At 57.1% G+C, this 130,142-nt stretch overlaps 15 protein-coding genes across 15 annotated transcripts in view; 8 read left to right on the top strand and 7 right to left on the bottom strand.

The window, feature by feature from the left end:
* NCLIV_025350 (hypothetical protein) overlaps positions 1-1,048 on the top strand; it is a gene marked incomplete at both ends in the record, with an annotated part of 1,154 nt that extends 106 nt beyond the window's left edge. Inside the window, 2 exons of the mRNA XM_003882730.1 lie at positions 613-798; positions 926-1,048. Coding sequence (XP_003882779.1) covers positions 613-798; positions 926-1,048 — 309 coding nt within the window. The remainder of the gene's footprint in view (positions 1-612; positions 799-925) is intronic.
* A 1,384-nt stretch (positions 1,049-2,432) lies between these two features.
* NCLIV_025360 (hypothetical protein) lies at positions 2,433-3,278 on the top strand (the record flags this gene model as incomplete). Its single annotated transcript, XM_003882731.1, has 2 exons — positions 2,433-2,499; positions 2,680-3,278. 2 exons carry the CDS (start codon positions 2,433-2,435, stop codon positions 3,276-3,278), a joined length of 666 nt encoding a protein of 221 aa, XP_003882780.1.
* Positions 3,279-4,914: 1,636 nt separating this feature from the next.
* Positions 4,915-14,821, top strand: NCLIV_025370 (putative PX domain-containing protein; the record flags this gene model as incomplete). The annotated part of the gene is made up of 7 exons (XM_003882732.1): positions 4,915-8,385; positions 8,684-9,106; positions 9,529-11,781; positions 12,087-12,356; positions 12,695-12,892; positions 13,089-13,627; positions 14,398-14,821. 7 exons carry the CDS (start codon positions 4,915-4,917, stop codon positions 14,819-14,821), a joined length of 7,578 nt encoding a protein of 2,525 aa, XP_003882781.1.
* A 1,536-nt stretch (positions 14,822-16,357) lies between these two features.
* On the bottom strand, positions 16,358-23,090 carry NCLIV_025380 (conserved hypothetical protein; the record flags this gene model as incomplete). Its single annotated transcript, XM_003882733.1, has 6 exons — positions 16,358-16,513; positions 16,663-16,833; positions 17,203-17,968; positions 18,363-18,764; positions 19,108-19,774; positions 20,414-23,090. The coding sequence occupies 6 exons, from the start codon at positions 23,088-23,090 to the stop codon at positions 16,358-16,360; spliced, it is 4,839 nt and encodes a 1,612-aa protein (XP_003882782.1).
* A 2,770-nt stretch (positions 23,091-25,860) lies between these two features.
* NCLIV_025390 (conserved hypothetical protein) lies at positions 25,861-27,462 on the bottom strand (the record flags this gene model as incomplete). The annotated part of the gene is made up of 1 exon (XM_003882734.1): positions 25,861-27,462. One exon carries the CDS (start codon positions 27,460-27,462, stop codon positions 25,861-25,863), a length of 1,602 nt encoding a protein of 533 aa, XP_003882783.1.
* An 8,171-nt stretch (positions 27,463-35,633) lies between these two features.
* Positions 35,634-44,159, top strand: NCLIV_025400 (4-hydroxy-3-methylbut-2-en-1-yl diphosphate synthase, related; the record flags this gene model as incomplete). Its single annotated transcript, XM_003882735.1, has 11 exons — positions 35,634-36,974; positions 37,486-37,557; positions 38,024-38,322; positions 38,575-38,807; positions 39,150-39,775; positions 40,142-40,684; positions 41,147-41,416; positions 41,980-42,132; positions 42,642-42,716; positions 43,231-43,365; positions 44,022-44,159. The coding sequence occupies 11 exons, from the start codon at positions 35,634-35,636 to the stop codon at positions 44,157-44,159; spliced, it is 3,885 nt and encodes a 1,294-aa protein (XP_003882784.1).
* Positions 44,160-46,815: 2,656 nt separating this feature from the next.
* Positions 46,816-57,694, bottom strand: NCLIV_0254 (myb-like DNA-binding domain-containing protein / Zinc finger, ZZ type domain-containing protein; the record flags this gene model as incomplete). The annotated part of the gene is made up of 6 exons (XM_003882736.1): positions 46,816-51,419; positions 51,909-52,596; positions 53,381-53,563; positions 53,835-54,051; positions 54,553-55,479; positions 55,881-57,694. 6 exons carry the CDS (start codon positions 57,692-57,694, stop codon positions 46,816-46,818), a joined length of 8,433 nt encoding a protein of 2,810 aa, XP_003882785.1.
* Positions 57,695-61,720: 4,026 nt separating this feature from the next.
* NCLIV_025420 (Os06g0724500 protein, related) lies at positions 61,721-75,121 on the top strand (the record flags this gene model as incomplete). Its single annotated transcript, XM_003882737.1, has 17 exons — positions 61,721-61,844; positions 62,255-62,389; positions 62,958-63,066; positions 63,403-63,494; positions 64,021-64,088; positions 64,297-64,815; positions 65,417-65,709; positions 66,426-66,549; positions 66,832-67,225; positions 67,531-67,735; positions 68,161-68,289; positions 69,017-71,495; positions 71,752-71,858; positions 72,242-72,357; positions 73,212-73,354; positions 74,258-74,358; positions 75,055-75,121. 17 exons carry the CDS (start codon positions 61,721-61,723, stop codon positions 75,119-75,121), a joined length of 5,205 nt encoding a protein of 1,734 aa, XP_003882786.1.
* Positions 75,122-76,913: 1,792 nt separating this feature from the next.
* Positions 76,914-84,896, bottom strand: NCLIV_025430 (putative lipase domain-containing protein; the record flags this gene model as incomplete). The annotated part of the gene is made up of 9 exons (XM_003882738.1): positions 76,914-77,193; positions 77,586-77,809; positions 78,438-78,569; positions 78,958-79,338; positions 79,673-79,987; positions 80,633-80,886; positions 81,167-81,374; positions 81,962-82,131; positions 82,661-84,896. 9 exons carry the CDS (start codon positions 84,894-84,896, stop codon positions 76,914-76,916), a joined length of 4,200 nt encoding a protein of 1,399 aa, XP_003882787.1.
* A 6,222-nt stretch (positions 84,897-91,118) lies between these two features.
* NCLIV_025440 (hypothetical protein) lies at positions 91,119-99,513 on the top strand (the record flags this gene model as incomplete). The annotated part of the gene is made up of 12 exons (XM_003882739.1): positions 91,119-91,423; positions 91,877-93,168; positions 93,606-95,055; positions 95,418-95,517; positions 95,728-95,932; positions 96,362-96,443; positions 96,648-97,173; positions 97,590-97,675; positions 98,064-98,182; positions 98,443-98,501; positions 98,900-99,097; positions 99,490-99,513. The coding sequence occupies 12 exons, from the start codon at positions 91,119-91,121 to the stop codon at positions 99,511-99,513; spliced, it is 4,446 nt and encodes a 1,481-aa protein (XP_003882788.1).
* Positions 99,514-101,152: 1,639 nt separating this feature from the next.
* NCLIV_025450 (putative elongation factor Tu) lies at positions 101,153-105,549 on the bottom strand (the record flags this gene model as incomplete). The annotated part of the gene is made up of 7 exons (XM_003882740.1): positions 101,153-101,293; positions 101,597-101,824; positions 102,167-102,324; positions 102,425-102,509; positions 102,839-103,051; positions 103,700-104,188; positions 105,397-105,549. The coding sequence occupies 7 exons, from the start codon at positions 105,547-105,549 to the stop codon at positions 101,153-101,155; spliced, it is 1,467 nt and encodes a 488-aa protein (XP_003882789.1).
* Positions 105,550-107,804: 2,255 nt separating this feature from the next.
* On the bottom strand, positions 107,805-109,541 carry NCLIV_025460 (conserved hypothetical protein; the record flags this gene model as incomplete). Its single annotated transcript, XM_003882741.1, has 3 exons — positions 107,805-108,530; positions 108,930-109,059; positions 109,351-109,541. The coding sequence occupies 3 exons, from the start codon at positions 109,539-109,541 to the stop codon at positions 107,805-107,807; spliced, it is 1,047 nt and encodes a 348-aa protein (XP_003882790.1).
* Positions 109,542-111,901: 2,360 nt separating this feature from the next.
* On the top strand, positions 111,902-112,883 carry NCLIV_025470 (conserved hypothetical protein; the record flags this gene model as incomplete). Its single annotated transcript, XM_003882742.1, has 2 exons — positions 111,902-112,246; positions 112,560-112,883. The coding sequence occupies 2 exons, from the start codon at positions 111,902-111,904 to the stop codon at positions 112,881-112,883; spliced, it is 669 nt and encodes a 222-aa protein (XP_003882791.1).
* Positions 112,884-113,846: 963 nt separating this feature from the next.
* NCLIV_025480 (putative kelch motif domain-containing protein) lies at positions 113,847-120,302 on the bottom strand (the record flags this gene model as incomplete). The annotated part of the gene is made up of 9 exons (XM_003882743.1): positions 113,847-113,978; positions 114,453-114,641; positions 115,203-115,312; positions 115,746-115,986; positions 116,664-116,913; positions 117,253-117,545; positions 117,973-118,116; positions 118,626-119,251; positions 119,873-120,302. 9 exons carry the CDS (start codon positions 120,300-120,302, stop codon positions 113,847-113,849), a joined length of 2,415 nt encoding a protein of 804 aa, XP_003882792.1.
* Positions 120,303-125,254: 4,952 nt separating this feature from the next.
* Positions 125,255-129,799, top strand: NCLIV_025490 (hypothetical protein; the record flags this gene model as incomplete). Its single annotated transcript, XM_003882744.1, has 9 exons — positions 125,255-125,538; positions 125,909-125,987; positions 126,637-126,729; positions 126,995-127,284; positions 127,726-127,811; positions 128,181-128,409; positions 128,533-128,576; positions 129,509-129,710; positions 129,763-129,799. 9 exons carry the CDS (start codon positions 125,255-125,257, stop codon positions 129,797-129,799), a joined length of 1,344 nt encoding a protein of 447 aa, XP_003882793.1.
* Positions 129,800-130,142: the final 343 nt, after the last annotated feature.

The following is a 130,142-nucleotide window of genomic DNA, read 5'->3' on the forward strand; positions in this document are numbered from 1 at the left end:
GAGGAAGGACGACATAGATCTGCCCACCTCTGACTTTCCTCTCTGTCTTCACGTGGTAGATGGCATCCGACACCAGGATTCCCACGAACTCGCCGGCCTTCCTCAACCCTCACTGACATCGAACCCTACCCTTCAATTCGTAGTGCAAGATTGGCCGAGTGTTTGGGCGGTTGGCGCATAGTTGGCCCATGGAGATTCTGTCTGTGCAACACCACAGCTTGTGCCCCAACGGTACTGGGCCGGACGCACTAGGAGGAGGAGGAGGGGATAAGGCAGGAACCGACATTCCATTTTTCTTCCCTCATGTTTACATGATTCAAAAGACGCGTCAGAACTATTCTCAGGGTGATTTCAGGAGGGTCGTAGCCGTCTGTGGAGAGGGTTAACACGGGTTTACGGCCATATGAAGTTATTGTGTAGCTGTAGGCGATATTGGTTTCTCGTGATGAGTGTCGTCTCACGCGGCAAAACGCAAACCGACCCTTGTATAGCTACGTGAAAAGCTTTTCAACTGTCTCGCGGTAACCTTTAATATCGTTCTCAATGGGTTGACCCGCCGGTAAATGGATATGCGGTCTGGCACAGATTTGAAACGGTGTGATGTGCGTACAGTCAGAAGTAGAAGAGACTCTGAATCGTATCAAGACGCACAAGGGCGTCTGTGGCATTGTCATCGTCAACAGCGATGGCGTACCAATCAGGTCAACTCTGGATAGCCAGACTACTGCCCAATACTCGGCACTGATTTCCCAGTTGGCTGCTAAGGCCAGATCTGTTGTCAGAGATCTTGACCCACAGGTGAGCCATAAGTGACGCTTCTTCAGTTCTGAACTACCATAAGCAACGCAACGCTACAGAATCTTTTGCGATCTTCTCTGGTGCTCTTATTCTACCGTACCTTGTGTGTGGTTTTGGAATGCTGCAGAATGATCTGACGTTTTTGCGGGTGAGATCTAAAAAGCATGAGATTCTGGTTGCACCAGACAAAGATTACGTGCTTATTGTTATACAAGACCCAAACTCAGAACAGGGAGCTTCGGCAAATTGAATTCCTATGGGGGTCGGGCCATCGGCGGACCGATCCACTATTGAAGCTTTTTCCCCGTCTGCTTCCGTACGTAACGCATCTACGCATTGTCACCGAACCCTCTTGTTAATTTTTTTCTCCGGAAACAACGATGGTTACTACCTCACATTAGATCTGGCCGTCAACTGGTCCCTGAAGAACTTGACGCCGACCTTCGATACTCTAAAGTACAGGAACTGATTGAGGCGCATGTAAAATTCTGGCTTAGCTTTAACTCAGTTTTGCGATGACCTGTCAGTTATTGAGATGTGGTCAATAGGCCACTCTTCAGTGAATATGAATCATAAAGAGTAGGATTCCTTCTTCCCACTCCCCGTCACCCTCTTTCCTGCACGGCAAGCTGGATCAGTCCACGGAATACACTTCGGCGGACAACTCCACGGGGCTAATGACGCAGAGCACTTTCACGATCTGCACGAGATTTGCGGCCCAAGATGCGGGCTGGGAATGCGTAAGGACGTACACTAGATGAGTGCGCCTGCGTTGACGTCCTAGCATGTGACGCCGCAGAGAAATTACGAGGAAAATGCGAGGGTGTTTGCAGCCGCCATGTTGCGCGTTCAACTCATGTGTACACTGCTGTTTACATGCCAGAATAGGACAGTTCTGCCCTATCGAACACTGTGGCAGTCCCTTGCTTGCAGGTCACCTGCTGTTGCCTTTCTAACCTAAGTATACGTCACTGGCAACAAAAGTCTTCAAGTGGCTCGTTCTATGTGTATCAAGTAGTAGGCAAACACAAAATAGGAAAAGAACAAGTCCTGCAGCATTTAGCAGGGGAAGTGTCTATTGAGGCGGTCAACCGCACGGCCTTTGAGTCGTTGTTTCTGTGTCTGACCTGGAAATTCTGGAGGCATCGTCAGGGCAATGCCTACGGTAACACCGTCATACGTCGGCGGCCACCGTGGCGCCGTCTGCTCTGGCTCGGTTTAAAATGCGGCAGTGTATGCTGTTCCTGAATGACATATTTCTGTGCACACACACAAATTCCAGACACCGTTAATCCTCTACGCAGTGAGTCCCAATGCAGTAGCAGGAATGCATAAGCCTCTTACACTCGATTATCGAACGTGGTGTCTACCCTCGCAAAAGAGGTTACTTCATTTCTGTGACGCTCTAGTGTACAGACACAACGACTCCGCCACGCAAACCTGGGGAAGTCTCGTTCCACCACAGCTTGTCGTTCAGTGTCCAAAAAGTCTGTTTTGTATCAGTAGGCAAACCATCTGCTGTCGCTGTTCTGTTCTGGTGCAACGTTTGGTAAAACTCTTGTTGACTGATCGGATACTCGTAACGACGCAGTCCCTTTCGTTCACCTGGATTGATTTGTGGTTGATAGTCAAAAATGGGTCGCCCGATGAATTGCATCGTTGTTGCCGTAGCCTTCGTGGCAGCAACCGCGGGAGTCAGAGGTAAGGAGCTTTAGGGTGTGTTCAACAAAACCTCAGACAGTTCCGTTTTGAACGTCACAGGAGCCGAAGTGTTTTCAGAAGCAATGGATAAGCCAACAGAATTTGAGAAAAGTGCCCCAGAAAGGCAAACGGGGAAGCTCGCAGACTTATCGCAATTTTCTGACCTTCCAACTCTGGCAGATATGCCGAAGCTATCCGAACTACCAAAACTTGCGGACATGCCAAAAATAGCGGACATGCCAAAGTTGTCAGACATGCCCAGGATGGTTGACATGCCTCAGTTTCCAGAAATGCCCAGGATGGTTGACATGCCTCAGTTCCAAGAAATTCCCAGGATGGTTGACATGCCTCAGTTCCCAGAAATGCCCAGGATGGTTGACATGCCCAAGTTGTCAGACATGCCAAACATGACTGACATGCCAAAGCTTGCAGACTTGCCCACAATTGGCGACATGCCCAGGCTGGCAGACTTGCCAAGGCTTGCGGACATGCCCAGTATTGCCGACATCCCAAAGTTTTCAAGTAACGACTTCATGGCAAAGCTCCCACATTCTGGCGAGATGGACACTGTCCTTTCCGGACTTAAGGATTTAATCCCGGACATGGACTCGTTTAGTTTTGAAAATTTGCCCAAGGCCGGGCCGACGTTCCAGGGGCTCCCCATGAGGATACCGACCTCCACAGCGCAGACAGGCGAATTTTTTACTCCACTTGCTGACCTAATCAAACCAGAAGCTGCTTCCCTAACAAGCTTGATCAAACCATCCGGAGCTTTCTGAGATATCTTTTGTGGTGATTACCCCGTGCATGTTGCGGAATGTTCACCGCTATCCATAGTTACAATGATGTATCATCCTATTGCGGGCTGCCTGTATATTGAACCACACAGACAGTGAAAGTTAACGCTGGCCCTGCTAATGCTTCCTTATTTCCCTGGAGTGCATGAAAACGCCTCCCGTTCCTGCGATACAGACGTAGCGGACTGTTCACGGTGCGGTGGACCGCTACCGCCAGCCGAAGGTTGCTGCGTACACCTAGTAGTTCGTTCGTTCGTTTGATTTCTGACTACACGGTATTATTATTTCCTTCGACGACCGGCTGCATTCAAACGGCCGTGCAAAAATATTTGCAAGTGAGTTCTTGGAAATGTCTGTCCCGATGGCCACGTGCGGAGTTCCGCTACGATACCTTGGGCGTGACCCCCGCGACCGAGACACTCGCATGCCGAGCCAGTGGATCCCGACCACGCAACCGAACAGGAAGCACAAACACTAGCAGTTATGCTTCTGCCCATTTACAATCAACAGCTGTGCACGTGGTGATATTCCCGTCATCGCTGTGGAAAGATGCGTAATGCTGCGCCACACGAAAGGAGATAAGAATGGAGCAAGCCGGGGCCAGGTGGGCGCATGGAGACATGAGGAACGCGCTTTCCAGTTGTTGCCGTGTGCGCGTACGTTAGAGAAGCTGTGCACCTGTTGGGGAACTGAGTTAATCCCCTGTAGAAGATGATTGAAGGTGCACAGTGGCAGAAGAACGTGTTTACTGACGCTTTCTGCCACAACAAGCATCTGTCGGGGGATCTCGGAGGCCGACCGCTCGAAAAGCTGCTGGTCAAAAAAAGGTCGCATGCGGAAATAAACCCTTGCAAGCCTTTTTCGCGCAAGCTCAAGTTGTATTTCGGTTTTCTATGCGAGTTTTGGTACTTGGCAGAAGCTAGCCCTACACGTGTGTCCATGGGTATTGTTTTGTGTTCAACAACTGCTGTCTTTCGACGCAGCGTGAATATTGGTTTTTGTGTCTTCCGCGTCGTGAACGATTGGGAGACTTCCTGGCTGACGATATTTTGATGCTGTTTTAACTGTTCTCTTAAATCTCGGGCCAGAACAAGCATACCTACTTCTGTCCAGGTGTTTGCTCCGTCAGTCCCAGGCATTATGAATAACTGTGGCCCGCCGGTCGTGTGTCTTCCTCTACGCTGAAGCCAAAGATACGTGATCTGAACGTTCAGCCTTCAAACTACTTTTTCGCTCCCGTCTCCTCGTTGCTGCGGTGATTTTACGCTAAGAGCCATGTCGCCTAGGCCAACCGCGCCGTCCTGCCCCGCAACGGGCTCAGGTTGTTCAAGGAGCAACGTTCCGGCGACCCTTCATCGGAAACCTGGATCATGATCCTTCCAGAACTTCATTGTCCCGCCTTTCACTAGGTATTTCGAGCGCAAGGAAGTGCGCTTCTAGACCACGTTTTCCGCCGATCGTTCGGTTGGCGCTCCCTGTCGCCTGACGTATTGTGACACTTCTCTCGTTTCTACGGATCCTTGGACGGCACGAGTGTTCCATTTCACACGACTGGATCGAGCGTTGTCGCTCTCGCTTTTCTTCTTGCGACGCGAGCACTCCAGAACCTGCCGGCACAATGGCAGCATTCTACGATGCTGGCCGCCACGAAGAGGGCATCGATAGCGGAGGCCGGCATATGCTGAAGATCTACGAAGGCGTCTCGACAGAGTCTACGCTTGAGGAAGGCGACATGTCTCGTGCAACCCAACAGTTCCACGATGAAGCGCCAATTCCATTCTCTGTGACGATTCCGCGAGCGGAGGTGGTGAACTCTGGGGCGTGGCTCACCCATATGAGTTACTTGGTGCAGTTTTCTGACATGGGGTTGGTCCGTACCGTTCGCCGACGCTTCAGTGACTTCCAGCGCTTAGCTCAGGACCTCGATCATCTTCTTTCTCATCCTTGCGCTCACGTTCTCTGTGCGACTTCCCCTCGCCCTCCGGCTGGCCCTCGAAGGACACAAAAGAGCAATCAGACGCCGGGACTGGCTCTCTTGAGACCCGCTGGCGGAGACAGTCCAGCGCCTTCGGGCCCGTGGGGGTATCTTGGTGCTAAGACTCCGGCGGTTTCTCCACCCTCGCAGTCTGAGACTCACGAATGCCAAGGCACGGGGGAGAGTTGCGGAGCAAATGCGTCTTTCTGTGAAAGGGACTCGGAAGACGAGGCGTGCGACACACACCGCTCTCCATCCTTTCCTTTCCTCGTCTCAGCTGGCGAGCAGCCTGTTCGTTTTCTCTCTGTTGAGCAAGGAGACGGGGTCGGGCCTCTCACTTCGGACGGCTCTCTAAATCCTTTTCTGGCTTCGCAGTTCCCGAGCCACCCCGGTCTGGGTAATGGCTACAGTGGATCCTGCGCCTCCCCGTGCCGGGGCGAATGCGCCGCCAAGGGGTCCATCGTGTCTGTGCTGCCTCCCAAGCGTTTGTTTGGAAACATGGATCCTGCATTTGTGGAAGAGAGACGAAGGGAACTGGAGCGTTTTCTTCATCTGCTTCTTCTCCGCGAAGAGGTCTTTCTCCTGTCCCCGTTCTGGAACTTCTTTGAGGCGGACCACGCCTCTGCTCTACTCGCGAGCTTCTTCATCCTCACAGCCCCGGCCCGAAGGCGCAGTGGGAGACACGACTCCACGGCTCTGGGCGTTTTGCAGGAGACGCTGTGGAGGCTCCGCGAGCTCGTCTGCGGCGCTCTGCGGGACGAGGCGGAGCGCTTGTCGCGCCTCAGGGACATCAGGGAAGGCGACGGGGGCGCAGCCGTCGAAAACGCTTCCACACGAACGCAGTCCGAGTGGCTTTATCCAGACCCCGGAGACCGAGGCTGGCCAGTTTCCGCCCTCGACTCGTCTTCGATCCGGCCTTGCCCCAACACGCACGGTGGGGTTCCCCTTTCGTCATGGCGAGAAGGCAAGGGGATGCGTTGTCATCTTGGAGAGAATGCTTCGCTCTCTGAGCCTCCGCCGACATCCTGTCAAGACTTTTCAGATTCGAGTGCGGCGAGGACGCCGAATACTTCTGAGCACCTCCAGGCGGACGCACGTGGAAATCGAGACACTCCAGGAGGGGCGCGAGGGCGCGTGATTCTCCCGGTAGGGCGAGGCGAGGCGGAACTCTGGCGTTTGTGTCACCCTCAGTTCGTCCTTCGGCTCCTCTGCATGATTGCAGATGGACCTTATCTCCCCGCCTACGTTCAGCTGCAGGTTGTCGATCTGCTGTGTCTCCTTCTCTCTTTGTCTCCGCCCTGTCTCCTTCCCCTCCTCGTTCAAGCGCATGCGTTCGAGCTGGTGTTTCGCCTTCTGGAATACACTGCGGCGTCGGTCAACGCCGAGATCTCTCGAGACCTTTCGAGGTCGCAGAGTTTCCGCAAACAGAGTTCTCGGGCCTCGACGTCTTCTCTCGGCACACAGCGCCCTTGTGCGCAGGAGGAAAGAGGCCTTACGTCATGCTCGTTTCGCCAGCGCAGAGAAGCCTCCGCTTCTGGAGCGTCTTCCTCGTCGGAGAGAGAAAGTGACAACATGCACAGGCGGCGAGAAACAGACCGCGAGTCAAGTGAAGAGCCGGCGGAGGAAGTCGCCTTCCGTCCGGCAGCAAGAAAGCCCAGATACGTGGAGAGACTCGGCAGAAGGCTTCGAAGGAGAGCCCACCGACATGCAACGCCGTCTGCTCCCTTCGTATGCGCGCGAGAAGAGGGAAATGGGCAAGGAGACGGCCAGACTGTCGACTGCGACGAGCATCTGCGGGTGCGCATCGAAGTGGCCGATGCATGCATGCGCCTCGGCGCCCGGTTGGTCGAGTTGTGTCCAGACGAGTTCTTTTTTTTTTTGAAGTCGAAAGAAGGCCTGTTGCGCCTGCGCGATCTTCTCCGGCAGAAAATGCAAAAGCGTCCGGCGCGCAACCGTTCCCACTACAGAGAAACGTCCAGAGACAGCAGAAGGGGACACAGTGAAGAACGACGGAGACATCGAGCCTCGTCGCTTTCCAGTGGGCGCCGACAGCCTTCCCAGAGCTACTCGCGGGAACTGAGTGAGGCGGACGACCCGGGGCGAGTCGGCGCAGAGGGGGAAGTCGTGGAAGGCGAAAGGGCTGGCAGAAGCCGAGGAAGCGCCGAGCGGAGAGGCCGACGGGAGAGACAGGGAGACGCAGCCTTTCACGGGATGGACGGAAGCCAGGTGCACAGGCAAACAGCGTTGCCAGAGAACGACGGCACCGATGAAGCCGACACAGATGCCACAGGAGACGAGGCTGCGAACGACTCCGAGTCGAGCTCGAACGCGAGTCTCGAGAGCTATCTCTCGGAAGAACAAGAAGACCTTTCATCAGCTTCGCCTCTTCTGTCTGCGTTGCGTCGTCGTGCGGCTCGCCGCATGCTCCTCTGCATGTTGCCTGTGTCAGCGGTGCCTGGAGACAGGACGCTCCGGGTCGCTGCGGCGGGGCAGAGCGCGCGGCAGGAAGCGCGGAGACGCCGAGGCCAGCGACGCAGCTGTCGGGCGGCCTCGCCCTCTTCGGTCTCTTCTTGCTCGAGGGACTGGGACGGCCGGTCTGACGCGGAGCGCACGGCTGCGAGTGCGCGCCTGCGAGGCGAGGAAGCCATCTGCCAAGACGGCGACACGGTGCCCCGCCGAAGTTCAAAAGAGCACGCGTCGCGTTTCGAGAGAAGACCCGTTTTTCACGGCTCGAGGCCTGCGTCTCCTCACTGGAACGTCCACGCGCATGCAGCCGCCAGCTGCGGTGTCTGGGACCCTTCGGGTTCAGCGTCGTCCCGCTGCTCCGCCTTTTCTTGCTCGCGCTCTGTCTCCTCGTCGAGCCGGGTTGCGCGGGAAGGCCTTCGCCTCTCCGGCGCCATGTGCCCCGCGGGCGCCGGCGGGCGGGCCAGAAGCAGAGGCAGCGAAAACCGAGTCGAGGGCTGCACTCCAGAGGACGACAGCCTTTCTCCGATGCGACAGCGCGGTGCACTGAGACTCCCCAAGGAGGCTCTGCGCAGAGCGTTCAAGGGTCGCCTCCACTGCTTTGTGGCGTTTCTTCTCTGGATCTCTCTCCCGCTCGTAGGAGTCGGACGCGTAAGTGTGGGGTATGGCGCTCGGTGGATGCGCCCCTCGTTGTGTCGCATCCGTCGTTTCTGCTTTGTGCCCGGGCGGTCCTCTCTCGCGCGTCTTCCTCTCGCTCGATCATGCTTCCGGCTTCTCCGCGTGTCCCCTCGATTCCTCCCCTCTGCGTTCAAAGGTGTCCCGGTCCTGCTGTCGCGTGACCCCGCAGAATCTCCCTCGTTTCGATGTCTCGCCATGCCTCTCCATTTCCGCGCTCAGCTTCTCGCTCTACCCGCGTCTCCGTGAACGTTCTCTTTCTTTTCCGCTTCAGGCGCTGACGAGTCCCCAGTCGCTCGGCCTTGAGATTCTGTCTTTGCTCTACAAGTCGCGGCACGACACTTCGTCTCGGATCCTCTGTGCGCTGCTTCTGGCCTCACTTCTGCGTTCCTGCGACTCCTCGTTCTTCGCGGAAGACGGCGGGCGACGCGCTCGCCTTCAGCAGCTTCTCTCCCACAGCTTGCCGCGGAAACCCACGTTTCTCTCGTTCGCTCCGCTAGGCCTCGCCGAGTCGCCGCAAGTCGCGTCGCCTGCGGCGTCTCCGTCTCGCCCACGAGCGAGTCGCGGAGACACCCTAGACGCTGGACACGGAACGAAAAAAGATGTGCATGCGCGGGCGCAACAAGCTGCCGAGGCGATCGGCACACTGCCGCTCCTCCTGGTCACGCGAGCTCTCAGGCAACCCGCTGAGGCCGAGGTGAGAAGACTGAGAACGGGAAAAAGAGAGACCGCGAGGGAAGAGCGGCGGAAGACGTCAAGCGACGAGGGAGACAAGTGGGAGACGGAAAGTCAAATGGCCGGATTCAAAGAAAACAACATGCGAGAGGGAGCTACAAGCGCGATACAAGGACACTAGCTCTGGGCTCCGCGTCGCGGCGTGCTTCGAGCCAACATACATACAGACATACAGACATACATACAGACATGCAGATAAACATGCAGACATACAGACATATATCCATACATGGATGTAGGTGTAAATAGGGGCCGCCGTCCAGTGCCATTTCCCTTTACCTTCTCTAATTGGTGTGTTGCTTCCAAGCTGTCGAGAGATTTGAAGCACCCGTCCTGGAAAACTTCGCGTTTCCTGGCGTTTCGCGTTCTGTCGTTTTGCCTCAGCTTCCGAGCCGTGGCGTGAGTTCCGGCCTGTTGTTCTACATCCTCAGTCGCCCCATGGCGCCTCGCCTGCTTCCTCTCCTGTCTCTCTCTTCTTCGTCGTCTCGCCCGGGGTCGTCGCCGCTTCTTTCGCCTTCTGAAAAGGCAGGAAGTTGCTCGTCGCCGGCGTCTGCGGTGTCTCCAAGCGGGGTTCAGCAGGAAGAGACCCGCGAAATTCGGGCTGCATGCGAGATGGAAATTTGCCTCTTTGTGTGCTGGCTCCTCGGGATCCTCGTCAGCCAAGGCAATCCCGTGTATGCGTGTCTGAAACGCGAAGCAGAGAGGGAAGACGGAGAGAAGCGGGTTCTGGGCGACACCGGCGCATGCAGACAACCGGACCGACCCTCGCTCGTTATTTGTCGAAAACCTCGTTCCTTGTCTTCGTTTGCTTCTGCCTTCACGCCAGCGAGTTCTTCCCACATTCCCGCCTCTCAGTCTTCGACGGAAGTCGCTTACGTGCCGGGCGCGTCGCCTTCGCGTCCACGAGGGCGAGACGCAGCTGTCTTGGCAAGCGCGCTGTCTCCGGGAGACAGGCGCGCTGTTCCGTCTCCCTCGCGGCGCTCGCCGGGCGATTTCCCAGAGCCGCTCCACAGGAACCCGCTCCTGCCTGAAACTCAGCCGCAGCCGCGTGTGGAGAGCGCCGAAAGCGCGGCGAGACTTGCTGGAGCTGACCGGGAGTCTCAGAAGTCTACTTCGTCTCGCGCCCCTGGAGACTCGCGCCGTCTTCGGCCCTCCTCGCAGACCTTGCCGGGACGGGGAGGCCTTCCGTTTCTTTCTTCTCTCTTGCCTGCGTTCTTCGCGCCTGTCGCCCCGCCGGCCTCGGCGTGTTCTGGAAACCTTCCCGCGGAACTTCCTGTCTCTTCCTCGTGCGCCCTCGACAGCCTCCCGCACCGCAGCTACTTCTCGCTCTTGCTCTCGTGCAGGCGCTTCATCCCGCTTCTCTTCCGCCTCCTTCAACGGAGTCCGAGCCTCACGCTGCAGCGCCTCGTCGCCTTCGTGCTCCTCTGGCTGCCCGAATGGCACGCCCACGCTTTCGACGGCGAGTCGGCGGAGACAGGCGAAGGCCGGCTGGTGCCGGGGGCTTCGGGGGGAGGCAGGGACGCGCGTGCAGCGAGCGGAGACGGCGGGAGACAGTTCCCAGAGAACGCCTCAGGCGGAACGAGGGAGGGAGGGGAAATCCGGAAACGCAGAGCGGCAGACGAGGGAGAAGGAGAGCGCTGGGGCCGAAAGAGAGAGAACGGAGAAGGCCAGGAAGCGGAGGAACGGTTCGAACAGCGTCACCACACGGTGGACCAACCAGACGCAGTCCTCGGAGAGGACGCGAGTGCACCGCGCGAGTGGGAAGGCGACGACGAGAGGAAGGCGAGGCTCCACGGTCGCCGCACGCGGTCTTCTTCGCCAGCAGAGAGAATCGAGGAGCCGCGAGAAACATCGCAGACACTCAACGGTTCGTCGGCGTCCTTTTCGTTCCCTGTCTCCGTTTCTTCGTCTTCTCAGCGTGAGGCGCGCGTCGACGGGCGTCAAGAGGACAAGGCGAGGCACGCAGAGGAGAACGCAGCGAGGCGCACTTCGCCATCTGCGTTTTCGTGTCCGGACATCTCTCTGCTGCGCGGCCGGGTGACGGCGTGTCTCCTGCTGATGCAGCAAGTGCAGGAGGAAGGCGACGCGCAGACGCGCCGCCTCGAACGGGAGAAAAAGGCTCTTCAGTCTCTCGAGGAGCTCGTGTCTGGGCGGAGAAGTCCGCTGCGCCGGTGGGGGCCCGCGTGTGAGGGCCGCGGCGCGGCGATTCAGAGACACTTGCGAGGCCGCGGCAAGACAGAGGGCCCTAGAAGCGAAGCGCAGACCAGAGACCGAAGCGAAGACGGACGAGAAGAAGCGTCTGTGCATGCGCAAAGCTGCGAGAGGAGTCCGAACCTCCACATTTCTGCCGCGCCTCTCGACCCGAGCTCTTCGGGAGTCTCCTTCTCTCGCCTGCCCGATGCCTCGTCGCCGCAGGCGAGAGACGCGCCAGGCGCAGAAAACGAGGAAGGACTCAGCGAAGAAAAGCGAGGCAGGCGAGAGGGCCGAGGCAAGCGATTTGAGCGGAACGGCGAAGAGGAGGTCTGGGCGCTCTTCCAGAAACTTGGGGCACTACGGAGAACTAGAACGGAGATGAAGAGGCAGACGAGGCACGCGGTGGACTTCCTCACAACGACTCGCGGCAAACTCGAGAGCTTGGTAAGGCATGTGCGTAGAAAGGCGGGAGACGCGATGCCGGTGTCGATCTCGCCTTTCCCTGCTTTTGGGTGCGGCCATCATCCACGCTGCCTTCTCTCCCGTGAAGTGTAGCGGCGGTCTCAGGTGTACAGCGCCTCTCGACGTTTTGGGTCGTACTGTAGCGTCTCCCTGTTTGTGTCTTTCTCTTCTTGTCCGCTCTCGTTCTCTCTTTTTCTCTCTGTCTTCCTCTCCCTCTCTTTGCGCGCTTAATGCGCTTTTTCACGTTTTCGTCTCTGTTTTTTGTCCCTTCTCGCGGCCGACAACAGCACCTGTACGCGAGCTCTGTGGAGCATCTCTGCACGTCGAAGATTCTTCCGCTGTCTGGTGCGCTAGCGGCCATGGATGAAGGCCATTGCCGCCTCTCTCTCTCGCTTGCGGAGAAGGCGCGAAAGGAGGAAGAGACGAAACGCGCCGTGCAGAGACAGGGCGAGCAAGAGCTCGTAGCCCTCAAACTCCTGCAGGCATGCACGGAAAGAACGACTGCTGCCAAGAGAGAGGCCATGCGAACGCGAAACGAATGGATGGAAGTCGAACAGGTACGTGTGCTGCCGTATTCACCCAACGAAAACAAGTTACGCGCCTCATACACATTCGTACACTTCGATTCAGCTTGCCGTATCTATATCTATATCTGTATCTGTATCTCTCTGTCTAGATGCTGGCGTTTGGTGGTCCCGATGGACAGAACGCGTATCTGGATGGATGGGTATAAAGGTGGGAAAGAGCGAGGAGGCCCGAGACAAGGAGACACAGAGGGGCTCTGTGAGTTCTTGAACTTCCACGAACCCCATCTGGTCGTGACGCTCTCTCTTTTCGTCTCTCTGCTTCGTCGCTCGGTGCCTTAAAAGAAAGCGTTTTCCTTTGGTTCCCACAGCTCATTGCGGCGGCGCCGCAGCGGCGCCAGCAACTGGAGGAGCAAGTCGACTACCGCATGCAGATTTTGAATCGTCTTCGGGAGAAACATGCTGAGGAGAAACTTCGGCTTCAGCAGCTGCGTCTCGAAAATCAACGCCTAACTCAACAGAGGACGCAGGACGAGGCCGAGGTTCGACAGATCGCTGCGGCTCTCGAGGTCAGAGTCTGTTTCTGCAGTCAAAAGAACGATATGTATATCTATATCTATATATCTATATATATATATATATCTGTCGCTTTCTCTCTGCTCTTTCGTTTTGTCGCGTTGTCGTCCGACTCACTTTCGTGCGTCGATGGGCAAAACGCTTTTCACGTGTGCGCGTTTCCGCCCTTGGTCCCTCGTCCCTTTTTAGGCCTACACGGATGCACTGAATCGCCGCCAGGAGTCTCGGGCGGCGGAGGCGCCTTCTGCGCCGGGTCCAGCTCTGTCGTCTCACCCTCCAGCCGCTGTCTGTGGCAACGCGCAAAGCGAAGAAGACAGCAGGTGGCCGCCTCTCACTCCCTTTGTCCGTCTTCTTCCGCCTCGCTTGCAAACGCTTCCAGATCTCCTTCATCTTGTCTCCGTCTCTGAAGGCCATCAAGGCCGTACCCCTCCTTCTCCGAACGCCAGTTCGTCGGGGTGGTCGCCCTCACGCGGGGAATCGTGTCTCCGTTTTCTTCGCCTTCTGGAGCATCTTTTAGCGACCCGACGAGACAAGCTGGGAGAGGGAGAGGAGGGGGAAGAGGCGCGGTACCACGAGGCGCTGAGTTTGGAAGAGCACGTGGAGAGTGCGGCACGCGAAATCGAATCTCATGAAAGGCAACTCGACCGGCTGAGAGCGTCGATTTCCGAACAGACGAATCACACAAGCCTCCTCAAGAAGGCCGAGACGCGGCAGGCAGACGTTCGCAGGTACGTGGAAAAAGATATCGGAGGGACACTTTCGGCGCCTCAGGGAGAAGAAAAGCGGCCTTTATGGAACAGCCACTCCACTGCGTATGCGCCGGGTGTACGAACAGACAAGGCCCGTTTTGTGAAGAGAACCTGCAGGAGCGGTCGCCTTCATGTTCAGACAAGCAGAATATAACTGCCGCTGCTATATATACATATATATGTGTATACTTATGGCGTTCTATACATACATGTGTAGGTGTATTTGTGTATATCTGAAAATCTCTGTTTATCCATCTTTCTGCTGAATATGGAGATAGGTCGAGATGTGCGCAGCTCGTTTGTGTGTAGGAAGATCGCTCGAGAAGCTGCTTTTCTAGGCGCTATCTTCAGGTGGTCTTTGCGTCTCCTGTTTTCCTCTTTGTTTCTCCGTTGTGCTTGGCAACGTGTCAAGAAAAATTCTCGTTCCCGCGTCCTTTGTTTGTTGCTTGATTTTTCGCGTTTTCTCTGTTTTCTGGGGACCGTCGGCGCGTTTGGTCTGAAGGCGTAGACTCAGGCCGGGTGGGGACCTCCTGTCTTTTCTATTTTTTCTCTCGACTCAAGGGAGGCGCGTTTGTCTATTCTTGGACAAGTTGTCGACTGCTCTTCATCTGTTCGTTGTCTGTGTTTTGCTGCCCGCGTTTTGGTTTCTTCGTCTTGTTTTGCTCGGCGCCTTGTCGATGCCTCGTTCTGTTTCTGCTCGCCTCTCGCCCCATCTTTGTTTTTCGTCCGTTTTTTCGTCCTTTTGCCAGGTGTGACGCGGAAGTTTCGCGCTTGGTGGAGGAGGAGCAAGCTGCGCGTCGACGACATGTGAAGGAGAAGGAGGCGCATGCAAAGGCTCGCGCTGCCCTACTCGTGGAGGCGGACGCGCGGCGAGGCGCGGCGGCCTCTCTGGAGGACCACGAGCGGCAGAGCGCGGCGCAGAAAGAGCAAATGAATCTGTTTCTCTGTCGCGGAGAGCATGAGTTGCGGCTGCTGTTTATCCTTTTGCAGCGAATCGAAGAAAACCTCGGTCTCATGAAGAAAGAAAGAAGACGAATTGAGGCTGCTCTCAAGGAAGAACGAAGAAGCAGAGGCAGCCTCGTCGCCCAAATCCACCGAACGACATCCCAACTCAGCGGCCTCTGCGCCCACCTGGAGCGAATTGACGGAGACGAGTACGTGGCTGCCATCTAGACCCGGGGGGCAAACGAGAAAGAGAACAAGAGAGAGACCAAAAAAGGAGAACAAGAGAGAAAACGGAAGGAGAAACAGAGAGAGGGGGGGAAACCGCGACAAGGCAAGGCAGGAGGCGGGACAGAGGTGGAGAGAGGGCCCACAGAGGTGAGGATTCGTGGAGAAAGAGAGAGTCAAAGGGAGATGAAGACGAAGGGGTAGTTAAACGTCACAATTTGGATTTCCGTGTTTCCTTCCGTTCTTCGTGAAGACTCAACGTGTAAACCTCGGTTTCTGTAAAGAAAGCAGTCCTTTCTCTGCGAGAAGCGTGCACAGCTGTTCAGCTTCACTGCAGCTGGAGACAAAACGGAGAATGCATGTGCCCACCGCGCAGTCAGACTCTGCTTTCTTATATCCTTCCAAAGGATGCATGGATACACATACGTAGATACGTGTATGCATTCACATTCATTTTACCGCTCGAGAGCGGCCTATCGACGCCGTCTCAGCCAATCTGGTGCTGGAGCAACGCAGACGTCCGTTCGAGGTGTACCGATCAGCACTTGGTGCTCGACAAAGAGATGCATGCGCAGTCTGTCGGATTCTGCCCCACCTCTCGCCACTTTGCACTTTCGACTCAAAAGGTCTAAAGCAAAGCTGCATGCCTTTAGGGCCAAGGCGGGAACAGGAAGTTCGCGGCTTCGTGAATCCTGTCAGGGAATCTTAAATCCAGGACATGAAACACCGGGGAGCGGAATCAGAGAACTGCCCTCGCCGAATTCAGAAGGACTGCATGCACTGCAAAAGAGTCTTTCCTCATTCTACGACACTACGCGTATATATTTGATGAATGCATAGACATACTTGTACAAATATATATATATATATATATATATAGATAGATAGATAGATAGATATAGATATGGCGGTTGCTTCCACCTGCGAAGATGTTGGATAGGATAAGTGTGTGTCTGGCGTGGCCAAGCTGTTGAGTAGGGTCAGTGGAGAGGAGAGGAAGACTGCAGCTTCTGTAGAATTGGACATTTTTTGTCGACAGAATCGTCGACAACGTGCGTTCGTCTCGCGAGCAAGGCGACTTCGCCACTTGCTCGGAAAGGGGCGAGTCTTTTTCGGACCGCACCCAACACTCGAGATCACCGTGGCACAACCCACAGGAGGCGATGCCCAGCCCGCCCTGTACTGTAACCACATACACATATACTATATATGTATGTGACAAACGCACCAACTGTATACACACATATCATATATATTCACATCCATGTGTACATATATATCTCCATATCGATATATATATATATATATATATATATGAATCTCCTGTGTGTGCACTTGAAACGTGCATGGTCTGCGACAGAAAAACCTCAGAGGAATCTGAAGACTCCGAGAGCAATGCAGCCTTTCTCCCGAAGTCTGTTCCACCGCGTTCGCTCTTCCTGCTGGTTCTTGTCTTTCGCGTTCTTCCTCTCTTCGACGCTTCTTCGGCTAGTCTCCTTTCGGCCTCGCCCCTTTTCGCCGCCTTCGCCGCCGTTCGCTTCACTCCCGTGGCGCCGCGTAGACGGACCGGTCCCAGCAGACTGCGTCGGGCGTGAGGGCGTCGATGGATTGCCAAATAAGCGGCAAAAAGAAGCACGAGGATCCCCAACTTTCCACGAAGTCCGGTCGGCCAGGAGTTGCGCATGCGAGGAAACTCTGAACAATAACAGCACAGGCGCACGCGAGAGTGCGAGTTTCCGCTTCAACTCGCGTTGCGAGAACCAGAAAGTCATCGGGGCAGGAAGCATGACAATTTTGCCTCTTTTCTCCTGCAGGGGAAGCGGGGGGGGGGGCGAAACGCCTACCTCTTTCAACCTGTCCATTCGCCGCTTTCGCCCCTCTTCGCCATGCATACACTCTTCTCCGCCGTTCGCACAGAGGAAGCGCGGGTGCGTGCTCGGGAAACGCGCGAAGTCGTGGCCTGGGGGCGGAATCTTGGCTACCAGCTGCTCGACGACGCGGCGGCTCGTTTCCCCCTGCGGAAAACCAACGGGAAGAGACATGAAACGTGTCCAAAACGCCGTCCCAACCCGACACACGCTTTTCATACAAACGTGTGGACAGATACATCGATACACATACAGATAGACTGCACCCACGGACGTGTTAAGTTCCCCGCTCATATTTATGCATGCATGCAAAACTGCAAGGGATCTAGGTATCCAACATGCAGCTTTTTAGTTCCAGTACGCGAGCTCCGTAAATAACGCACATGTCTGTTTTCGTAGGCTTCTCCCCCTTGGTCTTTTTCTTCCTCTGAATTATCTTCCTCGCTTCGGCTCGTCATCTTCTCATGCTTGTGTCGAGGCTGCGTCACTGTCTGAAGCGTTTTCCTCCTGACTCACATCTTCCTCGACGGCAGAGCCTTCGCGGATGGCATCGTCGATTGAAGACGAGAAGACGTCGACAAGATCGAGAAGGAGACGGACTTCGGGCCCAATGAGCAGCGCGATCCGCGCGACGACGGCTGCCGCCTCAAAGGAAACGCGAGAAGAGAGAGGGGTCGCCTGCTCCTCTCGTTCTTCGCTCTGGCCTCGCCCCCCTCTCTCTCGGTCCTCATCGGGCCTTTTCCCGCAGTCTGGTGCGTCTCCATCGCCAGCGACACGCGCCGACTGTGGCAGAGAAGAAAGGAGCGAGTCACGGGAAGAGACGGGAGACGCCAGAGAGCATTGGCGCTCTTCTACGGCCACGTTTCCTCGCTCTGCAGCTGCCCATGAGACAGCAAAGTGCCCGAGGAGCGCCTTCGCTGTGGAAACGGGGAAGAGCCGCAACAGCGCGAAAAGCAACGACAGATTGCGAGAGAGGAGCGGCGGGCGCAGAGCAACCGAGAGAAACTGAAGAACGGACCGGCACGCGAGGGTGATGAATTCAATGTCCTCGGCATCCCGTCGTCTCTTTCTGTCTCCGTTGTCTCTCCTCGGACCAGCCGCAGGATTCCTGCCATCCGCGCTCAGATCGGCCTCTCGCCCTTCTGCATCTTCTCCCAGCGTTTGGTGCGGATCTCCCGCGTCTGAAAGTGTCTCCGCGTGGCGAGAAGAAAGCGTAGCGAGACGGCGCGCAAGGAGTCGCAGCAAAGCCGCGGCGTAGTCCACGAGGCGGTCAGCCACGTACCTGGCGAGAAGGGAATGAGACCACCCAGAGAGAATTGCGTGAGGGAAAACGAGGACTAACGCGGGGAAAACTCGCCAGCTTGCCCTAGCACCCCGGTTATAGATCCGCGTGCTGCAAGAACCATCTGCGAGGATGCCGGCAGCCACCGTTGTACGCAAACGGGAAGGAAAGCCGCGGAACTTGGCCTCCTCCGCACTTTGAACGCGAGAGAAAAGAAGAGGCACCACAGAGAGAACACGACGAGGACCGAGTGCGGACTCAGACCAGAAGACGAAACAAAGTGAGCGAGAAGCCGGAGCAGGGGGAGGCGAAGGGGATCAAAGAAGCGGAGTTTCTGAAAAGTTTGCCGGTGATATCTCGATTTTGTCGCGCACATTTCCCCAAAGGCACTCACCAGTGCAGGTGCTCGACAGAAGCTGCGATGTTGATGAGCGAGGAAGAGCAGAGAAGAAGGAAAAACCCATCTCCACACCGACGGATGTTCCACGAGAGAAGCCGGAGGAGGACAAGGACTACCAGGCTCCCGAGCGAAGCGTCGGCAATCTTCTTCTTCTCGTCCCACGGGATGTCCTTGACGACGGTTTTTTGCAACTCCAAACAGAACGACTTGTCTTTGCTGAGGGTCATGAGCGAAATCGCACAAATGACCGCAATCGGCGGAGCAGCCAGTCGCGGGCCCCGCTTCGCTTCGGTCTCGGCGCCCGGAGGAAACGGCGAGAGACGCGGAAGGGCGTTCAGCATTTGAAGGAGGGGGATGACGAGGCGTTCACTATCGCTCCGTGAGAGACAAAACAGCCTGCAAAAGAAAAGTGAAATCCAACGCATCGAGGCAGGACACGGAAGGAGCAGAAAAAAAGGGATGAATGCCAGTCGGAAAGTGCAACACCGAGACACTGGAGCCTTGGGAAGAAACGGCAAAGACAGGGACAGAGCAGCACGAAGGGAAGAACGCACGTCACCTCAAAAAAGGGAGATAGAGAGCTTCGAAAGAGACGGCGGCGGAGGCGATCAACAGAACCGACGCAACGTAAACTTCGTCGCTTTGCATCTCTCTTGCGTTTTCTACAAAAATTAGCACGTATTTTCGAGCAACAGTTCACGCAGAGGGGTGACCGGCGTTGCCCCTTTGAAAGTCTCACCGGAAGCATCTGTTGCGGCAGAGGAGGAGGTAGAGGAGCAGAGATTTGAGAGGATGACTGAGAGACGAAGGCGAACACAGCTGGAGAAGCAGTCCCTCGAAGTTGACGGACGACGAGGGCGGAAGAGACGGGAAAGCCCCCGCTCGGCTCCCAGGCAGAACCGGCTCGCCTTGTCGCGGCGAGCTGCCAGTCTGCATGCGCTCGTCGCCTGGCCGAGAAGCCTTTTTTTCCATTGAAAAGTGAGACGCGTCAAAGAGACACGAGAAGGCGAGCGCAAACACGTTCGACTCTGCCGCAGGCACGCGACGCGTCAGACTCACGTCGTCGAAAACAGAGCCAGAGAACGCGCTCGGCGAGAAGCTTCTCAAGGGCACTGCGGGCCTCGGGTTTCCCAGGTTTCCCCCGCAGACCGCAGAGGCCGCGCAGAGTGTCGAGGAGCCGGAAGGCGAAAAGGCGGCTTCCCGCGGAGACGCATGAACGCCTCGCGGCTGCGGCGCACGCGCGAGCAGGGAAACGCGCGTCGCCGGGTGCGGGTAGAAGGCCAGGAGGAGCACGAGAGAAAGTGAGCAGTGCGCGAGACTCGGCGGGATGGAGACGAACGCGGGCGACGCTGACAGCAGGAGCGCCGACGAAGGCCAGACCATACTCAGCAAGTACGCCGCAAACTCTGCGCAGCGCGTGGAAAAGGAAGCCGGTACACACACGCACACCCACGCCTCCAGAATCGCCTCCAGTTCTGAAGGGAGGTTCGAGAAGACACCGGCGGCGTCGGTGCCGTCCTTTTGTCGCCGAAACAGACAGGAGCGGAACAACGTCCGAGTTTTACTCGACGCGAAAGAGTGGCTGATTTACGTGGTACGTGCGAGCGAATAGGGAGAAGCATCCTTCGCGGCATCTGCGGAAGTTCGCGCCTCGCCCGCGAGGAAAACCGGTGGGAAGGCAGAGAAACGAAGACTACGGAGAGAGAAAATCAAAACGAGAAGACATACACAGGACCGGAACGGGGGAACACCACGGGGAAAGACGCACGCCCGTGCTCCGTTTTGGCCGTACGAGCAGAATGCAGGTTTGCGTTGTGCTAGGCAGAGCCGGAAAAGGAGACAGAGGGTCACCTGAGACGGGTTGGAAACGCGAGAAGTGTCGGCAGAGGCAGGGAGCACCCTCGAGAGAGACCAGCGATGTGCGAGGAAAGAGAAGACGCAGCAGGAAACGCTGACAGTGAGAAGGGCGGGCCGCAAGAGAGCAGACCCAAAGAAGAGAAGCCGAGAAGAAAAAGTTGTTGCATTCTAGACCTCTCTAGACCTACCTTTCGCGCGGTTTTCTCCGTGTTGTTTGTCGAGGTCCCACCGACTCAGCAAGACCTCGATGAAGCACAAATCAGGGAGAAGCGCTGCGGCGGCGACGGGCGGGAAGTGGTTTCGTCTACTCACTGCTTCCTCTTCTTCATCCTCGCTACCTTCCAGCACATCTCTCGACTTGGCAAATCTCTCTCGCTGCGCCTCCTGCTGCCACGCGTAGAGAGCCGGAGCGAGCTTTGCGCAGGGCGAGGAAAGCGGAGGAATCAGGAGACGCTCGAACTGTCGCTGTCTCGTGTTTCGAGCCCCACTCGACCCGTTCTTCCTCTCTTCGAGTGCCTGCCTTGCGCGCATCGCCCGGGTGTCTCCGGTGACTGCGTTCGCCCCCATAGAGCCGTGGCTGTCCCCGCCACCGTCTCCCTGCTCATCTCCCCAGCCCGCCGCTTCGGGGCCCACTGCGTTCGGAGGGTGTGGAGTCTGCTGCAACGGCCTCTTTCGCCGCGAAGGGAGAGGGGCGAGGGCAGTGCGCGGGAGACACGAAGCTGTGAGTTGTAGGGGACAGACAACGGCGAAGAGACACAACAGGAGCTCTTGCATGTGTTGGTGCGCTCGGAGGAGATTCGGCGAGCAACACGGGGACGGCGGCTGGACGACTGTGAGAAACTTCACAATGCCGTCTAGCACTGCCCCGACTGTCGAGACGGGAGAACTGGCCGAAGCTGATGAAGTGGACGGCGAGAGAGGGATCCATAGAGGAACGACTGTGAGGCAAGCAACGAGGACAGTCGTCGGCGCGTAGTGCGTGCCTCCCTCCGCGTGGGAGGCTGAGGAACAGCTACACATCGAAGCAAGTTTACGGCCCGGATGTGTCTCTTGCATTTCTCCGTTTCCCTTTTCTTCCTCTGAACGCGTCTCTTTTTCGCCCTTCTCGTCTCTCGTTCCTCCAGTTCTGCCTCCGGCGTCCGCGGGGCCTTCGGGTGCCGCGCCATCTCTGCTCGTCTCCAACCCCACAGCCCTGGAGCCGCCGCAGCGTCCACAGGTTCTTTTTCCGTCTACTTCTTTGCGCCCGCCTGGCTCTCTCAGCCTCACGGGAGTCAACACAGAACTCAGCGTGCGCACACAAGCCAGATCATTCACGGACAGGAAGACTTCGCGCGTCTGGTCGGCGCCGGCGTTTCTCTCTTCAGAGGCTGACACAGATCCTGGAGACGAAGGCGCTCGCAGAGTCGCGCGAAACAAGAAGCCTCTGCCTCGGGCAGCAACGGCATCCTCCGGGAACGAGGTCGAGAGCCAGGTGAGGATTTCGAGTTGCAGCTGCTCCGGCGACCTGAGGGGCGAGGCGGCAAAGACCTTCTGCTCGCCTCGGTAGCTCAGAAGAAACGCACAAAAGGCTGGAGAAGACAGAGACGACGACGGCGACTTGGCGCTTCTCTCCACAAAGGGGCCGTCGGGTGCGCAACTCGCGCACTTGCTTGGCTCGGAGATTCCAGAGCGGCTTTCGACCGTCGCTGTCGTCGTCGGCGTGGTGGCTGGATCCGCCACGCCCACCACGGGAGAAGACGAAGGAAAAGAAGGAAACGAAGATAAGGCAGACTGGCTGTCCCCGGACGATTTACGTTCCTCGCTAGGCGACAGGACGTTCTCGCCTGACTGCTTCGACTCCAGTGAGGCCACGCGTTGAACGGCCTCGGGCACTGTCCCTCCATTTCGTTCTTCCTCCTTGCCTTCTTCGCTCCCTTCAGGGCGGCTTTTGGACTGCGAAGAATTAGGAGGCGCGGTTTGAACTGCGTCGCTGCTGTGTGTGGGCTGAAGAGAAGTCAGTGAAGACCGCTGCCTCTTGGATCCCAAAGAGGCAAAGAACGTCTGCGAGAGAGCAAGCAGTTCGTCTCTCAAGTCGGGAGACAGCGGCGAGACGCCCGGAGACGACGGGACGTACTCGAGGTGATACAGAAGCTGCGGGAGCGACAGTCTGGTGCACAACGCCTTGGTGAGGATCCGCAGAAAAAGAGCGAGCTCGGCGATGGATAAGTCGGTGCACGGGAAAAGAACGACACGGGGAGGAAGCGCAGTTTCACCCGAGGTCGGGTCTTCGCATGCCGCCACTGCATTCAGGCTCTCGCTCCTCGGAACCTTGGCAGAGGCAGCTTCAGGGAAAGGGCCCTCCCGCGCTGTTTCTTGTGCGCGAAGAGGCGCCGACGCAGGCGAGGAGCTGCTTCTCCTGTGCACGCATTCAACGGCCTCGGCATAACGAAGGAGAGTGCGCGCGAAGAAGCGGTACAGCGCCTTCAGCTGCCCGTTCCTGGGGTTGCCTAACAGAAGAGGGCGGAGCAACTCGTTCCACAGAAACGGAGTTGACAGGGAGAACGGCCGAACCCCGCACTCCCCTAGAGAGAGGAGAAGGTTATCCCACTGTAACATGTCCTCTTTACACGGAAGCAGCTCGGCGGAAGCAGAGGGACACGGACACGTTTTGGGATTGGCCGTTGCAGGGTCGCCTGCATCCGAGCACGCCAAGTCATTCACACCTTCACCTTCAGAATTAACCGTTTCCATTTCCCCTGATGAATGGGAAGAGGCGAGCCGCTGAACCGCAAACAGAAAGGCCTCCACTTGTTCCGTTGCGTCTCGAGGACCGTACAGCCCGTTCCCTCCTTCGGCCTCACCAGGCCGAGACGACCCGGACCCCATTGCACCGAAAAGAAGAGCGAAAAACAGAAATCAAGTGATACAGAAGGGAACCTGGAGAAGACTAAAGAGGAATCCGCTGCCCGTTTGCCAGACACAGAAGATGCTGCGCATGCGTCAACATCAGCCGGCTACAGTCACCGCACTGGCCGTGGGCAGGGAGTGAGACCGGGACACGTTGGAGCTCCACGCAACGCAAGAAGGCAGGAAGAAAGAAACAGAGGGTGGGTGAGGGGGAAAATGAGCGACAACAACACACACATGCTTGCACGGACGACTCGTCTTGCTCAACGCAGGTGCCGCCAAGATGTGCACAGTTCTTTCAACAGAGGCAGGTCTATGTATGCACGACAGAGAAGGCAACGCAACGAGAATAAGGTCCAAACTAGGAATGTGCTTGGGGTCGACAGAAGCACAGACTATTCATAGCAAATAACATGACGACAGCTTGCTCATTCCTGATAACATTTCCGGGGGCGGCAAAGGGGGGCGGTTGATTCTCAACTTTGTGAGGTGCCGCCCAGCAAAAAATGGCAAAAACGTGTACTAGAACGCAATAAAACACCAACGATTTCGATGGAAACTTGAGAAAAAGCATGGACATGTCCTCTCGCGCGCGTGGTAACGTCACCAGCACCTTTTCGTCACCCTAAAATGTGCGGCACGCGCGGCAGTTTCCTCGTCCAGGCGTTTGATGTGCGTGACAACCGCGTAGGGCTGACGCGGTAAGGGAAGGATTAAGAAAATATCGTCTTCCCCCGCCTTGTTTCCGTCTTACTGGGTTCCCTCAATGTCAAGACGCTGAAAAAAAACACGAGACATATAAATTTGGCAAGAAATGGTAGTGAGGGGGCGGACTCTTCACGGATTCCTGTCACTACCAGGAGGGCAGGGGCCGAGTGTTGTGTACAGACACTCAAAGCAGCAGTGTACGGGAACAAAAGGGGAAAGGACAGTCTATGCTTCGACTCTCCGTCTTAACAAGGTAAACGAAAAGTTTAGCGTGGGCCTGAAACAAAGAGGTTGTCTCCGCGGGGGAAGCATGGCCGTTCGTATGTATCATTGGGTTGAGAAATGAGGAGGCGGTCTCATGCTGGGTTGAGAAATGAGGAGGCGGTCTCATGCTGGGTTGAATGAGGAGGCAGTCTCATGTTGGGGCGCCCGGAAGCGATGGGGTCTCATGCTATCAAGAGAATCCGAACTACGAGGGCGCTGCTTAGATTTCGTGAAGAAAACGAATAAAAGCAAGTTTCCTCCGAGGAAACTGTGGTAGACACACACGAGAAAGTAAACAAGAACCCCGTAGTGGCTTATTACGGTGACTTGACAGGGTCTTGTGTCAAGGCGGGCGAGTGGCAGCGCGCGCCACACAAGAGAGGAAGAAGAGGGGCAGTCGCGTGTCTGCGCGCGTTGCCGCTCATGTGACTGGAGACACAAACAGTGTTGACTTTCGCGTGTCTTGTGTCTTGCTCCATTTCGCGTTAACCGCGCGCACCCTTGAAATTTCGACGACTTCTTCGAGAAATTTGGGCAACGAAGAACGCCGGTCGAGTTCCTGCTTCACAATCGACACTCGCGCCCGCAACTGGTTACCTCTCGAGCGTGTCTTTTTTCTTGTCTACCCTGTTCACCCACACCCTGCCACAGGGCCAGCATAGTAGCAAGTAGCTGACGAGAAAAACGGACTCCCTAGATTCTACATAGCGTTCGTCCGCCGTAAGGATTTCCCACACACGCAAAGATCACAGGGCCTGATGGAAACTGGTGAAAAAAGTGGAGGAGACGCTGTGCGCGGCGTTTTATCAACTAGTACACACAAGGATACACGTTGATGCCAAAAAAGACACCACGTCCACTTGTAGGAAGGAAAAAAGGGCCAGACACAAACCCACATTACCTCGGGGAGTTGGTAATGTGGACGGATACACGGAAAAATCTTTTGTAGTCGGGGGCCCAGACCCTCCTATAGGCGGCTCACACCCCCCCGATTGTCTACAGCTGCACATCCCGGCCCAAGGTTAAATCGAAACGAATGGGACGGTGAAGCCGCTGCCTGTCTGTCTGTCAGTTGTGCCCGGGTAGCATGTCTCGACGATGTACTGTCGCAATGTTTTCAGGCCTCTGTGGGAGCCGCTAACAAGCCTCAACGGACGTTTTCTGTCGGCCGTAACGGTGTCTGCCGGAGTAAGACCTCCGCAGTAGTACGTGGAGGGTTTACCGGACAGGTTGCAATGGATTTCATGTCCAGCAAAACTGGCTTTATGTTTGGAAGCCGGCAACAGAGCATGCCAGGTGACACAGTCAGGACTGAATCGACAAGCAGGAACTGTAGAAAAGTGCTTCTCAGGCGCTCAGTCCAAGTGAATTTCTGAGTGGAGTTGTGCGAAAGTTGGACAAGCTGAAGTAGATCCGGTTGGTTCCGATGGCACACGTGCGCAGCGGCTCGATCAAATATAGGATCTGCACAGGTTACAGCGTTTCAGAAAAACTGAAGCGGCGTAAGAGGCCCCAACCCGGAAAATCAGCAGCGGTGGGCGGCACCACCTTGCACATTCGATGCACAAGACAGTGTACCAGTGCGTGGGGGAATACTTTTTGCTTACTTCTAAAAGATTTTTCAAACTGGAACTGCCGAAAACTGGGAGAAAACATTTTGCCGACAGGAATGACCTGCTGTTCATCAGTTCGTCGTCACAAGAGACAAAACACCATCAAGAGGCAAGGAACCCCCCATGATCCAATCGACACGGCGACATCATTTTCTTCGCAGTTTTCAAGTCGGGAAAAATTGTGCGGGCATTGGAGGCGGCCACTTCCTGCCCACAACATGCACGCGAGCCCGGATTTTCTCTTTTTCCGGTCTCGGCTCCTCCCAGATACTTTGCTTTTCGCTTTTATATGTAATAGTAACCGGAGGACAGGGTGACTGTGGAGGCGGCAGCCGAAGGGAAGTCAGTCTAAAATCGCCACGTGCCTTGGGGGAGCCTTGGGTCTCGCACCCGGGTGATCCAGGTGGTGCGTGAGGTTCGAGAGGGCGTGGCCGGGGCAGGCCATTTGGAAGGCAGTCACTCTCATTGCTCGGTTTTACCAAGTGCGAGGCTACCTGCCGAGCCGTTGTGCTAACGAAGGGGGATGCTTGACGCGCGTGGATGGCCCTATCGAAATATCCCTGAGAGGGCAGAGTGGCAGTCCCCCTGCCCGGGTCCGAGAGCTCGAGACCATCAGCTTCACCGTCTGGATAACGATGAGAGGAAATTTTCCCGTCCCTGTCAAGCCCTCGTGAGTCCCGTTCTCTGTCGCTGTCAGCTTGTTCCTCGACCGCAGCGGGCCCACGATCGTACTCTCCAGCTCCTATGAGAGGACCCGAAACAACAGCGTCACCTCCACAGTACTCTACAAAGCTGCTGTAGTCCGTAAAACTATTCACCCGCCATGTATGGCTATTGAATGAAGAGGAACTCGCCGCCGGAGAGGCGCCTGTTGAAAACTCTCCCCCTTCACTGTGTCCTGGACGCAAAACCGGACGCCTTCTCGGGCTGCCTCGGGGCTCTAGAGTTTCTTGGTCACAGGAGTGACCGTTCAACAGGGATCTTCCCCCTGGAGGATCTGCTCCTGGATATCGAGGCCGAGAACACACAGGAGTGAAGCAAGGCGCCTCTTCTGTTCGCGGCTCATAAATTCTCGGCCTCATTTCAGTACGCATAGATTCCGACAGGCTGGTCCCCTGGACCTGCCCTGAGGTAGGCGACCCGCTGCCGTCAAGTGACATCTGTGACCCGAGCAGAAGGCGCCGAGGAGAGAAGCGCAGAGGCTGAGGGGGCCCGCGATCTCTGGCTGGTGCCCTTGCCGTCTTGCCTACATTACTGGCGTACGCTGAGGAAGGAGCAATGGGCTGACCGCTCGCATTACGGCGAATAAAAATTCCGGCAGACTCGCCAGCGACCGAAGAACTGGAGATGACACGCTGGGGAAGCGATACGTTCTTTGGCGGCCCTGTAGGCGCTTCGAGCAGACTAGTAGTGCAGCGCCGTTCGCTGATACCACACTCAAGAGGTGGCCCAGCACCTACAAGTTCATGAGGATTATGAACGGGGGAAGGCCGGCGACTCATGCCGACGGGTGAGCGCGCTCCACCGGACAAGCACTGAGCTACACGGAGACGAAGAGGCAGGATATGGGAGGTCGGATCATCGCCGGGGAGGCTGCCTGTGAAACGTTTCAGTTTCGCCATCTCATGAACGCGTTTGACTGTGGCTTCGCAGGCAGCGGCCTCTTCCTCTACCGCTCGCATACCCCAGGAATAATACCTAATTAGGGAGAAGGCGTCTGACTTTAGGCGCCGGCTCTGACCCCGGATTAGGCAGTGCAAAATCATCAGCCCGTTCTGCCTGTAGAGCAAAGTTGGGCAAAAGCCGTATACTTCGCAAAGTGAAAAAAGGCAGCACTGATTTGAAAAAAAATGGAAAGGGCAACAAAGACGTTCCCTGTCGTATACAATTAAGATACAATTAAGACGATGTGTTAAAGATTTAATGTTGCCTCCATTCCTCTACAAGCCTATGGTGTATGTTTGTTATCCCACGTCCATGCTTGTGATCCATGGCTCTAGCAGGAAGACTTCGCGACTTTCCCGAAAGTGTCGCCCGTCTGTTACGTAGAAGCTAGCGTGATAGCGTCTCAAAGCGAGACAAATCCGGCAGTTAGTGCAGATACGGACTCCAACGGGAGACCGAAGAATCGGACTGTCTCGATGTATTGGCAAACAACCAATGAACATCGTGCACTCCTCCGAAGATGTGTACGCTTCCGGTATCGCAGTCGGGCTCACTTGTCGAATGATTCCTCGTAGAACGCCGCCACTCGCTTGGTGTGCTCCTCGATGTTGAGTCGATGGAGACAGTACATATCCCGCAAGTTCGTAAGATGCAACTTTGTGGGCTCAACCAGATGCAGATACTCATTCTTCAAAAGACTAGCTTGCCGAGTGGTGTCTAAATCTTTCCAAGCAATTGGAACAAACCTACGAAAGCAATGGAAACAGAAAAGGCAGGAAAGATCCGGTGTTCGTAGCAGTTTGAAGCCGTGCCTTGTCTTTCCAGCAAACGCCGGAGAACCGACAGTATGCCGTCGGCTGGAGGAAATTGCAACATGCAAGTATGTCGGTCTTCACTCTACGGCTTGGCATAAAACGGATATCCAACGGACAGGTCATTTGTTGCAACTGTTTGTTTCACTGCGTGTGAAAGATGCTGTTGCAGTGAAATGTGTTAGCGAACGAGGGCATACTTGGGGAGCATCCTGATGGCGAAATGGAGAATATCGTTCTCTGACATCATGTTGCTCCTGATTGCCAGCATTGAAAAGGTCTGGAGCTCCGCCTGGACGCGCTTAACTGCGTGTTCCAGGAGCAAGGAGCCGAGGACGACCTGAACGCTAAGACACATCACGAACGTCAGCTTCTCTTCGGGGCGCAACACACATCGCCGCCCTTACACATGCGTGGAACGAGACAGGGCGACACGTTTTGCACTCCCGCCAATTCATTTGGATCCTGTCAACCACAGAAGCTAACCCCGGAATACCCGTTTCCTACATTCCATTCCTACTACCGTAACTCCGCCTGAAGCACATTGGAATGATGCCCCCTTATGTGTGCGAATGGTACCGCACGAATAGTTTAGCCGAGGTCTTCTCTTGTTGCACTGCGTAGACCTTGTTTGTCTTCAGCGTGCCTCTCCAAATCTCTGCGTCCTCTGATTTGTCGATTGAACATGTTATTCCTAAGCTTGTGCTGCCTTGTAGCTGTGTTTTTTCCCGTCTTAAACAGAACGCTAAAGCCAGTGCGTAGCAGACAACTGCAAGTGCAGCAATTTGACGTTCTTTTATCGCTCACTCCTCTTTTAGCCTTGCAGCGTCTGATGCGTTCCCTGTGTTCTTCAGTTGCCCCATGCTGCTCAGCGAGGACTGCCGTCTGCTCGGCCGCCAGCCCAAAAAGATCGCCGGCGTTGTCATGGCTTTCTCGGTCACAGTCCTGTCAAAAGGGCGAAAAGGGCTGATACAGAAACCGCCTCGGTGATTCGCGTGGACGCTTGCAGTTTGGCCGTTCAGGTGGATGAGCGGGATGCACCATCAGCAACTACGATCATCCGCATCCGCTGTCTCTTGCATCCTCCGCTCGTTACCGTACGAAGCTCTGTTGAAGAGATGAACGAGTTAGACGAGCGTATTTTCAAGGCACTCTTCGACACAGCTGTGGATGCATTATGCTTTCACTAGAGTATCGTTGAACGTGTGCCATCTTGCCTTATGAACCCCTTTCTGAACAGGAGGATGCAATATGAGGTAGACCGATTACAGAACATGCCACGTGATTTTGACGCCGCCACTCTGGCCTGACGTATATCACGAAGGGTTTTCCAGTGTCTTTCTGTGCACTCGCAGAGCCCACAAAGCAGCCTTGCACAGCCCTCTCCGCACAGCCTCATGCATTTTTCCCGAAAGTGACCCTGATCGACTACAGGCAGATCTGCTTACGCTTCGTCTCCGGGATGCTTCTGCTGCAAAACTCTCTCGAGTCCTCGCCTCTCGACTTAGCAATCGTTTTAGGTGCTGAACCTCTTTTGCCACCTTCTTATCCCAGAGCTTCTTAGCAATGGGGTATCTGGAAAGACAGACGAAGGCGGCAATCGTGCCATGGGTCTAACATAACATGTTTCAGCAGGAGTCTCCCGCATTATATTGGGAGAGAGGGGAGAGAGGACTGTGCCGAACTGCTCGACACTTGCTCCTGCCACTGTTCAGGCAGGAAGCCACACGGACTTCCAGAAACCCACCCAACACTGCATTGTCGTTAGTACACCCCGGCGGGTTGAAGAGAGCGTCTCGGCTTTTATTAGATGAAAGCATGGCATTTCTACATATGTTTAACACGCCCCCGCTGCATAGCAGCTGGTGTTTTCACCAGTGATTATCTTCTGTGTCGAGTTAAATACGGTCGTCGGGATCTCAACATATTTACGGGAAAGACAACAGACCAAGCTGCATGGCTCTGAGCAGTATAAGGCGGACGCTTTGGTTCCTCAACCGATGATCCGACCGCTTCACAGCCTGCTACCGTGTATCGCCTTGGCTGCCGACGAAGCGCCAGGTGCGTCACCTTTCGGCCCTCTGCTGGCGTCAGCCGGGGCACTTGCCTGTGATTCAAGACCCAATGGGAGAAAGCTCGACTTTTCATGCCTTGAAGAATACGCTGGGAAAGCATTTCCAGCCGCCTTGCACTATCAAGGAAGTAGAGTTCAGTTAGGTACAGTGCTGGGTTGAAGTTTGCGGGACATCGGGGATCGGGAATCGGCTGCGACCAGTTTCCAATTCTTACTAGACGGCCGCCGACGGGGAAGGCATTTACTGGTAAGGCCAGGGTAGCAAGAGGAACGCCAGTCAAGGGGCAACGTTGGATGACCTTGTCGGGGCCAGCAGAGACAGCAGGGGTAGCAGATACGACGCGCAACCCTGGAACTGCGCAGGAAGTCTGAGCTTTTAAATTTCGTGGCTGTCCCCTAGAGGAGAATGGGCGACAGTACGGAGTCCGGGACCCCGCAATAGCTGTGTGACGGCGGGTCTCGAGCACGGGTAATAGGGCACGCTGGAAACCGGCCCGAGGTAAGGCCCCTGCGCTGTGGCTTCGAGACAGGAGGGGCCGAAGAGGATACTGTGCGACGGAAGCTGAGTTTCCAAACAGTCCTGGGCTTTGTGGATGCGGCAGGGACGGGGGCTCTGGCGTCCGCAACGTCGTGTGTTGTGTGCTTGGCGGTCTGTGGTCTCCGTCTGGCTGGCTGCTCTGAGGGTGGTCGACAGGCGTGGCCAGCGGAGAGGCGCTGCAAGGCCGTCCAGGCACGAGATCACAGACGGGCCGAGATGCGGAGGATACGTCCACCGGAGAACGCGTGCGCATATGTCTGGCTGTTCGGCTGTCTGATCTGCCGTGGGTCTCACACCCGTTACACTCGTCAGAGGCCACATGGGCGTGACGCTCTTGACCAAGAAGGGGCGTGCGTGGTATCCAGTCCGTAGGAGTGAGCAGCGTTGTGGCAGGAGGCGTCAGGCACCGTTTCGCGCAAACGTCAACGCTATTTCGGCGGGGTGACAGCTCCTGGCCAGAAATGTGTGACCGTGGGGGACGGCGGCTGACGATCCCGGAACCAAAGCTGCAGCGTCGGCCACAGCTATCATAAGACCGAGACTGAAACGAAGCGCCAAGGTTCGAGCGAAGCCTAGTGCTCCCAGCTCGAGAGACGGGGTAACCGGACAGGCCGGTAACTTGGGCCGACAAGGCATCGTGCGACAGCGATTTTGGGGGACCAGCTGTAGATAAACTGTGAACGCTCTGCAACAGGCTTTCAAAACTACGTCGACCTGTGTGCGGACCCGACATGGTGCACTGCGCAAGGTTAGTAGGCACTGCAAGGCAGAGGACTGTCTCCGTTTTGAGTAGTCCCCCTTACTCTATTTGAGGCGCGACCCTACGCCTGCGACGCGGAAGAGAGCACAGACCAGGAGACGACGACAATGCCCACCAACACGAGGTCTGTAATTGCCTGAAGAAATGAAGAGAGAACTGTCTTTGGGATGCAGTTTTGGACTCATCTGCGCAACTGAGAGCAGCGTCACAGGGTCACCATTTCACTTTTCAGCTGTATCGTAAACGAAAGAAAACCCCGCGAGGCGAGTCTGTTATCGATGACCGAGCCTCGTCTCTGCTCACCAAAGATATGTTGTTGTAAGTGCGGTTCCCGCATAACCGCCCGTATCTGGTAGTACACGGCTTCCGCTGCACAGTTGGTGTTGAATTTTGGGAAGAGTCCACCGAGTGTACAGGGAATTGCGCTGTATCTTTAAGTGGGGCCCTTGCCACAAGTCCTGCACACGTGGGGACCCGCACATAAAGACGGCGGCAGGAGCGTCCCCAACAATTCTCTTGATGACGCGATCTCCTCTACTTCACTCGATCTCGTGATACTCTCCGGTCACTCGGAGGTGATTCCAAGGAAATCGCTTCCAAAATGCCACGACTACTGAAGAATGGTTATATTCAAGGGTGTGAGAGGACCACCATATGGGTCACAGTGCGCACGAAACCCCCTTAAGGATCAAGCGTACCAGCCTGATTTATCGCGCAATCGAGTGTTGGTGAATGCTCATGATCAACTCGACACTCACAGCAGGTGCCTGGAACGGCCCTAGCTTCTGTCGGAGGTGGTGTTTTGTCAGCTGCAGTATCTGGGCCGCGTGGCGTCCCCGCACATCCTTGCTAGAAAAAAAAAACAGGAATATCGAAGACAGCAGTAGTCCAGTTCCGGTCTGCCCCATTTAAGCGCATTCCCGATACCACTTCGATGTTCCCCTGCTCGGCCGCCGTTGCTACCATCTTGCCGTGTGTGCTGGCAGCTACACTGTTCAAGCGAAGCTTGCTTCGTTGCAAACTAGCTCTGTTTGACGCTGATGAAGATTCTAGCCTAAGGGCCCTGCTCCGACCAGTCGGTAGAGGCTACCTTCTGTCACCGAGAAAATCTGATTGGCGCATGCCGACTCTTCAACGCTACGATTTTGTTTCACGTATACGCGATATCACGAAGTGCTGCCCGGTGCTGATATGTCAAAATCCCAGAGTAGCCTCCGCAAAAAATACTGCCAGGATGAGTTGTGAATAACATTTGCACTGCCAGCATAACAGGACGACTCAGCTTAAGGAAACGTCCTGGGAAGCGACCTCGCTTCAAAGCCGTTGAAAATGCTTCAACACGATTCGCCTGATAGATCAGAGATACACATCCGTGTAGGTGTGTGCGCTCGTTTTTTTCGGCGACTACGGCAGAAAGCATTGCGGCGGTTTCTAGAGAGAAATGCTGGGTCCTTGTGCCTCAACTTCCCCTGGCTTGGAAGGCGGAAGTTTCATTCACACACAGAACGCTCCTTGTCGTATGGGCGGCTAAGGTTAATTCTATGCCGTAAATGTGCTTCGATTGACTGAGAAACGCTTACAGTAGAGTGCCCTTCCACGTGAAGGGAATTGTTCTTGGAATCATGACATCTTCGTTGCCAGGAGTAATCGGCAAATCAGGTAATTCCGACTGGACAGTGCCATCCTCGCGAAAGCCCTGGGGGAAGCTACTGAGCCTGAACCAGTGCCAGAGTCATACCCAGGGGACACAGCGAGCATATGATATCAGCTACCGGCTGACACAAGCAGGGGAAACGGCGGAGACTAGCGGTTGATCAGATGCTTTGAGCCGGTCGCATCCCTCCCACCATCTTGTTTCCGCTAAATTTGACGATAAGAATAGGATACTAAGTTGTCTCTCGTTCTATGCAGTGATGCCATTCGCAACGAATACGATTTACCTTGTATTCAATTCACGGACACTGACACTGCTCCATACACACAGGTTACACGCACCACGTCGAGTCGCTTTTCCAGCTGGTGAGAGGCGCTTCCACATCCCACTGTCTGAGGTCTGCCTCCGAACGACCCTGCACACTGCAACTCGAATGTCGCTGAAACAGTCATGTGCACGTAATCGCCAACAGTGACGGTTTTTATTGCACTATTTGTTTCGTCTTATCGACTCCACAGGTGCGTTTGGTTTCCTCGAGTGCTGTACAGCTGAAGATGCGTTTCCGCAGAAATTTGTGTCGAACTGACGAGGGAGCGGCGATTCGTCACCTCTGTCATACTGCCGTCTATTGTGGTTTAGAATTTTCAACGACTGTGAGCTTCCGTCTTTGGTGACAGTGCAGCGACTCCACAGAGTTCCCGACCAGCTCCACGTCGGTATGCCCGCGCACAGAAAAATTCCGCAGTCTTTCCATGTATGCTATCGGCAAAAACGGAGTTTCTGCTTCACGACGAATCAGACCTACGCCTCGGCTGTGTGCCCAGTTCCACGGGAAGACCGAAAGTTTTTTTTCCAGGAAAAACCCGCAGTGCTGAGGGACCCGTTTCAGTGCGATCAGTCATTTGCCTCTTGCCCAGCGGAATCGCTGGACTGCAGTCTCGAGGAAAGGGCCAACTTGCTTTCGTTCTTGCTGCCAGTCAATCGTCACACAGATCGCACGCCATCACCAGCCATGTGACTCGGGGTAGTCGGGGTACTCGGGGCACGGCGCCCCAATCACTTCTTCCACACAGGAGGCTACAGCGATCTCGACATGACGAGTGGAGGAGCAAAGTGCTCTCAGTGGGAAGGATTCATCACTTGAGTCCCGTACCGCAAGAAGGTTGGCACTAGTCAGTTTGCCATGAAACACCAGAGTGTTCCATCCTCGTGATGACGGAATGCCTTTGGAATTCAGTCTCCCGATTCCTGCCCCAAGCGCGTATCTCTTTTCTCAACAGGCTGTTCTTTTTCACAAAGGCGGGTATGGCCCGCGCAGGGCGGCTGGTGGCCTTCCGAAAAATCCCCGAGGAACCGGACTCTCTCAAGACACATTAGCGCGGCCCCTGGTCACCTGTGTGCCACACGGCACAAGCAGTCGTTGAAGCCTCACACACTGCCCCGGGCAATTCAGGCTGTTTGGCAGAAACACGAGATGAGTCGATGTCAGAGCAACAACGGAAACTTGGGACAACTTCCGTCTGACAGGAGCCGGATTTTCGCCATACACCGTCGATTGTGTGTGTGTCTCCTGTGCGCATGCAAAAACCCCGTCGACAGAGATGGGGCCGCACAACACAAGAGAGGGCGTGGAGGCAAGACACCGTCGCCTCGTTACTGCATCAACTCGTCCGCCTGATGCGACTGCTTGCTATCTCTTTTCTCATTCGTTCTTCCCTTTGACGCCCGCCGGAACAGGAAAAATACGTCCAAGTTAATCGGGAGAAGCGCTGGCCCGTCTCTGCCTCTGACCAATTACCACCTTTGCGCAGTTTCTCGTGGCCCCATTTCGGCGCTCTGTCACGACTCCCAGCCTCCGTGCGCAGAAGCTGCAACGGAAACGGGCGAGAGAGAACGGCGCGTCCTTCTGCTGTTGTTCCATTTTACCTCTCCCGACGCCTGTCGGCTGCAGAGAGCCTTCCCTTTTCCCTCGTCAAGCGTTTCCCCGTCTGCGACGGCAAGACCAAGGCGGCGAATCACGTCCTGCCTGCCCCACGAACGCCTCGATGACCCTTTTCGCTCTCTGCTTTCCTGTCGTATCCCAGTTCTTTGTGAAACCAGAGACGGTTCGTGTCCATTTCTCTCGACTCGAGACTCGTCCTGCTCGAGGGCACCATTCCATGGTCTTTTTCCACTGGGTTTTCGGGAGACGGGCCAAAGTACCCTCGCGACTCAATTCGGCATCTGTTGACTCGCCCTCCGAATCCTCTCGAGCCTTTTCCAAAACGCACAAACGCTGTCCCGAGCATTTCTTTGTTGGAGTGCATCTCGACACGGCACGCTCCTTTCCCGTCCTTTCTTTCGAGTGAAGACGAATCGGCGCGGCTCTTGTCTCCGTTGCTTCGCACTCGGGAAACGCCGCCTCTCATAATGGCCTCACACCCCCCCACGCAAGATGGAGATCTCTGAGGACCGCCGTCCTGTGTCTTCGCGTCGGACGCCGAGAGATGAGGGAGCCCGCGTCCCGACACTTGGGGTCCCGGACCGAGACAGAGAATACGGCAACGCAGACCGGCTCATTTCCTTGTCAATGGAGGATCCTTCCGACCCAGGCCTTTGCCTTGAGTCTCGACGACGAGGCTCGCCCAGACCACACCGGAGACACGCAGATGCTTTAGGGCGAGGGACAGCGGCCCGAGAAAAAGAACGCGCCGTCTTCAACGCGACCTCCAAGAGGACCCGCCGCGACAGCTCCTCCTCTCGTGGGCGCCTGCCGTCGCTGGCCTTTTTCCCGTCTCCGACACGCCGGCGCGTCCTTTTCATTGCTTTCCTCCTTGTCTTTTGCCTGGCTTGTTGGCGCGGCCCTGTGGATTCTGAGGCGTCCAAACATTCGCTCTCCCTCGCTTTCTCCAACCAGTCCCGGCTGCCTTCTGCAATGCTGCCCGCTCTGGCGGTTCACGCTCTTTTGTCTCTCCATTCGAAAGTTTGTCTGTTTTTCCCGCTTCTCTTTTCTTGGCCGTGGCCCGCCAAAGCCCTCCCACTTACGCACCGCCCCGTGCTGTGGGGCGGCGAGCGTTCAAACGTCCTTTCCCACCCTGTCTCCTTTGGCTCTCCCTCTTTGACCGACTCTCCGCCGCCTGCTCTCCCTGTCTCGCTTCCTTCGGGGGTGCGGTCCCCCTCTTCTTCCGGTGAAGGCCGCTGTTCGCGACTCTCGAAAGGCAGAACAGGACACCTTGAAGACGCCGCGCCTCTTAGTGGACGGAACGGAGCGAAGCAACATCTGCGCTCGCCCGCGGGATTCATTCTCTCGAGCGGTTTTATGCCTTCGAAGCGGATGCCCGACTCTCGCGGACACAGTGAGGCAGAAAAGACACGGAGCGGCGCTCCGTTGTCTCTCTCATCATCTCCACGTTCCGCTGCGTCTGCCGCTGTCTCCTCGTCGTCCCTATCTTCTTCCGAGCCCGGTCCTCCCTCTTCCTACTGTGTCTCCACAGCTTCAACTCAACGCTTGTCAACACGGACTGTTGTCGTCGGCCGAGGCGCGCTCGCCGCACCTTACCACGACTTCTTCGCATCTTCATCGTCTTCTTCGTCCTTGACGCCGCCGGGAAGTTGGAGAGAAGGCTACCCCGTTCTCATCGGCGGCTCGCATCCTCTCGTGGTGCAAACCATGACGAATTCCGACACGCGGGATGTCCAGGCCACCGTCGAGCAGGCGAGTCCAGCGGCGTTCGGCCCAACGCGCCGCGACACCTTGCGGCTCTCTGCCGAGCTTTCTTGCGGTCCGAGGACTTTCGTACACGTGCCAGCCTCTGAGTGTCCCGGACGGTCTCTGCTTGTGTGTGATGCTCGTTGACTGTGTGTCTGTTGCGCTCCGTACACATGTGCATACATCCGTGCAACTTTCGGTCAAGAGCGAACCGAACTTCATGCAGGCATACATGCGCACCTCGTCGATGGTCACATGCAGCTGCCGTCGGAGATCGTTCGCAGGGTGAAGGAACCTCTCAAGCGTTGTGACGACTGCATGCAGACACTGACAGCGCATTTGTTGCGCGTTTGTCTCTTCCCTCGAATAGCTGCCGCCCGCGATGCATGCATACGCACAGGCACACAGATGCATAGATTCAGATATGTGCGCATACCAATCTATCTATAGATATGTACTCACACTGGGGATGTGCGTGGACGCCGTGGCACCGAGCCCGAGGCAGTCCAGCTTCCGGTTCTTAGGGTTTTCGTTTCGTCCCTGCTTGCGTGTGTCCTTTTGTTTGCAGATCCGGAAGTGTGCAGAGGCTGGGGCGTCAATGGTGCGAATGACTGTTCAGGGAATGAAGGAAGTGGAAGCCTCGAAGTTCATTAAAGAGAAACTCGACAAGGTTCGTTGCCAGCAAGTGATGCTTCTCATTTTACCTACGCAAGTCGATTGCTTCGCGGTGTCTCCTTTCTCTTTCCGTCTCTCTTGCGCGCCTTCACAGAAGCACGACGATTGCTTCCCACCTTGGCATCAGCTCACCAGGGACAGCGTGATAGTGCGCTCTTTCCATTGACGCTCCTCTTTCCCTTTGTGCTCGTGCGCCTCCCCGCCCTGGTTTTTGCCTCCGTCTTTCCTGTTTCGTCTATTCGCTCATAGCATTAGGACGAAGAGAGGAGACAGTCACCGCCTTTTTATGTTCTGGGCCAACCGATGTGGAATTTTTCAGTGTCGTAGGGAATTGACATCCTCCACGTTTGGCGTTTCTCTCGTGTCCGTTTCCCCGCGGTGCTCCCTTTCTTCCGTTTTTCCCTCGCGTCGTCCCTCCGAGACGGCTGCGACGCGCCTTCTTCCTCGTGTTCCGTTTCTAGGCAAACCTGCGTATTCCCCTCGTGGCCGATGTTCACTTTCAACCTCGCGTGGGCCTCGCCGCGGCGGAAATCTTCGACAAAGTTCGCATCAATCCGGGAAACTTCGCAGACGGGGCGAAGAAATGGGAAGACGAGGTGGAGAGCGCAACAGGCTCCAACCTACCCGACGAGAGAAGGCGAGAAGCCGAGGCCGAGAGACGCTTCGACGACGGCCACAAGCGCATAGAAGAGCTGCTCGTCCCTCTGATTGAAAAGTGCAAAACGTTCAACACAGCGATGAGAATCGGCACGAACCACGGGTGAGTGCGGAAACGTAGCGTGAGGGGCGGGCTGAGGCGACTCGAGGAAGCAGACGGGGGGAGGCCGCGGAGGAAAACGCAAAAGACTGGAAGACTCGCCAGTCGAAACGCAGACCGGCGCAGAGGAGCCCAGCCGTGGGTGTACGAGCCTGCGGGGCAAAGTGTTTCCGCTTCACTTAAAGAGAGAGGGCTACAGATGACTGGGTTTTAAAAATTGCTCCGCGCTTCGTGTCGGTGGTTCTCCGCTTCCAGGTCACTTTCCGCCCGCATCCTTCGGCGCTACGGCGACACGCCGCGCGGCATGGTGGCGTCGGCGTTTGAATTCGCAGACATCTGCGTCCGTGAGAGTTTCAGGAATTTCTGTTTCTCCATGAAGTCGTCCAATCCGCGAGTCATGGTCCACGCCTACCGGCTTCTCGCGAGCGAAATGCTCCGACGAAACGAACTTTTCCCCATCCACCTCGGCGTGACAGAGGCGGGAGAAGGTGAGGAAACACAGAGCGATTTCTCGGCACCGCGGGGAGCCGTGCGCGCCGCGTGGCTTTCCGGTGCCTACAGGCAAGGTGGGGACGGCGCGTACCTGCCTGTGTGTGGCGCGATGTGTTGGGGAGCGGCTCGTGTGCCCCGCGGTGAACTCGCACGTTCGCGCTTTGCCTCCCTGCTCGTTCAAACGCGCTCGCTGGCCTCCGTTACTCGAAACTGTCTCCTCCCCGTCCGTCCCCCTCTCACTCTTTCTTCGCCCTCCCGTTCGCTCTGTCGCTCTATGTCTTCGTGTCGCTGCGCCGCCGTACCCCTTTTCTCTCTCTGGTTGGTGTTCGGCTGCTCAGGCGAAGACGGCCGGCTGAAGTCTGCCGTGGGGATCGGCGCGCTCCTGCAGGATGGCATCGGCGACACACTGCGCGTTTCCTTGACCGAGCCGCCGTGGCGGGAGATCCCCGTCGCGCTGTCGATCGCGCGGATGCAGGAACAGAAACTTCGGTTCGCGGCGCAGACGGGGGAACGGTGGCGGCTGGCGGGTCGGGGGCGGGCGAGCGGCCGCGGCCGAGAGCTCCGCGGCGAGCACGAGAACGCGACGGCGGGGCGAGACGGGGAAGGCTGCGACGCGTCGGTGCCAAGTCGCGGGGAAGAAGGAAGCCTTCTCGGCGAACACAGACAGGCGGAAGATCTGGGTTTTGCCTCGGGGATTCGCGCGTCCTCAGAGCTGGAGAGACAGTCTGCGGTTCTGGAGACTTCGGCCTGGGTCCCGCGCCCCTTTGAGGAGAGAACTCGGAACTTTGAAAACATCGAGAAGCGAACAATCCGCCCGCTCTTTTCGCGCAGCCGCGCGACCCAGGCAGACACAGACGGCAAGGGAGAAGGCGAACCGGAGTCGCAGAGGACCGGCGACGAACGCATTCTCCACAGAGACGGCACGGTGATGGTTCGCGTCAGTCCCGCGATGCTTGAAGTTCCGGTGAGAAGAAAAAGGACACGCACAGCCCGCCAGTTGACACGGGGACAGCGCCCATCGCACGGACACAGCTGACGACGTGAAACCTGTGTCCAGCTCACAAGAACCTTCAAAGGCCGCACAAATGTAGATCCAATTGCATAGATCTAAACATGTATTAATCTACATATATATATATATACATATATCGAACGATAACCAGATACATGCGTATCCGCCAGCCAACGAACGACGTGGCATGGAGGAGAGAGGCCGTCGCGGCGCGAGTCACGAGTGTGAGTGAAGGCGGCAGCTCCGCGACCGAGTTCCCACCCCTGCGCACTCCGCGTCTCATCTCGAGGTTTTTTGGTCATGTTTCTGGGCGTCCAGGAAGTGTTCTACAAAGCCCTTGGGTGCAAGGTCGTCGGCGGCAAACCCTTCAGAAGCATCGCCTCCGTCGATTCGATTTATCTCCCTTCTCTCTCGCTTCCTTCTCAACAAGAAGGCCGTGGGCTGGTCGCGCGCGCTGCCCAAGCCCGAGAGACTCTGCATGCACTCCAGGAGGCAGGCGTCGGCGTGCTGGTCCCCTTCCCGGACCTGGCCTATTTGGTGTCCCTGCAGAAGCAACAAGAAGAGGAGACGCGGAAGGCCGTGAACGGGAACCGGGACTCCGTGGAGCCCGAGCGCGGCGCCACACGTGATGGCGCACGCGACGAGGCCCAGGCCGACGAAGCGGAACGCGAGAGGTTTCTGCTTCAAACCTCTCTCCTTCCCTCGAAGAAAGAGGGCCTTGTGGGGGTTTTGCGCCTCCGGGATGCAGCCGCCGTGAGAGGGAAACTCTTGCCGTTCGTCCGTGACAGACTCGAAGGAGTCGCACTCCTCGTCGACGGTCACGAGACGGAAGAAGAGATCGACGCCGTTCTCGAAATGGAGGTAAGCAGGAAACGGCGAAACGAATTTGGAAACTGGGGACCGGGTGGATAGGGTGGCGCGCTGCGGAGCAACGAGGACGGCGACCGCGAAGATGCAAAGCTCGACTGGTGCTGTGGAGAAAAAAAAGCAAAACAGCACCGCCGTCAAGCTAGCGAGGTCGGGCGGTTTGTCTTTCTCGTGCCCCATTGTTCTCTCCTCCCAATGTGTGTCTTTTGGTACGTCTCATTCCTAGTCCCCCTTCGTCGGCTCGCTTCAGCCACCACCGTCGTCTTGCGTCCTCGCTCCGCCGGTGGGGGGCGGCTTGGCGTCGGTCTCTGCGTCGGTGAATTCTCGCGTCTGTTTTGGGGGTTGCCTTTGCCCCTCGGGTTTTGCTTATTTCGGCCGAGTTTGCGAGGGACTGTCGGAGTCGAACTCGCCAAGTTTTGTCTGTGGTTTGCTGACCTTTTGCGTCTCTCCCCGCAGTCGCTTCTCTTTTTCCTCCTGCGCCCACCGGAGCGAGGTTCCCAGGGCGTCACTGTGACGAGGCGATTTGTCGACATTCTCAAGAGACGAGAAGAGGCAGAGGCGAAGAAGAGAGAAGCGAAAGGTAACGCAGAAGGCGGGCACCGTGCGGAGAGCAGAGAAGGACCGGGCGGCATTCCCGTTATCCACTGGCTGGAGCGCACCCCTTCGGTCGTCGCGGAAAGCGAGCTCGCAAGCAAGGACGGAGAGACGGGGAAGAACAACCGCTTGGTAAGGAAGACAGCAAGAGTTTTTCGCCTCTTCAAGAAGCGCAGAAAACGGAATGTGTGTATAGAGGTTTTTATGCATCGCGTGCCGCTCACTCTTCGCTTCATCCCCGTCTTTCTTCTATTGTCTGTGACGCGTTTTCGCGCGCGCAATTCGCGAGGGGGCGAGGCGGCGCCCTCTGGGAGTCGCACCCCGCGTGAAAAAATGAAAGGCGACAGAGAAAGATCGTCTGGCCTCCTCGTTTCCTCACGAGGTGCGCTTCCGGATCGAGCCGGCTGTCTCTGCACCGTTGCACAACGCCCGTCTGAGGCGAACAGAAAGTGGGTAAACTCGTCGCTTCCTGTTCTCGCTCGGTTGAGGTCGACGTGAAGGAGACAGAAACCTAGACCATTAGGGCTCCGCTTTTCGTCTCATCGTGACGCGAAAAAGCAAAGAGGTTCACCCGACCCCGTGGTCCGCTTCATGGCGGCTGGTTCATTCCAGAGAGAGAACGGTACAGCGCCGTGCTCTCGGTTCGGGCCTTGGAGGTGCGATCTCGCGTGTGTGCGCATCCGCTTTCTTGTCAGATGCTCGAACAGGAAGAAGAGCAAGAGGGTGCGATTTATGCTGGATGGGAAGTCGGCAGCCTCCTCGTGGATGCGCTCGGCGAGGGCGTGCTGGTGGACTTGCCAGGCCTGTCTCTGCCTCGACAAATCCGGCTCGGATTCAATCTCCTTCAGGTCAGTTTTTTGCCTGGGATCAGGGCGAGAGGGGCGAGGCGGCAGAGGCGAGAGGGGCGAGGCGGCAGAGGCGAGAGGGGCGAGGCGGCAGAGGCGAGAGGGGCGAGGCGGCAGAGGTGAGAGGGGCGAGGCGGCAGAGGTGAGAGGGGCGAGGCGGCAGAGGCGAGAGGGGCGAGGCGGCAGAGGCGAGAGGGGCGAGGCGGCAGAGGCGAGAGGGGCGAGGCGGCAGAGGTGAGAGGGGCGAGGCGGCAGAGGCGAGAGGGGCGAGGCGGCAGAGGTGAGAGGGGGGAGGCGAGAGGGGTGGGAATGGGAAGGAGACAGAGAGGGAAGCCGAGCACGGACGAAGCGATGGCGAAAAGGGGGAGAGAAAGGGAACACGAACGAAAGGTAGTCTAGCTCGCTCCGGGTGCGGCGTTTCGAGTTCGAAAGCGTCTTTTCGTTTTCGGAAAGGTGAGAAACACCAAGATGAACTGCAGCGCTGGACTTTGCTTTCCTGTGCTCTCTCTCAGGCATGCCGTCTTCGGAGCACCAAGACCGAGTTCATTTCTTGCCCCTCCTGTGGACGCACTCTGTTTGACATTCAGGTTAGCGCCCCACTGGCGTCACTGTCACGATTCGGTTTGTGCATTCCGCCTCTCACCAAATCCACTATCGTTCATATACATAGATGGGGACCTAATTATTCCGCAAAACTTCTCTTGTGCTCCGCAGCTGCCTAGGTCGTGGACCGTGCCTCGTCTCTTCCTGCTTCATTGAGACTGGCTCCTGGTTAGACGCCCTCCGCACTGTGTGCGCTTGTACACTTGCGGTTTCTCGCGACTTTCCGACTGCCCCGTCCACATCTCCAGCTTTGATCTCGGCATGCAGACTCGTGGTGGAATATACACTTCGGGGGACCGGAAAACCGCGCGTCGCTCTCTGCCGTTTTCCGTCGAGTGCCCTGCAGAGCGCTTCACGTGCCTCGGAGACGTTTTCCCACCCACACGGTGTCGAGCGTCAGCTGGGCGCGGATGGGGGTTGCCTGCGCTGAGGACGTATGCATGCGCACGAGGGCACCCGCGCGTTCTTTGTCGGATCTTTTGGCATGCGCTGTCTCAGAAAGTTTCAGCGGAAATCCGGAGGCGGACGGGCCACTTGCCAGGCGTGACAATTGCCGTGATGGGATGCATCGTGAACGGCGTGGGCGAGATGGCCGACGCCGACTTCGGCTACGTCGGCGGCGCGCCGGGAAAGGTGAGGAGAGACGCCCACAGGAGCTTCAGAGGCTCGCCGCCCCGCCTCGAGGCCGAAACAGGGAGGCAAAAGGCAGAACCAAGGAGGGAAAAAACACAGAGGCGCGGGGCTGCGCTGAAGGCGCGGAGGCAGCGATGAGAGCTGCGGGCACGGAGTGGGGACAGCAACAGCGACGGGGAAGGAAAGACACAAACAGAGAAGAAACCCCAAAGCCCTGGGGGCCGAGACCGACCGGGTGGCGAGCAAAAGGAGACACATGGCGATGCCGGCACGGACGCGAGCGACTGAGAAAGCCAGAAAAGGGAAAGGCAAAACGTCTTCACGGCTGGGCCTTTGTCTCCTCCGGGGCCAGGTTTTTGTCATTGTCGTTTCCTTCGCCCCCGCCGTGTATGTTACCTCCAATCTCTTCCCTCCTGCCTACGTCCTGAGTGACGATAACCAGGCATGGCGTCTGTTAGATCGCTATGTTCCTAATTCCGGGTTTTTGTGCGGAGGATGTGGTAGGCTTTCTTCGTACCAATCTCTCTTCATCCGGACGTGGCCGTTCCCGCCGTTGGCCGCGTTTGTGGCGCTTGGCAGCCTGCTTACCGTCTCTGCCGACGGAGGCCCCCGTTGGAATGCTTTCGGGGCGCGTCTGGTTCTGTTTCTCTCTTCAGGTGGATTTGTACGTGAAGAAGAAAGTGGTGAAGCGCGGCATTCCCAGTGCGGAAGCGTGCGACGCTCTCGTCGCCCTCATCAAGCAGCACGGCCGCTGGGTGGACCCGCCAAAGGAGTCAGCGGAGAGCGCAACGTGACGAGCCTCTTGGTGCCGGTCGAGATCCGCTGGAGAGAGGCTCTGTGTGGAGGGAAAAAACACGAACATGGGAGGAAGCGGCGCCGGAGGCTGAGGCAGGGGAGACAGCGCCCGCGACCTCGGACGAGAAGGGACAACCGGGCATGAAGATGAAATGAAAACCCAACTCGGGGCCGCTAGGGAGAGTGATCATCGAGAGAAACAGGAGGCGGAAGCCCAGACGCGAGAAGCGAGGGCGAGAAAAGGGAGAGAGCAGAAGCTCCAACAAACGTCGACGGAAACAAGACAACAGAAGAGAGGAGCGGGACGGAAGGTGGTGAAGAGCACTGAGAAAGGAAGGAGCCAAACAAATGCAAGGGAACAGCATTTGGCGTGCGGCTGGGCGGAGCTTGTCGCTTGAAAGTGAGGCCCTCCGGGGGAACCCGCCGCACAGTGGTCAGCCAGGGACAATACAGAGAAGAGCGCAATCGTGGGAAAAAGAATCAACCCAGGAAATACGGAGCCGAGACTCCAGCGCCCATCCGACTTTTTCGCCGAGAAAGTCGGATTCCGCCGTTGGCCAAGACTACCTTGTTTCAGCGGGGGGGGGGGGGGACTGTCTCCGGCGACCTTCGCGAGGATTGTGGAGCGTGTGTACGGTTCTCGAATCCGGGAGCGCTCATTTTATTTGGAAGTGTTTTTGGAAGAGTTGTTCGGGTCTCGCGACTAGCGCTGGCATGCGAAATGACGGTTTGGACTCAACGCAAGAGACAACCTACCCAAGACCGGCTGTCGAAGGCAACTTGTGTGGCTGTGTCCCTTTCACGCACACGAACGCAGCCAGGCCTAGTTTAAGTTTCGTTCTTCTGTAGGCGTTTAAATATCTTGCTTCTGTAGTCGTGACAGGCCGATGGCGTAGGCACCCAGGGGGGGAGGTTCCAGGACTGCGTGTGTTCCACTCGCGAGCGTTGTTTGCTGCGAGCCTGCGCGGGTCCAAGTCGGACCGATTCACAGTAAGATCTGGAAAACGGTGAGCTGTGCCCGTCTGAGGAAAGGCAACGCGCCGAGAGAAAGAAGACATTGGCAGCGTTCTTCAACCCACCGCTGTTCAGCCCCCTAGGAGGGTTACGGCACCTGGTCACGAGAGATTCGGTTCCCGCGTTTTTCGAGATGTTATGCCACGAAAGGCGCCGGCAGATTAAAGCGGTTTCCCGTGATAGCCTGGCGTTGAAACGAGACCGGCAGGTGCGCGTGGGTGAGCGTGATGCTCATTCGCTGGTTTCCGCTTCTGGGGCGGTGCTCAGAGAGACAGCGCCCCGCTTTTCCGTTCAGCCTAGACTAACCCCGGAACCGCTGCGTAGTGAACCTGTGCGAGTCACCTTCTTTCTTCGCGTGCTCTCTCGTCTGCACGTGAGTGGCGACGACCTTCGTCCATTCAGCAGAGCGAATGCAGAGAGGCACAAACCCTTTCGGCAGACGACCACGCTTGCACGTTGATCTGCACTCGTGCAACCTTCTGTGTCAATACAAACAACTGTGTGCAAAAGTGTTTGCATGCATGCGCGGCTGCACTCGCAAACCCGTTGCTTGCAAGCGCCTACACCTCGCGCGCCGGACCACCTTTGCAGACGGCGGGATGGCTTGCTCGACAAGCAGGTTTGAACAAAGCGCCAGCGAGGGCGATGAGAAAGCGGAGACAGATGCTCAGCGCACTCGAACCGGTCACGACGCAATCGAGTGAGCAGGGATGCTGACAGGAAACAGAGCCGACAATGGGAGGAGGCCGACTGCAGGCCTCAAGCCGGAGGGACACGCCCGAAGGCTTCTTTGAAGAGTGCATGTGCTTCCTCCGTTTCCGATATTTGTGCACGACAGAACCGGGGGACTCGCATGTGGGGCCCGGAAAACAACAACGTAAAGAAATCTTCAAAAATTGAGAGCTCGATGTTCGCATGCACTGCCGTCCAGGAGAAAACCTAGGCAGGCACCATCTCACTTGCATGTTGACGCGCGGAATCACACATATTTGTCCAGCAACGTCGACATCAAAGTATTTATATATACACACACGGTAGTGTTGTCGTCTCCTTACGTCGTCGCCACATGAATACACGAACATATATATATATATATATATATATATATATATGTACGTACAGGTACATATACATCTAGGTATGTAAATGTATACGCATGCAAACAGTCACCGCCCCGGAGTGAAGGTGGACGACACGCTTTGAAGGAAAGACGAAGAAAGTTGGTTTCTCCGGCATATTCTGCGCAGCTCAACAGAACGCTTCGACTTTAAGGTCTCAATTCGACAGTCGCCGCCGGCCTTGGCACTCTCGCGGAGAGACGCTTCTTGGGCGAGGCACGCAGAGCTGCGTTGCAAGGCGAAGAGGCGCGCTGATCCGAACTGGACCGGCTGCCACGTGTAATTCAAAAGTGAAATTTGTCGTGTCTCGCAGGCAGGAACGATCTCTTCTGTGTGTGTCTAACCCGAGACGTTCAGCGCACTTTCCGTGTACGCAGTCACTGGTCTCGTTTGCTTCGCGGACCGTCTCTCTAGGCACCTCTTTCTTTCCATCGGTCGGTTGCCAAGTATCAGTCCGCCTTCCACTGTGGAGTCTCCTCGTCGGACTCCGTCTGTCTCCACCCCACACAGTGTCCTCGCTGAGTCACGCAGCCGTACCGCCTCGTCCCTCAGATTCGTCTTGGGACTCGTCAGCTCCGTCTTCGAGCCCTGGAGCAGAGAGGGACGGGTAGCCGACACCGCTTGAAACGGTTGTCTCTCGGCTGGTACTCGGTGCCTCCACGAACGCCGCGCGTCCTTTGCCATCTGCCGAGAGGGCGTCGCGTCTCGCTTCCTCCACGTCGCGCTCCACTTCACCTTCGCCTGCGTGTCTTTGTCTTTTCTCCACACCTGGCCTTTGGCCGAGACCCTCTGCCTCGCGCTCTTCTCGCGCCCAATCGCCTTCTCCCTCTGCTTGCTCCCCGTCCTCGTCCTCGCGACCGCCTCTCACTGCCTCGCTTCTGGCCACCTGCAGCCGCCCGGCCTCTCCATCTCGTCCTTCTTTGCTGCGCTCGCCTTCGTTGTCGCTGTCGGACCCCCCCCGTGAACCCGCAGCCCGCCCCAGGGGTAGCCTTTGCGAACCGCCCCGGCCGCTTGCAGCCTGAGAGAAGCGCACCACGGCCGTGCCTTCGAGCGGCGAGCGCGATTCGTCCTGCTCTGCGAACGGGATCTGCGACGCACTTTCAGGTCTTTCGGTCTTCGCTAAGGCACGTCTCGACACTGCGTCTCCCAACGAACCCGACAAATCCGAGATGTCCCCAGAGTGTCCCTCTTGCGGGGCCGGCGTCGACTCCGGAAAGTCTCGCGCGAACGAACACTCAGAGAGATCACGGGAGGCAGCCGCGCCCTTCCGACACGCGGGAGATGATGCGGAAGAACCCGAAACGTCGTCGTCGTCGCTCCACGCGAGAAGCGGCTGGGACGCGAGACGCCTGTTTTTCTCTTCGCCACCCGTCCCCGCGCTCGCCCCTGGCCTTCTTTCACCGTTGTGACCCCGACCTGTCGGGGCACTCTGTGCATGCGCGGAGCCTCCACCTCGGCTGCACGAAATCCCGCCGCGAGGTTTGCCGCCTCCGTTCGTGGGCGGCGGTGGGAGAGAAGTGAAAGATGCAGGCGAGGAGTTGGACGAGGCGCCTCCGTTGCAAAAGGCCAACTTGGTGTCTTCGCCGCGTGGGGCGCGAAACTGCCCGCCGGCGAGGACGTGAGACAGGTCTCGCGGCTTCAGGCCTCCATGGAGCGGCGCCATTCCTGCCGCCAGGAGGGTCGCTCGGCCTTCACTTCCATCTGCATACACGAGAGCATCCGCTGCCACGGCCTTCCTCGCCGCCGCTATCCCTGGAGAGGGGGTCTCCTTTCCCGGGCGGGCGGCCGCGAGCCTCCTGTGGTGCCCAACTAGCGACGCTCCGACCGCGGTCGCGCCCCCACACGCCCAGGGCCCTACTTGGCCGGCCCCGGCGCCGTCACCTGACGCGTGCCTCTCGGCGCCTAGACCGTGGAACGCCTTCACGACGCCAGTCTCTCTTTGGAGGTGCTCAGGCGTTGCTCCAGGGATGCCGGGGCTGGCGAGAGCGGACGCCAGGAGCAGAGAATGCCCCCCGGGAGGCAGGACGTCCTGCGGGGCGCTTTGGGCCTCCCCGGGGACCGGTTCGAGGCCCGCCTGTCTCTTCCTAGTGGGGTCCGGAGACTGAAGAAGGTTTGGGGGGGGGCCCTGGAGACCAAGAAGGTCGGGTGTTCTCGCTCCGCCTGCATGTCTCGGAAGACCCGCCAGAGACGACGCAAGGAATGCCTCCGTGTGGGGACTCTTGAGAGAACGGTCGTGTGTCAGCAGAAGCGCTGGGGACCGCGGCAGCTGCGACACGTCAGTCGCCGCTTCGGGGCTCGCCTTCATGGCCGTCGGCACCGGACAGGAGGCACTGAGGAGCCGTCTCCGCCTCTCTCGTCTGTCTTCTTCGTCTCGGCCGTCTCCCTTCTTCGCCCCCGCCGCGAGCGACGCAGGGAACACACCGCTCGCTTTGCTCTCGGTGGCAGGCGACAGGCCCGAGAACGCACTGGCCAAGTCGTTCGAGGAGAACGGCAGGGACGGCAACTCGTCCTGAAGGGCGGCAAAGACCGACGGCGCAGAGGCCTCGGCGGCCCGGACCGCTGCGACGAGCGCCCAGTCCTGGGCCTTCTCGGCCTCCTTGCGGCGCGCCTCGCACGCCTGGAACCAGGCCCCTTCGAAGCCGAGGCGCCTGACGGAGAACGCCACAGACTGGGTGGCGACTTCAGTCTCCTTTTCACACCCCGAAGCCGAGACGCGTGTGAGGCCGTCGCCTGGCTTCTCTGCAGCGGGAGGAAGCGCAGCCCCAGGAAAAGACAGGTGCCTGTCGACAGGCGACGCCGCAGGGGAGACCGACGGCCAGTGGGAGACCCACTGGTGGCTGGTCGCGTCGTACTCGACCCCTCGAACCCGCGGCAGGAGTTTGTGCAGGACAAACGCCTTCCACTTTTCTCGCTCTTCTTCTCGCTTCCCCTCGTCCTGGGTGGGACCTCTCCGCGCCTCTCGCGGGCGCCCCTGAGGCTCTGTCAGGCTCCGCGTTCTGTCGCGTTTTCGGCCGCCTTCCTCGCCCTCGTTTCCGGGCCCATCCGGACGCGCCGTCCGTGCGGGCCGCGGCGAGAACGAACGCCCAGAACCCGCTGCTGTGTGGGGTGCTCCGCTCGCGTCCGGGGCGAACGGGGAGTCCCCTGAAAAGAATCCTTCACTCGCTCTTCCGTCTGCGTTCGGCTCTTCCTCTGCATCGTCCCCGACTGGCCCGCGCGTCGCCTCTTTCATCCGCGCGCCTGAACCGCACACTGCCTCTCCCTCCGCCGCCCCGCCAGTGTGTCCCTCTCGGCGGTCGGCGCCCTGTCCCGACGGCCCCGGCCCTCCGACCTCAGAGGAAGACGCGTGCAGCACCGACTCGCCGTGGTGGCGGCTCTGAGCACTTTCCGCCGTTTGCCCGCCCACAGACGACGCGCCCGGCGACCAGGCAGGCTGGCAGGTGCCCATCTGACTCTCCCTGTGGAAGAGACGGGAGCCTGGGGGGGGCGCACTGCTCTCCGCTTGGGCCACGCCGGTCCCCATCCGCAGCGGGCATCGCCCAAGACCTTGCGGGCCTCCTGGCCCCGGCGCACCACCTGCGGATTCCGCGGCGAAGTCGCGGGGGTACGCCGACTTGGGTTGGCCCGAAAAGGGACCGATGCCTCCAAGCTGCCAAGAAGGCGACGCACCAGAGTGCATCGGATTGCTGTGATACGCTGCGAGAGGCGCGGACCAGCCCCACTGCGCGTACCCTGTGGGCGTCCCATGCGCCCCGGCCCCGCCCGGCGTCCTGCCAGAGTAGAACGACAGATGCGGGGGAGCGTTCCCTGGGAAGTACGGAGACACCTGCGAGAGACTGGAGACGTTCTGAGCGGAAGGAAAGAGGAAGTCGTGTCCACCGCCCACGCCCGCTGCGCCGCTTCCTCCAGCCCCGGCGAAGGCGTTCGAGAGCAAAACGTTTCCAGACTGCGCGCCCCAGCCCGCGTTCGCCGTCGACCGCCCGCGGCCTGAGGCGAGAAGGAAGCTGTGCAGTTGCTGCTGCTGAAGCCGCTGGAGGGCCGCATTCGCGGCTCTCAGCGACTGGGCTTGTGGCGAGAAGGCGACGCCGCTCGGACTCGCGTAGTACCCTCGGGAGGCGTAGAACGCGTTGGGCGACGCGCCAGGTCCCGGCGAGGGCGGGAGCGAATACGCCGAGAATGCATCCGCAGAGGAGCCGCCACTGGCGAGATAGGAAGAACTGTAATGCGCGACAGGATGAGATGACGCCTGTGAGCCGTTGCCTGCTGCGAGCGTTTGTGGATAGGGCGTCGTGCCCGTGTACCCCGAGGCAAATCCCGGATGTGGGGTGGGAAGGCCCTGTCTCTGGAGATGCAAGAAACTCTGGGAGAGGCGCGACACGTGTGGCGATGCAGAGCCGGCGCCCGGACCGCGCACTGGGTCGGGTCCCGCGAGGGAAGCGGCGTTGACAACGTGTGGGGTTGGAGACGCAGAAACCGAGGGACCAAGGAACTCAGGAGTCGGAGGAGGCGACATGTTGCGCGGCGCGTAGGCAGACGGCGACGCAGACGCCGGGAGACGCGAAACTTTTTGGGAGGCCCCATTCGCTGGCTGGTGACTGTGCCTATTTCCCTGGTACGCATGCACGTCGCGCAGAGGGCCTTGAGAAGCCACGTGCGGGGCAGATGCGCCGTTAAAGGCAAGGCTGTCTCCGGCCCCGGTCGCCGCGGGCGACGGCGACGCGCGCGAAGTGGCGGGGGCGGGGAGACGCGCGTCCCGGTGAGAAGAAGCCTGAAGACAGAGCAACGAAGGCAGGGAGCACGCGTCGTTTGACAGAGTATGTGAGAGATGTGGCGTGAGAAGAACAAAGCAGGCCTCGCCTTCTTGCTGTCTGCAGTGCTGGGCATCGCCTGCGCCGAAAACAAGCATGGCCACCAAGGCACCTACTTCCACGCCGTTCGTTCTCGGATCAGTCGCGGAGGCGGGAGGGCCAGAAGACGCGAACGCCGCGGGAAACGGAGACAGAGCGCCCACTGCTTTGTTGGCAGGCGACGAAGAAAGGATGACCGTGGGAGAAGGCGCGTCGCCACGCAACGGGTCGCTGCCCGTCTGCTCGACGTCTAGGCGGACGTCAAAATCCCACAGGCTGCCGGCTGCGCAGAGAGAGAGGAAATCGACACACAACTGAACTGGAAAGAGAAGAGACGAGACGACTGTCTTGTCGCCGCGAGGCGGACGGCTGTCCCACCAGATCACCAGCGAGAAGGTCCAAACGCAGATCTGAGAACGAAACGCAGAGACTCCGAGCGGTAGACCCCTTCCTCTTTTGCCCCTCACACGAAACCGAGTGTGAGCGAGACTGAGAGAAGAAGCGCACTCCGGCGCAGCCCCGTTCTGTTTCGCTGGATACACGCACCGAACAAGAAACGGTCAGAGGAAAAAGGGAAACAGGCAAACGGCACGGCGCCACCCAGAGCGCCGTGTGTCTGATTCCTGGCGCGTGTGCGAGGAAATGTGGAGGCGAACAAGGCGGAACTTGCCCCGCGTCGCAGTCGCCCCGCGCACTGCGTCCTCGCCACAGGTTGGTTTCCTCTGTCTCTACAACGTGCGTTTCGCCCCCTAAGTTGTGCCGAACTTCTTACTTGTGCTGACTCGCTTTCTCTTTTTCCGCAACCTGTCTTTCTCGACAGTTGGAAGCATGTGCGCCTGAGCCGTAAGCGCTTGAATAACGAGTTGGTACAGCACGGGCGGAAGCTCGAGCGCCTTGCAGAGATCCACCTCGGACTGCTCCAGTTCGTCACGATGAGGCTGCGTAGAAGAGGAAAGCTCTTCTCGCTCTCGCTTCTTCGTCGCCTTGGCATCGTCAGCCGTCCCCTGCCCCCCGGCGCCGTCGCGTTCGCTCGCCGTCTCGGGTTCTGCTTCCTCGTCGCACTTCATGTCTTCGTGGCTGCGAGGATCTGCCTCGCTGTTGTGTTCTGCTTGGGCTGCTGAGGGCGAAGAAAGCAAAGAGGAAAGACTGGAAGAATCCTTCGTCCCGCCATCGGCCGTCTCTGCCTGTCTGTCACCCGACAAAGATGGAGGCACCGCAGGCGCGTTCCCAGGTTTCTCGGCTGCCGTCGAAGCGCTCGGGGTCTCCCCCGTAGGCGACGCTCTCACGTTTTCGCACTCGCGCTCTTCCTCGCAGGCAACAGCAGTCGATGGCGATCCAGAGGAAGACTTGAGAGAGTCTTCAGCTAAGGACACAGGACCAGGACGACGCGCATCGAAGAGAGAGCGAAACGCAGCTGGTGGACACGACGCTCTGCGTCTCTGCTTCTCGGCCTCGTATTCCTGACGAGCAGAACAGAGAACAACTGACCGTAAGACAATGCGATGCTCTACAAGGCGCCCGTCGGTGCGAAACGCAGGCCAGGACGCACACAGCCGTCCGCTGATAGACACCCAGTACATGCGACAAAACCAATACATATAGATATATGTAGACATATAAGTATGTGTGCCAGTACGCGCTTGGCGACGATGTGTATCTCTATCGGAGATTGCACGTGCAGAGGCACCTATGCACCGGTGCGTAGGCGAACGGCCACTGGAGGCTCGTGGACTCTGTGAGGCGACCGAGCAGTCGCTAGAAGAGGGTGGAAGAAACGCAAAAACAGACGCGAGGACAAGGGAGGCACTGAAGAAACGGAGACGGCTACGGCAGGAGTGATGAAGAGAAAGGGTAGAGGGCCAGCGGTATTCGACAGCGGCCGCGACGTGAACCGCACAAAAGGTGGCGCGATATATATATATATATATATACATATATATATATACATATATATATATACATATATATACATATATATATATATATATCCCGTAACGGGGCATTCGCCCGTTTCTGCGAGAGCTAATTTCAAGGATGATTGCATATTAGTGGGGTAGGCGCACAGCTGGAGAAGAGCGAAACGAGAACAGGAAAAGGAAAACGACAATGAGGAGACGCGAGCACCACGACGAAAGGAACAGACCGCGAGGAGACACGCCGCGTATCCCTCCCGATCTTAGATGGGCCACACGAGCGCAAAAGCAAGAGACCCCTGAGAAGAACGCGCCCCGAGAGGGAGCGTACCGTCACATCCTGGAGAGTGCGCAAGTCGAGACTTCTCCATTCCTTGAGCAATCGACAACGCTCCATGGCCTCTGCGTAGGTGACCAGGGACCGGACCAAAGCGATGTGCTCTGCGTCGTTGTGGAAGCGCTGAACGGGTTTCAGTTGTTGCCAGTAGAGGCGTTCGAGGAGGGTGCCAGCCTTCTAGAAAAAAGGACACAAACCCACGGAAGCGACTTGTGAACGAGTCGCGAGTGTATCAAGAAGTCCGGCTGCAAACCGCTCTTCTTCCCCGCGCTGGTTTCCCCCTCGCCCACGTGGGCCACGCGGAGCCCCATGCTCCCGCACGCCGAGTCGCGGCGCGGCAAAGAAATGCAAGGAGACAGCAACCTAACCTCGAAGCGCGCTCAGGAACACTGCGGAACACGAACGTTAGGCAGACACGGTCCGGCGGGGCGCAGCGCCCTTGCCTTACGTCCTTATTGGCGACTTTCGGATCGTCCCAGTGTCTCCACAGAACCGTCCGTTTTCGGTAGATCCGCTCGTCCAACCGGCAGTTGTACGCTTCGACGATGCTCAGTTTCAAGGCCTTCTCGGCGGGCGACTCGTGGGCCTCGATGGCCATATCGGCCAGAAGCGCCTCGGCGTGGTTGTCGAACTCCACGTCGAAGTCCCCGCGCAGCGGAAGGTACCTGCGTGGCGAGGAGCACAGGAGATAGCGCACGCGGGACACAGGCAGCGTCGGAAAAAACAAAGGCGGCCGGCTCAACGAGAAAGCTGCAACAGAGACACTCGAGGCTCCTGCGGAAACGCCCGGCGCGCGCACGACGCCCGATTTACGCGTCACGCCAGCGACCCTGCGGGAACGGAACGCGACACACGCCGGCTTGAGCGAGAAAGAGAGGCGCAAGACTCGACACTGAGGGTGCATGCAAGAGCCTGGACAGGGCGATGCCGGGTTTTTCTGTGTGCGGAGTGGGAACACGTGCTGTCTCTTGGTTCGTTCGCCACACAGGCTTCGCGCCGCAGAGCGCGAAAAGGCAGATGGCAGGACGGGTTCAGAGGGGGGAGAACGGGGGCTGGGGCGCGGCGAACAACGCGCCGCCGACGCCCGAAACGCGCGAACCGAGATCCGCGAGGAAGGGGGAAAAGGCTTCGCACTCGCCACCTTCGCTTCTCTCAAGCGCCCCTACCCCTGGATGTTGTTGTGGTGAGGCTGGGGAGGCACAGGCTTCGCGATCCACGGCGGGTGCCAGGAGTTGCTGTCTGCCTGCAGTTCCGGCAGCGTCGGCTGGTCGGCGTCTTCGTCTCCTGAGTCTGGGCCCGCGAGAAGCGCCCCGCAGGCCTTCGCCTCCTCGCTCTCCTCTTGTGTATTCTTCTGGTCTCGGTCGCCTCTCCCGCGCCTCTCGTCGCGATTGTCGCTTTCATCTTCCTCGCCCTTCTTGGCCGGTGCGTGAGTCTCCGGGCCGTCCGGTGTCGTCGCGGAGGCGTCTCCGCTGGAGCCCAACTCGCCCGAGGGTTCCGCGCGCTTGAGCCCGCGCTTCCCGCCCGCGTCATCAGGCCCCGCCTTCTCGAGCGGAAAGCCGACGTCGTCTTTGTCGGTCGAGGCGTCGCGGTCGCGTCGCGGCGAGAAGATGAGCGAGGACGGCGAGGCCGCTGCGGCGGGGCTCGGCTTTTGCGAGGCCGCAGTCTCCGTCTCCCAGAGAGGCGTGGGAATGCCCCCTGAATCGATGTACACACTCATGTAGTGCTGCTCGCATTGCTGCTTGGTCTTGGCGCGCAAGGCGACGCGGTTCACCAGCGAGGCGACGTCGTTCCAGTTGCCGAGGCCGAAGCGGCTGACCCCCTCGAGGAGCATTTGCTCCTCGTCAGCGGTCCAGTTGGGTGCGAAGATCTCCTGCCGATTCGGCGGCATCGGCCGGTACGCGTGCGTGTTCAAGTGCGTGCCCGTTTCGCGACCGTGGGCGAAACAGAACACACACAAGTCGAAGTCGTCGCATTCTGCGCATCGCACGCGCCACTGTCCCGCACTCACGTCCACGCCGCATACGTTGCAGTGGAACTCCACGCCCAACGGGCCAGGGTCGAGCTCCTTCAGCCCCGTCTGGGCGTTGATCCGCCTGCGCACACAAACGAAAAAAGGACGATAGAGACAAGGAAGAGGCTCCTTCGCGGCTCTCTGGAAAAAGGCTGGAGAGCGACGCGCGCTCGCGAACACGAAAACGGGGAAGGACGGTGTGGCGGCGGGGCGGAGCGTGGGCCTTCACGGCGCCCTGGCTTGAGGCCGGGAAGGGACGGCGAGATGAATGAAAGAGATGGAGAAACGAGCGAGGGAGATGAAAGGGGCGAGCGGCGGGGAGACGAACACGGCAGAGGGGCGAACGAATGCAGTGGAAAGACAGAGAAGGGTGAAGGAGAAACACGTGATGCACGCGAAGGAGTCGAGGGAGAAAGACACCAGGATTCTTCTCAGGAAGGACAACGTGCGGCATCCCGAGACTTTGATCCCCGACACACTCACCATCGGGCCCCGAAAAAGCCGTCGCGATCCTCATGGCCCTCTTTTTTTCGAGTGGGCGACGACGGCGAGAAGGAGAGAATCGGGCGCACCGGGCTCCGTTCGTTTGGCGTCGTCCCAACCGCGCGGGGTTCACTTTTTCCAGACAACGCACTCACGCCCTTGTCTCTTGCCTCCATCCTGGCCTTTCGCTGACGGCCCGCCTCTCCGAAACACGCTCTTCGCGTCAGCATCTTCCCCTCGTCCTCCTGCAGTGCCGTGCGAGACCCGCGAGGGGACACGTGGCCAGATCGCGCGCCCTGTGTCTCCTGGCCTGGCGAGCCGTGGTGCCGCAGGCGCAAGGCGAGGGCCGGACAGGCGCCGGCTCTCTCGCGCTCGCTTCGCCTTTCCGTCTCTGTGTGAAAAGGCGAGGAGAGCCCTGGCGGAGTCGCGCCGCCCTCAGACCCCCGCGAGAAGACACCCAGCCTGTCCCCCCCTGGAGACGGTCCCGCAGAGACAGCCAGAGACGCGGAAGCACGCGTGCTCACCCCTGTGCGTGACGGGGGCGGCTGCCGCTGCCGGGGCGCATACGCCGGCTTTCCCAGCTCGGCCTCACCGTCTGGGGCGCCGTCTGTCGTCGCTTCCCGTGCGGTCGCTGGAGACACTCCGCGCCGGCTGCGGCCTGCGTCCGTGCGCCGCTCACTTCTCAGGCGTCCACGGGGACGCGAGAGGGAAGGCGACAGTTTCTCGCCTCGCCGCAACTTGAACGCTCGGCTCGGGCTCCTGAGGTCGCGGAGCCTTCCCTTCTGAGAGGAGCCTGGCGCCGTCTGAGACGTGACGTGGACATCCTTCGCAGAGGACGGAGAGGAGAGCGAGGACGGAGAAGAATCGCCTTGTCGCGAGTGCGCTTCGCTCTCCGTGGATGCGGGAGAGGCACGACCCTCCGTTCGGAGGCGCCCGGCGTCGGGCGGCCGCCTGCGCGCGGTGCCGCCGTTTCGGGAGGCACTGGAGGGCGAGAGCGACTTTCGCGAGCGCGTTTGCATCGCTGGGAGTCCCTCCCTCGCTCCCTCGGTCGACGCAGACCTCGCCGAGGATGCGCCGTCCTTCTCAGAGGCCGACGACGGCGAGGAGGGCGAAGACGAAGTCGCCTTCGTTTCGTCGTCGCGGGGCCTAGAAGACTGCGAAGAGAAGCGAACGTGACAGCGAGCCGAGGCGCGCCGCGAAGAGGACGAAGACGAGGGCGAAGAGGCGAGAGTGGAAGGCCCAGACGAGGGCCCCGAAGACCGCGGCGAACACGCCGGCGAGCTGCGGGAGCCTGCGCGGGTGGGGCGCATGCGGGGCGCCTCCCCTGGGCGGGGAGCTCTGTCTTGTTTTCTTTCTGCCTCGGCCGCCTGGAGGCAAGACGAGTCTTTCACCCGCGAAGATGAGACGCTTCTCGACGGCAGGGACGCCTCTGCACGGCCTGCGTACTCCTCGTCTGTGATGCTCGCAGTCTGCGCGTGCTTCACCGCGCCTGCGCGAGGCGCCCGCAGTTTCTTCGAGCGATCGGCAGATCCGTCCTCGACTCGTTCGCGCGCCAAGCCGCCCTCGCTCCCTCCCTCTCGCTCTCTGGAGGTCTCCTGCCTCTCGCCCGTCTTCTCGCGGACTGGCCGCGCCCTCCGCTCCTCACGCGCTCGCATCTTCTCTCGCCGGTCGAGGTTCGAGGCCGCCGCGGCGTCGCCGTTGACGTCTGCGTTTCTCTTGGCGGCGGAGCCTGACGGAGGAGACAGCCGGGAAAAAGAGGCGGAGACATAGTCGGTCGTTCTGTCTCCGGCTGACGAGCTGGCGACTCGGCGCATCTTGCAGGGAGGAGCACCTGAGAGTGGGAACGGCGACTGCAAGGCACGCGACCAGGCAGGATGTGCGTCAGAAGAGGAAGGATTTTTCGTGAGGCCTAAAGAGGCGAGGCGGCGCTAGGCCGCCCTGCGGCATAGTCTGCGGCCCCAGGCAACTTAAGCCAAGACACAAGCAACGCACAGGCAAGCGGAGACCAGAGCGGCTCTCAGGGGGAGGAGAGACGCGCGGCCGGTCGCGGCGAGGTCGCGGAAGAAAGACTGGCCGCCACGCCTTACTACCAGCTGCAGAGAGACCCTCAACGGCAGAGAGAGCGACAGACTCCGGCGTTTCAAGGCAGCAGAAAGAAAACGTTGGGCAGGCAGAGAGGCGAACGAAGGAGCAGAAGAGACGGAGACGGCGGCGAACGCGACGGCGGCCAACGTGACGGCGTAGAGGGAGGAGAGTTGAAGCAGGAGCGAAAACGAGGGAAGAGGAGAATAGAGAGGAGGCGGGAGACGAGAAAAACACAGGAGGACCGGACAGAAGAGAAAGATAGGAGAAGAGAAAGATAGGAGAAGAGAAAGATAGGAGAAGAGAAAGATAGGCGAAGAGAAAGATAGGAGAAGAGAAAGATAGGCGAAGAGAAAGATAGGAGAAGAGAAAGATAGGAGAAGAGAAAGATAGGCGAAGAGAAAGATAGGAGAAGAGAAAGATATGAGAAGAGAAAGATAGGAGAAGAGAATGATAGGAGAAGAAAAGAGACAAGAAACGGGAGAGGAACAAAAGAGAGACGAAAAACGATAAGTAAGCGTGAAAGTGAACCTCTCTGTCCCGTCTTTCAGCCGCAAACGGTCGGAGACACACACTGCCCTACCCGAGGAAGACAAAGGGCGCCAGAGAAAAGACATGCGGTTTGGACGACGACGGAGGCGGGTGGCCGAGCAGCGAAAACGAGAAGAAAAAAGGGAAATTCAGCCGCAAGCGGGCAAGTGACCGGGGAAAGGACGCGAGACGCCACGAGACACAGCACCTGTCAGCAGGAGGAGTTTCGAGCCTTCGCGTGAGGAGGCAGAATCGCACCGGACAACCGCGAGAAAAAACCGAGGAAAACACTCAGCACAGAGCACCTTTCGGGGAAGAAGGGAAGCGGACCTGGTGGCGCGAGCGGGACTCGGTTTTTTCGTTTTGCTCTCGCAGCCTCGGTTTTGCGGAAGAGGGTGTTGAACAAAAAGGGCGGTCGCGTGACACACTCTTGTCTAGTGACGAGAAAAAACGGATGCACAGAGATGGACGGTGAAGCAGGCACACAGTTTTGCTGCATTTTCCGGCAGGTTCGTCATTTGCGCATGGCTGACGACTCACTGCGAGAGAACCAGAGAAGTCGTGCAGAGAGAGGCAGGCAGAGATGAGGTGACGGAAAGGCCGCAAGGTGTTCCGGGACCGCGCGATCCTCGTTTCACCGGTCACACACGCCCCTTCCTTGCAGATTTTAAAAACAGAGGCTGAGCTCTGAGAAACCAACCGCGAGAGCGGAGAGGAACGAGTCAACTTTGAGCTCGATATCTCGTCCAACGCCGCGGAAAGTCTACCACTTCTCCGGCACACTATGTGCACCCGCGCAAGCGCCCAGAAAGCGCGAGAAACGTCGCGCGCTCGCGCGCGCCAAAAAATCAACTGCGCTCACCTTGGGACGCTTCAGCTTCGAGAGATATGTGCACACCGGTTCCTGATTGGCAATTTCACAAAATGCGGAGACCTCAATATCTGTGCTTCTATTCTTCAACGCATTCCAGAGAGAGCAGTACAGTCTTTATACGAGCACACATATACGTATTTAAATACAAACAGACGCCCCTCGTTTTGTTCATATATAAACATCCGCATCCGTATGTTTACGTACATTTGTGCGTATTCTTTCAGTGTCTGACGTAACCTCGAGAGGTAGCGTTTTGAGAGTGGTACGTGGCGTCCCGGTGTGCCGTGATGCGTACGTCCTGCGGACCCGCGGGATCGAACACCCTCCATTTTTAGCTTGTCTTGACCGGCGCGATCCTGACGAACTCTCTTCTGGGCTACACTGTTTGTGGACAGATTGTGGACTGGATCCCCGATCCTGGCCACACACGGTGTTGCCTTTCAGAGGCTTGGACGCGCTCGTCCGCGCTACAGACATCTCGCCTCGTCTTTCCGCATCAGAACGTTGCGGCTGGCACACCCGAAAAGGCCGAGCTGCCCCAAGAAAAGGCTGATTTCTCCGCCCTCGAGCCGCGCGCTGCTTCTCCTTCCTGCTCCACCGACGTGCGTACTGTGCTGCGGTGTATGGACAGCTGAAGACAGCCACCACGGCTGTGTGTGTCCGAATCAGCAACCGCCACGACGGGCTGACAGCGAGAAAAGAGTTCGTACGCAAAGAGAAAGAAGACCCAAAAACGAAAGCTCAAAAGCGTGTAAGTCAGTGAGTACGGCGCGCCAAACGGGCTCTTCTCGTGGTTTCCCGTGATGCGGCCGCATTGTGTCAAACCTAGCCCGTTGCCGGGGGGGTAGAGAGAGCCAGTACACCAGCCGCTCCTCCCGCCTGCGGCGACCGCAGAGGAGCCTTTATCTAGGAAAGAAACCGTGTTGCGGCTTTGAGCTTTTCTTCCAGCTCCTTCTGAGGCCAGGCAGAGAGGTTGGAAGGCGAAGAAGGAAAATGTGTCCTGGAGAAGGCGAAAAATCGAGGTCCGCACGCCACACCAGCGAGCCGCCCTCGAAAGGAGTCCGAGAATCGCGGTTGACCCGCAAAGGGTCTCGAGACTTCGGCTAATAGTCGGAGGATTTTGAACGGTGACTCCGGTCGGGTGCTTTCTTCTCTGTCCGGCGATCTCACGCCAAGACAACAACACTCTCCGCTGGGCCATTGCACAGGCGAAGGCTGTGAGAGACCGCGAGGAAGGCCGCAACCGGGGTTGGAACGACATCCAGGGACAAAAAGGACGGAGTGGACCGAGAGAATCCTTCCTCGCAGTCTCAAACTCGCGACTACTCAGATCCAACAGCTGAGCCGCGCCTAGCCGGCGGTCTCTGTGTGCTCGATTTCTGCGGATGGGGAAGCGGAGGAACCTTTTTCAGTTCCGGTGTGCTGGAAATCTCGAGGGGCCAGGTGGTTTAACGAACCGGCGCACAAGTCAAATCTCCGCAAGTGGAGACTCTCTCGGTCCTTGCGTCCTCCCCGACTGCGCTTCTGCCGGAAAACAGCAGAGCGTAGGCCCCGTCATCTCCCGAGCTTCTTTTGAAAGGCCGTGCCACCACCTCGAAAAGACATCTTGAGAACGCCAGAGAGATCTCCTCTCTCCCGCACATTCTCCAGTGCCCGTTCTTGTCGCCAGTGCGAAGGAGTGCTTCCTTGATGGACAGAGAGAGACACGAAAAGAGAGCACAGCGAGACGGGGGAGACTGTGAGAGGCGACCGGGCGTAAGAGGAGAAATCGGCCCGACGGGGACGCGCGTTTTTCACCTCAAGATTTTCACCCACCTCCACCGTGGTGTGAAGGCACGAGGGTACGCCTCTTCTTTGCTCAGCCTATGTTTCCCTTCCGGCTCTTCCTCACAGGATTCCCGTCTTCTTCCAGTCTTTTCTGGCTTCGCTGCTGCGCCTGTATCTGCCTCTCTCTCGTCTTTATTCGTGTGATCCTGCTCACCTGCGGCCTTTCCCGGGACACGCGGTTCTTGCTGACCGGTTCGACCTCCGCTTCTGACCCGTCTCTCCGCAGCACACACAGACACGCCAGTGGCAAATCAGTCGTCGGAGAGCGAATTCCTCATCTATCCCTCGTCCTGTGCCTCGGTTTCCCCCACTCTTCCTCGAGGCCTCCTCCTTCCTGGGTCTCAGGGCTTTCTACTCTATTCGCTGCCGAGATCGTCTTATATCGATATCTCTGGTTTGTGCCTCTCTTGGGGTTGGACTCCTTTTTTCGGCTCTGCCCCCGCCTCTTCTTCAGAGAGGCGAAGGAAAGAGCCTAGGGCGGAGGGTGTCGACACAGGTGTTCCGTGCGCGTGCAAACATCGCGAAAATGGAAAAGAATCTCTTCTCCCTCAGCCGCGACGCCCGGCGACACCAGACGCCCGGCGGCGTTGCCCACGGCGCGCACTCTGAGGCTTTTCTTTCTCGCCTTACCGACAGACGGAAACTAGAAGGTACCTCTCCAACACCCTGTTGACACGCCTGCTCTGTACTCTCCGGTTATCTCTAATCAAAGCCGTTTGCAGCTCTGTATCTACGAATGCTGTTTTTCGGACGCATAGGCGCATTTAAGTGTGCAGCTATCAATCTCTGTACTTACTCCGAGACATCTGCCTATCTATCTATATCTATATCTATCTATATCTATCTATATCTATATCTATCTATATCTATCTATATATCTATATCTATATATATATATAGGAAATGGAGGCTCGCATCGATGCGTGTCTGTCTGTAGGGCGAATGTGCCATTTTGTTTTTGCTTATGTTTAGCTAATAATGATCTAGGGTGTATCTGCAGCTGGAAAAGGGGTACGAGAGCAAACGAGGCGTGGACTCTGTGGTGGGCTCTGTTTCCCAGGGCACACGGGGTGTGTGAATCGGCTGGCGTGGCACGACGAAGGCCGCCTCCTCGCCTCTGTGAGCGACGACCGGCAGTGCCTCATTTGGGATCTCCATTCGGAAAAGGCCTCACCTACGGCGACTATAAATACGGGTAAAGCTTCGGGAAAAGCCTCCCTTCCCTGCGCGTCCCTCCCCCGTTTTCCGTTCTCCTCTCTCGCCTTCTGCTCTTCTCGTTCTGCGTGTCCCCTGTCCCCTAACATGTCACTCAGCGCCCCAGATTTCACGTGGCCACGCAGGGATTTCAGGGTCGAATTGCCGCTGTTGGTGTGCAGGAGCGCAGGCGACGCAACGCGTCCGTTCCCAGACATGCGTGCCTCTCTGCATGACTTTGCTCCTAACGCCTATATCAGGCACATCTAGCACTTGTACATATATATATATATATATACGTATATACGTATATATAATCATATACATATATATATATATATATATATTTTTACATATATGTGTGTATATCCATAAAGTGCGTGTGTATGTGTATATAGTGTATGCAAGCTCACCACTGTTTGACACGTTTGTGCAAACTGTTCGTTCAGTGCCCCGATAACGACCATTTTGTTGACAGGTCTCCCTCTCTTTTTCACCTGCACATATACCTGTGCATATACAGGATTATGGTTTTCACCTTTCCCTTTTTGTGTTTTTTGCTGTTGTAGGGCACTCTCTCAATGTCTTTGGCGTCGGGTTTCTCAGTGACACGCACGTGGCCACGGGAGCAATGGACCGTGAGGTTCGCTTGTGTTCGATCCGCGAAGGCAATGCAAAGTAGGACTGGCTTCCGATGTCCCTCGCGTCTTCCTTTGTTCTTTCGCTTCGTCTTGACGCTCTCGTTTTTGGTATCGCTCTGATCTGCACGGCGCTTCGTGCGTTGTCTCCGTTTCCTCGTCGTTGCTTTTCTCCTCCACCTCTCACCCTGGAAGCTCGTGTCCGCTCTCCACTTCTGCACTGCGGCCGTTGTCTTTACTGGCCTTCAGTCCTCCTCTTCTCTCATGCGCTGCGCCTTCGTGCTTGGCGCCTGGGGAAGGTCGTGCGCTGCATGCAGTGGAAAGGCGGTCGACTCCGGCACCGTTTGCGTGTGTGTGTCCTTGCGCTTTCGAGCAGCTTTGTCTGTCATTGCCACTCGGGCCGGGTGAAACACCTTGCCACGCTCCCACACTTCTCCCAGAATCTTTGGTGGACAGCGTCTGAGGACGGTGAGCAACGGCGGAGACCCGTGCCTCGGCCGTGGAGACTTGAGGCGAAGGCGACGAAGGGAAGAAACGGGCAGAGCGCAGGCAGACGGACTTTTGGGAAGACAAAGATGACAACGGGACAGCAAATGTTGAAACCAAAGACTCAGGACTGCTCCAGCAACATCGCGGAGAATCCGGGTCGACTTTTGTTTAGGGACGGCAAGGGGCGAAGGCTAGCGCGGCAGTGTCGCGGTGGGAGGACCAGGCAAGAGCACTGCGCGCGACAGAAGAGGGGACACGGTTTCTTTCTGCGATATGAGGTGATGGAAGGAATAGCCGATGTGGAGGGCCGAACCGAGGCTCCTCGAATATGAGGCTGGCCGAGAAGGCAGGCTGCGTCAGGAAACGATACGCGGATTCGGAAACCTGGACGCCGGAGAGCGACGTGGTCGCGGGGGCGGGCGCTGGGAAACCGGCGTAAGACAAGACAAGTGGAGTTTCTAATCAAGCGAGAGGCTTTCGCTGTGGGTGTGCATGCACGTGACAGGCACCGTCCGGCAGTACGACAAACGCGAACTGCACTCGTGCGTCCCTGGCGGCGTCCACGCCCCAAATGTGAGTTGTCCGTGCGTGAGTCGATGGTTCCTTACTCTGCCTATCTCGGTTCTCTCGGCCGAGCGTCTTTCTCACGCACGCATGTCCGTTCGCACGTGTGGTTGACCATTCTCGCATTTCCGCGCCGATGCGCGTTTTCACCGTGCGGTGACGTCTCTGTTCTCCTTCGATGCCTCGTGCATGCGTTTTCGTTTCCTCCAATGTCCAGGTTCTCATCAGTCTCCATCCTCGCGCACGCCCTCGGAGTGCAAGGCCAGCCGTCCGTATGACCTTTACCCCTCCTCGAGCTCCTGCCTTTTCTTCCTCTGCGTCTGCCTCGGCTTCCTCGCCTTCTCTCGTTCTCTCTTTTCCAGAGACAAGAGAGGGAGAAGAGCACGGCTCGCCCGCCGTCTCTGTTCGGTTGAGGCTGCCGGCGTCGAGGCCCCGCCGCGACCGTCAGGATGCTGCGTCGTCGCCTCCGTCCGAGTCCGACAGTTCGGAGGGAGACCGACGGCGTGGGAGACGCAGAGAGAGCGACACGGATGCGCGTTGCCCGCGAGCGTCTTTCACAGCCAGAGGAGAGAGACATCGAGGGGCTGACGATTGCCACAGAGAGTTGACCTTGCTGGATCGGCGAATGGATCTGCGCGACCCGCGATCGGTCCTCACGAAGGACAAACGGCTGTTGAGGGAAGCCTTCTACGAGATGCAGTTCGCCAGGAAAGGCGGCCCCCGCGGCGCACCTCAGGTGAGAAACGTTTTTCACATACGTGAAAGTTGGTCCGAGTCTTCTTCACGTGGCGTTTCTCTAAAACTTTTCAAAGTAGAGTTTTCTTTAAATTTTTTCTTGGAGCTACCTTGGCATCTATATGTGGATTTACCTTTACCATGTATATCCAGAAGTCTAAGATTCTGCTTTTCCCGGCAGTCACGCTCAACCTCACAGTCCACAGAGGGGTCGTCCGTCCTCCCTATGAAGGCGTTCGGACCCAGCAAGGGGTGGGGTGAGGCGCGGAAATTTTTGGAACCGCAGGGCGATTTAGGCCCTCAAAGCGAGCGATCGCTGAAGGCTGGCGATGGGTGCGATCCTTCCGTGTGTGGCAAGAATCGCGCAGACGCGCAGGATGCCGTAACGCGTCTGAGCGGTGCACGCAGAACGTCAAAATCCTGGCTGCGTTGCGCGGCGCGGCGCCGCCTCAAGTGTCGGCCCTCTGCGCGAAGAACGCGTGGTCGGGCGGGCGTGAGTTGCAGAGCGGTCCTTGTCCCCGTTTGCATCTTGCTCCGCGACTACGCGACTGTCTCTGCAAGCTCGCCTCGGCCTTGTTTTTGCGCGCTTCTTTTCGCTTCAGGTGAAGGCCGTTGCCCTCAATCCGATGCAGCCTGAATACATTGCGATCGCCGCAAACGATCCGCTCCTTCGCGTGTACGACCGCCGCATGCTTTCGCTCAGCAGCGACGGCCAAGGGCGAGGAAGAGCGGCGGCTGAGGACGATCCCGAGGAGAGAAGAAGACGAGGCCAAGACGTGCGTCATGCGATGCCGTGCGAAGTGTATCTCCCTTCGACTCTGTGGGCAGTGCCTTTTGAGCATGACCCGCAGTGGGACAGGCGGTTCTCTAGGCTTCTCACGGTCACGCATCTGAGGTGAGAGGCCGCGCGGGGACAACCCGAAAACGAAAAAGGGGGACCGGGCGAAGGCGAAACAGAGAGACTGTCAGGGGTCAGGGATAGGAAAGAAGGACACAGAAACAAAGCGAGGAGGAGGCGGATGCTGAACTCCTTTTCCCTGTTTTTAGCAGTCCTCAATCAAAGACCGTTATGAACGCTTGTTGCTCCCCACCCAGTGGAGAGAAAGCTTAAGATAGGTAAACGAGGTGGACGGCAGAAAAGGGGTCTTCTTTTTGCGGATGTCTGTGCGGAATCCATGGATCGCTGAGAAAGGAAAGAGACGGGGTTTGCACGAGGTCGACGGACACCGGGGGACGCGCCAAAGGCCCAAGGCAAATCGCGGATGCAGAAGACAAAACAGGGGGGTCGGAGAGGGCGGAGAACCACGAGGCGAAAGAGCGTGATGGGGGAAAAGGGCAAGAATATACGAATGAAAAAAAGCCGGAGGAAGGCGTGTTTCGACTTCGTTTCTGGCCCTTCGCTTCCTGTGATCGTTGTCGCCGTCATGAATCCTTATCTGTTTTTTTCGGCAATGCGCTCTTTTGTGTCCCGTCCCGGCTCCGCCTCTTCGTTGTCCTTTCTGGCCCTTTCCGTCCGCGAAAATGCCTCGCCCCGGTGTCTTTCCTCGCCTTCCGCCCGCGTCTGACGTTCCGTGCTGTTTTGCTGCGCTCTGCTCTGCTCCGCGTTGACAGCTGGTCCCCAGACGGCCGCCGCCTTGGAGCAACATACAGCGGAGAGCAGGTTTACGTTTTTCCTTTCCTTTCGTCGACGTCCACGCTGGCATCCCGTTCGACTCCGTCCTACGACTGGAGCCGGGTCGGCGCCTCCGCCCCCCGGAAAAGACGACGAGCAGCCCGAGGCGGCGACGGTCTGCCCGTGGCTTCCTCGTCCTCGACTTCTTCCTCTTCGTTTTCTTCCGTGTACCCTTCCTCGTTCTCCACCTTTTCTGCCTCTTCCTTCCCTTCCGTCTCTCCACATTCGCCTTCCTCGTCTTCCGCGTCCGCCTTTTCTGCGTCTTCCTTCTCGTCCTTTCCTCCATATTCTGCTTCTCCCTCGTGTGCGTTTGCGCCCGCCCCGATGCCTTTTTTCCACGGGCAGTGCGACTTCCACAGCGGAGCGCACGCTCCCGCGGAGACTTCCTGTCCGATGCCCAGACGCCTGCGACCTAGCGCGGGGCTCTTCTGCGGAGACACGCCGAAGCACTTGGGTGTCTCCCATGCCGCGCGCACCCCCCGCACAGAGAGCGAGCCTCCGACCGAGCGACGCGGGACTGCATGCGCTCGCGAAGAGCCAGGGAATGGGGCCTTCACACTCGGGCCCCGGTTCCGCCTCTCTGCACCAAGCGTCGCACGCATCAGCAAACACGAGGCGCGCCGCAAATGCCTGTACGCCGCCGCCGGCTTCTTGACTAGGGAAGAGCAGGAGCAAGTGCTGCCATCGTCGACGCCGGCTGAAGAGATCAAAGAGATGCAGGCCAGCGCCAATCAACTCTGTGAGGAAGGGGCGAGGGCCGCGCGCATGCGACGAGGGACACTCGCGGCACAGAACCGACCGCTTGAGTCACAGAACTCAAAACGCTTTCTTTGCGGTGCCATGGGAGCCTGCCTCTGTCCCGGCGCGCCATGCCCAATGTGATCCGTACCTCTCTCGATCGCTCTGTTCCAGGCGTCCGTATCAAAGCCCTCTCTTTGTATATATATATATATGTATATATCCTTTCGGAGAGGTGGAAAGCAAGGCATGCCTAGCAAAGTGTGTTTACCGTTTCGATGGGTCTTTGTTGCCTTTCCGTCGCAGTGAGGAACGGCAAGTACACGCAGGCGATTGTGATTCTCACGCGCGCCCTGAACGAAGCGACTCAACCAGAGCTGCGGGTGCCGTTGCTCTGCAACCGCGCTCTGGGCTTCATCAAGAGAGCAGCCCGAGGCGACGGCCTGGCGGCGGAAATGGACGCCATCGAGGCTGCGTGCCTGGCGCCAGAGAATCCCAAAACGCACTACAGGTGATTCGTCTCCGAGTTTTTTGCTCCTCTCTCCACGTGCCGCCTTTTCCAGTTCCGAGAGGGGTTAGGTGCGCTCTGCCGTCGCCCGTATCTGGTCGCGGTATCCGTCCCGCTCGGCGGTTCTCCGAATGTCGCCGTCGCATCGCTTGCGCTTTGTGGCGTCTACCTCTGATTCTTGCTTCTGGTTTGTATGTGAGACCGTCGGCCGCATCGTGTCTCCTTTTCCTCGGTGCGCCGCGTTTGCGTTTGCTGTGTTGCGTGTGCTTACTTACCTTTGGCTCTTTTCCTTTTTACACGCTATATTCGGGCTCTCTTTCTCCTGGTTTTTCTGCCTGCCGTGGAGACGCGGCCGACTGCATCGCCTTGCCTTCGGTCCTCGCGTGCCAGCACCGTTTTGCACCGTTGGTTTTTTTTTTTCTCTTTAGGCGAATCCAGGCGTTGCGGCTTTCCCTCCGGCCCATTGCCGCCTTTCGCGCGGCTCGGAATTCCCTTCAGAGATTTCCGCAAATCCCAGACTTTGCGCGGGTCATGAAGGAAATCAGCAAAGAGCTCTGGTCAGCGCGCCCACGCATGTCACACGCTCGGCTCTTCTCAAATGCTCACAGCGCCTTGGCGACGCGTCTGCAAGCGGTTATCTATCTGTCTATATATATATATATATATACATATATGGATACATACATCCATCTCTCTAGATGTATAATATAGTAATATATATATATATACACACATATATATCAAATATATATGGTAATATATATGTATATATATGCTAGTCAATGTTTATTGTAATATATCTACATATATTTAGAAATATAAATATATATACATTTGTTTGCTTTTATGAGCAGGATGTATATGTCCTGATATGCGTGGATGCATGTATATGGGGATAGAAAGCTGTCAGATGACCGGCAGCGAGGCATCGGTGCCGAGTGGTGAGGAATCCGGGAAAGGAAGCTCGTGTGTGGTCTCGGGAGAGTCTTTCAGAACGCGTCGGCGTGTTTCGAGTTGCCTCTGCGGTGTGAGAAGCTCTGTGTGCGAGCGTAGGCAGCGGAGTGTTCTGCGTGTCTGCATGGGATTCTGGGCAGCGCGATGACGCGCCGCTCCGTAGGTGAACAACCCCGTCAGTCGCGAGACGGGAAGCGGTGCCTAGACAGCTGGGACCGGTCGCAGAGGCGCCGCGGCGGTTTCCATGCGTGCGCGTCCACAGAAATTGGTGTGTTTGCTTTCATTATTTTCATCTGCATCTCGGGGTTTTGTGGTTTTGGTCCGCCTCAGCCGCAGCCGCCGAGTCTCGCAGCTCTACGGTTCATGTATTCGGCCATTTCCAGGGCTGCTGTCTCCTTCGCCGCTAAACAGCCCGCGGTATTTCCGTCCGCCTTCTGAGAGACGAGACGCGCAGGGACAAGGAGCGCAAGGCGAGCGGGGCGCGAGTGCAGAACCCGGAGAAGAGCAGCCGGGACACCAACGCGAGGGCGAATTGTTTTTCAGCAGAGACGCAGGACGAAGGAACGACGAGCTCCAGGCAGAGCCAAAGGCCGTTTCTGATACACCTGCGGGAGACAGTAGCGCCTCAGCTTCCTCCGTTTTTTTTCCGCCCTCTTTTTCCTCGTCTTCGTCTGCGTCTTCGCATGCCTCGGTGGCGGCTCTCGCCAGCAAAGTGCGCGGGACGTGCGAAGCAGGCCGGATGGCTGCAGTCTCTGACTGGTTGCGTGGCCGTGGTGCTGGAGAGCGACAGGGAGGAGAGGAAGGTTCCAGAGGATGCTGGGGTCCAGAGAGAGACAAGAGCGAGGAGCGGCATGCAGCGAGAGATGTTCTCAGTCAGCACTGTAAACCGAGCGCGTCCCCGGGTTGTTCCCTTGGTGGAGACGCACACGGAGATGGCACCGATGCCGGGAGAGAAGGCGAGCGGGAGGCGAGAATCACCGGGATCAAGGACGACAAATCACTTCTCCAAACAGGCGACCGAGAATGTCGGGAAACGAACCACGGAGACAGCGTATCCCAGGCGCAGCCGCCCAGCCACACACTCGATTCGACATCCTCTTCCTCTTCGACGTCTTCCTCTTCGACGTCTTCCTCGTCTCTTTGCTCGTCTGGTTCTGCTGTCTCTACCTCTGGGGCTGCTGCGTCCTCTGCTGCGTCGCCTTCGCGAAGCGAGAAGAGAGAGATGCGGATGAAGCAGTGTGAAAAGGATATGGCGAATTTGATGTCGATGGCGTTTGCGTATCTGGAGCACTCCGAGGAGGCCACCCAGCCGCTGTGGGTCCATCCGGCCGTGGGATTCTCGTATCGCTGTCGGATTCCTGGCTGGCAAGGCTGGCCTTCTCTGTCTCTGCTGAGAAGGTTGATGCGCAGCAAGTGCCGCGCTCGGCTCATGGCGAGGAAGGAGCGCCCGAAGCTTATCGAGGAAGGTGAAGAGAGTGAAGACCAGGAGGGCGGACGCGGAGAGTGTGGGAAGAGCAGGCGAGGCTGGGACGCAGGCAGGAGAGCTCGCGACGGAGGAGAGGCACACGAAGCGCAACCGAAAGGCGAGGAGGAGGGCGGCCACGACCACGGTCTTTGCAGAAACAGGCGTGGACGACACAAACGGCACGCCTCGCGCAGCTCGCCTCAGAACTCGCCTCTCTCGGCTGCCTCCAGATGTGGAGCCCCCACGCGTCGGGCGGTAGCTGCAGAGCTAGAAACTCACAGACAATGCGACTCCGACAGAGACATCAAACGCGAAAGTGGGGCGAGCGCACGCCGAACCTCAAAACGCCTACGGCGTGGTCCTTCTGGTGATTCCACTTCCTCCTCAGCTTCGTCTGGGGACGCACCTGGCAGGACAGCCGCCTCTAGGGCGAATGCGGGCGACGTCAAACCCGAAAAGAGAGCTCCCCCGCGGGACACGTCGCGCCCCGACGCGCTTGGCCTGGCGCGGCGCGCGTCCTTCTCGCCGCTGGCCTCGCTCGACGAAGAGGCGAGCTTCGAGTCCTCGTCGGACTCGGACGGCTTCGCCCTGGAGAACTACAACTCAGACGTCGCGCTCGACGAGTACTGTCACCTCTGCTCAGGCGGCGAAGACGCCCATAGCGGCCCAGACGAAGGCTCCAACTCGGACGCTTCCGGCGGGTTGCCGCGTGGAGCTCAGCGATCTACCGAGCAGCATCGCGCCGAACCGGGGGGGAGGCACGCCGAAACCAGCGGCTCGGAATCTGCCGCAGAGCCTCGCGCAGGTGCGGGAGACCTTTCGCGCGGCGGAGGCGAGGAGACACCGGAGACGCCTCCTGGCGAGGCGCGAACGGAGACGCCTCCTGGCGAGGAGCAAACGGAGACGCTTCCTGGCGAGGCGCGAACGGAGACGCCTCCTGGCGAGGAGCAAACGGAGACGCTTCCTGGCGAGGCGCCGAGGGACACACGACCCGGCTGCGCTCCAGGAGGCGGCGGGGCGGCAGGTGCCGACCCGGAGTGGGGGCCGAGGGGCGGGAGGAGCGTCGTCGAGTCAGAGGACACAGGTGAAGCAGCGAGGGGGGAAGATGATGGAGGCCGCGGGTCTGAAGGTGACGCGCGAGGGGAGCGGACAGGCGTGTCAGGGAGCGAAGATCCGGGCGACAGCCAGGACAGCGATGAAGATGATCTCGAAGAGTTTCGATCTTCCTCATCCGACGATTCGTGGCCGAGCGCGAGTGACGAAGAGGCGTCGGGCGAGCCCCGGCGTGGGTACTTTTGGGACGACAGCGACGACGACGTGTGGGCGGACATCGACTCCATGCACGTGAGGCCTTTCCTCCTGTTCTTCGTCACTGTCAGTCGTGTCTTCGCAGTCGTTTCGCTGCGTTGCTGTCGTCTCTCCTGTGCCTTGGCGTGAACGCTCAGGGTTTCGCCGCGTCTCAATCTCTCTTTCGCGCCTTTCCCCGCTGTCGGCTCGACCTCCTCTGTGTTTGTTCGCGCCCGGCGCCTGCCTTCCTTTTTTTTCCGGTCGTTTGCCTCTCCACGCGGCCTTCTCTGCGTTGCTCTCTCGCGACTCTCAGGCGGTCGGCGCCGCTCCCGGACCCTGGCGCAGTCGCTTTCGCACAGCTCGCGAGGCCGAGCAGCAGCTTCTGGACGCTAACTGGATGCCTACGCCGCACGTTGGCCGGTGAGCCCGAACGGAAAAGCAACAGAGCCGGTCGAGTGTTTTGCACGCAGTTGTCCGGCCGCGCCCGCGCGCGTCTCCTTGTCTCGCCCTCGGAGATCGGCGAACGTGACTGGAGACAAAAAGGCTGAGGGACGACCAGTGATGCCTGAGCGAAAAGGAACACAGAGACCACTACCCAGTGTCTTTCATATCTCTGGCCAGGAGCGATAGCCGTGGCAGGATCCAAGTGGATTTTTATCTTGTCTCGCAGCCGGGACCTAAGACTTCTCGGTCCTGCGTAAAGTGTGCACCTCGTCCTGGCAGGCGTGCGAAGCCGTCTCCTCGCTCGCTCGCGTCCCACCTTCACTGTGCACCATTTGGCGCTCTCCGGTTTCTCCTTCCAGATTCGTGGGGCACTGCAACGCCGCCACAGATATAAAAGAGGTCGCGTTCTGGGGAAACGACCACGTCTTAGCCGGCAGCGATGACGCCTCCGTCCTTGCGTGGCGAATGTACGATGGTACGGTCTATCCCACGAACTCACTCTAAAACGGCAGTATCCAGTCAATCTATTTCGTTTGAACAGCCACGCGTTTTTGAACTACCCATGTCGTTAGGTTCTCTAATTTAACGGTGCCCACATAGTGCGAAAAATTCAATTTAACAAATCCCTACGTGTAGAAAACGTTTTGTCTTCAAACCCTTCTACCACTCGGCAAATAGCAGTGCCGTGCCTTCTTAAATATACTTTGCTAACTCACGTCTTTCATGAACAGTTGGGGTATCGTGCGAAGTGCAGTCTGTATTTCCAAAGTATAAACGAGTCGATTACTTCAACACTCTCCGTTCTTTAGACTAAACGTGTGGCGGCTGTCCCCCTCTTGCCGCCCGCGCGTTTCCCTCCCCGTCCAGGAGTTTCGATCTTATCTCTACGTGTCCGTTTTGCAAGCGTCGTACTCTCTTTGGTTGTCTTGTGTGCGGCGGCGATTTGCCTAGCGAGCGGCTTGGCGCTTTTGTGTTCTCGGACGTGTCGCCCGCTCCACTGTGTAACAGCGTGTGCTGCGTTCGTGTGCACTGGTCAGCGTCATCCTCCTTTTGCCGCGCCATGGGGTGTCCTGCTTTCCACGTTCTCCCCCGGCCTGCCTTCCGGGTTCTTCCCGCTCGTTTCCGGCCCGTTGCGCAGCGTCTGTTTCAGCTTCTGAGGCCTCCCCCGTGTACTGACAGAAACCAGCCCATCAGCGACTCAGGCTCCCTTCGCTAATAAGGGGATGTTGTGAGCTGTGGGACACAGGGAGCGTGGGCCGAGGCACGAACCCTCGACAGGAATCGCAAACACGCGACTCGTGTCTCCGCCCATTTCTGTTCTTTCCTCAGGCGAAGTTGTCAACATCTTGCGAGGACACGAGAGCCACGTGAACTGCGTGGCAGTTCATCCTCACGGAGCATGCATCGCCACCAGCGGAATCGACGATTTCATCAAAATCTGGACTCCTGAAGGAGGCGCACCATTCCTACTCGTACGTGGCCCCACCGTTCCTCCCAGCCAGTCGCACGTTGCGCTCCTCGAAGAGGCAGTATGCGTGCATGCAGTTCGGTGTCTGACGGCTCCGTGGTCTTCTCTCCGTACCTATCGTAGGGTCGCAGTGTCAGGGACCAGACAAAACTGCGGGGAAATAGAAATAGATGCATGCGAGACCGATGGATAACGCGACAGATGCAAAATCCCGATAACCGCAGATACATATATACATATACATATACAAATATATATATATATATATATATATATATACATTTACAAATATATATATATATATATATATATATATATACATATGCATATATATATATATATACGGAGGCGTCGGAGGCGCTTCCCGCAGGTTTTCCAGTTCGTAGTGTTCCCGGACGTTTTCTCAGAAAAGAGAGGCGAATCGCACGTGGGTCACGTTCCTGCGCATACGCCTGATTCTCCGGTCCTAGACCGGCATGCACTTCGTGCGCAGAGATACAGAGACAGGGGCTGACAGGAGACGGGGGAGAATGGGGAGGGCGTTCTCGCTCGCGTCTTCACCCCTGGCGGCGTTTGCGCATGACTGGAGATCCATGAGCTCACGCGGGAGAGGGACACAGGAAGGGAGAGAATGGGGAGATAACGTTGAGGCGAGAGTGAGAATGATAACGGACGAGAGAAAATGTGGTGGGAAGGGAGGGAATGGAGCAGACTGAAAGAGGCACCATGGATACCTGGTCTCGCCCTGTCTGGCTAAAGGATCGGCTGAGACCCCGACTGGTGCCAAGAAACAGAATCCCATTCGGCGAATGCCTTAAGTGAGGCATGCCTCGCGCTAGAGCTCCGTTGCATTTCTTGAGGCATACGGGGTTTTCTATCGCTGAATTGATGTTCTGTGTTTCCACAGGACGAAGCAGCGGAAAAGATTTTGAGAGGCAACCAGGATCTGATGGACGAGGAGAATGCATCGGCGCGAAGTCTCTTCACGTTTCGCCCTGGGATCCTTCGGTGCGTTCTGTCTCTCACCCGTGTTCCCCTTCTGATCTCGCATCAAACCGGCCGGGGGCGTCGCCAGTGAGAGGCCGTATCCGCGTCCGTCTTGGTGTCAGCTATTCTAGAGGGATGTCCTATAGTTTCCCGAGTCCCTTACCCATCACCGCCGTGTTTTGCTCGTGTCGCGACTAGCCATCCACAACTGCGCACCTTATAGTAAACGGCCGAGTCGGTACTCCCCGTAATCTGGGGCGTCGTCCTAAAAGGCGTTGCCTTGTTTATCGCGTTGAGACCCGAGCCTCACCGCTTGGCCTTCGATCAGGGCGTTTCCCGCTCTGCCCTCGCAGCGCTCGTTCTGGTGGAGTTGAGTGGATCTCGTCCGCGTTTTTCTTTCAAAAACTGGATCTTCTGTTCACTTGCCCGCTGGCAAAGGACACCTCGCGTCTTCGCCTTTTTCGCCCACGTAGTGGGCCGGCGCTTGCCTGCGCTGCTGCAGAGGCAATCGGTCCGAGCTCCCCCACCAGGGCGGAGCCCCCGGTGCATGCGCAAAGGCCAGCTCCTTGGCTTCCCCTGAGTCCGCGTTGTTGCAGGGGGTGAGAAACTCGAGCCTGCGTCGCGTTTGCAGGAACCTCCTGTCTTTCGCGCGTGTCTGTTTCTTACACTTCGTTTGCTGTACACAGAATCTGCTCCTGTCTTCTTTCCTCTCCACAGGCATTTGTTTGCAGCGATGGACCGACCCGGCGAGGGCGACCGGGAACCCACGTGCAACATCCAGTGAAATGGCGTCCGAGAGCTTATCTCTCAACTCTTTGCTTTCGGCTGGTTCCTCTCTTTTGACTCATCGCGATGCCCCGAGGTCGAGCAGAAAACGCGCGAGAACGTCGACACGCATACTCATCGATACATCATACACATTCCTATCTCCGCATCCATGGCTATATATATATATATATATGATTGTATATTTGTCTACCCGTTTGTGTGTATATTTTTGTCTATATCTACTTTTTTGTACATATGTACACATGTACATATATACATATTTGTGTATATAACGTATACCTGTGGACGTGTTTGGTAGCTCGTAGCGAAATGTCACCTGCGTGGGAAGAGAGGTTTGAACCGCGATGTGTGTCAAGAGAAAGGACCAGGGGCGACAATTAACGACGGGCTAGCCTGGCCTCGATTCGTTGAGTCCAAGACCGCGAATGCGAGAAAGGGCTACGCGCGTGCCGCAACGAACAAAGAAGGAAATCGAGACGTGCGTCACCCAGACACATATTTGCACCCGGGAGGTTCATCGCTTCCTCCCTTGGGGTGGGCGTGTCGAAATGTGTGCATCTGAGCTTAAAAGAAAGAAACGTTGCAGGTCCATTTGTGGCGACGGGTCTTTCCGACGGGGTATTCTTTCCCTCGTGTGAGGGTCCGTAAGGCCTCGAATCAATTGATGTGAAAAACCGGTCGACTTTGCTGCTCTGCGCGGCAAGCGGGCGGCAGGACCGTGGGAGCGGGGGGAGGGGGGGGGGGCGTTTTCGAGTTTTAAAGAAGGCGCACAAATTCCGCTACCTAGCGACGCAAAACCCCTCCGAGTTTTCTGGAACCTCTCACCCGCCATTTGCGCGCATGTCACATGTTTTCGAACGATCTAACGGGATGACGGGACACACTCATACAAACGCCCTTCGCCGCATGCGCGTTGGGCCCGAGGCGTGCATCGACACGTGCAGGGACGCAGCGAAAAGCGTGGAGACAGGAAGACATGTAAGCCTGTGCCGGGGTGCGCTGATGCGCCGAGCGAAAGCCGCGCATCCCCGGAACCTGAAACACCGGTTCCTCTTCTTCCTCGTCGGGACATACTGACACGTTTCTTTCTTGAAATCGCTTCGGCTGAAAATAATACCTGTCCAGTTCAGAGTACAAAACGCCACACACGCATCCCTCGCAGTGGCGGAAAATACCTGGAAGGCGCTTTCCCAGATTTCTTTCGCTCCACCCGCCCCCCCTGTGGAGTCGCCCGGTGAGGCGCCGACTTTCCTTCTCGCCGTCGTCCCTCTCCCTGCGCGCTTCGACCTTCGGTTCACACGCCGGCAGAGAGTCCGGGGAGGCAGACTGCAGAGCGTCTCTCTTCCAGGAGGCAGGCAATAGCCATAAAGCCAGCAGATGCATGCGGCACCTTCCCGCACGAAGCGAACGAACGCACGCTAGACAAATCAGCGCTCACGCGGAGGCCGCTCTGCACAGATTGGATACGGCTGCCAGCCGAATCCAATCTCTGTAGTCCTCTCCCTGAAACGGCCGAAACGTTGTGTCGGGTAGAGAGACGGCTGCGCCATATAGCAGACGCAGCCACCTACACGCAGTGCGAGTTTTAAACCTCCAACGTGTCTTTTCATAAGGGACCTACATATCGGTACACGGGTATACATCGATCTATACACATGCATAAATATATATATATATATAGGTTTTACCAACCACCGAGGAACGATACGGTACAGTTCCTCATCTCTTCGCCTTTATCTCCGCTCTTTTCCCCGGTTTGCAGACGTGTGAGTCGCAGTCTCCCGCGTCTAGTCATGGTCTTCTTTTTCGGGTGTCTTCTTGTCTTGGAGAGTCTGTCGCTTTCTCGGGCGTTCGGAGTCGTCGGTTGACTCTCTTGGACGTTTCCGCAGCTGGAAAGGCCTCAGCAAACTGAAGCCTTTCGGCCCCGGTCGCGTGGAACGTCTGACCCCGGCGCCCATCAGCAACAATCTGTAGCCTTCCTGCAAACCGCGCATCCCCTCAGGAATGTGCGGCGGCGACGTCTGGAACTCCGGTGGCACCAATGGAAAGGCCAGAAAATTTGCCCACCTGAAAAGCGGAAACACCGTGGAAACAGGAAACGCGAGACTATGCAGGAAGGGACACGGGCATCGAAAGAGGAAAACTCGTATCTACACAGGGAGAGGTACGCAACGCAGATAGATGCGTCATGTTCACACGGGTCATGCCCCCTCATGTCCACAAGTCAAAACGGTATATCGAGTGCCGTCTCTGCACCGAAACTCAAGTATATACATATATATATATATATATACATATATATATATATATATATAGTGGTCTGCGTATATACATCTATATGTATGGATGGATGTATGAATGTATATTTAAATGCAGTGCGTCCGGGGACGATCGCAGACGGTTGAGAAGCGAGAGTGTGTGTCAGTGCATGCACATATTTCTGGTTTCGTCTTTCTTACCCGATGTGCTTGTATCTCTGGCTGAGTAAGCCCAGCGACGCCGCGTAGATGTGGGAATGCGTCATCCCAAAACTGACTGTTGGATCGAGGAGGGGTTGGATCCCGAACGTCGCGCCGATCAACCGCGTTTTCTTGTCTTGGCTTCTCCTCGGTTTCTTCCATATGGACCCATCGAACGGGAACGGTGAGGTGAACGAAACCTTGTAGAAATCCTCAAGCTTCAGCTGAAACAAAAACGGGAGAGAGGCAAGGCACGCGCGTCACTTACCTTGCGTAAATACATAAAAAAACAAACCAACTGTGCACGTATGTGCACGCTCATAATTCCCCCCAAAACCTGCATACACAGACCGATGCATCCACACTTATATATATATATATATATATATATATATATAAACTATAGGTGCCTCGTATATGTACCTATATTCATCGGTTTACATGGCGGAGTATTTGTCTACCTCTTCCGTAGGATATCGTCAAAGAGCCGAAATACAGTCGGTAAACAACACGACATGTGCTTTCGCTTCACCTAGAAGCAACAAGAGCCTTGTCTGTCCTGGGCGCATGCGTGTACAATAGTGCAGGTGCCCGCTAGGCGGTCCCGCGACGCCGTGTGCCTTTTCTGCGCGCCAACCTGTTTCGTTGGGTTCGACATTTCAGCTCTTTGCTGAGTTCCGAGTTCCCCGTTTCAAACCCACAAGCACAAACAGTTAGACTGTTCCTTCTGCGCCCGCTTTGCAATTGGTCACGGGCGCATCTGCGGCGTAGACACGCGCCTCCTTCGCTCCTTCCTCGAGCGATCCCTCCAGTCGCATTCCTCGCACGTTCATGCAGGCGCAAGTCGCGTACCATCACCATGTTCCGATCCTGTGCAAATTCCGAGACGTTGAAGAAGAACGGCACTGGATCGCTGTCCGAGACCACCTCGTGGATGACGAGCCCCGTCGCTCGGAATTCGTCGTACATCTTCTGTGTGCACCACTGCATTCAGAGCAAAAGCGCCGAAAAAGCGACACAAAAAAGCAGCCCCGTGTGACGCATGTCAACGCCTCGACGGCAGGCACCACCCACAAGAATGCTGGACCTGTGTCGTGGCCAACAGCAAATCCTCACTCTCAAACAGCGCCACAGACATCTATATACATACGTACATATATATATATATATATATATACTTGCGCGCACCGGTGTATAGAGAGAAATGTGTCCATGCATTGGCGCGAAGCGGAGGGAAGTAAATACAAAGGGAGAGGCTTGCCAATGTTAAGTATGAAGTCGAGGCACACGTACGCGTGTCCGCTGGTGTGTGAATGACTGCGTATGGGACGCGCGCATGGAGCAGAGCCACGAGACAGTTTTAGTTGCTTACGACGGGCGTTCCAAAGACGACGACGTATGCCCGGACTCTGCCGCTTTCAATCTCCTCTTTCATGGTCTTTGCGAAGAAGAACGCCGACATCTCGGCAGCGACTCCGCCCTGGGAGTGTCCCGCAAAGACGACGGTGAACGGATGCGCGCGCGACCGCTGCTGGTACGCCTGCCACAGTGCGTCTTGGCTAGGCAGCGACGAGGAGTCCGCCGAAGAAGCCGGGGACACGGGTGATGTCAGTTGCGAAATAAAGTCTTCCATTCGAGGCCGATACGACGTACGGAAGAGGATTCCGTACCCCCGATGAACGAGCGCGTCCGGAGCGTCGCTTAGCGCCAGCTCGCGCTCCATCGGCTTCGCCAGGCGGTTCACCAACCACATCTGCAGGACGCAACAAGCCGCCCGAGTTCTGAAGCTTTTTAAGAGGCAAAAACTTCCGGCAGGGACGCGACGAAACGGAGAATCGACAGCCAGAGCGCGCGACAGCCAGCGAGAGACGAACGCAACGCCGCCCCAGGAGTGACTCTCGAGTGCTCAGGACGCGTCTCCGAATACTCCGGCGACCGCGGCCGGTCTGGTCCCCTTCCCGCGGACGCCATCCACGATGAAACCAAGCGCCAAAAACACAAGGGAGAGAACTCCCCCCAAAGCAAACACCGGACGCTGCGAAAGCGGCGAGCCACGCAGATGGGGGCAAGGCTTTTCCTCTGCTCACCTTGGGCATCGTCGTGGGTTTGAAGGCCCAGACAGCGTCCACGAGGTTCCCCTGGACTGCTTCGTGAGCCTTGTCTTGCTTCGAGTCGTCCCGCTCCCTCCGTCGCTGTTCGCGCAGCCGCCCCACCCCTCCTGGCTGCTGCTGTCTCTTCTTCACGCGTTCCAAGAGATGCGACGGCGTGTAGAGTATCCCAAAGGGAGCGTCGAAGGTGTACGAGAACGTCGCGTCTTGTCCACACTGGTCTGGGTAGATCGACATCGATCGCCCCCGATACAGGAACGTCTTGGGCTTCGCAATGGGTCGAACGCGGCCGCCCTAACAAGCGAAAGGAAACACGCAAAGCACAGGTTCTTTTTTTGGCGCTCGATCTCAGCGGGCATGTGCGAAGGGACGCAGTTCCAGGCAGAAGCCCAGTTGGTTCTCCAAGCGCGTGAACCCGCCCCCTCCCTGGCCCATTGTCCGTCGCTGGAATCAACTCCGCGGGACAGAGTCACCCAATCAGCGTCTAGCAAAGCCGGGACATCCTTCGTAACATGACCCTTCTCATTTCCGTTGTCCTTCACGCTTTTTTAAGTCGTCTGCTCACGCCGACGTCCCCACACGCACCCATCTCGTCTCCATCCCGCCTACTCCCCCTTTTGAGCCCCACTGTGACATGCACCACGGAAGCTCGCGTCTCTCCGTCCACACATCCGAGATATCTCCTCTCGTCATCTGTTGAGTTTGTTTCCGCGTCCTCGGTGGACTCGGCGTCCGCTCTATACTCCCCTTCCGAACCGCCCGAGAGACGGCGACCACAACAGCAAAAACACCTGGCGTTCACCGCCCGAAAGGAGCACGCGGCGGAACGCAGGGACCGTCTCCCCACGGCTGGCTCTGGGAGTTCGGCTCGGCAGTCCCGAGTGCTTGCTGTTCCGAGCCCGCGAGAGCTCTGCCTTCCGCCCCGTTTCACCCCCTCACCCGCGACTGAAAAGGTTTCCCGGCCGCAGTCATGTTCGCGTAAAGGCCCTCTGCGAGGAAACCCCACGGATTCTGCTCTTCGCCTCCGGTCGTGGCCAGGTTGTCGCTTGGGTCCAACTCGCCCATGTGGCTACGAGGCGGCGGCACAACCTCGAACGGATTGCTCTCGCTTCCGTCGGGCTGCGGAATCACCTCGAGCGAGGTCGGGTCAATATTCTTGAAGCGCCACACGCCGTTCGCGTATCGAACCGGACCTGGGCAAACGGAGACACGACAGGCGTGCAAAAAAATGGAGGAACGACGAGGCCAAACTGCCTGCCGAAGCATCGCAACGCGAATCCGGCGCCGCCGGCGACCCAGAAGAAAGACACGAGGCAACGCAAGAAACGCAGAAGACGGGAGGGGAAGCCATGTCCCAGTGAGCGAACCAAGGAGAAACAAGGCACTTTCCGCACCCCAGCTCCCCGTTCCCGTTTCTTTCTATGCGAGGTCCAAGACGCGAAACCCAAAGGCAGACAGACACGCCACACTCACGGTGCTCGGTGACTCTGTGGAGGCCGACCGTGCTGACAGTCCACCAGGGAAAGAGATGGTCGACGTCTCGGTGTTTCGTCCAAGGCCACAGAAAGTCGGCGCGCGAGACTTCGATAATGAGGAACCACACCGTATGCCATAGCCGGTACAGGGCGAGATGCGCGCCTTTGTCTTCCACGGCTTCAGGCAAGTGTGGCGCGACGGTGACCTGAACAAAAATCGCGCGAGCAGAGACAGGACAGGGCGCGAAACCCGGAAGCCCATTATGTCTCCGTACTTAGAGACAGGAGGCTGTGCCGGAGAGGCGGCAGAAAGGCACCGATGAAACCCCCTCGTATCCGTGCAGAGGCCTGTCTGATGGAACAAACAGCAGCGCACCTGCAGTGAAACATAATCTACAGCCATGCGCACATCCACACGGGAAGAAGAGAGAGCTCTACAGGGAAACTGCACGGCACACAGATGTAGATCTACGTATTCATGGGCAGTCATACATATATGTCCACCGCGCCGGAAACGACTACCCCGGCGAGATGCTCACACACAAACACAGACACGCAAACACAAACACAGACACACACACAGACAGAGACAGACCGAGACAGACAGACAGAGACAGACAGACACAGACACTTGAGGAAGGCCTGCGAGGGGCGGCATGGTCAACCCCGAGTAGGCACATCGACGCAAATTTACATATACAACTTGTTTCTCGGGCGAAGACATATAGCACCTCAGACGAAATGGCGCACAGGTCGACGCGGGCGAGGAACGCGTCAGCGCGGTCGCACTTACTGTCAAACGGCGCGGCGGGTTGTGCGGCAGAAGTATCTCAGCACGCGACTTGTCCTTGAGAAGCCAAGCAAATAAAGGAAAATCTGGCCAGCTGGAGGGGTCAGTAGGTGCGACGTCGTATCCTTCTGTATACAGTTCGCTGTAGTGCACGTGGGCTTTGCATCCAAGAGCTGCATGCAAAAGCAAGCAGAGCGCGGAGGACAGGGCGTGAAGAGAAAAGGGACACGAAAAGGAAAAGGGGAGGAATCCTCGAAGATCCGCAGATGGCGAGAAAAAAACGCCGGCGGTGAGGCAAGAAGAACGTCTCGTATATCTCTTTCCCTCACGCAGCCTTTTCGACTGCTTCAGCAGCCGGGTTATGTGGGCACGGCCCCGCTGACAGGGACGTCGCGCCACTCCCAAGACTCGCTGTCCTTCCCTGCATTCGTCTCTCGACGCGTGTCTCTCCCGCGCGTGTCTTGTTTTACTCTTTGTGTCTCTTCGCTTCTCTGCGTTTTGAAATCTGTTCCGCCGAATGGAGAGACCTCGGCCACCGTGTTCGGACGGTCGGTGTCGACCTCCCTCCTCGGAGAAATGTCGCGTGCCTCGTGTTCGCTCGGCGTGTATCCCAGCACACTGGAAACCCTGGCTGTCCTTCTCCCTTCACACCGTTTTCCTCTGCCTCCGCTTCCCTTATCCTCGCGCTCTCCACTCGCTTACGAATGAACATGGCGTTTTCCATGGCGTCGGTGTTGGTGACATTCTCTGCCTCAATCACTGCGTTGACGGCTTTCCCCAAGTTCAACGGTCCTCCGTTTCGCTGTTGCTTCTTGAGCTCCGCGACGAGGCGCTGGACGAGGCCCCAGACAAAGCTGGTCAGGCGCTTTCCGAGCAGGCGGCTGGCCTTGTTCAGAAACGCCTGGCTTCGGTCAAAGATGTTTGTCGCAGAGTTGCGACGAGCCGCCGTCTTCTGCAGCGTCTTCTTGTCGCCCCCGTTCGACCCCCCCGACGCCTGGAACCCGCTGGACGACGAACCTTCCCAGTCGTCGGACTCCTCGAGGCCTGCGCTGCTGTCTCCTGCGCGTCCGCCGGCAGCCTCTGGCGGCTCGGGAGGTGGGCTCCGCCGGGTGCCTTCCAGCTTCTCACGGCTTTTCCGATCGCTCTTGGCCTCGCCGGCTGTCGGCCCAGGATGCTGGAAGCGGCTGTACCACCGATTTACCGTGTCGAGGGTTTTGAAGGTGAACCCGCCGGGTCGGAAAGGCAAAGGCGTGTCCGCCGGAAGCGTCCGTTCAAACGCATCTGCGAACCGGTCCCAGACGCACCCAAAGTCGGATGACCCGCCCTTTTTTTCCGGCTTCAGCCAGTGAAAGAGGCCCCCACATACTGCCTGGTGACGCACAGCTTCCGCGTCGAACAACGCGTCTTCGCCGAGGCGCCGCAGGTCGGTCACCACCGCGGCAGTCTCCAGGGTGTGCAAGGGGGGAAAGACGACGGAGAAAAAAGACGTGGGAGGCAGGCGCGCTGCGCGGGAGGAAGCGGCTGCCAGCAGAGAAGCTCCTCTCCCGGAGGCCGACTCGCGACTGTCGCGAGAGGGAGAGCCCCCGGCCGGATTCTGAGATCGCAACGCGCGCGGCGTAGAGACCGTGGCGGAGGCGGACACATCTGCATGCATCCCGCCAGGGGGGGACGCGGAAGAGGAGGGAGAGGCAGGAGCGTCGAGGACGGAGGCGTGCGTCGAAGAAGCAGGTGTCTCGGCAGGCGTGAGATGCGAAGAAGAAAGAAGAGATTCAGGTGTCTGCAGAAAACCCGAATCGAAAGCAGTGGTTGCAAGCGAGGAAAAACTCTTGGGGTACGCAGAAGAACGGTCAACCACAGAGCTGCCTGAGGCGTGTCGGCTACGTGAGTTCGTCGGATCGGCGCCTTCCTGGTCGTCGGGCAGTGACCTGTGCCCGTCTGCGTGGACTGGTGGGTCTCCATGCTCTCGCCGGTGGCGCCTCCGCTTGCCTTCGGGCGTGTCCGACTTCTTCAACGTCCTCCCAGAGGCCGCGTGCGCCGCTGCAGCTTCAGGCGACCGGCCACGCTGAGCGGTCGCGTAGGGCGACGTGAAGCGCGCGCCCCACACCAAGGGAACCGCGGTCGTTGTCCCTGACGAGGTCTGGTTCTCGCGATCCACTACGAAGGACCCCGGCGGAAAAAACACGTACAGAGGGTTGAAAAAGTGGAAAGCAAGAGAGGCGTCTGTCGCCTCGTCGGCAGGGTCGGGGAAGCCCCGTTCTGTCGACAGCTCGTCTAGGCTCTGGGAAAGGTGGACTTCGTCGTCTCTTTCGTCCGAGAGACTGTGGGAGTGAAGGCGTGGAACGAAGAGCTCCGAGTCAAACGGAACGGGGCTCTCAACCGCCGTCGCAGTCCTCTTTAAGAGACTCCACATCGCGTCCGTGGGCGCAGCATTCGCCGAAGCGGCACCGGCCGACAACCGGGCTCTCTTCGGCCTTGCACAACCTGTCTTCCCTCCGCAGTGCGCGTCTCGTGGGTCGCGAGACGTGTCATACAGAAGGGAGGGCGAGTCGCTGGAGGAGTCATCGAAGCGCGCAGAAGGCGAGGACGGCAGCTGCGGGTCGGAGGCGCGCGGGAGGCTCGCGGACTCGACGCTAGGCGCCCGCGAAGCGAAGGCAGGACACGGGCTCTGGCCTTGAGCCTCGCAGTCCGAAGCGCTCTGCTGGGTCGCGTGCTTTAGGTTGGCATCGCCTTCTGCCTGCCTCCGGCTCGGTTCGTGGCCTTCTCCGTGGAGACTCGCTCCTGCAGAGCCTTGCTGCGCAGCGTCCGGCGTCTCTGTTACAGACGAAGCGATAGAAGGCGGAGCAGAGAGGAGGAAGAAGAGGAGAGAAGAGAGTAGGAAAGAGAGGAGGAGGGAGGCAGAAGGGGAAAGCAGAGTCGGGGATCGCCAAAGGCGCCCCATGGTGGAGGAAGCGCGTGTTCAGAGAGCGAGTGGTGAGAGGAAGAAAAAGCGACCGGAAACAGAGGTCGAGGCGAAAAGATACCTGTCACGAGGAGTCTCCCTTCCTCAGTCCTTCACACACGCTTCTCTCGCTTCCTCGCGGAAGCGACGAGCGGTACAATCGAGTTGGGCGGGAGAGAGGAAGGCCCGTAACTCCCGTCTGTTTTGAAAGAAGTCCCTTTAATCGGTCATGGACGGTCGCCTGACAGCTGCGTCGTGCCTCTCTAGCTCTCTCTCTTTCTGTGATTCTCAACCTGCCTCGTTTTTTTCTCCTTCCACAAGAAAACACGGGCGGTCCGGGGTAGGGTAAAAAAAACGGGGGACGAGTTCGCGGAACTACAGCCCGCCCGGATCGACCCAAAAGTGGACACAGTCGAGCTCCCTTGAAGAAATTTTGCGCAGCTTCAGGAGAGACGATGCGGAAAAAAGAAGTTACACTGGAACTGTCGACGCTGAGATGAGCGCGAGAGGCGCAAGAAAAGAACCTGCGACCAGGCCTAGGATCTCCTCTCTGTGCGTTCCCGTTCCCCTGAAGATCCCGCCTAGGGACGCAATGCTCTCTCGACGCGAACGACAAAATGTGACGAGTCCTCGAGTTTTTTCTCTTGATTCTTGTGCATATCCCTTTCCTCTCGACTGATCAAAAATAGGTGTGGTTGCGCCGCGAAACTTCACAAACGGGTTCTGCCTCTCTCGGGGAAGAAAACGCTCGATCGGCCGCGACGGAAAGCTGTGCCCGCCCCATTTACGGCTGCATGACCGGCGCGCTCTCTTACGGGAACGCGAAAAGAACATCGGCCCTCCGCGCTTTTGGCAGGATATCGAGGGGAAAGCCGCGACTCGTCCAAGCTCTCTCGGTTCGCCCGGGGCGTGGCAGTGTAAACGCTCTCTAGTGGAAGGATTTGAACGTGTGCGATTGTTCCCGTGAATCAGAAGGCAAGGAACAGAGTGTGCGCCGCGGCGGCGTCGAGAGACCGGCTCGATCCGCTCCATGAGAAATGCGACAGAACACCACTCTCTCTCTCCGCTCACGGTGATACACAAGCCGTTGCCGCGCCGATGGCGCGCGCGCTCGGACGGCGAGCACAAAGCCTTCTCGGGTCACTTCTCCGCGGGAAACGGGCAAAAGACGGTGTTTCCGGAAACTGGAAAGACGGGAAAAGGAGCCTGGAGAGTCTGCAGCAATCAGGCGTTCTCTCCCGCCGCTCGCGCACAGTTTGGGGCCCGAAATCGCCGCGGCCTTCCCCTCCGCTGGTCCTGAGTGCTGAGAATAAAAACGGAAGCGACACACACAAAAACACACGAGCGGCAGGGATTTTTGCATCGACAGGTTTTCTGGGATCCTCGCAATCAGGCGATGTCAGGCGCGCGCTGTCGACAGGTTAGCGGCGCATCTCTCTCCTGCGCCTGGTTTCCCTCTGCGACGGCATACCGGCTCGCTCCGCCGGTCGGGGGGTTACCCAGCAAGGACTCCGTGGCACGCGTGTTTCAGATCTTCACATGATAAAGTTATCGGCTACTTTTAACCCGGCATGCCGCACAGTGGCGGAGAGGAACATATGCCACGGTTCTCGATTTCTCCTTTCGGACATGCGAGATTCCGTCGGAACACACCACCTGCCTGGATGTTTCACTCGCACTCGCCAACTAGCACTCTCTCACATGTGAATGCATCCAGAGACAGAGCAAATGAATCTACCCAATGTATGCACTGTATGTACGTTTGTCTTGTCTGCGAGTGTGGATAACGGCAAACGATTCAAATCGCCGGGGACGTTTGCGCTGCGATTTCAACGCACACAGACAACTGCCTTCTGTCGCCTCAGCAGGGCAACATTTGAACGGCACTTGGAAACAAAGGAGGTGATTTGCAGCAGTGTGTAAACATATTCAACAGAACTACAATGTCCACGCTCATGGATCCAGTGTCCAGGACAAGCTGGCGCTTAATAACGATTCCAGCTTCCGGCTAAACTCCACATTAAAATGAACGCATGTAAACGGGTCTTAAACACACCTTTTGTCATGTCCCGGCAGCCCAAGAAAGTTCCTCATTTGCGTTTGTGCAGCAGGCACACACAACACCTATATATATATATATATATATTACATATATGCATACATAGTACATACATATCAGAGGCAGTGGCAAGTACGTTTTCCTACAACGAGTGATGTAGATATCATTCTCTGCTGAACCCAAGGTAACAAGGTGGTTCCCCTGCAAGACTCGACAAGCCTTCCTCTGCTCTCTCACGCGTCCTAGACCTAGGAGCTGTCTGTTGAAGGTTTCTCAGTCCCACAAAGAAAAACACTTCCAACGGGCAATGTCTCAGTATTGTGCGAGGTGCGGAACTCTGCTTTCGAGGCGGCGGCAGGTTCTCGATTTGCGCGAATGTGAACAAACGCTGAAAACGTCGTTTTGTGATCGAGGTTGTCGCTGGCCGTTGCCAGCATCGTTCAGAAGAGGTATCTCTCTGCCTTTCTTTTTCTCTGTTTCTCGTACCGGAATCATAGAGGGCTTGGCTGTATGTATCTCAAATCTGGAGGCATACTCGGTATCGTGGGTGCACTTTTACTGGGGAATATATACGACGACTAGTGGTTTCGCTCTTAAATGTCTTTGTTTGCCGGAACGATAGCAAGGGCACAAGATGCTTCCGAAGTATATCTAAATGCTAGAGTGATACGAGTAATTATTTGGCGTCGTTTTTTGTGTCAGTGGAGCATTCAAACCCTACACTGGATACGTTTAATGTCAACTTACTACAGACCATGGGACCGAAAAAATATGATCTACAGCAAACTCCGTTCACGGAAATCAGCAGGCACGCTATCTCTCTAGTGCCTGTCGAGTCTCTCAAGGAGGATTAGATCCTGTTATGGTATAACGGACGTGAAGGCGGTCTAACCGCGGTTAGGCCCTCTCGGTCAGCAAGCGAAGACCGCTCCACTCGATCTATTCGAATGCCTTGTGATCGAGTTTGGGAGACTACACCGAAACTAGGTCCGCAGTGGACTGCCAAAGACACCGGAACTGGTGCATTTCAACATCCTAAGACTTCGAGGTTCTTCCACATCGGATATGTTCTAGGCGTTGCAGGTGTTCGTTGTGAATTTCCATCGGAGCAATCTTAGCCCCACTCCCTTGATATTGTCAGTCTTGCACCACAGCTCATCATACACAAGTTCGCCCGTATTTGTGGCGAGTCAGCGTTGCCCGGTTCTTTGTCCTGCGGATTCGAAGCAGTTTGTGAAGCCGACTTTTCTATAGTCCTTCCCTGTCTTCTGAATTCGTTGCTCCCTCGTGGCTGTTGCCTACCTGGGGAAAACAGGCTGGAAACAGGGATGCCGTCCATTTCTCAAGAAACGAAGAAGTGTCTGTCTGTCTCCAAAGGCGACGCTTTCTGCGAGAGGGACTCTCGCCTCCGCGCGTAGGCCCGGCGCTCGACGTGGCTCGGGCATTCTTCTCTGCAGGTGTTGTGAAGAAACTCGAATGCGTCCTTTTTCGTGGTCGGGCACACGACCTCCCGCAAGTACCAAAACGCCCTCCGTTGACCAGTCTGAGGCGCTTTGTGTCTCGGACAGTCTCGAAGCGGAGCAGACCTCCTCACCAGAGGCGCGAGTGCTCCGTCCAACGTCCGGAAACCGGAAAAAAAGAGCAGGCGTGCGCGACAGCCAAGCGGCGAGGCTCACGTCCCCTACATTTTTTACACACCGCGAGAGGAACGGAACGTGTCGCGGGAACGGGGAAATCCCGTCTATCCTACCCCTTTCTTACTTGCTGGGGATGTTTTCTTCGGGTCTCTCGTCCTGGAAAAGGAGAAGCGATGGGAGGGAGGAACAGGGAAATCGGAAAAACCCGAGAATGGCTCTCCGTCGTCCGGTGTCACCTTTTGAACCTCAGCTGCCAATGCGGCGAAAGGAAACCCCGGCTGTATGAACAGCCAAAGAACGCCGCTGTTCCGTTAGGTCGAATGTGCACTTTTCCATCTTACGAAACGCCGAACCGTCTTTTCTTTAATCCAGCGCCACGAATGCCAATTTGGTTCAGGCTCTCGCCGCCTTTTCACCATTCGTCCCTCTCGCCGCCGCTCTCTAACTAGGCCAGCCCTGCTCTCCCGCCTCGCCGGCAAAAACGAAGCAGCTGCTCATTTTCGTTTTTTCCTCTCCAAAAAAAACTCGGTATAGCAGGTCAAAGGCTCTTCCCTTCCTTTTTTTCTGCTATTTCCCTGGAAACCAATCTTTCCTCCCGCTACCCGTAGGCTGGCTCGAGCGCTCCGTCTCTTTTTCATGTGTCTCGCCTCGCAGCTGCCGTGTGTCTGGTGGTCATAGTCCACTCTCGACTGCTTTTCCTCTCTTGCAGCTTGTCCTCTCTCCACGGCGACCGCCTTCTCTTCTTTGCCTGTCCGCAATCCTTCCCGTGTTTCTCTCCTTCCCGTGTTTCTCCTTCGTTCCCGCTCTCCTCGCCCCACCGGCCGCATCGCTGGCTGGCGGTCTACCGCTCCCAGGCGTGTCCGGTTTTAAAAGGCTGTGTGGTTTCGCTTCCTGATGCTTCGCCCCGTCCCCCTCGGAACGCTTCTGTTCGTCGGGCGCCGTCCACAGTTCGCGTTTTTCGTCCTTGTCTGGTTGGGGTGCGCCGGGGCCTCCCGCCGCCTCCCGCCGTGTCTTCTCGGACCAGCCTCTGGTCTCTTGGCAGACGAGCAGGGAGCTGGCCTGAGCCGTTCGAGACGCTGCTGTCTTTCGGCGCCGCCTTCGTTTCTTTGTGAGGGGATTCACAAGTGCAACAAGGCGCCTTGGTGGCACGTATGGGCAGCGCAAACCGACAGATCCACCCAGCGCGAGGGACACGGACCGGGAAAGAACAAGCAGGGATTATGAGAGAAAGATCCGGGGGCAGACAGAGACACACAGCGGCGCAAAGCAGCGCGCACATACACACATGCAAGGAAGACGCAGGAGAGTCAACGGGAGCCAGGCAAACGGAAAGAACGAGCGAGACGGGGAGACAGGCGAAGCACCACTGGAGAAGAAAGCGCCGTTTTCTCGAGTGGACGTAGATCTCGCAGCTTCACCTTTTCAGTCGCCCTCTCTCTGAAGCAGCAATCCAGAAGTCCACGTCGACTTCCGTCGAGTCCATGCATATCTGCGTAGCAGTTCTGGTATCGCGAAACGCTGGCCGGAAGTGCAGTTCCGGCGTTTCCTTCTCACACAACACTTTTGCGTCAGAGAGAGGGAGAGACCCACCCGCTCCTCGACGGGCCTTTCTGTTTCCTGGAACGAAGTGAGGTGTTTCGCGTCCGTGAATGCTGAATATATCGGCGTCCGTTCTTCAGGCGACTGCTCTTCTCTCCCCATTCTCGCTCTCGTGTCTCCGCCTCCGACGTGAGCAGACGAGGGACGCGAGAGAGGATGTTCTCTGCCGACGCCATCCTCCAATTCGCCTCCGAGTTGTCAGGCGTCCTCCACGTTCGCCTCGATCCTCCGTCGCCCTCGCAGCCGTCTTCCCGTTCACCTTCTTCCGCTTCGTCCTCTCGCGACGTGCCTGCTGCCTCCGCTCATCCTGTCTCGCGTTCGGCGCCTTCACAGCCGTCTTGTGCGTCTTCCTATCCCGGTTCTTCTGTCCCCGTCTCCGGTCCTTCTTCGCTTCCCTCGTCTTCTGCCTCGCGCCATCACTCGTCTCTGCCGCCCTCGCTTTCTGCGTACGAGTCGTTTCTTTTTTCGCCTGAGGACCGGCCGGCCGGACAGCCAAACGCGAGTTGTCAGAGGCCTTCGCTTCGTCCCGAGGCTTCCGTTCGAGAGAAGGAAACGGTGCGTCGACACACCAGCTCGCCAGAAACAGAGGCCGGGAACCGCAGGTGCCCGCCTAAGTATGACCCCGACTCGCAGGCGACAGAAAGTGCACGTGTCTCTTCGCCGTCTTCTCCCTATCCACAACGGTCGTCTCCGTTTCTCTCCCGCTCCTTGCTGCCTCGAAACGTTTCCCTTCCTGAAGCCCTCGCGAAGAGCGGCACCGCAGCAGGGAATGCGCCTGTCTCCGCGCCTCGCAGAGGGAAGCCGACAGCCTGCTCTTTAGGGACCCAGCGCCCTGTTTCTTTTGGGCCTTCTTCCCCCGCCCCGGCGTTTGCGCTCCGACCACTGAGTTCCCGTCCTGTTGCGCTGCTCAGAGAGGGACGCGCAGCTATGGGGGCCGAACAGTCTGCGGTCGCGTCCCCAGGGGAAGGCCGCGGAGCTCGCGCGTCGTTTGCTTCTGCCTCTTCTCTCGGGGGAGGCGAGCAAGAATACGCCTCCCCCAGGGAACATCCGCGCAGCGAAGCGCATGTCGGACAAGACGCACGAAGATGCCGACGAGGAAGCGAAGAAGAGGCTGGGTCTCAGACGCGTGCCCCGCCGTCGCCGTCTGCTGCTTCGTCGGGGCGCCTGGGAGCGTACTTGCCTTCGGCCCTTTCACGGTCCGCGACGTGGGCGTCCTCGTTCCTGTGGAGGCGGTAAGGCGAGAGAAATCGAGAAACAGAGGGGAAGAAAGCAAGGCAAGGACGAGACGCAGAGGGGAAGAATACGGGAGAAAAGGTGAACCGTGTCGCGAGACACGAGACACCCGGCGAACGAACGCGAGACGGCAGGGAACGGTCGAATCTTTGGATCCTGTGTTCTCAATTATGAAAGTGCCTTCCTGCTTCTCTGCGGGTTTCACCTGGTTTCTTTTTGTTTCGATACGCTTCTCTTTCGTGTTTTGTGCCGTTCCGTGGCCGTGCAGTCTTCACCGATTTGGCCTAGGCGATCCAGCTCTTGCACATCTCTGTGTCGAGGGCTAACTCCGATCTTTCCGTGTGGGCTTTGTGCGGTCTTGGTGTCAGCGCATTTCACTGGCGCTCTTAGCGTCTTTGTTTCGCCCCGTTTGGCGCGGATGTGCGGCTGTCCTCTCTCTCTCTCGTTTGTAGGCACGCGTCGTCCCTCTCGCCTCGCCAGGCGCACGAAGTGGAGACCGTCCCCTCTTGCGCTTGCCAGGGGAGCATCGCCCACCCACCTGCCTCGCCTTCTGGGCCAGGCAGCCTTCCTGCCTCTTCTCATATCTTTTTCGCGCCTCGCCCTGGTGAGCCTCCGTACGCCGCGTCGGCCGCTTCATCTGGAGATGGGAGTTTGCGAACTCGGAGCGCGACGGTCACGCTTCCTCCCCACTTTTTGTTTCAGCCAGGAAGCATCCGAGAAGCAATTCTCCAACCTGGGGCTGCCCCAGATTCCCTGCGCGAGAAACGGTTGTCCTTTTCTTCGTCCTCGGTGGACTCCCCCTACCAGACTGCTTCCTCTTCTGTACCTGCCTCCTCTCTTTCTTCCTCGCTTCCTTCTGCTTCGTTTGCGGACTCCTCGCATGCGGAGCGAGGGGGGTCGGGAGGCCCGAAGCCGCCCCTTTCTGCGCCCGTGCAGCCCTCGTCCCGTCTGCCTGGTGGCTTGTACCCCACCCCTTCCTCGCTTCGCGGCGGACGCTCCGCACCGTCCTCTCAACCTGCCTTGCAGGCTCCGCACATCCACTTTGGCGTGCACATGCCGCAGCAGGTGACAGCCTCTCCGGAGGATGCACTCGGGGATAAGAGGGAGAGAGAGGAGACGCCAAGGTCGCCTGCGGCTGCCGCTCGCGCTGCGTTCCAGTCGAGTCGAGAGAGGGGGTCGGGAGACGACGCCCGCGCAGAGGGGAAAGAGGGAAGGAAGAGGTTCACGGAGCCCAGTCGCACTGGGGACACCGGAAGTCCCCGGTGTCCTCTCGGAGGCAAGGAGCTCAGAGACGCCCAAGACACGGGCGTCGCCACACCACCGTTTTCGTCTTCTTCCATGCCTTCCTCGTCTTCCGTTTCTTCTTCGTCAGCTGTGGAAGAGGGAGATGCGCCTGACGCCCGCAGCCTCCCCGCGGACCTGTCTCCAGGCCTGCCTCCGTCGCTCGCTTCTCACAAGGCAAATCGTTGTGGCGACGAGGCCCCCGGTTCGGAGAAGCACGTGACGACCGAGGGCGGGAAGGAGACACATCCCTGGACGGTGGTGCACGACTCCGAGGAAAAGCAAAAGGAAAGTCTGAGCCGGCGAGGCACCGCACTGCTCGACTTTTGGCAGGAGGAACAGGAGCGACTTGAAGACAAACTCGCCTTCAACAGAGGCGAGGCCCGCTGCCTCTACGTCGAGAAAGACGCCTTCGTCCCCGGGATCCTCACGCTCGAGCGCGAGGCTCTAAAGTTTCGAAAAGGTAGGGACAGAGCTGGGCCACAGGGGCAAGAAGTGATGCCTTCGTGTCACCTAGCCGCCCTGTAAACACCCACAGGAGTACACACTAGTGGAGGACGGCGAAGCCGTGAGAGGTGAAGGCGCGCTTGCAGATTGTTTTTCGCAGAGAGACCAAAGTGGGCGGCTGTGAAGGCTGCGTGTCTCCTACCGCGAAATTCTTCCCTCGCGTTTGAGCGCGACCGCGAGGCAAAGCTCGGGAACTTCCGCGACCCCTGGCCGAGACACTGCGACAGACGCGCATCGAAAACAGGGGGCGAAAGAGAAGTCGGAATAACCCCGATTGGAGAGAACCACGTGAGACGGTCGTTCCCCGTAGGCCTGCGAGGCGCCGTGAGACTGCTGGGCCTTATTCGCTTTTTCCGGCACCTTTTTCGCTTTTTTTGTCTCTTTCTCCTGCAGCCGACGCTTCCCCGGGGAGCACCGGAAGGGCCGGAATCGCCCCGTTCCTGTGCGTGAGCCTGACAGACGTTGTCGAGTGTGCCTGCGTGTGTCCCCCGCCTTCCGTCAACGATGAGCTACCCTCGAGTCCGACTCCGTTTGCAAAATCTCCGCTTCTGTGGCCATCCGCTTCGGCCTCGGGTTGCTCCCTCGGCGAGACGGCGCGCCACGCAGACGAAGGTCTGTCTCCTTGCTCGAGTGGGGAAGGAGCGGGAAGGCGCGGGCGGAGTTTGGAGGCTCGCCAAGTGCCTGTCGCCCTCAGTCGACAGCCGACGGTCTTCATCCAACTTCTCGTCACCACCTTGCACGGCCCCTCGCAACTGCCGGAGGAATCCGCGAGAGGAGAGAGCGACGCAGGGGAAGGTGGCCAGACTGCGGCTGGGGAGAAGACAGCTGCAGAACAACAAAGTGCAGGGGCATCAGAGACACACGGACCTCAGGCAGCAGAGGACGCAAAAAGGAGCGCGGCAGGAGAGGAACAACCCAAAGTTTCTGCCGCGAACACCGGATTTTCCGCATCATTAACTGTCTCCAATGGACCCTCTGCTCCGGTCGCCTCGGCGTACTGCACGCCTCTTTCCTCGCCTCTCTCTCCCCTCTCGTCGTTTGCTTCTTCCGAGCACCTCGCCGTCCCCCCTCCTTTGTCCTCAGGCGTCGCTCCGTCTTCTCTTCTCCCGGAGAGCACTGAATGTGCAGCTGCGGACGGCGGCGGCAGTGCGGCCTCCGAGCAGGCGCACGCCCTTGCACTCCCTTCCTCTTCCCAGACTGGAGACGCCAATGCCGCTTCCTCGGCGTTCGGAGATCATGAGAGAAAGGGACTTCTTCGTGCCGACCTCGTCGACTCGGTGCGGTCTTCCGATGCTGACTCTGCTCGGCCACACGCCCCTGCAGCCGTTCTCGCCTCACGTGAGCCGGAGCACGTCTCCACTTCCTCGCAAGGTCACCAGCTCGCGTCGCTCTTTGTGTCTCCTCTCGCTGTCGCCGCTGAGTCGCGCGCATCGTCGCCTTCGCCTCGGAAAGAACTGTCGTCCCTTTCACCCCCCACAGTCTCGTCGCCGTCGGCAGTGTCCGCCTCTCCAGCCTCCCCGCCGCCTACCTCGCCCTCGGCTTCTCTCCAGACCTCTCTGCGAGGCGGAGGCGACGGGGACCGCAACGCCGCCTCTCAGACGCCGCTGCCTGGCTCACACACTTCGTTCGCGCTCTCGCCCATTCGGCTGCTCTCGCGCGGCGCTTCGGGCCTCGTGGACTTCTGGGCCAAGTGGAGGGGCCCGGAGGTTCTCCACGAGGCAGGCCATCGCGTCGCCAAGACGACGGGCGAGGAAAGAAGGAGCGACGCAGAAGACAGGCGCTCCCCCCGCGCTCGCACCGACGCTAAGCGGGTGCGTGCGAAGCGCCCGCTGCCGCAGTTGGAGTAAGTCCCGCGAGGTTGAGTAGGTCAGTTTGCGTCTTTCACGGCATGTGGAGGGGCGTGGCGAGGTGCTCTCGAGACGCGTGCGTTTTCTTCTTGTCGCCAAAGAGTTTCACGCGTTTTCGCCTCAAAAAAAGCTTCGGGCGTCTGAAGCAGCGGCGGAGCGACGTGCCGCGGAGCGGGCGTGCAGCGCGTGGTGTCCTGGTGCTCTTTGGGGCCGTTTTCGCCTTGCTTGTCGCGACTGGGCGCAGGCCGCACACGCGAGGCGGCGGCGTCTTTGTGAGGTTCCCGATCTGCTGCGCGATTCCCACCGAGTCGAGTCCCTTCGTTTCGTTTGTCGCCTTGCGGCAATGTGCGCGATGCAGAGGAAACACAGACGTCAATTTCGTTCTCTTTGGGTTCTTCAACAAGGAGCTCGCTCAGGAGTTCACGCGGGCCATCATCAAGTTCGTTGACCACTGCCAGGTGAGAACGCGTTTTCCTTTCGAGGAAAGTCGCGAGTGACCCGAAAGGCCAGAAGAAAACTCTCCGGGGGAGAGGATGAGAGGAACAGGCTCAGACCGCCGCCGTAGCAGAAGACGCACCAGCACGAGAAGAGACACTCACACGTGGAGAGAAGGGGAGGGAAGGAGATGGACGAGGAGGCAGGACGGGGGTTTGGTTTCTTTCTTTTAGGAGACGCCGAACAAGCGTCGCGTCTCTTGCGGGACAGCGAAGCACCCCGGGAAAGAAAAGCGAGACAAGACCGAACGCACACGGGCTGCCGGTGCGGAAGAAGAGGCGAAAGAGGAGCTGAGAGCGTACTGGTGTCTGTTTGTGGCTGTGCAGGCAGAACATCGAAACGTGCGAGTTGTTGCTACGCACATTCCTTCGAATTCCAGTGAGTTCCCGCTCGGAGTTCTTCACGCTGTTGGATTCCAGTATCCTACTAAGGGTATTCCACTTCGGATACGTTCTAGGGATTTTGCTGCGTGTCTCCCGATTTCTGTTCCCCCAGCATCTAGCGTTGCCTTCTCTGTGTTTGCCTTCCCATCTGTCCGAGCTGCGCTTTCCCCGGACGGGTGTCTAGGCTCTGCACTGCGCGTCTTTCTCTTTCGTCCGTGCCTGTTTCGTTCCCCCGTTTTTCACCCGAGGCGGGGCAGTGCCTCTCAGACCGGTTCCGCTCCATTCCGTGCCTATCGTCTCGAGTTCATCGCGTTCTCTTTTTCATTTTCGCGTCTCTGTTCCCCTCGCTCCCCCGCCACGGACTCGTTCGCTGACGATTTTCGGTGCGTGCGACTTTGACTGCTTTGCTGTCTCGGCGCGGCAGACGTGCTCGTCGGGCGGTGGGCTGCAGAGTTTGCCCGTTCGGCCATCTTCCAGGAGGACGACGAAGATTTGGTGGCTCTCAGGTACACGGCGGAAACCTCAGGAAGCACGGAAACGGGAGAACCCGAGGAAAGGGCGAAGCATAGAATGCAGGACTTTATAGAGCTGGCGAAAAACAGAGAAGCGGCGAGAAGCGAGCGGTTGCAGTCACTGTCTCTCCCGCCCTTGTCCTTCTCTCATCTCTCGCTCTCTGCTTCGCGTGCTGCCCATGTCCCTCTTTCTCTCAGTTCGCCCTCGAACTCGCTCCAGAGCTTCGACAGCGTCGGGAGCGACGAGGCAGTCGGCGACAGTCAGCATGGTGCAAGCTCTCGCGCGTCTCGTCGCTCGTCCGACGTGGCAGGCTCGCGGCCTCTCCGCACCGCGTCCTCTGCGTCGATCGCTCTGCCTCGGCGGCCGCACTCACCGTCGCGTCACCCGCGTCTCCGCAGCGCAGGCTCTCCCGTGTCCGGGGAGGCGGAAGGAGACAGAGACAACAGAGACGCGGCCAAGGCGGTCTCTCCCTCTCTCTACCAGTTTCTCTTGATGCAGTCTCGGCGATCAGCTAGCGACGGGTGGCTTGGCGCCGCTGCCGACAGCGGTCAGTCGCCATCCGCCGAGCGCGCGGGCGACATCTTCTGCGCCGGCGAGCCCGAGCAGGAAGAGATGACGAGGCCGCAGTCCTTTGGCAAGGGTTCAACGCTCACGCTGCCTCTGCCCGATTTCGATATTCCTGAGGGCGCTCCGGCGCTCCTCTCCAACGCCGTCGTCTCGCAAGTAAGCCCAGAGCGAAGTCGGAAAGATTCAGAGTTTCCTCCCGCGGCGATTGCCGATCAAAACTGAAATTTGCTCTCCCGCCGTCGTCGGCTGCGTGGCCAGGTATTCCCGTCCCCAACCCAACTGTGTGGCCAAACACACTCCGGTTCCACGGCTCCTGTTGCGTAACGCAGAGAGATAGATGGAGAGAGCGAGAGGTACAGAGCGGGGGAGAGAAGGAGACAGAGGGGAAGACAGGGATGTAGATAGATGGGTAGCCTTCCGTGCACGGCAGTGTAGACAGAGGAGGGAGCGACAGTGGAGGCCGCGGCGTGCGTAGGTCAAAAAAACGCGGCGGATTTTTGCAAGAATTGCACACGCGTTGCCTTCTGCATGTGTCTTTGCCTGTTGGACCGCCGTTCCTCTTGCTGCTTCAGCTAGCTGTGCACCTTCCCCTGATGCTGACGATGAAAAGATGGTCTCTCGCTTTCTGTCACAAATTAAACGGCATCTCCCTCAACACGTAAGGCTTGTCTTGTTTCTGTCCACGCAGCATTTCCATCCTGCTGGAGCTAAACGATGCTTTTTTCGATCGATGCTCCGTGCTTGGCAACATGTATGTACACATGTCTCCATATGCCAGACTGTACATATCAACGCTTGAATCTGTGTAACTCTTTGCATACAAATGTGCATAGGACATACGCTTGCACGGCCCAGTGGATGCCTCAACATTTTACGGTATGCGGGTACACAGATCACCGTCACCGGCGGGCGAGAGACCCGCTCGTTTCTCGTGCGAGCTGGCCGAGGTCTGGATTTCTCGATTTTTTCCAATGTCTAATCCGTAAACCGACCTTGTCTTCAGACAGTCTGATTCGAAACCGCGTTCGCTTTTCTCCGTTTCCCAGATTCTACCGGAAGTGTTCCAACCGCGGTCCGTGCCTCTTGTTTTTGCAAGATGCCCGGGGCATCCTCTTCGGGGCGTTTCTGAGTGAGATTCGCGAGTGCGCGAAATACTACGGCTCAGGTAAACATTCCCGTCCTTCTGCCACGTACGCAGACGTGCAAAGCCTGCGGCCCATCGGGTTTTTTCCCAGCGGAACTGCTGCGATATGACGCTCGACTGGATTTTATACCTCCTCTGGGGAGAAGGCGTTCGTCAGCTGTGTGCCTCTCTTCTCGCCTGTACCTCGAACGCTCGCCTTTCCCCCGCGGCGCGCTCTCTGCATGCCTCGCTGTTTTCCCTGTGTGGCTTTTGTCGCGGCTGTGTTCTTCGCGCCCCCGCAGCTGAGACGTTTGTCTTCACCTTCAAAGGCCCTGACGGAAAAATGGATCCCGAGCACCCGGTGAGACTCCGTGGGTGGCTCTCGGCGATGCGCCTTCTTCGGAAGAAAGGCGCGAAAGGTCGTTCCCTCACGTCCACCGAAAGGGTGCATCGTTTCGCGTGGTGTTTGTCGAAACAGGGCGCTCCGGCAGCAGAATCCTCCACCCCAGAAACGCGATGTGTCTGTCTCTTGCCGAACGTCTTTCTCTCGCGTTTGTCTGCGGTTGTACTCGTGCGAAGTGGTGACGGCGGAGAGGAAGGAAACGACGGGAAAGACCGCAAGCGACAACGAAACGGCGCGCCGGCCATGGGGAGCCTTGCGTCCCCGCAGTGTGCTTCGCGCCTGTTTGGGTGTTGCCGCAAATTCCTGTCTGTTTTGTGCCTGGACGACTCTCTGTGTGCGTGTGTGTGTGTTTTCAGACGCTCCACGTCTACAGGTGGAGCAAGCTGAACAATTATTTCATCTACACAGACCACGACGTGTTGGGAATTGGAGGCGGAGGCCACTACGCCATCTCTGTCGACAAGGATTTGCTGCGAGGCTGCTCGTCCTGCTGTCTGACGTTCAATTCGCCGGTGTTGTCGTCCTCCGAAGATTTTATTGTGAAGGCGTTCCAGGTGAGAAGACGACGAGAGGCGCCTCGAGGAAGGACAAGCGGAAAGAAAACGAGGGAGAGACAGCGCAGAGGGACTCCTCGAGAAGCGCCTGAAGACAGAGAGAGGAAGGAAAGGAAACGCGAGAGAGAAGGAAACAAAAGAAAAGGGAAGAAGAGATCTGTCGAGGGAACGAGAGGAGACGGAGCGTGATGCGTTCGCCGCGAAGGAAAGCCCAGGCAAAAAGAGAGCTCGCATGGACTCCCAAACCTACGATGGAGTAGAAAAGAAACCGAAGGACGAGGCGGATATGCGCTGTGTAGCAAAAACCGAGGGATATGGTGAGAGAGTGTCGGCGGCGGGGCCGCATGGAGAGAGGCGAATTCTGTCTTTCCTTTGGCTCTTGCTTTCTTCAGGTGTGGGCGTTCGAAGATTACTGAAGAAAAAGTCACCGCCTGGTGCCCCGTCGGGCCGCATGACGCCTCGAGAACGTTCCGTCTCCAGTTCTCGCAAGTCTCGGCACAAGTCCTCGTCCGATATCGATATACCAAACTGCACCATGCACATCGCCCTATATACGCCCATTCAGGAGTGTGCGCACCTGTTTGTTAATACAGTGGTAAACACACGCAGTTGCATATTTTTTCTGAGGTACAAATGTACACAGTCGACGCATCCGCACACGCATGCATCTGGAGACATATACCCATATATGGATTTCTTCCCTTCTTTATATACATATATATATATATATATATATATATATGTCCTCCTTTGGCAGTTGGCGAAAATAAGCCATCGGACATATGTATGTTTGTGATGGGTTGGTGTACTTTGAGCGAACATTGCGGATTTTGTTTCATTCGCTATATGAAAGCCTGAGGAAGAAACCAGTTCGTGCTGCGCAAACTTCGCGCAATGCACGCGCGTTCCCAGGCCGTGGAGGAAGTCCCTCGCCTCTTGTCTCCACACATTGCCGACCTGCTGTCCCCTCTGTGGTTCTTCTCTACACCACCCCAACTAGGGGATGTACAGAATGCATCGTCCTGTACTTTGGGTGGATCCGCGGAAAAAGGGGAGATGCACGTCGGAGAGGCAAGAAGAGAACCGTAGGGAAAGTCTCAGGAACTCGAAAGGCGAAGAGGGAGACCGTGACTGGAAGAGAGAGGGGAAAAGCGAGAGAGGGAGATGTGTTTTTTCAGTCCAGTACCGAGGCTGGTCCCAACGAACGACACAGATTTGCCGAGTGAGACGTTTTTTCGTGCAACTCTTGAAGGTGAAAAGCAAGCGAAGCGGCCTGCGTCTTTTAAAACCTTCGTCCGAACACCGCGTCTGTTTCTGGTTTCGTGCCTCACCGTCGCTGCTCAACTATCTACCGCAGCACCAGGCTTCCTGTTGCTTCACCGACCAGGATGTGACGGCATCATCTCTCCTGCTCAGTTCCTCTCTCGGCCTCCTCTTTTTTCTCTGGGTTTCCCTCTGTCTCCATGTCGCAGTCCTTCTGTGGAGGAACAGTGCGCGTCCTCCTGGAGAGCTTTTCTTTTCGCGGAACGCGCGAAAGGTACATCTGCGGCAGCCTGAGAGATGTCACGCGAGTGACGCGTGGCCGCCAGAGAGTTTCTAGCAAACAACAAAGAAAACGAACGGGGCTCCGAGCCTCCTTGTTTGTCCGTATATACACCCGAGGCCTGCCACAAACAGAAGAAACGTCAAAGAAGTTGGGATCGCGACAAGAAGACAAGTCGAAAGAAAGCAAACACGAAACCGTTCTTCGGCCACTCCCGCACACACCAGTCCCTTTCACCGCCGATTCCTCCTTGTCATTCTCCTGTCCTGTGGTATGCTGTTCCCCTCTACACCCGACGATTCGCTCCATTTCGCTCCGGTAGGCGTCCTCCAGTCTCCTCTTCTGTTTATCTCTCCAGGCCGTCTCGTCTCCTCTTCAGTGTTCCGCGTTCACCAACGTGCGTAGCTGCTCGTCAACCGCGAGATCTCGCTGTTTCCTTTGGCTCTTTCTTCTGTCTGGTTTCCTCTCCTCGGTTCGCCATTCTCGACGTTTTCTTCGGCGCTCGCCGTGTTTTACTTCTCCTGCACAGGCTTGGTCACGATTCCCGAAGCGACAGTTCTGCCGCCCTCGCGCAGAGCAAAGCGCAGGCCTTCGTGGAGGGCAATTGGATGCAGCAGCTCAACCGTGCATGTGACGCGGTCCCCCGGCATAGCCTGAAAAGAAGAGGAACGGGCGACAACAGCGTCACGCAGATGAAAAGCAACACTGAGGTCCAACACAGAAACACGCACATACCTCCACACCTGCGCGTGCATGTGCACGCTTTTCTGTACAGATGCATGCATGTACGTGCACAGACACGTTGTGCCTGGACGTATAGAGGGGAACGCATGAAGCGCTAGAAACGGACGCACATGCGCGAGGGGCGACGGAAAAAGGACGAGACAGATGAAGGAAAGAGACGAAGGAAGGAAGAACGAGTTACAGAATCGCGAGTGGAGAGAAGCGGGCCCTACCATTTCTGTGGTTTCTGGGAGGGTAATTGTGCAGGCCATGTCGCCGGTTCGGATGAAGGCTTGCGGCCGATAATGGGAGAAGAACGGTTTCTTTCTTCCTCCTTCTTCCTCTTTCAGAACGTACAAGTCGGCCTCGAACTTCTTGAAGGTTTTGAGGTAGCCCGGCGCTCCGAGCACCATGCCTCGTTTCACCTCGTCCCGTTTTATGCCTTTCAGAAGGCAGCCGACCTGAAAGCGGAACCGAAGGACACACTCGCAAAGCGGAGAAGGCGTCGCCGCAGTGCTCACATTGCAACGTTTTCTGTTTTGCAGAAGATGGACAGCTCGCAGCGGCCAAAATATATTCGACGGCGTGTCCCAGGCAAAAAGAGAAATACAGACAGCGAATTTAACGCGTCGCTGCCTTTAAAAGGGAAACGGGAGAGAAAAGGATAGCATTCATTAGCAGCTGCGAGGCAATCGCCCCCGCGCCACAGCCAGAGGCCAGCCGTCTGCGTGAGACGTGCAGGAATGAAGAGACACAAAGGAAGAGACACAGGGGAACCGTGGAGGCCTCGTTCACTTCCATACCTGATCGCCTGCTTGTGCGTCGTCTAGCGTCTTTCTAAACATCTCGAGAGCAGCAATTTGCGCCTTCAGCGGCTTCTCTCGCCCGCCAACAATCTCAACTGCCTCGTTCATCTTCGCCGTCCCTTGCTCGACGCGGCCGGTCGCAACCGTCCCCTTCCCTGGACGAAGACAGCGAAAGAAGCGGGACGCCATCGTAAGAGGTGGACAGAAGAAACAGAGAAAATGACGCAAAAAGAAAAACACGCCGCAAGCGCTTACCCGGAATAGACAAAACGCTCTCGACAGGAATGACGAGAGGCAGATCCGCTTTTCGCTCCGGCTCAGGAATAAAGTCGTCGCACGCCTGATGCGCAGTCAACAAAGGAGAAAACGAAAAACACAAGTCAGAGACGCAGAGTGAAAGGGACAGAAACCAATCCCTACACCCATCCCATCTGTATGGAGCTACCGAAAGAGACACACTCTTCGTCTCGGTCCCAGCCTTTGGCGCAGCCTCAAGACCGAAGCGTGTAATGCTACGTATATATGCATATAAATGTATATAGTGATATATATATATATATATATATATATATATATATATATATTTGTAGCTAGATGAGTCGCTAGAGAGCTGGGTGGACACATGCGCCGATGGAGAGGAGGCGGTCTGTGGGAAAAGAAATTTTTTACCTGCATAAGGTCTTTGATGGTTTGGATGCCGTACTCTCCAGTGTCTCCATTAAGTGCCTTCAACGCCGAGCCTTTGACAAAGGGCGTGTCGTCGCCAGGGAAGTCGTAGAAAGAGAGAAGTTCCCGGACTTCCATCTCAACGAGTTCGACGAGCTCTTGATCCTCAACCATATCCATTTTGTTCAAATAGACAACCAGACGCGGAACGCCGACCTGAAACGCCGCACAGCCCCAGGCAACGGACAGACGTAGGAAGCGCGGAAAAGGCATTTCCAAACGCACATCGACGCAACTGTATTGTATCAGCATATAGAGATACATATACATATCTATATAGATATACATATATATATATATACATATATGTATGTATGTATCAATGCGTGTGCATGCACATGGCACCCCCGCCTCTGAAAGTTCTCGAGGGGCTCTGTTCGGGCTTCGCGATCTCCACTTGGCTCCTGGACAAAGGCGACGGCGGCGTCGAAACGCAACAAGAGCCCAAATGGGACACAGTTGCGCGACAAGAAAGCAGAAGGGACTTCGCCAGAGGCATCTACACATATCTACAGACGCGTGCACGGATGCACCCAAGGGTGAGGGTTTTATTCGTGTATAGATGCATACCCGCTTGCATGTGTGTATCTGTCTGTTTGTGTGTCGACGAGCTCCGGTCTGTTTCCCCTTGCTCTAGCTGCTTTTTCCAGGGGCGGAGACGCTCCGCTGCATGCCGTGTCGCCCGGTTATATCCGTGAACAGACGCACGCGCGCGTTCTTCACATGTCCCCATTTGAAAGACGCCGTCGGCATGGACGCATTCCCCCCCCCCCTCCGTGCACACTCTCGCTTTCTCTCGTATACCTGTTTGGAGAGGAGAATGTGTTCTCGGGTTTGAGGCATCGGTCCATCGTAGGCCGAGACGACGAGGATGGCTCCATCCATCTGGGCGGCGCCAGTAATCATGTTCTTCACGTAGTCGGCATGTCCCGGGCAGTCCACGTGTCCGTAGTGCCGCTTCCCCGTTTCGTACTCGACATGGGTGGCGTTAATGGTGATTCCGCGCTTCTGTTCCTCCGGGCTCTTGTCGATCTCTGCGTACGATTTGAAGTCTGCCTGGCCCAAGTCGGCGAGGACTTTTGTGATGGCTGCAGTCAGCGTCGTCTTGCCATGGTCCACGTGGCCGATCGTCCCGATGTTCAGATGCGGTTTCGTGCGCTGGAAGACGCCGACGGCGAAGCCTCTCTGGGCCTCGAGGAGCGCAGAGCAGGCGCCAGCAGACGCACAGGCGCGAGAGAGGCAGGTGGAGACGGCTGCAGAGGCGTGAGATTGCAGAGCTTGCGGGGAGGACGCCTGAAGGAAAGGAGAACCGGAAGACGGAGAAGACGAAAGGAGAGACGCAAAACGCCGGCTGGGGCGGCCCTCGGAAGGTGCCGTGAGGCCTTTTCTCTCTGCGACAGCGAGACGGGCGGAGAAGCGTGAACGGGCTGTTGGATCATTAAAGCGGGGAGACAGTGAGGGAGACACGAAACGCGAAGGAAGGCCGCAGCTGGAGGAAGCCGAGAAGTCTCCTCTCGAAGGACAGAACGGCACGGCGGCACTCGCGCGGCGGAAAGGCGCGGCTGAACCGGCTGCCACTGTGTGGGGCGCAGAGACCGCGGGGTGGAGCCGCAAGACAATATTTGCCGCCATCGGGACGAAGACGCGAACCAGAAAAAACGAAAGACACCAAACAGGGAAGGACAGTGAGGAGAGTTCGACGAACGGAGAGAGAGGCAGGAGCCTGTCGGGTACGAGAGAAAAGGGGGGACAGAGCGCACCGCAGGGGCTCTTTTACACACCTTTGCCCAGATGTTGTCTTCTTTGCAAAAGAACCGACGCAGAAAACCACTGCTCCGTTTCTAGGGAGTGGCGAAGACAACACTTCAAGCCAGAAATGCGTGCAGCGTCTCTACAAAGGAAAAAAGAGGGCGGGGCACATCTTTACAAAGCGCGTGGCCGGCTTCTCATGCATGCGCTCTGGAGGGGACTTTCTTTCAACAGACAGCACCGCGGGGGAGCTGACCCGCCAGTCGCCTTGCGGCAAATCTCTGCTCGTCGCCGGCGAAACGCAGCAGAGAGCCAACCGGACAATGAAAAGGGACGATGTTCACTTCACCACATTTCCACTGAAGAGAATAAATGCACTTCCGTGGATCTAGAGATTTTCCTGTGTACAGTTGTTCCCAAAAAACCAAGTACAAAACGATGGCCAACTGAGAACTCTCTGGACCGGCCGTTTTCACTGTTTGCCGCGCGAGAGAGTAGACAGCATGAAGACTAATCTCGAGCTCGGCAACACGCCAGTGAGACCAAGAGATTCGTGTTGTGTCAGGGAAAGAAGCACTAGCTTTTTCTGTGAAGAGCTCCCGAGAGAAGAAGAAATAACGAGAAAAGAAATGCCCAGAAAACAAGTACAGTGAACACGGTAATAATGGCGTGGTCTGGTGACAAGAGTCTCTGTCATCAGCAAATGTATAGCCGATCGAAAGCCTAGAGAAACATCGACAGATTATCCTTACAATCAGAGCCCTCAAATGCCTCAGCTGCAAACCCTCGCACAAGCAAGTGATTCGCCAGCGTGCACGGTAGCGAGACGATCCCTCCACTGTACGGTCACCGAGACCTTGAAGTACAAAGAACACCTTCCGCATCACCTGCAAGGCTGTGTTCATTTTCCGTGCGTGTCCAGAACCTACTGCGGCCGTGTAGTCGAAAAGCGCTGACGGGCGGCATCGTCACTACTCGTGTGTTCGACAAGGTGAGTTACGTGGTGGAGTTCTGTGCGTTTCAGCGTCGCCAGCAAATCGGACATAACTGCGACCGCCCGCTCGTGGTAGCGGCTCCTGGATAGTTGACCAGATCGATCGTGGGTTGAGTCAGTCTACATCAGCCAGGATACCGCTGCCAGCGGGACGCTATCATCCCCTGGCGCCATGTAGTGAGTCATCAAACTAGTGGTGAGGTCCGCGTAAGATTTTAAGCGGCGAACGCACGCCATAAAGTTTACCAATCATGCGTAGTTTGGGACCACACACACACGGTCACACACAACATTCCCATGGCACGGAAACATAGGACTCTTTTCCCACGAAACAAAACCACAAACACAAGCCTGGCTCTCAGGCACAGGCAGGAACAACAGGTGGGAGGATCACCCTCCCGAGGACGAGGAACTGGCTAGGCCTCGGCTCGTCTTTGCGCCGAAGCCTCATCCGAACCTCCGCAATGCTCTGTAAGAGCTTTGAGGAGGCATCGGGCGGGGTAGGACCTCGCGGAGGAGGCGGAGAAAGGCGTCCTCCGAGAGGTCTGGTTTTCACTTTGAGGGCCACCCGTGGTGGCCCAGGCAAAGTGCTTGGTGGTGCATGGAAGGGGTAGGCGAAGGTCGCCTGCTCTTCCAGCACGCGAGACGAGGGGGGGAGCCGCATTTCTGCAAGCCGCAGAAACGCAAAGGGAGGAGAGGAGGAGCAAGAGCCGCAGGAGGGCAGGTGGACGGGACCGCGAACGTACGCGAAGGCAACGTAGGCGGACGAGTGGTGGACGGCGAAGGCGTGGAGACCAGGCGACGTCGAGAATTGGAAATGTGGAAAATGATAAGAAGTGAAAGCAGCAACCGGGATAGCTCGCCCCTAAACACCGAATCATCGATATGGGATGGCGGAGCGCGGTACGCAGTTGCACAGCGACACGAGCTAGCAGTCCGCACGAGCTCGCGCGAAAAGATCGATTGATCATGGCTCGAGATCGGTTCGCCGAGGCCGCCCCAAAAACAGGTTGTGGAGCGCTAGCTCGGTGCGATCTGGGGCCATCACACCCCTGCATGAACAACGGGAACGCAGCCCGTAATCATTTTGTCGAGTGGTTTTTTGGAGGCCTCCCCGGCATCACCCTGGCAGGTTCATGCTACATGAGTCATGAGCTCTCCGACTCAGAGGGACTCCGACCTGCATCTGAACGGGACCGCAGCTGCAGTGTGTAGCGAAAACATCCACATCCCTTGGAAGCTTCAATATCTTCGACATGTACGCCTGGGGGCTTCTAGAAAAGATGAGCCAATCTGTGACACACATGCCGCCGTACGAGACTTCAGCTATGCCACTTGCTTGCATGAGCATTAGCATGTATCTATACATCCATCTATCCAGAGATCTCGTTAACACATGCAGCTATCGATCTATCTCTCCACCTAGCAATCTGTCTGACCTCCCATCTAGATATCTCCTGTCTCTCCATGTCACCGCCATCTCTCTGTCCGATACTTCCCTTTATATCATCTCCTCCCTGAGTAAATTGCCAAGTACGTACTGGGGGAGATGTCGCTGCGGGGAAGGGTTTCACAGAGCCAGATTCAATGTTGGCCAGAATCGTGTTCCGTCGACTCCCCCATCGTAGTGAGTCCACCTAGGAACGGTCGAGTCCCCCACTTCCGAAATGGTTTGCATTTCCGTTTCTGTTCACAGGAACACGATGTACGAAAGTCCCTTCACTTGCCGCGATGTATTCTCATGTCACCGGCTGATGAGCTTTGTTGCGCACATCATTAATCAAACGGGGCGCAAGCTCTTTTCAACGAAGAACCGTCAAAAAACCAAACAGCTCTTCAACGAGGGGAAGTGCTGGAAGTGTTAACAACACTACGGCCTCGGGACAAACACCCTGCGTCGCGACAGGCACAAGATCAACAATGAGCACCCTGAGAAAGCGGTTAGATCCATACTCCTCTTGAGTTCGCCCCGACGGCTCTCCCGGCAGGAGATCTCACTCGTAGGTTGGAGAATGTTGAAAAGTGGAAAAGTACTCGCTGTGTTTGATCGTGCGGTTTGTGGGGTTTTCCCGCCTTCCGGTTTCGTAGGAAGTCGCAATACGCGTGTGATTCTAACGCGGGGGCCTATCGGGTACACAGCAAATGCGTGGGGCCTTGGCGGAACCCTCATTCTTCTTCAGGCACAACTGAGAAGGCGAAAGGAGAGGCACTGCTGGAACGCTCCACTGTCACGTGGTTCCTAAACGCGTCCTTAACCGCTTCTCGGTCGTCTCTCCATCCCCAGCCTCCCCCAGCTATTCTGCAACCGCTTCTTTGTTTGTGTCTCTCTGCCGCAGGGAGAACGCGGCGCAGCGTGAGTGTATCGCTCCTAGGCCTCCTGGAGCCAGCGGCGGATGCGGGAATTTCCGGAGGAAGCAACGCCCGATAGGAATCCGCTGCAGGTGATCGCTTTCTTGGAACCAGTGCGAGTGCCTTTTGCGCGTCAAGAGTAAATCCCGTCTGCGAAGCAATTCGTGATAGCTCCACATACAAGTCGTGTGTGTCTGCAAGACGAGGAGACGGGTGTACGTTGCTTGCCACCCTTTTGCTGCCGAGATCGGTGTTTCGGCTTTCAGGATCGTTGCCTTCTCCCGCTCTGTCCCTATTCGCTCCTTCGTCTGCTCTGCTTGTCTTTGCCGAGTGTGCAGGGAGAGACAGCGGTCCCCGACGGCCCGCTCGTCCCACCTCGATCGCGCCCGTTAATCCACCAACTGAAACGCTGGACGCCGCACTTCCTGGGGAGTATGAAGGCGCTGAGGGAAACCGCGGACGGGGCGACCTTGGGCGAGACAGAAGTGAAGCGACCGCCGTATCGCGTGCTCTGGCCGTCACACTTGGCGACGTATGAATGGCCTGTGAGCAGGAGGCAGAGAGGACGCGAGAACGGTGCGAAAGTGGAGACAGCAGCCGAGGGCGAAATCGAGAGGCAACACGCAGACTGGATTAACGAAAAGGCGCTGATGGCTTCGCAAACGCGCACACGCATTTCTTCTGATGCGGTTGACAGGCTGCGTACAACAGCCTCACGGATTCACGTGCGTGTCTCGCATCTCCGCATCGAAGAGGCAGGGTATATACAGTTCTGCATTACTTCAGACTTTTCTCGCGTTCCGCTGATCTCAGAAGACGCCTGCGCACAACTAAGCCGAGGCGGAAGGAGAGAAATCCACACGAAGACGCACAGGAAGACAAGAAGACCCAGACGAAGAAGAGAGAAATATACCAACAAGCTGGGCAATGCTTTCAGTGTACCAGAAGGTCGAGAGGAGTGAGTTGCTCGCGGGGATCTTTCCGGGCATGGGCAGTGGGAGGAAGAGAGAACTCCGCAACGTCAACGTCGGAGGCGGAAGAGACTTTCATGCGGCGCTTGTCCTGGACGAACCTGAAAAGGCGAAAGAACTGCATGCGTCGCGCATCAGGCCGTCCCGGCAGTCACGCCAGAAAGTCGGCGCTTTGCCAGCATCACAAAGCAAAAGGACGTTCATCTCCGCATGGACGTAAAAGTGAACGAGCCTCGAAACCAGGACAGCATGAGTGGACTCCACAGGCTCTGTAGAGACAGCGCCATGACACCAAACATGACAGCCTCACATGTATATATATATATATATTTATATATATGTTTGTGGAGAAACAAGGAGTTTTCAATAGAGTGGACGTGTGTGCTGCACACCTGGAGGTGAAGCCTGTAGGAAGGTCGCGAAGCTGCATATGCCTGGTCAGCGAAGGAGTGAGCAATTTCGGGTCCTTTTTGGCTTGGTGTCGTGCCGCATGCGAGAGCGGCTCTATTCGCTCTCTCCTTCTCAGTTCCTGCGTCCAGCACTGACGGAGCAACTGCCGACACCGTCCGGCCGAGGGCGGCATTGAAGAGAGAGCGGAAAGAACCAGAAAACGCGTCTTTCGGGGGAAGTGAGCGCCACACGGCAACGCGCGACAAAACGCCCTACTCCCTCCGTGACCTTTTCGTTCATAGGTTCAAGGGAGGAGGCAGGCCGGGACACGGCGATCCAGGTGGACGGACGTTCCGTGCAAGAACGGCGACCCCAGCGGAACGTTTTCCTGAAAAGGAATGGGGAGGAAAGTGCCAAGGGCCCCCCGCTGGCCAAATAGTCCCGCCGCGGCGTCCTCCCGCGCACACATCCAGTGGCGGACTAGACGAGCGCGTTGCTGAACTCGCGCTTCGAGTCCTGAGAAGGCAAAAACAAAGAAAGAGGGTGGCAAGCGCACTGGGCTCTGAGGCTTTCGGGTCGTTTCCGACGCTCAGCAGGCCTGTTTCAGCCCGGGGAAAGACACTGCGAGACCCTTGGATACAGTCCATTCCACGGGAAGTTGCTCCCGATAACCCGACCAACGAGACTTACATCGTCTCTCTGGGGCAAAACTGGTCTCTTCCACTTCATCCTCCATTCCACTCTTCAATCTGCACGCGGCACCACTGTTTGCGTCGTCGCGGATATCCGGAAAATCGACGTTCGATTTGCCGTGCTGCGCAAAGTCGGAAGAGTCCCGCTTGCCGCGACAAGGACGTTATTCACTCAAAAGTCCTCCGGAGGAGCACCCCCTGAGCACCGAAATACAGCCAAAGGAAACAGAGTCTAATAAAAGTAGGGAAATAGACACGCGCACACCGAAGCACACATACTGGCGCCTAGGCAGCTGCAAATGGAATTTTTTTGCCGCCGTGTAAGCACTCCCGTGTGGATGGTTCGAGTAGCGCGGAGGCGCCGCTGTCTCATCGGTTGCCTCACCACACAGCTCATGTTAGAGAATTTACCATCTAACCCTCAGTGGTCGGCGTATACGAAACTCTAACCTCATGTGCACTATGTACTCGTGTTTAGGAGTGAAGAGAGAAAGCCAATAAATGCATTCTTTCACTGCAAACGCCGCAAATCCGAGCCCTAGTGCGGGGCCCCGCGGCGCGGAACGCCCTCGTGGAGTTGGCCATGCGAATGCTAGTGGGACGGGCTGTAGTGAAGCGGGACGAAACTCCAAAGCTGTTTTCTTTCGGTCTCCCGCATGACGTCTCACGTCTCTTTTGTGCGCGTACAGGAGGGAAAAGGACCTGAGGAACTCCAGAGAAATCGGCAGAGAAGAAAGTCGAAAGTGGGGACTCTCTCAAGACACCCCCCCCGCCCCCGCCCCGGCACGCCTTCACAACCAAAAGGCGTTCTGCAGAAACGAACACGCATATACATGCGAACGCACCTGTACATGTATTCGCACGTTTACGTATATCTATTTGGATAGTTCGATCCTGTTCCGAGAGAGACGGAAAAATTTGGGGCTCCTCACACGTGCCACGACTCCGCTTGCTCGGAGAAGAGTTCGAAGAAGCATCGACAGGCGGCTGAGTCTTGTGATGAGCAGCCAGCGAAGGAAGACCGCTCCGCAGGTGCCTATCGTTTCTTCTCCGATTGGTTCGGACCTTTCTACAAATTCGGTACCGAGAAATGAACCCCGAGACGCCGGCAAAGACCTACTCGAAGCGCGTAGATCGGCTGGGATCCGTGGGGGCAAACATGTATTTATGCGGGCTTCAAAGAAACGGCAGCAATCTCGTGTGAAACGTATAAACGTGGCTGCACAAGTGCAGCTTTTTCAGACGCGTACCAAAGTCGAGCATGACTCTCTTGAAGGCAACGCTGTTCCAATCGTGCCGGGAAAACTTTCCACCTCGCCAACCCACGAAGAACGCAGAATTTTCCTTTTCTCGACAGCAGAGGTCGTGGCGCCGCGTGTGTCACTCCTCGATTGACAAATGTCGTTTTGTGTTGGCCCCGGGGACGCGAGCAACGAAAAGCCTGTGGTGCATGCGGGGCGGTCTCGCAAATTTTGAGAGCGTGGAATGCGGTTCCTTGCACCAGAACTGCTTTTGGTGGCGTGCCTCCGAAAAGCGAGTCGTGGTTTTCCCCCTCACGCGTTTCCCCGCGAACTCCGGGACGAAAAGGCTGAACTCGAAAGACCCAGTGGCAGCCGTGGCCTTTAGCCTGGGAGGCGCGCGGGGACAGAGAACCCCGTGAACGCCAAGGAGGACCGAGAAGAACCGGGAAAGACGACAGAGAGACGAGTATAGAAGTCGGAAAAGAAAGGAGAACGGAAAGAAGAAGAAGAAAAAGAAAAAGAAGAGGGAACCCCGAGCTTCGACAGGTTCCGCGAAGTCGGCGACGTGGAGGAACCTGTGGGAGATTGAAAGTCGAGAGAAGGCCGGGAGTCTCTGAAAAATGCGGCTGTGTATCGTCAATCCAGCTGGCGGCGTGGGAGCGGCCGAGGAACAGGGACAGTTTGTCGAGGCCCGAGACGATTGGACATTCAGCATGCTTCTCCGTCACCTCGCGGAAATCGGGCTTCTTTCTTTTCCGGATAGAGGGCCGTCGACAGCCCCGAAGGGACTCTCGGACCGACTGCCTCCCAATGTGGCGCTGACCAGCGACGGAGTGGTTTTCGACGTGAAAAAGAGACTCGAGGACTACGCGATTCAGCCAGAGACAAAGCTGTACATCAGCAGCGCAACCTACAGCATGCCCACAAGGCTCTTTGTCATTCTGGCGGAAACCGGAGACACCTACGTGAGTTGTCGGAGCTCACTGTACCTATTCCTCTCTCGGCGTCGTACACGCACACTTGTAGAGGTATTTGCGGAAGCTACTCTCTTCACTCAAAAACTGCTGCCACATCACTCAATATTTAGATATTTGAGGACGCATCGATCTGGGTCGAAAGATATCCTTGTATTCTTGTTTACCTCCTCCGTGAGAGAGCCGCCCGGCGTCTCTCGATCTTTAATATACCCACGTCATGGCCTCGTCACTGGAAACCGTATGCATGCTTATATAAATATCTAAACGTAGACACGAGGCTACGCGTGGGTGGCGTTTTCAGGGATTTGAGGTGTTCTCTGCGGATCGCGTGCAAGTGTTGATGCGCCTCATCAAGACCCGGTTAGGTGTCGAAGAAGACGGCATGATTCTCGTGCACAGAGGCGCGCGCCTGGACCCTGAGAAAAGCCTCCAGGATCAGTGCGTTTGCCGGGACGCTCTCGTCTATCTCCTCCTGACATCTCAAGCGCCTCCTGTGCCTCGTTCGCCCCCGCCTCCTGCGCCTGCTGGCGGGGTCCGAGGGAAGAACCCGGGAACTCCGCGAGGCAAAGACGCGAAAGACGCAAAGAAAAAGCCCGAGGCGAAGAAGGGAAAGAAAAGCAAGTAAACCCGCAGAACCAAGCGGCGAGGCCGCTGAGAGACGGGCGAACGACCAGATGGGAAACGGCAAGAAAAAACAAAGTTGAGGACAGGAATTGGGTCCCTTTCACACTGGAAAGCAGCGAGAGACTGGAGAAGCGACATGCGACGATAGGGCGAAATCTCCCGCTGTCTCCTTTTGGTGGCTTCACTCTCCGACCTCGGAGCACACCCCAGAAACTTCCGTCTGTCGCGACTTTCCGTGTCCATGCAGGCACCCCTGCACATACAAATCTACAACTATAGAGATAAACATGGGTGGGATTATCGCCAAAGCAGGCACGGCAGATTCGTCAGCGCATTCTTTTGCCGAGAAATGAGTTCTGTAGAAGTGGTGGTGGAGCCGTGGACGGTCGCTAGTGGAGCCACATGCCGTGACGGAAGTATTTGCTTGTGCACGTGAGCAGACGCTTGTAAACAGCTGTTCTCCTCTACAGAACTATTTTTGGCTGTTCCGAAATAGGCATATCCGTGGTGTGCGTTCCAAGATTCTGATGTGGTGACGATTTCGGGCCTGGAAGAAGCGGGGAAGCCGGAAACGAAAAAGCCTTCCTTGTTTTCACTTGGTCACGTTTCTGCAAGAATGGGATTCCCTGCCTCTTGCGAGAAACCCGTGGCTGACACAAACAGCGCTTTCCAGCGCCCACATCTCCACATGCACATGTGTACAGTCCCGGCCCATGCGCACGCAAATCTATCCCTGCAGACAGATATCCACACGAAGCGTATCCACGACGCTTGATCTATGTTAAATGCACTCACGCATGGACCCACGTAGCGAGGCGTCGTCGTCAGCGGGGCGACGACGCCTCGCTACGTGGTCCAGGCTATAGGGAGACACCTGGTCTCCTTTGACTCGGCTGGCCAAGACAGCATCTCCAGAGGGCCTCTCGCGCTCTCCGCGGGCTCCTCCCTTTCCACTATCTCCACTTCACAGATTTGCCAAGAGCATCCCGTGGCCGTAGCGCGGAGAGATCATCGGTGGACCCTCTTGCCATTCATTCACTTCTTGGCGAAGGAAGGCCGTGCTCGAAAGCACGTCCTCACTCTGGCCTCCAGTCACCTGCAGACGGAAAGAAAGACACGCAACATATCCGATTCCGGAATTTCCATCGAGATACGCACAAGCATTTACACATTTACATATATATATATATATATATATATATATATATATATGTAGAGGCACAGGAGTGCCTATATAGGTAGCCGTATGCATGCACAACTATATATACCGCCCTTTTCACATATTTAGTTAGATGTCCAAGACAGTGGCGTCCACCTGCATGCCGCCATCCGTGTACAGATACATACATGCATATATATATATATATATATATATATGCTTGTATGGAAGAGCGGTATGCAACTATGAATGCACAGGGATTCGTTCTTTCTTCCACGGAATGAAAAGGATCGTGAAACGAGAGGAGGGAGGTGAGTTGTCGGTCTCAGCCTGGTGACACGATCGCCTTTTCGACAGCGCCTCGAGGTTCCACGCACCTCTGTGCATGCACGATTTCCCCACGTTCCTTACCAAAATGGAGTCGGAGACAACAACGGCGGCGCAGTCCATGCGCGGCGTTTCCATGTTGGCCAGGAAAGACCATCTTTGCGTCTGGGGATCGAGCACTTCGACCGAGTTGTGCACTACGTTGGTGTTATCGATACCGCCCATAACGACAATGTGACCCAAACTGCATGCCGCACTTCCCGCGCTTCGAACCTAAACAGGAGAAAACAGACATCTCCGAAAGCATCTCTTCCATCCTACAATCCTTTGCTTCTCGATAGTTACGCAAGTGGATGTACACACTCATAGATAGATATGTATATGCACGTGAGAACGAATATATATCTTCGCATCTTCATCGCTTAGACGCACCATCCGAAAGAATGAATGCACATGCAGCGGGATAATCGCAGTTTATACTCCTCCTTGCCTATGTACACATATATATATATATATATATATATTTATGTAAATTCACACCTACAAGTCGATACAAACGCATATCTACAGGTGTTCGTTATGTTACTTCATGCATTGTCATCGCTTCTACACTCTTGGAAGACCCACGCATCGTCGACGACACAGGAGAAGCATCAAATATACATATACATAACATATACAGATACACATATTTATACATATATACATATATGTCTATACATATCTGCATGTGCACATATATGTGCACCTATATGTATAAGGTCTATAAATGGATAAGTAGATATGCTAGGCGTGTGTGTTCCAGACCCTGCTTTGTATCTTTAGCGTTTTTACCTCGATCATTTCGGAGGGAAGAACTTCCCACTTGTTCATGCGATGGTCGTACACCTCCACAGTGCGCAGGCGCTCGCCGTTGGTGCCTCCGAGAACGTACAGATGGTCCTCTGCAACAATTCCCGATAAGCAGTCGCACCAAAAAACGCACAGGACGCGAAAAAGTGGATGAGACCTATCTTCTGGACATGTATCCATGCCTCTTTTTGCCATCTGGCCTTTCGACTTAGCGGTACGTTCATCGATGTTTGAATCCGCGTCGCCACCGTTCAGTTCCTCTGTGTGTCCTTCTGTGTCTGTTTCTCTCCCCTCCCTGTGTTGTTTACTCTCCCGCTCTTTCTCCCTCTACACGTTTCCTCGAGCTCCAGGACAGAGAGATGCAGAGTGCGACCCCCTGCAGTTTGTCCCCGCGGACACTGCATACACTGCATCGCATATCGATGCTCCTCTCGTCCTTCGTTGACTGTGCCTGCCTCGGGGAATTCGAACAGAGAACCACGTGCTTGGCGCCTCGGGGTCGCGAGCTCCAGAAGCTCGCCTCACCTTGCACGCAGCACATTGCGCTGGAGCGGGGCGTGGAGAGGGCGGCAACCTCCATCCAGTTTTTCATTCGCGGGTCGTAGCACTCGACGCTCGAGAGGATATCCGAGCCGTCGAAGCCGCCGATCGCAAAGTGCCGATTGTTCATGAACGTCCCGCACGTGTTTCTCCGCGGAATGTTCAGCGGCGCCGCGGTCGTCCACACGTCTCTGAGGCAGTCGAAAACTTCGGTCTCGCACAGCGCCTGAAAAAAAGACACCAAAGAAAAGAACGTCTTTGCAGCAAAACAAGGGAAACAGAAGCGGCACGGACGCGCGCGCAGAGAAGGGAGAAGAGGGAAAAGAAGGGCGGGACAGAGAAAAAAGAGAGGAGGCGACGCAAAAAAAGAGATGGAGAAGAGATAAAGGGACGAGGAAGCAGCGAAAAAAACATAGGCACACACGCCGTGCCTCGCGTCGTGCAGTACTTAACGACGGGACCCCCCGACGCCTTCCAGTCGAGAGTCGCAAATTCGACAGAAAGGAGGGAAGAACGGTCTACTACACCGCGCGCGAGAAAAGAGGGGGAAACAGGCAAGCAGCCAGCGCGAAGCGACGAGCGCGGAGCAGAGAAAGGGCCAAACGAGAGAGCACGCGGACCGCTGGAGCTCCGCCTGTTCGGGTTTGCCGACCGTCCCGCGCGTCCCAGACTGGCGAGGCTGTTTTCCCGCGATCGTTTCGATCCTCGCTTTTGACAGGGCAGGGGTGTCTCCTCCCTGTGACTCTCCTCGCTTCTCGGGAAAGATTTCCCTCCAGATGGACGCCCGGTTTCCAGTTTAAATGTGTGTGAGAGCGTGACTCGATCCAGTTCTGGTAGCGCTGTGCGGACTCGCGCGGGCCGAGACTTGGAGCCCAGCGAAAGAGAGAAACCCCTGAGCCTCACCTTGTAGTCGAGGTTCTGGCCGCCGTAGACAAAGAGGCGATTTTGGAAAACGCTGTTTCCAAAATACGCCCGCTCGGTTTGCATCGCCTTGCACGGTCGCCAGCACTGCTGACCAATGTCGAGCACTTCCAGGGAGCGAAGATGCTCCACGCCGTTGTGACCCCCAACCGCGAAAACAAGTGGAAAGGGGAAGAAGCGAATGCCCAGAAACTCTGCCTCCTGCGTGATCGCGTCGCTCTCCGCAGAGTCTCTGCAGAGGGAAAAGCGAAAAAGACGCAGCCGCGACGTCCACAGAAAGGCAAAGGGGACAGGAAAGGGACAGGGAGAAAACGAGCCCCAACGTGTATGCGGAGCCCGTGGTCCCCCGCAGAAAAGTTGTGAAAAAAAGAGTAACCCGAAGAAAGAAAGCCCACGCACGGGAGGGTGGAAAACGATCCGCCATCCCCGAAGCGCAGAAAGTCTCTGAAGAACGCCCTAGGGAGTCTCTCCTGCGAAGAGGCGCTTCGTCCGAAAAAACCGTCTTCCCCCCTCTCTCCCTGTTTCCCTCGAAGTGTGTGGATCGTCTTTCTCGTTTGTCGTTGCCCTGTACCTCGGCTGCGGAGGCATCGATGGATTGCGCAAAAAGTTGAGAATGATTCGAAAGAGCTCCGAATCGCGATCCAAAAAGATGCGGCCTTGCTTGTCGCGAGAAACGTGGTGTCTCCCCGACAACAGCGTCTCCAAAAAGGATCCTGGCTGCTGCACGAAAGTGTGCCGCGAAGCTTCAAAGATGACGCCTCCGACGTTCAAATCCACGACTGTCTCCGTCGCGATGTTGGTGTCCACAATACGTCTCTTCTCTGCGTCCAGCGCCTCGGCTTCCTGCCGGAAACGCTCCTTCTCCTACGGCACAAGAGACACAACACAGGGCTGCCAAATTGCGCCCATGCACAAAAGCACTCTCTCCATCCCTGGCCACCTCTCTATCGATCGCCGCCATTCACATTCAGCCTACAGAGATACAGATTGAAAAACAGACAGAAACTTGGATTCGGTAAAGAAAGACTTACAAGTTCTGATATATATGCATAGATATAGATAGACAGATGAATCGAATACAGTGAAGTGATAGTGCTTGGAACCTATTCGTTTTTCCCTGGCTATAAGAGACTTCCACTTGCGAACAGTCGCCTCCCTCTCAAGTGCAAAGGTCTGCTGGGGGTGAAGGCCCGCGAGGGAGAAGAGCGCGACGCAAAAGACGAGACAGACTGTCACAAAACCCAAAGCAGAGGGAAGGCAAAAATCGACGAATGGGGAAAGAGAAACGTACGAGAAGCGTCCTTCGACGGTGGACCTCCTTTTCCTCTTCAAATCTCCCTCTCTCCGCATTCAACTTGCGCCGCGCGTCTTCGCGCTCAACTTGGATTTGTTTGATCTGCGTTGCAATTTCCGCTTGCGCCTTGCGCCGTTCCTCCTGCGCGAGTGCGCGAAACCAGCGAAAGAAGAGAAGGAACAGAGAGACGAGAGTGAACAGAGACACGAGGGTGAACAGAGAGACGAGGGTGAACAGAGAAAGAGAAAAAAGAGACGGCGCCTTCGCCTTCAACCGTCGCCGCGGAAGGACAAGGCCAAACTCTCGCGTTGCCATGCATGAAAGCCGCTCTCTCTCTGCGAGATCGCGATGCATGCATTCCGTTTACACGTATTCACATACGTCTCCATACGCATCCACACGTGGAGCTCGTCACAGGGAAACGGACCCATATATATATATATATATATATATATATATATATTACATATATATGTGTACATCAGCGTCTATACGTAGCGATATTTGCATGGAAGCAGATCCACATGTAACTGTTTGTAGACACCATGTGCACGTCGCAGAGATCGGAGCACATTTATCGTCGACGTATTTGCGGCGAGAGAGGGGTGTTTTCGGTTGTGGAGGGTCTTGAGTCTTTGTGCGGTGCGCACCTTGATTTTGTCGTATTCGAATTTTTTTTCTTGTTGGAGTCTTTCGCGGGCTTGCTTGCGTTCCTCTTCGAACTCTTTCTTGGCGCGGAGGAGATCACGTTTTTCCTTGCGCAAGTCGCTCTCGGTCTTCTTCAGCCAGCCGATGAAGGTGCGACGGAGGTCGCCGACCATCGTCTCAAAGTCCTCCGCCGACGCGAAGGCGCCGGCGCTCGCGTCTTCGTCTCCGTTCGCCAGCGGGCTCTCGTCCACGCCGTCTCCGTTGAACTGCGGGTTCGCGTCTCTCTGCGGAGCTGCGAGAGGCGTCAAGAACTTGTGCGAAGCGAGCGGCTCCGGGTCGCTCGCGAGGCCAGGCCGGTGCGAAGCTGCGAGGACGGACGTCTCGCTGAACGGCAAAGAGGGACGAGTAACCCGTCCGTTGGCGAAGCTGCGCTCGCCGCCAGAAAGGTACGAGACGCCCGTGCCGCCGGCCAAGCCGCGAGCGCCCGCTGCCGAGTAGAGGAACTCGGGCGCTGCAGAGAACGGGGCGGTGACGCCTCCCACGGCACCCAGAGCCGGCTCCAACGTCGAGCGCGAAGGAAGCGCAGGTGGAGTCGGCACGCTGTACACGATGGCGTCATCTGCGGACCCTGCGGCGAAGCGCACGCACAGAGTCTGAGACTCGGAGAGAAATCCAGAGAGAAGCTGCAGAGAGGCCAGGTGATCGAGACGCAGACGAAAGAGAGAGAGAGAGGGAAAGCTGGCGCAGGCGGAGGGAGGCCGGCACGACAGAGAGCGGAGAGGCACCGAAAGAGAGCACAGAACTCGGGAAGCACGCGAGGAGAGAAGCACAACACATGAGGAGGGAGAAGGAAGGACAGACGGCAGGACAAGGCACACTCGCGCGTGTGTGTTTCTCTGCATTTCTCCAAGCACCGGCCTCCCACGCACGCGTTTCCTCCTCTGTCTTGTGTTTATCTCCACGCCGTATGAGCGCGTGCCGTTGCGGGGAAGAGGGTTGCGTCGTCTGTCTCTTCCGCTTTCCCTCGGCCTCTCTCCCTTCATCCTCGCTCCCTTTCCTTGACCATCTCTCCCTTGCCCCGTTTTTCCCCTCCCGTCGCACTCCTGCGCGCCCGCGCGTTCTCTCGCCTGTGTCGGTGCCTTTCTCCTCGTGGGTTCGGCGAATCTGTCCCTCTCTCTGCCTCTCGCCGCATTGTGTCTCCCCTCGCCTTCTCGGTCCGCCGATCTCCCCTTTTCGCCGCGCGCCTTACCTCGTCGGGGCACGGAGCCCGCGCCGGACGTGCTGACGCGGCCTGTCGGGTTCATCGCTGGAGGCGGAGAGTAGCTCGCTTCTGGATAAGTTGGGAAAAAGTGCGAGACAGAAGAGCCGCCCGAGAGAGTCGTCCCCGCGCTGGCGACGCCAGGGAGAAGTTTCCGCCCGAGACCGCGCGGAAGGCTTCCGACCGCCGTCGGCTCGGCTCGGCCCGCGCCGCTCTCCGCGGAGACACCAGCGGGGCCACTGCCTGCGAGGTAGCGAAGCGCGCCTGCAGCGGCGTTCTTCGGGTTCGCGCGGTCAAACCCCGACAGGAGATTGGAAGGCGGAAGAGGAGACACTTCCTTTTCGAAAGACGACAGGGAAGCACAAGATGCCGACGACTCTGGCGACGGCACAGACGAACGAGAACCCGCCTCGCTTCTCATGGATGCAAACGACACCAGGACGCAGAGGAGACCCGAGAATGCACTGAAGGTGGAGCAGCTGAAGGAGAGGAAAGAGGCGGAGAGGAGAAGGCGGAAGAAGAGGACGAGAAGGGATGCGAGACAGAGAAGGCGAGGAAGTGAGCGTTAGCGACAAGAGGTGTAACACGACGGGGTGGGGACGGATGGTTTCGACTTCAATGATATCGCGACATGATTGGAACACGGATAAAGAGGCAAGGCCTTTCTGTGGCGTGGTGTCGCAGAGCAACATGTGGAGAACAGGTGAGCCAGGAGACTCTGTGGCAGCTTCAGAGCGCTGAGTTCTTTCGTTTCCGGAACCGGAGAGGACAGCTCCTCCAGAAGGTCGGACGGACCACAGACTCGAGACCAAAGGGGAAATGCATGCACACGACAGCGGCATCGACGCGTGGTGGCGAGGCGCCGAGGGAAATCCACCGGCGGCAAAAGGTCGGTAGGAATCAGCCGCGAGACGGTTGAACAATCCTCCTCCAGCGAGGCTGCAGGAGGCGAACCGGCGCAAGGCGGGAGCCGCGAAACGCGAACCGGAGACTTCAAATTCGGAGAAAAAACTCGGACCGGTTCGCGATGCCTAGACGGTCGGCCCGAGTCTCGGCGTGGCGTTGAGGCGGCGCCCGGGGACGGCGCCGAGTTTTTCGTCTTCCCTTGAGAGGAACCGCAGGCTCGGCGGCGTCAACGGACCGGCCAGGAACAGAGGAGAAACGAGGAGGTCGGAGACAGAGCTTTGAAGAAGGAAAAAACCCACGACAGATGCAAAAGAGACGATGAGAGCTCGCTCGCGTTTTTTCCTGCAGGGGACAGGAAACGAACGGGCCCGGTGCGAGCGTTGGGGCGCGTCTAAACAAAGACACTCGTATTGGCAAAAAACCGAAGCGAGGAATCTGCGATTTTCTTTCCGTCCGTCGTGTCCGGAAGAAGTGGGACGTGCAAAACTCGTCCTCTCTGCTTTCCACAACAGGCAATGCCGAGCGCGAGCGCGCTCAGAAGCGTCTTCTGTGCTAGTCGCCCATCGCAAAGCCGTGCAGAGAAAATGAACTCGGAACCTCCCGCGAGACCGAGGGTTCGCGGCGGGTACGAACTTTTTTGAGAACGCTTCAGTGCCTTTCCGTCTCTGGTGGTGTGTGGAAAAGCCGCTCTTAAAGAGGGTGGAAACCCGATTTTTTCCTCTTTGGTTCCTGGCCAACTTTTTCGGCGAGGACGAGAAGCGACCAAGACAAACAGTCTTTGCGCGAGGCGGTCTTTGTCGGCTCTCTGTCACCGGTTTTTGCCGGACTTGCGAAGAACCCCGGGGAGGCGCGAGAAAGCAGCGCTCGGAAAGGAGCGAAACGTGGTTCAACAGACCTTTTGTCGGGGAGGGTCAGGCTCCGCTGGAAAGAGGAAAGAAAAGGAGGCGAGCGAGGAGGCGAGACACCGGCGAAGCACGCAAGCGCGCCATCCACAGATGCGCAGAAGGACGTTGTGCGGGTTTACGGTAAAGGACTTCGAACACTGGTGCTCGAATCGTGGACGTTTTTTCCTCAAACGCAGAGCGCGTAAAACAGTCAGGACATCTGGACACGAACGGCCTGGCGTCGGTTCGTTTCATCTGTGGAGAGACGGGAACACGGCTCCGCGTGGAAACTGACAAGAAGCGAGATGGACAGCCGAAAGGGGATTCTTGGTTTGATTTTCGTGGAGAGAGGCGCGTTTTCGCGACAGGGATAAGCTTCACGGAGGGCATGAAAGGAGGGAGGCGCGGAGGGGACTCTCTCTGGACGAAACAGGTCCTGGCAGCGCTGCCGCTCGCCGAGAGAGGCGCTGAAAAACGCGTTCGGAAAGTGTCTTCCACCAAACGAAAGACTCAGTCAAGCACGGAGTCAACGGCGGAGGGAAGTGGGGACTCTCTCTGTGCCGTTCAACATGCATAGGAAGGGTAGAAACCAGAATCGGCTTCTGATCTGCTGGAACAGATTGGTGAGGGGAGTCCCCTCCAAAACGTACTGAGAGCGGGAAAGGAACGGTCGAAGCGAGACGTGGATCTGTAGGATCGACAATCGGCAAGTGAAAGAAAACGCACGAATCCGTCTCAGAGAAGCCGTAGCGGCGGGCACCCCCTCAATGGATGGCCCTACTAGAATCCGGACAACGTAGACGTTCCCTTCTTCTGTTACGCACATCCCCAAAGACATTCCTCAGACGAGGGTTGCCTCTCTGTAGATTCCCCCTCATTTGCCTTTTCGTTTCGTGAGAAAACAACGCGCTTCGTGCCTTTCGGTTCCACCCCTTTCGTCCAGCAGAACTGCGAAATTTGATTGTCTCTCGTGGCACTGCCCCATCCCCTCCGCTGTGAAGAATATGCACTTTTCCCGATATACGACGCATCTAGAGGAATCTCCGTCGGGAACTTTACGTTTCTGAAGCTTATTTTGAGGCTGTCGAGCGTTCCTGCTTTTGACTTCTATGCGAGAAGGGGAGGAGAACGGCATCGTGCGGGGGCGTTTGGGCTTCCGATAGAACCGTTTCCCCGTTCGCGGTTCGTACGCATCATGTTTTCCGCAGTATGACAACTCGATCGCCCGAAACGGTCTTCGAAAGCACGCAGAAAACATCATTTTGAAGCTGCAGGAGCTAAAAACTATATCTTATACATTTGGTCCATCATCACTGCTCGTATGCTAGTCTTTACCTATTCTTACCGGTGGATTAGTTATGACTCTATCAGATTTACATGTAAATACAGAATGGGAGTGATGGCCTGCAGTATGCAGTGAGTTCCAGAACGCCAAACGTGTTTAAGAACAGAAATATGAGCCCCCAGTATTTAGATCCGCTTTAGGATGTGCAATCTGCGCGACTGAGAGACGCGATTTCACTGGCAGCGGAAACGGTCACGCGTCTTGAGGGATGCGCGTTTCATCCCCGCTTTTAATCCCAATTCGTAGAGGCGGGAAGCTCCAGCATCCCCTCTCCAGAAAGACTTTTGATGGCGAAAAAACCAACGGAACAGCTTCCATGGGGCTGTTCCCCTTCCTTGATTTTTAGAAGTTCTCACCGCACGTCGTTCGGAAATCGCTAGCCTGCCCTCCGCACTCTCTGAAAGATCATTTGCACGATTTCTTCCCGTCACGATACATGTCGTTCTGCCACCGGGACGGAACATGTTTGGAAACCCTCGCGTAACCCCTTCCACGATCGTGCGCGTGACTGACGACGCTGTGGAGAGTCACACCGGTACTCTCCGCGCGGCTTCGCCCTCTTTTTGCGTTCCGATGATTCCCGAATCCGCTTTAAACATCATTGGATGAGGGCAGTGCTCGAGCATGTCTCTCCTCAGACATTGAGCAGCGGCTGAGCTTCACTGGATTCTAACTCCGACACCCGTGCCTCGCTACACCCAATAACGCTCTTGCCTTTGCGTGTGTTGAGCCTTCACAAAGACATTCTGCCGTAGAATACAACCTTTCCCTGCTCCATGAGTCTCTCCTGGACAACATATCTCTCCCAGTGCTTTCATGTCTACGGTCGCGCTCCATGTCCCGGAGAACCGCGCCTCAGCGCTCGCCAGCATCCGGAACCGGAAACCTGACAGTCTCCCTCTGAACTGCCGAGAGACATTGACACAGGCAGAGTGTACGTGGGCTGGCTTGCCACTTGTCGGTGTTTCCGGGCGTCGGTCCGGCTCGTTTCCTGCGCCGTGCTGACGTGCTCTGCCCTAAAATGGAGGCGTTCTCATCCTCGTGCATGCACAGGTATGCCGGGACCGCGTATAAAGGAAGGAGAGGCGGGCGTTCGCGGTTCACCCGACCCTTTTTTCTTCCGTCGTAAAACACACAAGAGCCTTTTCTCGACAGAGTAAGCTCTGGGAAGGCGCCGCTGCTGCGGCAAGTGTCGTCTGAATCTCCCATCCGCGCTCTTTTGTCTGTTCAATGATGCATGTAGCTCTCCACTCCGGAGCCTGCGCGCACTCGCCACCGACTCTACGCAGCGAACCGCTGAGACAGCTTTTCGGTCCACGGCTGTCGGGCATGTTTCTCGTCCTCAGCAACAAAGCGCCATGTCTTTCGTGGTCGGTTCATATTCGCGAGGTTGCCGCGTCTATTAGAGAGATGCCTTCTTCCACAGAGTCGAGCAGCAACTCGTGGAAAGAGGCACGTCTAGCCGTTGCGGACATCTCCCCCTTTGTGCGCCAAGGTGCTCAACCCTCCAACCCAATTCAATGTCGTCCACGTCCTGGCGGTTTCTCCGAGTCTCTCGAGAAAACTGAAAATCCAGATTCTTTGGGGATTTTCTCGGCCTGCGTCCCTCGAGTTTCTGTCTCGAAGCGAAGTCCCCGCCACGCGCTGCGGCCTTCTCCGGGCGCGCACAGAAAACGCGGGCGCTCTGAAGTTTGCGACCCGCGTTTTCGTCGCGGAACCGAACCTCCCGCGAGTCGTCTTCGCCGCCTCGTCTTCTCCAGACCTCTCCAGATCTCTGCAACTCGCGTCTCCGCACCGCCGTTCTCTCTGCCCGGTAACGCTCGAGAGCTAGACAGCGCTGCAGTTGCCGTGTCACGGATACTTTTCCTCGGTTTACTGTCTCCTTTCTTCGCCGGCGACCCCGCGAGGTGCCCAGCAACGAGATTGTCAAAAACCTCGCCGCGCGTCTTCCCGTCCCGTCTCTCCGTGCTAAGCTGTCGATGAAGCTGCCTCGGGGTGCGTCCATCGACATGGCGTTCGCCCTCGCGTTGTGTGTGTGAGTTCTCCATCTTTGCAAGTCCGCTCGTAACGCGAATTCCCCCCTCAAAAAGTCGCCCGCTCCTTCTCTCTCCCGCTGTTTCCGGCTCTTCTCTCCTTTCTTCCGTCCGAGCCCCTGCGTTTCCCTGGTTCCGTATCTCCCTCTTTCCGTTTCTCGCGTCTTTCTGTGGCTGCGCTGCGGGGCCCTTTGCTGTGCACAAGATGGATAACGACTTCTTCCTCCCGCCCCACACATATCCGACGTGCATGCCTCCGGCGCACACACCGCCTCCACCCGCCTCTCAGCCGCCGTCGCGCGTGATGAAAGTCGTGCTGGAGGAACGGGAAGAGGAGGAGCAAGGCAGTGAACGGCAGTCGAGAGGGCGAGGCAAGAACTCGCGAAACGAACTCAATCCAGACGACATTCCAGATCCTAACGAAGACACAGATAGCGGCAACGGATCAGCAAAAGGCCCAGGCAGAAACAAAGGCAGAAGTCGCTCGCGGTAAGGAGACAACAGACGCGAGAAAAACCCAGGAGCCAACGAGGGGAGAAGACAGGGACGCTCAAGAAGGTAAACGTTCGGGTGTCTGAGAATGCACAGAAGGCTTTCTCGACTCTCCGGATGTCGACATCCGGAGAGTCGCTAAGAAGAAAGCGGTCCTTTTTCCAGAGCTCCGGTTTCTTCTAAAAACTGCTTAGCTGTATTTATACCCTTGAAAAAAAGGGCGCGAAGAAAGCCAAGTGCCGTCCTGGCGAGGATACGGTCCCGAGGCTCTCGGACCCGTGTTTCTTCTTTTCTCGGGAGACAGCCGCTCCGCGGACGCGTTGCTCATCGACTGCGCTTTGCAAACATTATGCTCCTTTTTGTGCAGATCGTCGGAACCGCTCCCGAAATGGAGTGACTACTGGGAAGTCCAGGAAGACATTCACCCCACGGAGAACCCGAATGATGTACGTACACCTGCGGGCAGCCGCGAGAGCCTTTGTCGCTGCCGTTCGTTGTCAAGACATCGCGCGGTGCCCAGCCCGAGTCCTGTTGTGTTTTGTGGACGTTCCGAGAGCGTAGGACGACTTCTGTTCCTCGCAGGCGTTAGCACGGTCCGTTCTGTGTGCAGTCCGATGCCGTCGCAGTTTCTTCCCCGGCTTTTCCTCGCTATCGTCTCTTTTTTGCGGAAAACGCGTCGCATCTCTCGGCTTGTGACGTCCACGTTTTGTTTCGCTTTTCTTTCTTCCCCCGCCTTCTCGTGTTTCCGATTTTTCGCATCTCTTCTGTTTTCTCTCGGACACCCATCGTGCCGGTTGCCCTCCAATCTTTCGGATGGGCACTTAGGGACGAGTCTCTCGATTCGATGTTTGAATGCCTCGCGCTTGCCGCGGGGCTGCCGGCTGCTGGTCTCCCCAAAGTGTGTGTGTGTCGGTTTCAACTCGTATAGTCATTTCGTTTTTTTCACGTCATCTACCCATAGGAGCCGGTGAGAGCCCGAGAGGCGGGCGACCTTTAGCTTGCCTTTTCCGCCGGTGAACTGGAAAGCTCCCCGCGACTTCGCCGGCACGCGCTGCCCCAGCAGAACCCGAGTTTCTCCCTTTTCTTTGTTTGCAGACCTTTCGCGTTTATCACTCCGGATCCACGGGCCCTGTCTGCTTCTTCCTCCACGGCGGCGGCCACACTGCTCTCAGTTGGTCTCTGGTTGCTGTAAGGCGAAAGAAAAACGAGGGTTGCGTCTTGCGTGAAGACGCGTATCTGACCTTCTTCTCCCTTTCTTCCCGTAGCTTTGTGTCGGTGCCGGTCTCGCGTTCGTTTCTTGAACCTGCGTGGCGCGACAGAAAACCTTCAGAAACCCAGCATCCGTTTCGAGCGACACCGGCCGCGCGTGTGTGTTGCCTCCGTCTCGAGACGCTTTGGTGTCGTTTCCCGGACTTCCCGAGCCTCCTCTCCGAGCCTTCGCCTTTGTTCTCAGAAGGCGTTGGGCCAAAACGTACGCTGCATTGCCTACGACGCGCGAGGCCACGGCGACACGCACTGCGAGGAAGACACCGACTTCAGTGCGGGTCGGCTCGTCAGCGACGGCCTGGCCGTCGTGGATTTTTACTGCCGCCAGATCTACGAAGAAATCCACAAAACCAAGTGGGAAGACGCGCCCCAAGGAGACGCTGCCGACCAGTCCCCGGGCACTCCCTTCATTCCGGTCGCGCCACTCCCGGGCGTGAAGCGCAGCGACGATCCGTGCATCATCATCGTCGGCCACAGGTCGGCGAAAGAGGAGATCCGAACCAGAAAAGGGCGACACAGGCAACGAGGCAAACACCGGGCGCGGCGCGGACGCAAAGACAAACCGAGAAACAGAGAGACGGAGGGACTGCGGGGCGTCAGGGGAAGAGAAACGGAGCGAAAGAGAAGAGAGGGAAGGAGACGGGCGAGATAAAGAGAGAAGGGAGAAGGAGAGAGGAAACAGAGAGAATGTGAGGAGGAGAGAGAGTGGAGAAAGAGGAGAGAAGAGAGAAACGGGTAACGCGTGAGGGAGAAGAGAAACACGCTAGCAAAGGGACAAGATCCTTCTGAAGGGGGGAGAGGGGAGTACAAGAGGGACAGAAGGGAGGAAAGCGGTCACGGAGAGGGGGAAAGAGATAGAGCGTTTGAGGAACGTTTAGTCGGGAAAGTCGAAAGGGTTTTTTTGCCTTTTTTCTTCAGCATGGGAGGAGCGATCGCCACGCGGATGGCTGCTTCAGGAAAGCTCCCCGCCCTCCACGGCCTTGTCGTTGTTGACGTTGTTGAAGGTGAGAAAAACTCTCCCTTCGTTCTCTCTTCCCGCTTCGATGCGGTTCCTTTTCTCCCCTCTGCTCTGTTTCCACGTTTTCTCTCTTCTTTCCTGTCTCCCTGTCGTGTTCTTACCCAAATCGCGGTCTTCGTTTTCTCCGCGTCTCTTCTTTTTCTCTCTTTGGTTGTTGGCGGCGACCGTCGCATTCCCGGTCGCCTGCCTTCGTCGCTTCGTCCCTGTTCTCTCTCTTCCTTCTCCCTTTCTTCTTCTCTCTTTCTCTTCGCTCTCTTCCTTTTTCTCTGTCTTCCGTTTGTCTACCTCTCCCTCTTTTTCTCACCGTTTGTTCCTTCTGTTGTCCTGCGGCGCTCTTCGCTTTTCTTTTTCTCAGGGACTGCGATGGCGGCGCTCCCCCACATGGCCTCGTTCGTGCGAAAGTTGCCGACCGTTTTCACCTCGCCACGAGAAGCAGTCAGCTGGGCGATTCGATCGGGGACTCTCAAGAACGAGGAGAGCGCGCGGATCTCCCTACCGTCCCAGCTGGTCCGAACGCGCAGGAAGGACGTGCGCGAAATCCTCAAGAAAGAAATTTCTCCAGGACACGAAGACGACGTCGTCTGGTAAGCGGAGACAGCTGAGCACCACGAGCAGACGAAGGGACAGGAGAGAGAAGTGAGCGTCGTGAAGGCGGCAGGCCTGAATCGAGGGAAGATCTTTCTTCTTCGCTTTCACTGTTCCTTCAGGACGTGGCGCACAGATTTAACCAAGACCGAGCCGTTCTGGGAAGGTGAGAAAAGGATGCGTTGAACGGCCAGGCTCCAGCCTCCAGCGCTGCGCTCCCTCCTTCGCGGCTCTAACGCCTCGCGCTGTCTTCTCTCTTCTCCCTTTGGTCTTCTCGCGGCGGGAGCTTCTGCATTTCGGCGTCATTTCCACGTGTTTCCCGCGCTGTGCCTCTCAAGCTGTATCTCGATCTCGACGTCTCTCGATGGCCGTGCTTCTGTCTACCTTTCTACGTATATATATATATATATATATACCCTATATCTATCTATCTATCTATATATATATATATATATATCCGCTGATCTCAACAGTGATTGCACACCTTTCTCCAATACCGTGTTTGGCGTTCTCACCTCTCGTTCTCTCGCCATCCATTTTTCTTGTCTCGTGCCCCTTTTTCTCGCTGTCTCGCCTTCGCCCTTCTTCGTCTCTCCCTGCGTCTAGCTTTTTTCTGTCGTTTCTCTCCTTCCTTTAGGCTGGTTCGAAGGAATGTCTTCCCTCTTTTTGCAAGCGCGATGCACCAAAGTGCTGGTTTGTGCGGGAAACGACCGCCTCGACCGAGAGCTCATGATCGCCCACATGCAGGGAAAATTCCAAGTCCAACTCGTGCCTTACTCTGGCCACGTCGTTGAGGCAAGTCGAAAAGGAACGAAGAGTGGCAAAAAGCAAAACACAGAACGAACACACTGCCTATACACACCGACATATACACATGTGCATATACATATATATATGTATACATCTACCTATTCGTATGCATATATATATATATATACATCTACCTATTCGTATGCATATATATATATATATATATACATCTACCTATTCGTATGCATATATATATATATATATATATATAGATATATATATAGATATTATTGTATACACAGAAGGCTTCATGTACAAACTAGGTTCCGCACCTTTACACCTGTACAGGTGTAACGGTGCAATTCGAGCACGGTGATCGCCGCCCGATGTCTACCTCGTGCGTGATCTTCCTGGTTTTGCGAGGAAAGGCGCAGAAAGGCAGAGGCATGTTTCTGTTTCGACTCGGCGAGAACGCGTGCGGCGTTTCTCTGCAAGAAACCTGTCGGGTGCGCGTGCCTGGAGATGTCCAGCTGGATGCGTCGACTGGGGTGTACGTACATGCAACGCTTACATCTTTTGTGACGGATGCTCTTGTGTCGCAGGAAGATCAACCGCAAGAAGTCGCGAACGTTTTGCTGAATTTCATCTCGCGATACCGTCTAGACCAGTCTTCCGTCCAACCGTGGCATGTCCACCGCTCTGCTCCGAAAAGCGACAGCTAGACCCGAGCATCGAGGGTTCGACTGTTTAAATTCCGAGGCTGATTCGTCAATTGGATGTAGAGAGCCCCATACTTCACTAAGTATCCATGTACACATTTGTCTACTTTGTACATACATCTCTCTGCACACACACGTCAAAATGGACATGCATGCATTTGTACGCATTCGAGCGGAGTAGACAGTTTTTTCGTCGGTCCTCCTGTGTGCGGAGGACGGAGCGTCTTGGGCTGCATTTCTTGTCTGTCTCTGCGCATTGCAAT

This window comes from Neospora caninum, chromosome VIIb, assembly GCF_000208865.1.
Source record: "Neospora caninum Liverpool complete genome, chromosome VIIb".
NCBI lineage: Eukaryota > Apicomplexa > Conoidasida > Eucoccidiorida > Sarcocystidae > Neospora > Neospora caninum.